This window comes from Ceratotherium simum, chromosome 27 (assembly GCF_057802395.1).
Source record: "Ceratotherium simum simum isolate JZ-2026a chromosome 27, ASM5780239v1, whole genome shotgun sequence".
NCBI classification, from domain to species: domain Eukaryota; kingdom Metazoa; phylum Chordata; class Mammalia; order Perissodactyla; family Rhinocerotidae; genus Ceratotherium; species Ceratotherium simum.
Window position 1 is genome coordinate 4,021,932 of NC_141926.1, and position 143,214 is coordinate 4,165,145.

At 50.7% G+C, this 143,214-nt stretch overlaps 1 protein-coding gene across 3 annotated transcripts; it reads right to left on the bottom strand.

Moving 5' to 3' along the window:
* Positions 1–2,026: 2,026 nt before the first annotated feature.
* Positions 2,027–93,584, bottom strand: PDE9A (phosphodiesterase 9A). 3 transcript variants are annotated; one of them, XM_087418044.1, is made up of 19 exons: positions 93,507–93,584; positions 64,033–64,103; positions 62,640–62,717; positions 54,857–54,900; positions 35,477–35,531; positions 34,483–34,553; positions 27,491–27,575; positions 20,951–21,032; positions 19,333–19,407; positions 15,104–15,190; positions 14,073–14,177; positions 13,769–13,851; positions 12,450–12,606; positions 9,304–9,417; positions 6,999–7,103; positions 5,877–6,005; positions 4,260–4,355; positions 3,292–3,367; positions 2,027–2,435 (listed from the first exon to the last, which is right to left on the bottom strand). In XM_087418044.1, exons 2-19 carry the CDS (start codon positions 64,065–64,067, stop codon positions 2,422–2,424), a joined length of 1,491 nt encoding a protein of 496 aa, XP_087274170.1. In that variant the 5' UTR covers positions 64,068–64,103; positions 93,507–93,584; the 3' UTR covers positions 2,027–2,421. The 3 variants fall into 3 exon arrangements, with proteins under 3 accessions (XP_087274170.1, XP_014642357.1, XP_004429690.1); XM_014786871.2 differs by lacking the exon at positions 93,507–93,584 and adding an exon at positions 93,119–93,272 and having other exon boundaries at positions 2,028–2,432; XM_004429633.3 differs by lacking the exon at positions 93,507–93,584 and adding an exon at positions 93,119–93,272 and having other exon boundaries at positions 2,028–2,435.
* Between the last annotated feature and the right edge of the window lie 49,630 nt (positions 93,585–143,214).

The window sequence follows — 143,214 nt, forward strand, 5'->3', positions numbered from 1 at the left end:
TACCCCATCACCGTCTGCTGCCCACGCGGTCACTGACTTAGCCAAGGTGTGCAGGTGCCTCCCTGGGTGGGGGAGCTCCAGGCCCTGGGCGGGCCGGCTGACCACGAGGTCAGGGCCTCAGTCCCTGGGCTCTGGGGCTGGTCTGTGTGACAGGAGGCTGGTCGGTGGTAGAGGGGGTGTGCCCTGTGTGGGAGGTGACTCAGGCTGGGCCTTGTCATCCCACAGTGTGTAAACAGTAGGTGCTCGGAAGCATGTTGCAGGAAGCCCGATGCTCTTTACCAGTTTCTAAGGGAGCCCATTAGTGGAAACCAGCCTGGCTGTACAAGGACTGGGCTGTCATGGATGCTGCCAGCATGGGCTCTCCTCATGGGCTCCTCTTACTTATTGACTCTGTTGTCCCAGGACTTGGTATAACCTGAACCCAGTAATGCAGAGGAAGTGTGCTGGAGTGTAGGAGTGTGCATGTGTGTGTGTGTGTGATTATGTGTACATGTGTATACACACATGCATGTGAGATTGTGTTTATATGTGCGTGTATGGACATGTGTGATTGTGTGTTCACGTGTATGTCTGTGTTGACATGTATATGTGTATGTGTGTGGACACCTGTGTATATGTGTGATTGTGTATATGTGTGGACATGTGTATGTATGTGTGATTGTGTATATGTGCACATGTATGTGCACACACAGGTGTGAGATTGTGTATACATGTGGATGTATGTGTCTTCATGTGTGGGCACATGTGTGTATGTGTGATTGTGTGTACATGTGTATGTAAGTGTGTTTGTGTGTGTGTACACGTGTAAAATTCAGTGAGCACTGTATGCAGTTTGATAAGGGGGCAGTGTGCTGAGGTGGGCACTCGGCGTGACTGAGCAGACAGGAGGTATTGTTTGAAGAACTCTCTCAGTGAGGGCGAGACGAGGTGAGAGACCTTCTGTACGGGAGGACCTGCAGGCTGAGGTGCAATCGATATCCGAACACCTGCTAAGTTTGGGCTGTGTTTAGCCAAAGCTGCCATATATATTGGCTTTCACAGATTCAAATGAAAAACAAAAACAAAAACAAGAAGAGATGTGGAACCCCAGACCCCATCCATATTGAGCTAGATTCAGTAAGAGATGGAAAATTTCACAGCTCAAAAATGAATTATTCTGGGCCGGCCCTGTGGCTTGGTGGTTAAGTGCGCGCGCTGCAATGCTGGTGGCCGGGTGCGCATTGAGGCACCACTTCTCCGTCCATCCTGAGGCCGAGTCCCACATACAGCAACTAGAAGGATGTGCAGCTATGACATACAACTATCTACTGGGGCTTTGGGGGGAAAAAAATAAAAATAAATAAAATCTTTAAAAAAAAAAAAAAAAAAAAATGAATTATTCAAAGATGGGAAGTAATATTCTGGAATTCACTGAGAGGGAATAAATGCTCCCAGGAAACTGAACAACACTCATGAAATGTCCACATGCTCAGATTATGAGACGGCCTCTAAAGGGTAGTTCTTTAGAGTGGCAACTCTTCGGGGGTCCGTCCCTGAAGAGGGCAGATGCGGAGCCCGCAGCCCTGGGAAGCACTGAGGGGTCTAATTGCGTGCAGGGGGTCCGAGGGAGAGCTCAGGTGGGTGCCACCTCTTCAAGCTTGACCGCAAACAGGCGGGGGTCGGGCCTCCCTTTGTGGGCACAGTGCCACTCAGAATGTCCCCAGTGCCTGTCCCTAAAACAAAGGCAGGAAGAAAAGGACAGCTTCCTCCCCTGAGAAGGACACTCTCACATGTGCTGAGTAAATGCGGCTCCTTTCTTCATCTGCTGATTTAAATGTTAAATTCCTACCTCCCTGTAAAGGGGCACCAGCCTGGTGGTACGTTTGTATCCCTCATGGACTTCTCCGGCACATGCTGCCTGCAGTCTGACCCAGCTGCCTCGGCCCCACCCGTCTCCGCGCACAGGCACCAACATCACCAATGTCCCCCTCGCTGCTCACAAACACAGGACACGCCTGTCCTTGTGCTCCGGGCACTGGTCTGACGTTTAATGCTGAATTTACATGGACATACACATCACAGCACACCGGGCAACTGCTCTAAGACGCACGTGTGAAAAAGCACGGCGTCCTTCGTCTCTGTGTGGGAAGTGGGGGAGTGTTTCCGTGGTTTATCAGAAGCAGCCCCGGGATACACAACTTACCAAAGAAAAAGTACAGTACCCGTTTCTGTATAAGAATATATTATTTAAAAGACAGTTTAAAAATAAAAATTCTGTACAGCATCATGAATCCCTTATTTTTGTATCAGTGAACAAAACGGTTCTTAGAAAACATGGTCTTATGGTGTCAGGCCCTCAGAATCCGCTGGTCCCTGCACGGGGGAGCCCCATACAGCTCAGCTGGCCCGGTCCAGAACAGCAGCAGAATGCTCCTGCTTTCTTCAGGCTCGGTCTGCTTGGAAAAGGAAAATGACAGCTGGTTTGTTTTTGCTGGGATTGAAAATGTGCAGGCAATATTACAAACATCACAGGATCACACACAATGTTTAAAAAATGAGGCCACGGGATTATTGCTGATCGCGTTTAGGAAACAATTTTGATCCCTCTTCTGAGCCATTCAAAAACATGATCTGACTTAAAAATGAGGAGCCAGCGCTTACTGAGCACATCTTATGCACCAGCACTCTGCTCTTCTGATTGCTGAAACAACAGGAGTAATGGTATTATTACCTCTAGTTTAGATCAGGGCTCTGAGGCTCAGAGATGTTGAGACGCTGGTGCACATCGCTCAGCTTATAATTAGCAAAGCTCTGACTCAGAGCAAGGTTTGTTGGATGCTGGAGCCTGTCACTGCTCCTTTTACAAAACCAAGCCCAGTTTCTCGTGCCCTGCACCTAGAGGGCTTTATAAACCGAGGATCTCTCAAATGATCCTTCAGACGTGTGTGTGGTATAACCTTCGTATGTGGGGGCTGAATGGGCTGGTTTCCTTCTACAAGAAGAGGCTATATCCACAACTGCATGGGAAAATGCTTACAGCCATAGAAGCAAATAATTTATTTTTGAAAAGCTTTTAAAAAGTGCTTTTCTTTATAAGTGGTACGTATGCTAATTATCAATCTTTTTCTATTAACTAAAGCATGTTCCCCTTCTTTCAGAGCCTAATTCTAATTATTATATACAAGGAATGAAAGTTTCACTTATGTAAAACTCTTCAGCCATGCAGATTTCCTTCATTCCACAGATTTCGGCACGGTTCCCATTTACTCAGAATCACTGTCTGCATTGAGACGTCAATTCAGATCAGCATACCTTCACTCTTTTTCACGTCTCTGCTTTTCTCTCTTGACTTCTCGGTGCCCCCAGAGGTCAGGCTCTCAGTCTTCTCCTGTGACCAGGACAGAGCACAGAGAAGGCAAGAATCAGGCTCCAGGAGATAGGGCGTGAGGGACTGGCTGCTTCAGAGCGTCCTGTTGACTGGAAATGCTAAAATGTGCAATGGAGACTGACATCTACAGCCTTGGTGCGCCAGGCGTGAGCTCTTCAGACACAGCTCTGCGCACCGGCCACCTTCCCCGCTATCGGATGCCTCGCCCCACGTGGCCACTGTCTGGCACTTGGACAACGAGCTTGCGCTGGCTGCAGCCACCCTGGGGTCCTGACTCGGCCAGGCCAGCTCACAGGGCTTTGTGGAAAGCCTCCACACGAGCCCTGCGCCTGTGAACGTGACCCTTCCCTGAAAGCAGCCTCAATACCGACAGCAACCTAAAGCCAGACCCGGTTGCCCTGACCCCGCAGAGGGACCGAGCTGCCACGTGGGTGAGTTCTGTGGCCCGGAGCCCGGAATGGGTGGTGGCTTTTCCCGTGCCATGGGGAGTGTCTCTTTCCACTGCCCTTCCCACTGAACAAGGTCAGCCCTGGGCCGGAGGAGGAGGGGGACCCACAGGGGCCAGGGCGCTGCTCCGAGGGGATCCGGGATGCTGTGAGGCTGCTGAAACACTCGATCATGTGTGCACAACCATCGGCACGGTGCAACTCCCTCAAAGGAGCTCAGAGCGTTGGCATCCTTGGCCCCGTGCACTTTCCATTTCCCTGCGAGTACAGACCCCCTAACGCGACTGGGCCCTGCTTTCCGGTGGGATGGAGATGAGCTCCCGTCCAGCGGGGCCGCCTGCAGTGGTGCCCGCTCGGCCGGTTTATGGTCAGGACTGTGGAGCGGCACGTGCTGGGTCACCCGCTCGCCACGCGGGACACCGCGCTTCCTAAAGAGCACGTGTTACCTCTTTCATGGCGTCGTCTATTTGCTTCAGCTCCTCATAGCGGTCTCTGGATTCCCACAGGGGCTGCAGCATGAGCTCCTTGACAGCGGGGAAGAGCTGGGAGACAGACACAAGGGGATTCGTTCAAACAGTCCCTCATTCTTAAAGCGACAGAAAGCATTTCAGAAAAGCAGGTGTCAGGTCTTATGTGTCTCAGTGGGGCGCACAGGAACTCTGCCGCCGCCCCAGCGGCACTCCCGGAGCATCCTGGGGGGCGGCCTGCAGCGGGATCCGAGGTGACGGAGGTTCTGGAGCCGTTGGGTCTTGGCCCGCCCACCCACTGCCAGGGTCCCACTGTTTCCTGCTCTTATGCTTTCCACATGGACCTGGCGGAAGCCGCTCCCTCCCCTCTGCCTCCCGTGTCCCCCGACTGTCCCTGTTCCGGTTTCCCATCTCCTAAACGCCAACCTCACCCTTCGCTTCCGCTCACACCCACACCCTGGCCTGGCGAAGCGGCTCTGCCCTCCGGCCTGTGGCTCTCAGCCCACCGTGTCCACCTGGTGGACATTCATGCCTTTGAGACTCAGCTCAGGGGGCGCTGCCTCCCCTGTGAACCTTCCCCAGCCCCAGGGAGGCGTGACCCCTGCCACCTGGCCCCGCAGAACCCTGTGCCCACAGCTCTCCCCCTGTAATGCTTTCTAAGTTCCCTCAGTCACACCCCTGCTCCTGGGGCAGGCCAGGGCCGGGCCCATCATCGCATCACTGCACCCCTGGCGACCAGCACCGGCTGGCCCGCAGGGAAGGTTCCAAAGTTTGTGGATGCAATGCTACATACAGGAAGGTGAGTTCCCAGGGAAGTAACAGTGCTACGGGGTTTGAGGAAGGACGTGCCGAGGTAGTTCTAGAAGGTTGGCCGGATGACATGGGGCCGAGGCTGGGGAACCACAGGGGAAGGAAGGACGGGCTCAGAGGTGGAGGTTGAAAGACAGGTAAGGACTAGCTGTGGGCCGTCTTTGCAAGACAGGAGTGCCGGGGAAGATGGGGACATGGGAAATGAGGTGGGGCAGCTTGCCCTGTGTTGGGGGCAGTGGGGAGCCATGGAAGGTTCAGGAGAGAGGCAGACACAGTCTCCTTCCTGAAGACAGTGTGCTGGGTGGAAGTTAGGGCAGGTTAGGAGGGTCTTCTGAAGGTGACATGAGAGGAGCTGACCAAGGCTCCTGGCTGGTGCCCTGGGAGTGGGAGGGCATGGGGGCGTCTCTGAGACACTGTGGAGATGGTCTCCGGGAGCCAGCGGGCTGGCAAAGTGGCTGACAAAGGAGAAGCAGAGAGGCTCTGTGGCTCTGCTGCTGTGTCACTGCCCGGTGGGGGCAGGAGGCTGGGTGGGGCGGTGTGGGGAGGCCAGAGGAGGAGTCTGTTTTGAACATGCTGGTGTTAAGGTGGAGGGGGGACTTCAGGTGGGGCATCGGGCAGGCAGCCACAGCACACAGCGTGCATGTATGTGTATGAATGTGTGTGCACGAGTGTGTGTATGCACAGTGCACGTGTGAGTGTGTGCAAGCACATGTGTGCATGCACATGTGTGCATGCATGTGTATTTCCCACTGTCCGGTCACCCAGCGCCTGGTCACGGTCACTCACCTTGGTCACCATTTCGAACATCGGGATCAGGACAAACTTGATGAACCCAATTTGGGCGGTGGCTTTGGTCACTTTGTCCCGGTCCATGAAAGGGGCCACAGGGAGGCCTTCCGACTTTTCGCGGTCGCTCTGCGGGGAACGCAGGAGATGGAACGTTAGAGAAAGTAGTGCCCAGGGAATCTGGAGAGCACAGAGGATCGCTGTTCTTAGAGGAAGAGGAAGACGAGCCAGCGACCCACCACACCGCTCTGCATCACATATATTAGTAACCAGGAGAGACAACAATACCCGAGGTGCTAACTAGGGTGTTCGCTGGGTGCACAGGGTCGAGCTGTGAGGACCGAATAGGGCGACAGGTAGAGGCTAGTTAGCGCATCACAGGCCCCTTATAGACCCCTTCCACCCCACCAACTTCTCCCGAGGTTCATGAAGTTGTAGTAGTTAGTGGCTTATTGTCCTTTCCAGCATTTTCCATCTTAGGCTGGCTTGCCTTTCTGTGTTAGAGCTTCCCCACTGCTACAAGGTAGGCTGACCTGTGTGGTCCCTCCACCCCGGGGGCTCCCTCCTGCTCTGCAGCTCTTCCTTCTGGAAACTTCCAGGCAGTTTCCCTGACACATCTGCCCCAAGAGCAGCTCAATTAGGGTAACAGGTGGCAGTTTTACAACATTAGCTTTTCCGGGTTGTCACTGTCTTTCACATCTCCAATTACAACCTATTTTGTTTTTTTGTGTGTGTGTGTGTGAGGAAGATCAGCCCTGAGCTAACATCTATGCTAATCCTCCTCTTTTTGCTGAGGAAGACAGGCCCCGGGCTAACATTTGTGCCCATCTTCCTCCACTTTACATGGGATGCCGCCACAGCATGGCTTGACAAGTGGTGCCTCAGTGCACGCTGGGATCCGAACCCGGGCCGCCAGCAGCGGAGCGTGCGCACTTAATCGCTATGCCATGGGGCCGGCCCCAACCTATTTCGTTTTTGATGTGTGCCTGCTGTGAAGGCTTGCTGGAGGCTGGTGAGACTGCTTGATGGGCAAGGCCACCTTGGCACATCTATCAACCATGAGCCCTGATAAAGGGGCTGGGAAGAGGCACAGGAGGCCTGACGGCTGGGCAACACTCTTACCTGCATAAAATACTCTTCTAACAAACAGTCTACCCAGGGTTCTGCGACATCCGTCGGACGCACCTCGTTGGAGATATCACAGCATTTGATCAAAATCATCTTCAGCTGGAAGAAGAGATTCGAAATTAGGCCAAAGGACACAGAACATGTCCCACTGCTGCTGGGGTCTGGCCTGGCTGTCACAGGCGCGGGCAGACGAGGGCGGTGATGCTGGCAGAGGAGGAACGGAGCTTGGCTGCCTCCCTCCAAGGATGCGACCCTTTCATGCTGCAGTGGGCACCCTTGCAGTCTGCATTTAGACCTCCCACCCGGGGAGAACAGCGGGCATCACTGGACCCCCAAAGGATCAGAATCTTTTTTGGAGGAGGCCTGAATGGTAGAAAAGCCCTTTTAACACAATGACATTTTGTAATACAAGCTATACGTTGTAAAGTTCAAAAATATCCTCTTGATTATTGAGGATACACAAAAAAAGTAGAGAGACGGTATTGTTAGGAGGCAGAGGTTCAAAGGGTGACGAAAAGAAACCCTGAGGTGGAGAGTGCTGGGACTGAACGAAGTGACACGTTTAGCATACAGGGTGAAGGGGACCCTCACGTAAGAGCAGGGAGGGCACCCGACACCCCTCAACTCTGGGGAGGGAAGCAGGAGTAGGGACCGCAGTCCTGCCTGCCGACTTCCCGGGGAATCCATTGGGCAGAACTCCGATTCCATCTGCCCCCTCTGGCCTGGAGTCAGCAAATTAAACGAGCGTCCAAGGTGGTGTTGGCTTCGGCCTCTGCACCCAAGCCGGCATCTTCCCTGCATTAGCCAGGGCGCTCTGCCCAGCCCCGTGCGCTTTCTCCCCATATGCGTGCCCTGGCTTAAGCCGCCCTCCTATAGAAGCCTCTTCTTCCCCGCTGTCCACACCTGAGTGTTTGCCCTTCCAGGTCCCGCTCTGGGCCCTCCTTCCAGGCTTCCTGGCCACCCAGCCCCAGACGTGTCCCCACAGCACTGCACTCGCTCATGCACGTCTGCATTTGGGCCTCCTCTGGGGGCCTTGGTGAGGCCTTTTACTTTGACCCTGAATGTGCATTCCTGCCCGTCACTCTCTGCCTCTCCTGGCCCCCAACGCTCATCTGCTTGTGGAGGGATGGGACACTGGGTAGCTAGTGCCTTTTTGCCCCTTGTTTGCACAGCTGCAGTGAGGGAATAAAGGCCTGATGGTTCCTTTCTGCTTGGCCCATTGTCTGGCCTCCTGCCCCGTCTCCCTATCTCAGCTGGCCTTTCCTCACAGTTCAGGGGGAAAAAGAGGCACCCAACGGGGGTACTGTCTACACTTCCATCCCTGTCTTCATCCTTCTCACCCTTCCTGACATCTCAGAGGGCGAGGAGGCACCTCTCATGTTCCACTCGTCTTCCAGAAGCAAGGACCTCCTTCAACAGGGCTGCATCTGTAATTTCCATCTCGGTGAAGGGATGCTGTGGGAGGCCCTGGCGTGGGGGGGATCTGTCTTCCTGCTGCTTAGTTTTTAAGAACTCGAGCTTCTTCCCTGCATACTTTGTGTATTAGCTATAATTCAGTTTCAGGGAGTGGATGGTTCCTGGAGGGCTTGACCCACGGGGACTGGATGATCAGAAGGTCAGCCAGCTCTCAGCAGGATGTCCTTGTTAATCGACTTCCAATGATGGAAAGCAACGACGTGGATTTTAAACACTCAGTTTTGAAAGAGTGAGAAGGCCAGAAAGTAGACTTAATACTGAGGCAAGACTCAACATAATCCCCTTTCTCTCTGACGACTGGGAAGGAGAGTTCTCCTGCATCGTCCTTGTCACCAAGGGCAGACACAGGTGACTCAGGCTCACACTCCTCACTGGTGAGGCTCCCCCTGTCTCTGGTCGCCCTGCCCCGGTTATAGACGGGTGCCCCAAGCATGGGCCAGGTCGGGTGCTGTGTCGGAAGGTCTGGGGGTCCCACCGGCTCCCTGAGTTGCCCTCCTAGAGGCTGGTTTTCAGTGTCTTCCAGGCCGTGCCTTCGTGGGAGAGCCAACTTTGTTCTCAGGAAACCAGAGCAAGATGAATGGCCTTCGCCCACTTATCACCTTCAAACCAGAATGAGATGGAGGAATGGGAAACACTGTCTTTAAGCAGGAGACGGGCCCCTCTAGGGGGCTTTCCCTGGTAAGAGGTGTGACTTTGAAAACTAGCTTTATCGACACCTCACTCCAAGGCAAGGTTAAGAATTTTGGTTTCTTGGTGTCCAGGCTAAGCTGGAGGCTGGACACATGCACCAGGCCCCCCAAAGAGGTAAAACAAGCCTCCTTACAAGAGTCATGTGCTCCTCGTTGCTGTAGTCAAAATTCTCCATTTTTTCTTTGAAAGAATCTATAATTTCTGCATGCCTTGCCATGTCAGTGGCCAAGATCAACGTGATCATTCCCTGAAAAGCGAAAGAGCAAAGCGTTAGCGCCGGGCATAATCTCATAATCACTCAGCGAGCGCCTACCATGTCCTGAGCCCTCTGCACACATTATTTCATCCAGCCCTCCTGTCTAAGAATCACTGTCCTAATCTTTAAGATACAGAAACAAGCCCTGAAGAGGCTGAGGGACCTGCCCAGGCTGCGGCTGGTGAGTGGAAGGCTAGGGGTTAAGCCCAGGTTGGTGGGTGCTGGTGACCCCTCACATGAGGTGTCCTGCCAGGATGATGGCAGGCTTAGCGCTGCGAGTCCTTGAGAGGTCTGGTGGGGGGTTTCAGCCAAGGACAAAGGCTTCCCCTTGATTTAGTAATCTAGATACATGCTTTGTTCCTTCCAGATCTTGTTGTTGGAGGTCAATAACTGGTTTTCCAAAGGTATTTTTTTTCCTATTATCTAATCCGTATGTGATTACGTGTGCATATATTGCTTGGGAATGATCAGAGTCAGATTATATTGAATAGCATTCTTCTATTAACAGATTCGTAAATGAGGATGCAATAAGTTTTTTAATATAAATGTTTTATTACCTTGTTAACCAAATATTGGTTTAGGAGAAGTAACATAATTCAAAACCATGACCATCCATCAATCCACTCATCTATCCATCAATTTGTCCCTCTACTCATCCATCCACCTGTCCACTCATCTGTCCGTCCATCCATCCATCCATCTATCCATTCATCACCCACCCATCCATCCATCCATCCATCCATCCATCCATCCATCCGTCCATCTGTCCATCCGTCCGCCTGTCCATCCATCCATCCATCCATCCATCCATCCATCCATCCATCCATCCATCATCCATGCATCCATCCATCATCCGTCCATCCATCCGTCCATCATCCATCCATTCTTCTATCTGTCTATCCATCCAACCATCCATCAGTCCGTCCGTCCATCCATCCTTCCATCTATCCATCCATCCATCATCCATCCATCCATCCCACAAACACTTACAGAACACACTTCTATGCTGGGTATGGGGTTCTACCTTTCCAAGAAAATAAAGCCAAAAGCATCAATTAAATATAGATCACCTCAAACGTATTTTGGGGGAGAGGGAACGTCACTGGCATTTTGAATTGTGTAATTTCTCTGTAAAGAGTCAATTAGTGAAGGATCTATTCTCATGAGGAGTTATCCCTCAAAACATTCAATGACAAAATATTATTAAAAATTGGGGCAACTGATTTTACCCTCAGAAAAAGTCTCATTTTAACCCAGTCAAGTGTCTGAGGCAGGACAACCCTGTGTGTCCCCATGGTGGACGGTGTGAGGAAGATCCCTCCACAGGCAGCCACTCTTCCAGGCAGGCGCCCTCCTCCCCTGTGGGGTCTGCTGTGACGTCCTCCACTGGCCAGGCGCACACGAAGGGGAGGTCAGCTGTTGTGATTCCCCAGGTCGTACTCCTGGAGAGCTCCTCCCCGGGCAGCCCCGGGGCAGTGGCGCACGCAGTCTCTCCCTTCGTGATTCGTCTCTTTGCGGATGTCAGAGAAAGACTCGCTGTGGCTTATCACAACAGCACGTGGCACGTGCTTGCCGGGTGGTTCCACACACATGGGAGAGAGGCCAGAAAGCCTGTAGATAAAGGGGGGGCTCATGGTACCCAAAATGGTGATTCAATAATGACTGTAATTAAGCATTGCGTTTAGCTCTGAACTTCCTGGAAGCGTGGACAGGGAAACAATGGTTTACGTGGCTGCTGTTCTCTGATAAAGTGAAGCTTATCAGTTCCCCAGGAGGGGGATGAGCCTTTTCCCAGCACGGGACTCCAGAGTCTTTATCAGGTGCATCTTGAAGCAAGGCCGCTGAGACCTCGAATGGACGAGGTTTCCTCCGTGCAACAGCAGGATATGGCTCCTCAGACACTGACGATGGCTCCCACTATTAGCGTCCCGAGGCTGCCATACAGGGTTCCACACACTGGTGACGGAGAACACCAGGAAGGCACTCTCTCACAGTTCTGAAGACCAGAGTCTGAAGTCACGGCATCGGCAGGGCCGTGCTCCCTCCGAAGACTCGAGGGGACATCCATTCCTTGCTTTTCCAGCTTCTGGAGGCCCCAGGCATTCCTTGGCTGTGTCTCCATGACCCCAGTCTCTGCCTCCGTCATCACAGGGCCTCCTCCTCCACGTGTCTGTGTCTCCTCCTCTGTCTTTATAGGGACACTCGTCATTGGATTTAGGGCCCACCTGGGCAACTGAGGCCAAGCTTATCTAGAGATCCTAACCTAATTGCAGCTGCAAAGACTCTTTTTCTGAATAAGGTCACATTCACAGGTTCTGGAGGTCAGGAGGTGGACACACTTTTTTTTTTGGCAGAGGGGGGGTTACCAGTCAACGCACTGCATTCCTCCAAGAGATCACTCTGATCTTCCCTCCCTGAAGGAGAGGGTGGAGCACAGAGCTGTGTTCCTGGGACCTCCTGCCTGGAGGAGAAGTTATTTTTGGTGAGTTGTAAGTGTTTGCTTCAGGACAAGTGGCTGCTCTCACCCTCCTTCCGACATGCCCAGAGAAGCAGAAAGGTCTCTTATCTGAAGTGGGAAGAGGGCTGACTGAGTCACGGGTTGCAGAGACAGCAGTGGGAGGTTAGGGGGCAGCGGTCAGGATTCTGCTAGGTTGGACCTGTGTCTGTCCAGGACCTGCCGTGTACTCATTGTGCTGCCCTAACCTCTGGAAGCCTGGCTTTCCTGGGCTGCAAGATGAGAAAGGACTTATCTCAAAGGGTCAAGTTAAACAGTGGAGGTGGAGGGCTGGTCAGTAGAATCCCAGATACACAGGCCAAGGGCGGACACCTCTTCCTGGAGCACCACTGGGCCTTGGAGGAGGTGGGAAGGAGGGCCGGTTCCCCAGGATCCCTGATGGGCACTGCTGTTACCGGGAGCTCCTGGAAGCCTCAACCACTGGAGACGGGTTCTATTCTGTGGTCATGCCCACGGTCTCCCACAGACGCCCCCCACTCTGCCGTCAGGGCGCCCTCACCCTGCACACCTGTCTGATTTGCTTGAACCCGTCCGGCTGCACGCTGGAGAAGATGTTGCACTCGGGCTGGGCGAGGATCTGGAAGGCCACGGCACAGTGGTGGTTCTCCAGGGGTGAGATGTCATTGTAGCGGACGGCCAGCTCTGTGCGGGCGTTGATCTGGTACCTGGATCAAAGGAGGAGAGAGCAAAGGAGGCCTCAGGAGCCTGCGCTGGGAGGACCTGTACATCAGGCAACATGGCCGACGTGTCTAAGGAAGCAGTGCCTGGGGCAGCTGGAAGGCAAGTGTGATGGGGCTGGGAGCTCAATTCTCCTGGCTCTCCTGACGATGCTGTCCCTGTAATAGACACCCCCAAGTTGTCATAGAATTACTGAATAGACACCACCAATAAACCTCAATTTCTCCCATTACAGGGCCCTGAAGACACTCAGCGCTTCTTTACGGCACCTTGCAAAAATTTTCAATATGTGCAAAAGGCAGACACTTGAGAGAAGACTCAGGCTGTATTTGCACGTTTGATGCTGTGGTTAGGGCCCCTCTGCTGACCCCCACTTTGTACATCATTGTGAGTGTGAACTGGAACGAACGCCCATGTGGAAGCACGACTTCCATACCTTGGAATCCGCTCCAGTCCCGACAATGATGGCAAAGTCCTCATGCATATCTGATGTCATCATACAGACAATAAAATTTGATATGCAAATACACAAATTTGGTAGAAAAAACCAATGTGTCACTAGGAACGCAAAACCAATGCCACTCGGCCGGGACTTTGCCAGTATGTAGGGTGGAACTCTGAGCCTTCGCCCCCAGCCCCCCAGAGGCAGGAGTGGGACAATGTTCCAGTAAAGCTCGGCTCGTCCTCCTGGCCCCCATGGCCTGCCGTGGACCCCTCCCCACCTCCTGGTCCCCTGCACCCCTTCTCTAGCTCAGTTCTAGCCTTTGCCCCCTCTGCCTTGTTCCTGCTGGAAATAGGCTGGGGAAGCTGCCCGTGGGCGGAATAGATCCAGAGAGCAGGGTGTGGGGGCTGCCCGCCATCCCTGTCCACGTGCGGGCATCACTCCCCGTTCAGGGGGCAAGAGGTTCTGGTACCGCCAGGGCTCCGCCTGTGCAGATGCAGAGGCTGCAGCCAGGCCCGCAGAGGGGTGTGGCAGCCCCTCGGGGTTTGCCCACGGCCCTGGACAAAGCCCCAAAGTGGGGAGCTGTGACCTGCCAGGGTGGAGCTGGGGCCCGAGAGGCCTTTGCTGGGAGCTCCAGCTTGGAACTGGCCTGTGTGTTGAGCTGAACCAGACAGCCCTCCTAACAGGAGAGAAAATCATCTACGTACGTGTTGTTGTAGCCCGGATGATCCAGGTCGTGGCAGATGGCCGCTGTCATCAGGATCAAGAGATCCATCTGGGAAAATTTCTCCTGGATCAGAGAGAGGGTGGGATGGGGTGAGGAGCGGGCTGGGATGGGTGATGTGGACAGGATGAAGCCCCTCCCGCCGCTGGCCTGGGGGAGAGGACCCGCCCACTTGCTGGGGCGGGGTGAGGAGGGCCAGCCCGCACTTGTTCATTGACAAGGGTGGGGGTTGCGTCCCTGAGCCGAGGTGCTGCGCCCCCTGGACGAGGCTCCCGGAAGAGACCCACCTGGAGACCGCAGAGCCAGATCATGCTGTACATCATCTGGGCCACGCAGAAGCAATGCCGGAAGTTGTGGAAGGGGTTGTTCCTGTAGTTGTCGTGCACGCAGAGCTGTGAGAGAGAAGAGAGGGTCCCGACTGCCCGCCCTCCTCTCCAGCTGCCCGGGCACCTTCTCCCTGCATGGCCCGCTGGCTGCCGGCTGTTCCGATGCTCCCGCCCCAACCCTCGTCTGAACCAGAGCCAACAGATTTCCTCACCGAAGGTAAGGATGTCCCATGGGCCACACTGTGGACCTGGAGGGGCCGCTGTGGCGACAGACCTCCCTGGGGCTTTCCCCTGGACTCATGCACTGGGGTGTCCCCAGGGGAGCCACACGGGGACGTGAAGCTGGGGGAGGGCTGGGGGTTACACGAGGGGCTCTGGGTCCCCAGTCACCACCACACCTTTAATAGGCTTTTACTGTCTGGTTCTGAGCAATATTTTATTTAAAAAAAAAGATCTGCTGCTAAATACACACTCACACACATACCCTCTCCCCACATGCCCACACTCACACACTCATATACATACTCACACACACATACTCACACATACTCACAATGCACACTCACACATGCATACACATACACACTCATACACACATGCTCACACACTCTCACATCAGACACATAGACACTCACACATGCTCACACGTTCACATACACATACACACCCACACACTCACACGCATGCATACACTTGCACACACACACACCTATACACATACTCACACTTAGACAAACACGTTCACATACTCACCGCTGCTTTAGAACACACTGCTTTGCTTGTCCCTCCCTGGTTCTTACTACTTTCTCGCTCACCAAACACTGAAGAGTGTTTGGCGGAAGGAGAGACTGGCTGAATGTCCCTGCATTGCTCTCATGGAGATGTTGCCTCCGTTTGGAGGAAGCCCAGCGCCATCAGGAAGGCGCCACAGCCCATTCCCGTGTAACTCGGTGACACTGCGTCCGGGAGGCACGGGAGGGGCTGCTACTTACCAGCCACCTCCTGAGCGTGACGGGGTTGATGCTGAAGTCTCTGGCGAGGCCGAGGTCGTGGTACATGTGCTCCAAGCAGCTCAGCATCTGTGGGCACAGGAGAAGGGTGGCCAGCCTGGCCCCTCGCCGTCCGGGGGCTGCCTGTGGGGCAAGCCGGGCGGCTTCCCAGGCTCCAGGCCTGTCCTCAGAAGTAAGCCCTCCCCTCCTGGGGCCCCTGAGAGCGAAGCTGGTCGACTGGGGGGCTTCAGGATCCCCCAGGAGGGATGAGAGGGTTTGAAATGGCAGCTGGGTTTCAGAATTTCACGCGAGAAGGGACAGCGGCTGGATGAGAGGGAGCACCTCTTCCCAAATGACCACATCAGAAATGACCGCGTTCGTGTCTACACACGGCAAACAGTCTCAGCGGATCGACACCACAGTCCGAGGCCCTGGGACACAGTTCCATCTGACACAGACCTGAGAACAGTGCCTTCACAGACACAAAGGCCCTGAGCTTGCCTGAGCCTGGGGGATGAAGGACTTTGACGACTTACATCCCAAACACGCTTCATCATGCCCCTGGGGCCTGCTGGGGCCACACACACCTTCTGACGTGTTAACTGTAGTGTCCGAAGGGGAGCCTCGCTCTGGGCGAGTGTCCCCTCCCAGCCCTTATTTCACTGAGCTGTCTTCTACAGAAATCCCCACTCAAGTCGAAACAGATTTTGTTTCCAGTCCCAAAGACGATTTATTGTCACTGTTGCTATCTACTTAAATACAGCTCAGAGCTTTGGAGCCAATTAAGCTGGGGAAGAAAGATTACATGACTTTTTAAAAGGGAGAGTTTGACAGAGCAGGCCTTGCTTTCTGGGAAAGCAGATCTTGGGTGGAGAGCCCAGGGAGATGGGAGATCTGCAAAGTGGGGACAGTTTAGATGTCCCCTGGGGCACAGGGCATGACACCAGCCAGTGCTCCTTTGCCTGGGGCTGCACACCTGTGCCCTGCCTGTCACATCCTCACACCCACCAGCTGCCCCGGTGCCTGCACAGGCATGGCTGTCCCTGTTGGAGCCCCGCACGGCTGCTCATCTGCCTCTGTTCACCGCCGGACCTTCTCTAACCAAAAGGGCATGTTATGGACAGATCTGTGTTCCCCAAATCAATGTGTTGACCCCTGACCCCCACGTGACTGTGTTTGGAGAGAGGGCCTTGAAAGCGGTAAGTAAGGTTAAGTGAGGTCATAGGGCGGGCCCTAATCCCAGATGGCCTCCAGAACTGTGAGAAAATACGTTTCTGTTGCTTAAGCCCCCAGTCTGTGTATCTGTTACAGCAGCCCCAGAAACTAATACAGGGCGTGCTATGGAAAATGTTACATAACATATGAGAACAGAAAATCCTGCAAGTCAGGTGAATTTCTGCAAATCCAATCCTCTAACTGAAGCATCGAGGAGACGGCTATAGAAGGACCACCTGTGGGAGCAGAGACTTCTGTGGCATTGGAAAAATCCATTTTGAAAACTGGAAACTACCCCACATGCGGCCACATGTGGGAGCTTGGGAAGTCACGGATGGAATGTCCTTGAAGCTAACACACACTCATCTTCCTTGAGTGGACAGTACAGATGTAGACTGGGTAATGTACAGGGCACTGGGTTTGAAGACGATGGCCCTTATAGAGTGGTGGGAGTCCAGGGCCCCAGTGACGAGAGGCAGGCTGGTGTCCAGGCCTCTGGCCAGCTGCTGCCCGGATCACCCCAGCTTTGCCAGCAGCACGCATGCCCAGTCAGGGACCTCACTGTCCAGAGCCGCTGGTCCCGTCACCATCCTGGATGCTGGCCCTCAGGACCAGAGGGCTATAGCTTCAACATCCCTTGCTCCCTGCCCCACCAGCCCCTACGCCCATATGCCGCTCAAGACGCTCTGACGAGCTGCAATGTTTGTTGTGAAATCAAAGTCAAGAGGCAGACGAAACCATCTGGTGCCACTTATGTGGCACACGTGTGGCTTTGGAGCAAAAGCAATGCATCTGTGCATCTGTCCCTGCACTGGCAGCCCCAGGGCTGGATGATGGTGGGGGGGGAGGACGCATGAGACAACGCAGGGGCCCCCACAGCCTTGAGCCTGGCGCTCAACAGAGGCGGCCACCGTGGCTCTTCCGCAGCCCTGGAAAGAGCTCTGATGGAGAGGCTGGCGAGGAATAAGAGAGAGCAGTGTGAAGTCATTTCCTTCCTCTGGTGATTGGGAGGATGCGGGGCTGGGCCCCTGGGTGATGCTCGGCACAGCGTCACCCCTGCTTGAAGGGAGAGGTGAACCAACACCAGCCTGACGTTCTCGGGGTGCAAGCCGCTTTGCGGGTGGCCAGATGCAGTTCTAGGGGCTGGGTGGGCTGTTGAAGTTTTCATATGTGTCACTTCGGTTGCTTATCTTTGCTGCCCACGGTCCAAAATTCACGGCATCCCCAAATTTGCCCGAGGCCAGGGCTCATGTCTTTGAGCATCTCTGGTTTGTCCCTGCAGGCAGTTGGATACTTTCTGGAAACGGCAAAGTCCCTCACTAACCCCGCCCCCACCCCGGTGCTGTTGAGATGTGCTGCAGACACTCTGGCTGGCAGATGCCCACACAGAGGCTGAGGCCACCTGCAGGGAGCCGCCTCCCTCCTCTCACCCTGGCCCTGGCGCCCCGGCCCTGCTGGCAGCTGTACACACGCCTGTGTGTCAGAGGACAGAGAGGCGGTGTTCCCATCACGGATGCGTGAGGGCGGTGTTCCCTCTCTGGCCAAAAGTAGCCCTGCGCTCAGAGGAGGCAGGAATGGCAGCGAGGGTCTGTTTCCACGAGGGGCTTTGCCTTCAGGGGCCCCGGACTTTGCTCTTACTCCCCGTGGGCTGAAGTCAAAATGGTTTCTGGGAGCGTGATTTTCCTAGATGTGCTCCGGGAGTGGTGCTTGTCCACCTGCTGGAAGCATGTCCACCACTTCGCCTTCTAAGCCATGCTGTTGTGTCCCTGCCCGTGGACAGGCTGGCCTGGCTCCCCTGTTCAGTGGGTGCCGTTGAGACCAGAGGTCCCAGTGCTTCTCTTGGAGGATCTAACTCTTGTTCCTCCTGGCTGTGCCGCCGCCCACACTCTCAGTCCCTTTCTGCTTATGCATCGATCTAGCAGGTGAGGGCTGCACACTTAAAGCGCCTCCTCCTCCTTAAATTGCCACGCTCTCATCCTGCACGCTACCTGGTGGCTGGATGTGCTGCAGCACACGTGTCCTCTGGTTCCATCTGCTATAGAACGATCCCTTGGACAGAGGCTGGCACGCAGCTCTTCTCAGGGTGAACTGGGGTGAGGTGGAGGCGGGATCTGCGCTATTCTGGCCCGTGTTGCTGAGGCTTTTCTAAAGCTGGGAGCCGTGCAAATGACAGTGCTTCACTTAGGAGATGCCGGCGTCCCAGGCGCTGGCGACGGTGATGGTGAATGCTCAGGCACAAGGTCCCCACCTCCTGGGATCTGCAGCGATGTCACTGCTGCTGATCTTGTCGAAGCACGAGCTGGCTTGGGCAGTCTTTCTGCATTTCTGTGTCACCGAAAAGCTGCCGAGAGTCCGTAGATTTTGTTGGGCCTCACGAGGAGGGACTTTTTGTTTTCTTGGGGTTCAGAAAGAGAGGGGGATAACTGATATTATTAGGTAACTAGACTAACCAAAAAAATTCTCCATTTTTGTGTTTTCTCAGCAAAAGTGAAATTTTAAAGAAATATCTTGCTGCCAAAAGTGACTCAGTTCCCCAAATCCTGCACGTCCACTTATCCAGCTGCCGCACGGCTGCCTGTGCTGACGACCCTCTCTCAGCAGAACTCTCCAGCTGAAGCCTCTTTCTTGAAATATTTCTCCACAGCGTAGGGGTCCGCCTCTGGGTTTTGCTCCTCTGTGGGCACAGCAGCGGGCCGCTGAGAGGGCGTTTGCAGGATCAGCAGATGGCCCTGGGGAACTCACGGTGATGCTCCATGGAGGGTGCTCCGTGGAGGGTTGGCACCATCAGGGGCCCAGGGTTCAAGGCCCCTGCACTGTATCACCTGCTCCTCTGCTCTGACACCCCCTTCCTGAGTCCTGTCTCAAGGGCTTTCCTGAACCTACCAAGGTCAGTGTGAATTAAAACCTGGAGAATCAAGTTAAAAAAAGAACAGAGAGGAAAAAGCCAAGGAAGAGCGATGGGGGTGTTCCTCGTCAGGTCTCCGTGATGCTGGGACCTGGGAGGCTCCCTCACTCACCTCGTTGGGCTCCCAAAGCCAGACGTCAAAGGTGGGCTTCCGGAGGGCTTCTATGGTCTCTGGAGAGAGCAAGTACTGCAGAGGACAGGAGTTCAGTGTTAACTGGGCAACCTTAGCCTCCGTGCTGGGACCAAGGCTGGTGACCTCAGAGAGACAATGGATGTTTTCTTTCCTTTCTCCTAGTTCCCCTTTCAACGACACCAGAGTACAGACTCAAAGCCTACATTCTACGAGAATTCTGGAAAGGGCAAAACTGTAGAGGCAGAAATCCCATCAGTGGCTGCCAGAGACAGGGCAAGACTGACCACAGGCCGGGGGCTGACCACACAGGGGCACGAGGGAATGTTTTGGGGTGATGGATATGTTCCCCATCTTGATCGTGGTGGAGGTTACATGACTACATCAGTTTGTCAAAATTCACAGTATTCTGCACCTACAGAAGATGAACTTCACTGCACGTAAATTACATCTCAATAAACCCGACTTAAAAAAATACAATAAAGTGAAGTCAAGGGAAAAAAAATTTACTTGGCATAAATTCAAATACTGGCTAAGAAGCTATTTTGAGTTTCTTTTTCCATGGGAACCCATCACCGGCTTAGCTGTGGGCTCAGACAGCACAGCTTGCAGAGGGAGGCTGGTTCTATGGAAGACCAGTCTAGGTTAAGTTGTCATAGGAAGCAGAAGGCCGCTTTAGACATAAGACAGGCCTAGTGTTTTGGGATTAGGTAGTCTTCTCCTAGGCCTTTCGTTTAGTTGTTTATTTAAAAGGAACTGCTGTGGAGGACTGACACCTTTTATTTTGGACCTAGGCTGGGCCTCGTGACTCCCTGGGGCAGGAGCGCTAGTGTCCATCTGAAAACCTCGGATAATATTTAGCGCATCGTTTGGAACCAAGGGGGAAACCCCTGACAGGGCAGCTCCAGAAGGCTCTTCGCCGCTGTGGGAACATCAGGTAGCAGAGGACCTGCCTTGTGCAAGGCCCAGGCCTCCTGTCTGCAGCACACGCGGCATGAGCAAGCGGAAGCCCGAATCTTAGTGCAAAAATACGTTAAAAATCGGTTGGGTTAGGATTTCGCTCCCTCACCAGATGGGTGACCACCATCATGAAACTCTTCTTTTGTGGTGGTTTGAGGACGCTCCCCTCAATTCCCAGGGGACTGCCACTTTAACAAGGGCCCGGGGGCTCTTGGAACTGAGAAATCTTTGTGACAAAAAAGCAAAACTTCTCATAATAACTACGTATTATTCAGGGACAGGAGATCCAATGAAGCAGATTTTAAATAATTTAGTTAAAAATTAAAATTCTTTAAATAACATTTGAGTGTAAAAACCATTGATCAAGCCAGCGATGGGGGCCGGGCACACACCAGCGAGGAGCTCTTATCTCCTGGCACAGTAAGCTGGATCTGGGACCACTTTGCTAAACAATTGTCGAAGAGAAAAACTACTCTGCCTAAGAATAACAGGACTGTTCCCCAGCCCAGGGCTGGGGTGGGAGCTGCTTTTGCAAACGTGCAGACAGCAGGGCCCCAGGGTAGCCGAGGGTGGGGGGCCCCATTCCCCGGGGCTGTGGACACAGAGCTGCTGTTTCTTCAGAGGCACAATTCCATCTTACCTTTGGATAAGTGGGGACATCGCGGCGAGGTGTCAACTTCTTGTTGTTATCCAAAAAACTATACTTACAGGGACAGCTGGTCCTGAAGAGAAAAGGTCAAGATTAGCTCTGGCGTTGCAGCTTCCAGCTTGGGGTTCACCAGGACAGTGGACTGTGGGGACCTCAGCAGAGCAAAAACAAAAACACCAAAACCAAACCAAACCAAACCCCACAACTCCCCTTTGGTCTTCTTTGTTATAGGAGAATCAGTCATAAAGCCTGTGACACCTCATTGCTAACCCCCCAGGGACCCCACCTGGACCTCCTGAGATAATATTGGGCTCTTAGAAAACATGCCATCTTCATTTTAGACAAGTTTCTAGAAATCTTTTTTTTTGCTGAGGAAGATTCGCCCTGAGCCAACATCTGTGCCCATCCTCCTCTGTGTTGTATGTGAGCTGCCGCCAAAGCATGGCCACTGATGAGTGGTGTAGGTCTGAGCCCGGGAACCAAACCTGGGCCACCAAAGAAGCGGAGTGTGCTGAACTTAACCTCTAGGCCACTGGGGCTGGCCCCTAAAAATCTTTTTTTAATAATGCAAGCAAAACACTTATTCTCAAAAATTTGAACAACATAAAAATGGATAAAGCAGAAAAAAAAAGCTAAGTCCCCACTTCACGCACTTCTTTCCTCTAAATCTCACACTCTGGAAATACCCTCTGTCAACAGTTTGAGGTATCCTTCCAGAATTTTCCTAGGCATGGAGATACATGGACAGCCCCTTGTACTTCCAAACAAGGATGGGATTGAACCAAACTTACTCTCTTGTAACTTGTTTTTTCATTTAACCTGTCGAAAACTCATTGCGTGTTGCTTCAGAGCTGAACGTCATGAAAAGCAGCTCCTCCTCTGGTCCTCCAGGGTGCGGCTGCACCACACGTTATCAGTCCCGTCCCCAAGACGGACTTCCAGGATGTCTCCAGTTTTCCCCGTTACACGCATGTTGCTAGACGAATTTGCTATCTGACTCTGTTTTTCTTCATTACTTAATATCAACTTATCTTACATAAGAGCAGAACAAAAGGAGCCAGGTGTGTTTTGGAGGAAAGCCACCTTCCGATACCAGGGGAGGGTGTGCTGGCCTGTGGGGCTGGATGTGCGGGATCCACATCCTCCAGGAGATCTGGCCGTCCCTGGCCCCCTCCCCGCCTGGGACCTTAATTTCCTTGGATATGAACATGCTCTCCATCCTCTGACTGATCAGGGAGCAAGACAGTGTGTCCACACCCCCTTGTTTGAGATTCCCGGGCCGGTGGGCAGGGGACAAGCATATCAATGTGAACAGAGGAAGCTCATGCGATTTGCAAATAAAGTTCATCCTCTGGGAGAGCAGAGTAAGAACCATCAAGAAATTCACATCCTTTAAGCCAGTGTGTCTACTCTGGGGAATTTAAGAAAAGAATTAGACGCAAGCAAGCAGCTTTGTGTACAAAGGTATTCACTGCAGTGTCATCTGTTGTTACAAAAACACAAAACCAAACCAGAAACCACCTAAATGTTCCCAAATGGGAAATAATTTAAACCATTACAGTAAATCAACAGGATGGACTATTACGTGAGCTGTAAGATAATTATGAGTATTATGTGAAGCAAGGGACTCTTAGGTGAAAAGGGAAAAGAAATGTTGCATCCAATATGTACTAAAAGGAAATGCATTTTTTCTATGAGGTAAAAAGAACACATTTGGTGGGTGAAAAACGAGTGCTGGACTGTGGCTTTCTGGAAAAACGTGTGAGCTATTTATGTTGGTTAAAATTGATCTATCTATTGTTCACAACGTTGTTAAGTGAAAAAAGATTACAACACAGCATTTCTTAGTTGTTTTTCAAAACTAGATGTCTACTCGTAGAAAACATCTGGGAAGCTCGGCATCTGGATTTCAACTGGGGGAATTGTGGCCGCTGTCCTCATTCGTGACTCGCCCCCTCATCAGTATAGTCTGGAGGTTTTACAAGGACGCTACGCTACTTGCAAACTCAGAATAATAAATCTACGTCCTTTTTGAAAACAGAGCCTTCAATACTATTTTCTTTGCTTGCAAAAATCATCAGAGTTGCTTATGACAGCTTAATGTGCAGAGGGGGATTTTAACACAGATTTAGCAAAAGAATAACAAAGCGAATCAATGAAAGGTACCAACCAAACGATTTCCACGGTCACCCCATTAATGAGAAATCCCACTGACACATTTCTGAGCAGTGACAAGCTTGGTCTGTGCACTTACAAAAACAGATAGCATCATCATGCTTTCTTTTCCGCCTTTAACCTCTTTTGTATAAACATGCACACATGTGCCATCCAGGTAAGTCCTGCGCATTTCCCAGGAGGGTTGTGGAAGCTTCACCAAGCAAGATGGTTTGACTGCTGGAATCCAGCTGCTTCTTTGAAAATCCCAGTGTTGGGAGCATCTGCTGGGTGCCTGGTGACTCCTGTCAGGGCCTCCCCACCTCATCAGGCGGCCCCTGCCTGCTCCCTCTGTGCCCTGTTGCCACGGGAACCAGCATCCTCCAGCCGACAGAGCAACTGGCACGGTGCCTTTTCATTCTATTTGGGGCAAATTTTTGCTTTCATTTCCTGGGCTCCCAGCCTTCCCTCCCCTGGGGCTCAGTCCAGTGGTCAAGGCCATTTGTTTGGGATGAAAGGGGACATGACACACCCCCAGAGCCACGAGATGCCTCTCAATGCTCCTGCAGCCCTCCCTTGCCCCGGGTAACCAGCAAGCTCCACTCTGTGCTGCTCGGGTGCTGGGGGCCAGCATTCCGCGGTCCTCAGTGAGGCCTGGCCCTGCCCTGCATATGAGCCGGCAACTGGGCCTCTCTCCTATTGTGGGGGAGCAGCCTGATCCGGGGGTGTTCGTGAGCCTACGCACACCCCGACTGCTACCCGCTGCTCCCCGAGAGGAAAAGGCAGTTCTGGTCCATGCAGACCCCTGGCACCGAGGCCCTGCTGGGGTGTGCTGTGTGTGGGTGAAGTGGGTCAGCACTGCAGGCTCATTAGTCATCTGTGTGGGCACAGGGCTGCGCTCAACCCGGCCTGGTGCCTTTGTCCTCTCTGCTCTCCCAGAGGAGGCAAGATTGCCACTCAGCTGGGTTGACATTTCAGAAAGAGCTGCTCCGAGGTGCAATTTCTCCCTGGCAGTCCAGGCGAAGTCCCATTTTAACAAGCCTGGTCCCGGGGATGCTAAATTGCTACATGGCACCCTTGCACGACTGAAATGGAACCTTACCGTCAACAGAGACAGAAGGCGTTGCCAAATGGCTCACAGTTCTCCATCGGAGTTTGTTTCCCCATAAAGAAAAGGGAAGCGCTGTTCGCTGTTTGTGTGGGGCACGGAGCCTGCTGGGTTCCTGGACTAGGGTCTGGGGTGGGCCATGCTGCTGTGGATTAGACCTGAGCCCAGACACTGGGCTTCTCTTTTCTACATGTGTGAGATTTTTATCCCGTTCTGTTTTTGATTGAAGAGTCCCATTTGCCCGTCTCTCACCTACGTGGGATGCTGTGAAAACTGTCTGCTGAGAATATCTCCTCTACAGGCGGAGAGGGCGCTGGGGCATCTTCTCTTTGGATTATGGCGCCGTGAGCTCTAAAAATGGACTCCTTGGGGGAGCGAGGAAGAGGCCTCACTCTTCGCATGGGCCCAAGCGCCCACCGTGCCTCCGCTCAGCCCACCCTGCCCCAGGGGCGCCTGCAGATGACACCTTGCTTCCTGGCTCCTGGGTGGGCCTCCTCCCATGGGCTCTGAAGTTAGTGTATCTTCCCCATGTGGCATGCTATGGGTTGAACTGGGTCCCCCAAAGTCACATGTTGAAGTCCTAACCCCCGGTACCTGTGATGTGACCTAATTTGGAAATAGGGTCGTCACAGATGTAATTAGTAAAGATGAGGTCAGCCTGGAATAGAGTGGGCCCTAAACCCAATGATGGGTGTCCTTTTAAAAAGGGGACATCTGCACAAAGAGACACACAGGGAGAAGACCGTGTGACGACAGAGGCAGGGACTGGAGTGAGGCCTCTACGCCCCATGGAAATCTCAAGAATTGCTGGCCACCACGGGAGCCTGGGAGAGAGGCCTGGAACTGATTCTCCCCTCCCGTCTCCAGAGGCAGTGTGGCCTTCCAGACACCTTGATCTCAGACTTCTGGCCTCCAGAACTGTGAGAGAATAAAGTGCTCTTGTTTTAAGTCCCCCCTCGTGCGGTGCTTTGTTACAGCAGCCACAGGAAACTAACTAGCTTGGATAAAACTCTTTTTTCCCTGCAACCTGAGCCGCTGGGCCAGCGCACGCAGGGAGCACACCAGGCGCGGCACACCCCCATCCCCGCGCTGCTGCTACAGAACGGGAGGAAAGTGGAGGGGCCCGAGGCTGCTGGGACACAGCAGGCGCAGGGCCAGCGAGGTCAGCGGCTCAGGACTCACCCTGGCTGCTGGGGGTGGGTGGCAGAACGCGGTCATTTGAGAAGGGCAGAGAGGCTGCATTCTAAAACCGCCCCCTGCAAGCGCTCTGTGGGCCCCGTGGACGAGCACAGGTGTGGGCAGGTGATGCCCACAGAGACTGGAAAGAACTGGAGATGGCACCAATTCAGCCCAAGAGACACACCCTCTGCGGGGAGGGGTTCGGCAGCCCGTTGCACAGACGAGGGGCTGAAGCCGAGAGGCCGTGCTCAGGGAGCCTTTAGTTTTAGGCTGAAGACCAGAAGGATCTTAATCCTCTTCCCCCAGTGCTGCCGGATGAGGCTGGTAATGCCAGCAGTGTTGGACCCACAATCCCCTTCTGAGGCATCCTGCCCCCACTTGGCCCTGGGCAGAGGGCAGCTGTGCCAGGCGACTCCTGGGGTACATGGCCCTGATGGGCACCATGTGGGGCCACCCCCCTCTCACCACAGCAGATGTGGCACTCAGCCACGGCAGGCAGTCCGAGGCCGGTCGGCAAGGGGCCTGGCTAGTTGGCTTTTCTCACTTGGGTGTTAGGACTGGCCGAAGGATGGAGGTCCAGCATGTGGCAGCTGGGGCACGAGGGGCAGCCAGAGGGCTGAGCTGAGCCATGTATGACCAGGGGCACTGTGGGTCTGAGCATCCTTCCAGCTGCCAAGCCAGATCCCAGCCCCGGGGGTCCACCTGCGTGGCTGCCCCGTGTAACGCCAGGGCTCTTACTAGGTCACATGAGGGACTCATCCCTTGCCCCCTAAAGAGCCTCCCACTACGGGGATGGCAAAGATGAATTATTTGCTCACAATTTTCTGGGGTCACAAACTCTTTTGCCCCGACGTCCCCCAAATCAAATGGGATGAGGCATCCTAACATCCAAATTGGCTGCCAAGTAAGTGTGACATCAGTGTGGCATGGTCTCTGTGAGACACATGCCAACGTGACTCTGAGCCCATCAGGCTATTCTCCAAGCCCACTCTGAGGCCGGCCAGGCCTGCCGGGACTCTGATGGGACAGAGCTGTGACCATCAGCTTTCCCTCCACCTCCTGGCCCCTGAAGACCCTTCCGCGAAGCCACACTCCCTCACTAAGCAGGCTGCCCTCAATTTCTTAAAATCAGGGAATGCTCTTCATTATGGCAGGTGACCCTCTATAAGACAATGTGACTCATTTGCACAGGGCTGTCCTTAGGCTCATCAGTCCTCATTAAATCCCGCTGAGGCCAGCCCTCCCCTCAGCAGTACTCAGCAGTGTGCGCTCGTAGAGGGGGAAGATGGGCCACATTATAACCATGGGGTCTCCTGGACGGGTAACTAGGGGCATGAAGAGACCACAGGAGAGCAGACAGGCGTAAGCTGGTCCTTGTAAGCAGAGGACTCGGCACAGCCCCGCACACAGTAAGCGCTCAATGCGTGTGCTGTCTGTCATCCTCTTTGCTGCCATTGTGCATCTCCGCCCTCAACCTGAACATCTGCTGTGACCACGGTTTTGGTAGAGGGTCCTGTTACACAAAGAAAACCATTTTCGAGGGGATGTAATGAAGCCTGGGACATTTTTTTCACGAATTTCGGCACCCTGGGCCACCGCGCGCTGGCTCCCCAGGGCACCCTTGTTCCACAGGACAAGTGATTTCTGTGGCCAGAACGGCTGGAGGCCTCGCAGCATTGCTCCCCTGACCGCTGCTTGCACTGTGGGAATGTCCAACGGGCATGGGGCATCTGGGGCACCAGGACGCTCGTCCCCTGCAAGCCAAACGCCTTTTTCCTTTTATTGTTCCCTTGCTTTAAAAATTGATGTCAACGTCTTTCAAGCTGGGTAAGTTAATCCTGCACTTTGATCGGTGGGAGGATCACCCCCTTTTATACGGAGTCATCCTCCCAGCCTCCATCTGCCATAAACCCTCTTTCATGATAAGAAAGCTGTGTCATTCACAAGCAAATCCCAAGTGAAGAAGGGCTGTCTCCAGACTGCGCTGGCTCCAGCCTTGCTTTAGGGAGAACAAAGCCCCCACCCCCGGATGCCCCCGCGGAACTCTCCCCCAGCCGGCTGCCCTTGGGCTCACCCAGCGCAGACCTTACCTGTTGCTTCTGGCTGCCAGCTCCTCCCTCATCTTTTTAATGTCACTCTTGCATTTCTCAATCTCCACCACTTTTAGTCCTTCCACTGGCAATAAGGAGAAACAAGGGGGTTACCACGGATACACACGGAGGATCCTGCAAGGCTGGTAACAGGGGGCTACCTCCCCGTCTCCCCGTGTCCCTGGGAGGAGAGCTGGCTCAGTGCAGTGGTCCCTACTCCTGCCCAGGCTGCTGATATTCAGGTCTCCCCCTCATTCAGCTCAGCCACAACTGACTAGCATCACAGGCCTGTTCCACGGCTAAGCGTGAACCCTCGCGTGCATCTGTGCAGCGTCTACAGGACGGAAGCCCCTCCTCCGCCCAGCTCCCGGAATCTCGGCTCTTCTTGCGCCCACTTCCCGCTTTCTCTCTCTGTGCTCCTAAGCACCAGCTGAGGACACGGGACGAAGAAGTCTTTGATCCCCAAAACAAAAGAAAAGGGGAGATTTGTGGCCTCAGTGTATTAAAATGCATTAAAAGGGCTCCATGGGCAAAACCACAGCTTTCCCAGCAAGGATGAAAATTTCCTTAAGATAAAAGCTTTTCATTTCAAGGTCCTCACTGGAGCAATTAACCAGGAGAAAGTGTTGATTTAGAATGGATAAGAAATAAACAGGGCAAGTTAAGGATGAGCAGAACCCAGGCTTGATCCCATTCCCAGAGGCCGCGGCAGGGGCGTGCCTCAAATGTCAGGACTCCAGTTTTCACCAAACGATGAACTGGAGCTTCTGCCCCCAAGTGAGTGTTCAACTTGAGGATGCTCCCTCTGGCAGGCTGCGCGGCGAGCCCAGAAATGCTGCCATGGGGCAAGCAGCTTCGGAAAGGCTTTCAGATGAGAGTCGGTTCATAAGACATGAAAAAGATTAGCTTTGTTACTTGGTAATCACATCTCAAATTTTATGCAGAAAGATACTACCCACGGTGTCACTCTATTTCCCTTATCATCAAGCGTGGCTCTGTATATGCTAAAAATAAAACGAGGGTGATTTCCGAAAGAAAAGCGAAGAAACTCGGTGACTTGCTGGTTCTAACACTCCCACGCCCGCAGGAGCTGCTGCAGCTCTGGAGGGCGTGCGGGGAGACTCTCCGAGCGCAGCGCCCTGGGCAGCCTGGCTGGAACCAGAACTCCCCTCGGCAGGTCTTCTAAACACTTTCAGGGTCAGGGGTCGAGTAGGGGCAAGGCTATGTGAAAACATTTCTTCTTCCTGCGCAAAGTGACGGGAATCTGGAGATCTGACATTCGGATCTGGCCCAGGTGACTTGCCTCTGTGCCACGCAAGGGTGGCTGTGTAGGCAGCTCAACAGCCTTCTCCGCTCCTCCTCTGCCACGACAGGGGGACCAAACTGTGGGGCCTTAAATGCAAGTGGTTGGAAGCCGGGACGTGGGGAAACTCAGGGAGCTTGACAGTGGGTGCTTCCTAAGAGTCCACACCTTCTTTTTGGAGTGGGGTGTTCTCAGCGCTTTCTTGTATCGCAGACCTCATTAGGAAGTAGATGAGAGCCGCGGGTCCTCTTCTGAGAAAACGCACATGAGCACAGCCCCTTTAGTTTGCATTAGGACCAGGAGCGCGCCTCGGCCTCCCAGGGCACTCCCAGGCCTTGCACCTCACTGCAGGATGCTTACCCCGTGGAGGAGGGAACCCCAGGGGAGCTGTGTCTGCGGTTTGCCGCTAGGACACTGACGTCAGCAAATGGTAGATTCGACATCAGTGGCAAGAAGGAGCTCAGTCTCGTTGACACGTGAAGGGCAGAAAATTCCAGAAAGTGAATAGATCTGGAGAAGAGACCCGGCATGTGGTATAGACTTTGATCCAAAAAGTGAATAGATACGGGGAAGAGAGGAAGCAGGGAGAGCAGAGTGCACACAGGGCAGCTGTGCCCTGCCATGCAAGGTCCATGGTTACATTTATGATGTTTTAAACATCATTTTTATGAATGCAAAATAATATATGATCGTTGTAGAAAATGGAGGAAATAGAATCTCAAAGAAGAATATTTTAAAATTTGTCTGTGATCCTATTGGCCCAGAAAACAGCTCATTTAATATTATATATATTGGTGTGTATCCTTCCAGGCATTTCTCTCCCAATCCCCCATGCATTCTAAATATCTATCTGTCTATTCTTAATTTTAAGAAGACAAAAATTGGGATCATGCTATTTGTTCTGTTTTCTCTTTCCTGACCAGTAAGTCAAGGACACTCCTGTGCTAGCAGCCACCTCACAGCTCAGGGTTTCCAGTGGGTGTGTAATGCTTGACTGTATCAGTATTAGAGTTGATGTGGATCAGATTCCCTGGCCATTTATTGGGGTGATGTTCAAATTAAGCCGTTTGGGCGACACAGTACAATATCACTAATTTGAATCCCAGAGATTCAGAATTTATGGCAATTACGTTTGTGAAGAGCCTGGTTGCCAAAGAAATTGATAGTGAGTAAAAAGATGGCAAAAGCTGTGCATTAATCAAGGGAACAGAAAAACATGTCACGGGATTAAAGAGCCAGAACAGAAGGCGACGCCTGGAGATGGTGAGAGAGCGCATGGCAGATTTGGGCACCAGCAGACCGGGGATCCTGGCTCGCCTTCCTTTCCTGGCACCTGGCTGCCTTCTGGAAGATTCCATAGTTCCCCTCGTTGACCCATTCCAGCCCCACCTTGCCCCGTCCCAGGAGCTGGGGCCTCGCCCCCAAGGACGCCTGCACAGACCCTGGTGAGGACTCCAGAGTCGAGACTGGACGTTAGTTTCACACATCGTGGCCCCACTTGTCCACCTCGAACTTTAACATAGGGGGGCACAGACAAGAACCCCAAACTACAGCAGAGGCTCCCCCAGCCCCACCCAGCACTGGAGGGCCCCTGCTTATTCCCCCAACCAGGCACGGGCCCCCGGACAGGCTGACTCGCAGAGTTAGCATCATCTGGAAATCGGGCTGTGCTCTCTCGGACTTCAGAAGTCGTTTTGTGGGCTTCTCCAAGTCACAGGCCACCCCGAAGGAGAACCATTGAGAATGATTTTCCAAAAGAGACACAGGCTTCTGGACGGGGTCCCGTGGGCAGGAGGAGAACAGGTTGGGGAGGCAGTTCTGTTCTACGCTTTGGGCTTTCTCGACAGGAGGCCCTGGGCCTGCAAGCCCCTCCTTCGCTGCAGAGCTAATGAAAGTTGTTTAAAGATGTGTATGAATAGAGGGGTTTACACTTCCTCCAGGGACTTCGCTAATGAATTCGCATAAAACACACTGCCTGAGTGACAAAGAGAAAAACTAAGCTTTGGTTTCAGCGTGGAGTCTTCTGTATTGTTCGCAAGCCCCTGTGGCGTTAAACTTCGCCCCATGGGGCCGGCTCTCGCTGTGGCATGGGGACAAAGGCCAGACGGGGGCAGGGCTGCCCCGTGCCCAGCCACAGGGTGCTGGCACAGCGGCCAGTGTCCAGCAAACAAGGAAGGAAGGAGTGAGGCTCCCCGTGATGTTTCATCTCTGACCAGGAAGGAGGTGAGGACCCAGGTGTGTTGGGTTTATGAAATAATCTCTAACCTAAGGGAGACTCCAGACGCCTCGGAGGAGGGAAATATTTTATATAAAAAGGAAGAAAATTTTTTAAAGTGATTTAAGAGAAATGGAGAAATTTATATTTGAGTCATAAGCATTATCTGTTTGAAAAGGTCAAAAAATAAGCAAGAAATCCCATTTAAAACAAACCAAACCAATGTAATGTGGCTTAATGATGGCCAGTTCTAGCTGGATGCTTCCTTGAACTCGAGAAGCAGAAAATGCTAATAACAGCTCTGTTATACCAGATAAAGTGTGTGTGCGTGTGAGCACGGTGTGCATGCGTCTCTGTGTGTTTACACGTGTGTGCATGTGGGGGTGTATGTGTGTGAGTGCATGTGGCTGTGTCTGTTTATGTGTGTGCGAGCACGTGTGTGTGTGTGTGTGTGTGTGTGTGATAGACATCTGGGCCTGGGCCCAGTGGAGAAGTCTGGTAACTGTGTTCCTGGCAGCCTTCCCGGTCCAGCGGCCCAGGGCAGCTTGCTTCTGACAGCTGTGCAGCATCAGGACTGACTTTCTGAGCAGCTGGGATGACCAGCTCCCCAAGTGACCTGTGTGAGAGGTCCAGCTGCAGGACCCCTCTCCTCCAAAGGAGACTTTCCCCTTCCAGGCACCTGCCACGTCCCAGTGACTCACAGCTTTGGGTTAAGGCATTGCTGTCTCTGGGCAGGCTCTCTGGAACCCATTCCCCCTGGGGCTCAGCACAGGTGAGGCAAACCCCACCCTCCCCCCGCCCCACTACCTCCGTGCTAAAGCAGAGGCTGTCAGAGACTGGGAAGTGGTCAGCCAGGAGCGCTAGGAGAGGACATGCCCAAAGCTAGGTGGAGTTCAAGGAGGATGTAAGCCCATCTGAATTACAGCCACCTCCTGGGGTGTGTGCACCTACATGGCCATGCTCATGGTGGAAGGTGGCCAGCCAGGAGGAGGTGGGGATGCTGGGGGCTGATGTGGGGAGAGGCAGCAAAGTGGGGTCGTGAGGGGAACCCACTGCCCACAGTTCCCACCCGACCACTGCCAAGTCGCTCCCTCAGCCTGAGCTCCTAGACGGTTCCCTACTCTCTCCCTACTCCCTTGATTCCATTCCTGCAGTGCCTAGGTCTCCGGTACTAGAAATGAGCACAACCATTTTGATCTACCATTTTGATCATTTGAGCAGAGAAGGGGAAGAGGCCGATGGAACTGGAGGAGGTGGGCGCAAGGCAGGAGGCACCTGCTGCTGCAGGCATCTGCAGTCCAGGTGGTGACTGGGCCACTTTTCGCCCCCGTAAACGTACGTGGTGACCCGGCAGTGAACGTTTCTCGTGTTTTTCGGCTGAACCCCTTCCTGTGTCTGGAGAATTCCCTACTCTATGGGGTTGGTGGGAAGCTGAGCTCGCCTCCCGCTGTGGAAGATGGAAATACCAAACACTCACTACAGTGGGCTGAACTGTGCCCCCCAAAAAGATATGCTCACATCCTGACCCCTGCATCCTGTGAGTGGGACCTTATTTAGAAAAACGTTCTTGGCAAATATAATGGTTAAGGATCTTGAGATGAGATCCTCCTGGATTTAGGGTGGGCCCGAAAGACAGATGTCCTCATAGGAGGCAGGCAGAGGGAGACCTGAGCCACAGGGAGAGGCCGTGTGAAGACGGAGGCAGCTTGGAATGATGCGGCCGCAAGCCAGGGACGGCCGGCAGCCACCAAAAGCTAGAGGGGGCCTGGAACAGATTTTCCCCCAGAGCCTCCAGAAGCACCTGACCCTGCAGACACCTTGAAGTCAGACTTCTGGCCTCCAGAACTGTGGGAGAATACATTTCTGTCATTTCAAGCCCCCAGTGTGTGGGCCTTTGTTCTAACAGCCATGGGAAAATAACACACTCACTTTCTCTGGCCTCCCTGGCAGCTGGGGTGTGGGCATACGGTCCAGCTCTGTGCCGACTGTGAGTTTGTAGCCAGGACATGGAGAAGCAGCCTGACCCCTGCAGGCGCAGGGGGGAGCACAGAGCGTGGGGTGCTGGGGGGGGTGGGTACCGGACGCCTGGGGATCGGGTACAGCAGACCAGCATCCTCACGGTGTTAGCTGTGTGTGGGATTTGAAGCATCACTCCTGCTGTACAGTCACCAAACCCTGTTCCTGAGCCCTCCCGGGGATCTGGGAAGCTACCCAAAATCCTTTAGGAAAAACCCCTTTTCTGTTCAGTGCAGCCACAACCAACCAGTTTCTGTGGCTGCAGCTGCGAGGCCGGCTTTGTGACTCCATTCTCAGGCCTCCTCGTCGGGGCCCAGCCTCTACAGCCAGGCGTGGAGGAAGGTGACAGCGAGAGCAGCCCAGCCGGGACCCCGGTGCTGGTCCCAGTTTCATTTACTTTTCCAATTTGCTGAATGAGCCTGAGCAGCTCACTTCATCTTTGTGACTCCCTAATTGTCAATCAGGAAAATAAAGCTGTTTCGAAGATTGAATGACCAAATGGATTTCAAAAATGTCAATGCGCTTTTGTCCTCTGTAAATCACGTTTTGAGTTACTTAGGTGAATCGGTTTTGCATGAATTTTTTTTCTTGAACAATTCTAAGCAATTCATACAAGATACGAAAAGCAAGATTCAAGGGAGTCTTACGAATGTGAATCAACCAGACAATGGTGAGGCCACAACCTTGAGGGCCTCCTGTTTGGATTTTGTTTACTCATCCTTGAAGTTAATAAATATTTGCGTCCATGGATCTTTAACCTTGGCCTTGACATTGACAAAGAGCCTTCCTTGTTGTGAGTTGAATGGGGAACTGTGAGACATGGAATTCAAGCGTTGCTCCTTATTTTATGGATGAGGACACAAAGGTAAGTGACTTGAAGCTGTCTTCATCCCAGAATTTTAGCTGGTCACTGAATTAAGAGTTGAATTGACTCTCCTTTGCTTCCTAGTAGTTTTTCTGCTTTCCCTTGTGGTAATTGGGACCAAGAGGCCATGAGTAAGCAGACATATTCCAAGAACACTGTGAACCCATAGAGCATGGGTCACTGTGTTCCCATTTATGTAAAAAGAGACACACACAAGGATACTCAGCAGAAGTCCCTCCCCCGAGAGGGCTAAGTCTGGGGGGCTTCGTGCTCTCCTTCTGCACCTTCTGCACTGAAAGAATGCTTTACTGTGTGCTGTGCCACTGAAACATGCAACACAGTGCAATACCATGTACCTGTAATGTGTCACATGTCACCTAGTGACTTTTACCATAGAAATAAAACGCTTAGAAGAGTCACTGCTCCAGCCTTTGCTAACATCAAAGGTAATTTTTAGGTATTTCACAAAGAAAAGACATTCACACATACCTTCTGCCTCCCGTCCCTTCCCTTCACCTCACCACCGGTTCAAGAGATTAATTTAAAAAGAGGTTAAAAGACGTAGAAGCGAAAAGAAAACAACCCCCGCTCACATTCCACTCGTTTCTCTAGCACTGCCAAGTGATTGGCAACCTCAGCCTTCAGTTCGTTGATTTTGAATGCCCTAGGAAAGAAAAAAAAGAAAAAACGTAGCTGGTAAAATTCTCAAAGTTAAAGCAGGTTCAGCAAACACCTGTCGAATCCCTGCCATGGGTGAGGCCTCCAGGTGGGCTGGTGAGGGGCGGGTACAGAGACGAGAGGGGTTGCTTTTCAGGAACTCATAGTGTGTGTGTGTTGGGGGGAGACATAGCTTCAAATTATCTAGAAGGTGTATGTCCAAGATGGAGCACATAGTGGTGCCACGCTGGTGGGCACATTTACTTCCCACACCTGGGCAGGGAGCATGTGCTCTCCAGGGAGGACCTGGCATCCTCTGTTCACAGCTGGCATGGCCCGGCCCCTGTACCCTCCCCGCTGGGGACAGACTACCTTTCAGGGGACCTTCAGGGGACCTGGCGAGGGCTCTCCAGGCTCCAACCCACTTGGCTCAACAACTCTTGGGCTTCAAGAATACCACCCACCTGCCCTTTCTCCATTTTAATCACCCTGGGGCACCGAGACGCCACAGTGAAATAACAGAGAAACGGAAAGAATTTCCTTCAGAACGGGCAGGATAATTCAGAATGAGAAGGAAGCCCTACGTCTACATAGGATCTCTGTGAGAAAGCTTATTTTAAAGCTTATTTTAAAAATGGTGTCAATTCTTGTAGGTTGAACTCTGAGTCCCAGAAGAGCTGGTTGAGAAAATTCTCAGCAACATGAGCTCTCCTTCTAAAAGTACCCACTTGACATGGTCTTTGGTACAAAGCGAGTGTTTCCTGGAGCCCATCCAAGCTGGCTTAGTTACAGAAGTCACAGAAGGATTCCATTCCGGGGAAGTGATGTCTCAGAGCCTGTCGACCAAGACAGCCTCAGAGCCAGGGGCCCTCCATGGCCGTGAAAAGAAAAGGCATGCATCTCTGGAGATACCTCTAGAAGACTCTGTACCTTGAGAACTGCTCTGCAACCTGGGTCAGCACACTCTGGATTAATTCTTCTTTCTCTACAGACCAAAACAGAAAGACAGATTAGAAAAGAGAAAGGTCCGTGGATCGTCATAGGCCGGAATCCACATGTCGTGGCACGTGGCACCAATGCCGTGGTGCCCGGGGCACCTGGAGGGAAGTTCTGGCCCACTGTTGGCTCCCCAGGGCCTCGAGTTTTCCTGTCCACCTTCAAATGCTCTGTCCCTCCCGGGCGGCACCAGGCCCACCAACCCGTCTCTCAGTGGTCTCTCGGCAGAGTGGCCAGGGCTGTGGTCCTCCTGTGTTAATACCAGCTATAAAAAGCAGGCAGGACCAGGTCTCTGAATATGGGAAGTTTTCACTTACAGCCTGGGTCCATTTTATGGCGGCAATTACTATGACACAGAGAGTTCAAGGCGTATTTCAAATGCAAAACACAGTGTTCTCGCGGCAGGTCCGGAGAAAGGAAGTGGGCAGCGGGAGCCAGTCAGTCCCTCTGCTGCTTGGCACGTAAAACTGGGCTGGGTGGCTGGTTTTACAAGGCTCAGGTCCCAGGCCGAATATAACGTGCCTGGTTTCCTGTTTCCTGACCAGCCCAGTGCCGGATACCTCATCGGAAGGTGTAGATGCTCCCAGCACTGTTCTTTCCAGAATTCTATGCTCCTGGGAAGGGAGCAATCTCTTCTTGGCTCCAGGTGGCCATGAGTTCATGCCCCAAAACACTGAGAACCTCCCCAAGGCTTACTCCTGACTTCATGTAATCTTCTACGCTGGCTCTACGCCCAACCCTGCACTAAAACCAAAACAAATCAAAACCAAAACAAACCCGCCCAAGCAAACAAAAAGTCTCAACAGTCCAATTTGGCAATGAGGTTCAAAAGCTAAAAATATTCACATGCTCTGATCTAGTGTCTCCATTTCTAGGAAACAATCATGTAGCACACAAGAGATGTTCACCACAGTGCTATTTAACATAGTGAAAACTGTAACAGCCCATGTGTCCATCAAATGGACACTGAATGAATGATGGCATATCTGCACTCTGGAAACATAGTCTGCTACCGGAAATAGTACCTTGGAAAATGTCCACGTCTGTTGTTAAAGTAAAAAAAACCAGATTGTAAAACAGTAATACAGTGTGGTCCTATTTTTGAAAACACTGGGAGGATGTACTCCAAAATAATAACAGTAGTTATTTTTTGGTTGTAAGATTATATATATACTTTTTTTCTTATTTTTACTTCTCTATATCTAGCACATTTCTATAATGAACATATGTTAATTTCATAAAAAATATTTAAAAAATTAATCAATCTGAATCTACTGTCCTCCCAGCTCAGTCTGAGGGGCAGACATTTGTATTCTGGTCCATGTAATAGCTACATCTCAGCCCATGTGTCACCCATGTCAGCATATCCGTTGTTCTCAGAAAGGGCACAGCTGCAAAGCTGAGCTCCGGGCGAGAACAGCCCCGGGGTGCCATTGTTCAGGTCATGTGTTCACACTGATGCCACCCATGTAACTGAGCGCTGTGCTCCCTGAGACCCCTCTTGGCCCATGCACGAGCTGCATTCTTTTGCAAGGGAAAGGAGCAAAGATGTCTGCGTGCACAAAGGCTGGCCACACCCACGCATCCATCCACGGAGCCCTGCTGGGAAGGGAGTGCCCCCCTCCCCACCAGCTCACTGGGGTTCCTGCAGTGGCCACTGCTTCCTCCCAGTGGACTTCCCTCCCAGATTTTAAAAATGAATTATGATTTAATGTGTGTCAACTACTCAGGACGGGGCCTGGCCCACAGTACGCCCTGCCTGTGTTAGCTACTGTTTTTGTTATTCTTACATCACTAAGGGTCCCCGATAGCCGAGGTTCTCTCTGACACCTTTCTTGCTTTCAGTGCCTTCCCGGTGAGTTCCCGGTCCCTGGGGTAACAGGCTGAGCTCGGGGGGAGGGAGTGGGCACTTCCACTGAGGAGTGGCAGCACCCTGCCTACAATGTCCCGAATGTGCTCTGCTCTCCCTCAGTGCCTCTGGAAGCCTCAGATAGCCCTAAACCCCTGGATTTGGGGGGCAATAAGCAGTTTTCAATCAAAAATGTTAGTCATCCCCAACCTTCCTGGCAAACCTACTCCTATCAGAAAAATCAGATATTACATAGGAAATCCATCTCTTTCTCCCAAACGCTGCATGGCATACACTGAATTTTAAAAATTAAAGCATATTCTCGTAATTTTGCTTTAAGAATTTCTTAATAGCTTTAAAAGTAACTGGCAACAGCTAGGGATGCTGGCAATTCAGGTGGACGTGACTGGGTCTTGGGCTCCCTTTGGACCTCAAAGATGTTGGAAAATGGGGAGAGTGGAAATGAGGCTTTGCGGGCATGGAAGTCAGTGTGAACCACTGCTGATCCACATGGAGGGGAGCAAGGGAGAGCCAGCCGATATTCACGGGCAGCTCACATGTTCCACTGTTCCATGAGAACAGCTGACATATCATCTAGGAGTGTCCCCGAATCTGGGGCACTGTAGTGGATTTCAAGGGCGCTGCTCCAAGCTCACTATGATTTACTCCTAGGCACCGATGGCTTGAATAAACGCAAAGATTGGGCCACCCATTTGGGTGGTCATAACACCCAAATGGTCAGTCATAACAACAGAGGTTTTGGTAGGCTCACTGTCAGCTTCTTCAAGTCTGGGCTGCTTTTTACCTGCCTACACCTGGACTGGCCTAAGTTAGATCATCTGGGGTGCTTGTCTGGCTGCCCTCTCAGGTGACAGGCACCAACAGGTGAATGCTGGGGCTGGCAGAGTCTCTCACACAGTAGAGAAGAGTTTAGTTTAGTTCCAGGGCAATCCCAGAGCCTGGCAGAGGCTGGGTCCAGTTTTTAGGATGCTGCCAAATCAGCCCAGCCTCAGGCCATGGCTCTCCACTAAAGTGGCCCCAGGACCTGGTCTATGGGACTGAAACAACCGAACCCCTGGGGATGACTGTGGAGCTGCCTGTTGGGGTTCAGGGGCAGGATTGAGCCCATGGGGTGGAAGATGGGCATCCCGCGTACCACAGTGTTTACCCAGCTGCTCTCTCAAGTGACCAGTGCAGGACCCTCGGAGTCCTGCACGTCTCGGATGCCCAGGGGCTGTCACCCGACTCTGCCTTGGGGTGTTGCAGACTCTTCAAGGAACCCGCCTCCGCCCCTCCCAGCCCTTCCAGGAATTGTTTACTTGTTTCAAACAAATCCTGAGTCTCCCCAGCACAGAAGGACACGAAAATCTGGTTTAAGTGATCAATAAGTCAGCCCAACCTATAATTCCTACTTCAAAGATTAGTTTAACACAGGCACTAATTCAGTCGGCCAGCCAGCTGAGCGGCACACCCTTTTCATCTTGTGCCGAACAGAACAATAACAGCGACAGCCATTCTTCTGTCCTCCGCACACCTGAGCTGTTTTGGCCTGTACCTTTCCCACCCTGGCAAATGAACGCAAACACAGCCCCAGGAATACACTGGCCCCCAGACCTGTGCATTGAGGGAAGGTGGCACAGGGACACCAGCTCGGGCATTTGACCCTCTAGTGGTGCGATGAATAGTACCCCATGGGCATGCGCGAGTTGCCTTGGCGTTCAGCATCGGTCCTGATCTCTCTTGATACATCAGCAATTGTTGCAGAATACCACTGTTGTGTTTCCACGCTGCTAACGTGATGCAATGGGCTGTGTTTTGTCTTATCAGTCTCACCCTGAAGCCACGGAGATACTGAGCATCCTCCAAGAAATACATACTTAACAGATACTCTCCTCAAGCAAACAAAAACTCTCTGAAGCTAGCCCTCCAGAAAGGGGTATCTTATTTTGCATTCAGGAAAATAACCCACATTACTTGGCCCCAAAGAGATAGACACCCCCGAGGCCCCGAAGATTGGGGGTGCATTTATTTCCACTCTTGTCCAGGGCTCTGCCTGGGAAAGGCGGGGAGGGGGGCTCCTCACCTGCCCCCCGACCCTCCTTCTCGGGGTGTCACAGCTCCTCTCCGGGGAAGCAAGAGGGGTGAACTCACCTCTGCTCCACTTTCACTCTCCCGGCCCCTCTAGCCGGTCGAGGACGTTCTAACCCAGGGCACGGTCATCGGCAATTCACTGTTTATGGATGTCATAAAACAGACATGCAGAATGAGGACGCTTCCTTTATAACCCAGGAGCACAATAAAGTTATATGATTAACAGTGACCTCGCCCCGCTTCTTAAAGGCACAGGGGCCCTTCGCAGGATCTGTCCCACCAGGAAATCACACAAGTTGACCAGCAGCCAAAGGGACGTCCCTGATGACTTGTGTTGTGACTTTGACTAGTTGCTTCTGCCTCCTGTTAGCCATTCAGATGTAATAAAGAAAGCAAAGTGGACCGAAGACCCGGATGACCACATGGGAAATTTTGGAGAGTTTTGCAACTGTCTTGGCTGAGCTACGTGCGGGATCACCGCAGACTCACCGCACCTCGGGGGCAGGAGCTGGATTGGTTTTTTCCCCTTTCAGTTTTGGAGAGGGGGATTTCATGTTCTGCATGGTTTAATTTGATCTCAGATGTCTGGATACAATTCTTCCTTATGCCTCCCTCTTCCTTAGGTTTAGTTTGCAAGAAATGTACCTCTAAGGTGAACAATCTCGGAGACAGCCAGCAATGCAATTTCCTTTATAGTTTTACAGATGGCAACAACCATCACAATCTTTATGGAGCTCTGTTCCAGGCACTGTCCTAAGTGGTTTGCATATGTTGATCATCTAATCCTCCTAATAACCTGAAGTGGCTGCATGATAGACAGGGAAGGCTGAGTCATGACATGGCCAAACTCATCTTGCCCTCCCTAGTCATGTTCCCAGCTAGGGCTGCAAAATAGGGCAGTGTTGCCCTTATCCATGGCGGGGAAGAGATTCTGCACACGTTCTCCCTCCCTCAGAAACACCCCCGCCATGGTTGATGAGGCGTGGTGTGCTTTTGAGGGAGAAGGACGTGGGCATGATATTCTTGTGAGGATGCCCTCAGAGGAATTTGAATTTGGCAACTGGCAGCTGACTGTACTTGCCGTGGGACTTTGTCCACCATAAAACCTGCATATGTCACTGTGACCGGACACCTTGTGGGAAAGTTTCACTATGGTGAAGCCAAAGGGGGTCAACTCTGGTTCACCATGTCTGGGCTTGACAGTGTGTCAAGTGGCCCCATAAGACTAGTTTCAGGAAGAATTCTGTCAAGATAAACTCTGATCCAATAAACCAATTATGGTACAAACGACAGGACTTTTGCAAAAATCTATTAAAGACTGAGGTTTCTTTGCAAACCAAAGGTTTTACTCCATCTGTGGACTTTAATATGTTGCACACAGCTGTAAAAGCTGTAGCAAGAGAAATTAAAAAACAGCCAACTAATCATTTGTAATAATGAAAGATATTCCATAAACTATGGAACATCCACAACATGAAGTCCTGTGCTGCTTTAAAAGAAAGGAAGATTTCTATTCTCTGCTATGGAGTGGTCTTACAGTGTGGGGTGGCTAGAACCTAAGCAGAAAATTTATTGGGTTGAGGGGTCAGAGGGCAAAGTTTGCGGTTGTCGGAGAGGGTGGAAATGAAAAAGGAATTCCCAAAGGAGGAAACTGGCGGGGTGGGGTGGGGGTGGGGGGGGTGGGACCAATTCTGTATAAACTCCCTTATTCCTGGGTTGATCTCTAAATTACACATGCCTGGGGGCCTAGAGGATGAAAGCACTCAGCAGAGATTTCAGCTGTTGCCAACTGCTGGGGAGATCAAGTTTGGAGTTTGAGTCCAGTCAAGTTAGAGGGCCTTGAAAAATGCCTCAGGTTTCCTCCTGAAACCCTAGAAAGGCCACATCTAGACATTTACCTGAACAAAGCACACAACCAAGCCTCCACAAGGTCAAGGTGATCAGCCAGTAATTTAACTGCTGACCAGAACAAAAATCAACATTCTTCGGAGGAAGCTAACAGAATTCAGAGTCTCTACAACGTATTATTCGCAATGTAAGTCTACACTAAAAAAACAGACATGCAAAGAAACAGGGAAATGTGATGGAAAGTCTAGAGAAAATCACCCAACAGAAACCCTAGATGACTCAGATGTTGAAAATAGCAAACTAAGCCTTTAATATAGCAATTATAACTATGTCAAAAGACCTAAAGAAAAAGATGTTAGTAAACAGTGAACAGATGGGGAATCTCAAGAGAGAAATCTATGAATAAGAATCAAATGAAAATTGTGGAATTTAAAAACAGATATAAAATAAAAAATTCATCGATGGGCTTATAGAAGTTTAGAGTCAGCAGAAGAGTCAGGGAAATTGAGGACAGATCAATAGAAACTATCCAATCTGAAGAAAAAAGGTTAAAAAAAGAGCCAGTCACTTGAGGAACAAAGTAAACTTTCTAACGTACATATAAGTAGAATCTCAGAAGGGAAGGTGAGTTAGAATGATGCATAAAATACATTTAAAGAAATAACAGCTGAAAATTTTACAAATTTGGTAATTTATTGACCATGGAAGCTCAATGAACACCAAGCAGGATAAACAAAAGGAAAGCCAGGGTTACTTGAACTGCTGATACCCAAGGATGAAGAAAAAACACCTGAAATCTGTCAGAGAAAAAGATACATTTCATGCAGGGGAACAATGATAAAGGAAAAGCTGACTTCTTGTCAGAAACAATCGAGGCCAGAAAAAATAAAATGAATTGACATCTTTAACAAGAACAAAACAGAACTGTGAATGCAGAATTCTAAACTCTTGTAAAACCATCTTTCAAAATGAAGGCAAAAATAAAGACATGTCCAGATAAGCAAAAGCTGAGAGAATTAGTCACTAGTAGTTCTGCACTGCAAGATATGTTAAAAGAAAAAAGAAATTTTCAGGTTGAAGAGATATAACACCAGCTGGAAGTTGGGATCGATAGGAAGAAACAAAAGCACCAGAAATAGAAAATAGGTAGGTAACTATAAAAAATTATCTTTAAGTTTCTTTTCATAATTTCTTCAAAAGGCAACTGGCTGTTTAAAGCAAAAATTATAATACTGTGTTATGGAGTTTATAATGCAGGTAGATTGTCTGTTTGGTCTGCTCTAACAGAATACCATAGACTGGGGGGCTTATAAACAACAGAAATTTATTGCTCACAGTTCTGGAGGCTGGAAGTCCAAGATTGAGGTGCTAGCAGATTCAGTGTCCGGTGAGGCCCCACTTCCTGGTTCACAGATGGCTGCCTTTTCACTGTCCTCACATGGCGGAAAGGGTGAGGGAACTCTTTAGGGTCTCTTTTATAAGGGCACTAATCCCATTCACGAGGGTTCTGCCCTCATGACCTACTCACTACCCAAAGGCCCCACCTCCAAATACCATCACATTGGGAGTTAGGATTTCAACATACGAATTTTGGGGGGACACAAACATTCAGTCCATAGCACAGGTGTGAAATGTACGGCAGCAATAGCTCAAAGGTTGTGAGGGAGGAATTATACTGCTGCAAAGTCCTTATGTTTTATGTGAAGTGGTACAATATTAATTCTAGATAGACTAAAAAGTTAAGGATGATTTAAAAATGGGCAAAGGATTTGAAAAGATACTTCAAGAAAAAAGATATACAGATGACAAACATATGAAAAGAAGCTCAACATCACTAGGGAAATGCAAACAACAAGACACCATTATGCCCCATTAGAACAGCAAAAATCCAAAACACTGACACCACTAAATGCTGGCAAGGATGTGGAGCATCAGGAACTCTCATTCATTGCTGATGGGAATGCAAAATGGTGCAACCACTTCGGAAGACAGCTTGTAAGTTTCTTACAAAATTAAATGTACTCTTACCATATCATCCAGCAATCGTGCTCCTGGGTATTTACCGAAATGAGTTGAAAACTTAAATTAACTTCCACACAAAACCTTCACATAGATGTTTATAGCAACTTTGTTCATAATTGCCAAAACTTTGAAGCAACCAAGATGTCCCTCAGTAGGCGAACAGATAAATAAACTGTGGTACATCCATATGATGGAATATTATTCAGCGCTAAAAAGAAATGAGCTGTGAATCCATGAAAAGGAATGAAGGATCCTTAAATGCACATTACTAAGCGAAAGACGCCAATCTGAAAAGGCTGCATACTGTATGATTCCAATGATGGACATTCTGGAAAAGGCAAAGCTATGGAGACAGTAAGAAGATCAGTGGTGGCCAGGGGTTAAGGGGGAGGGAGAAGAAATAGACGAAGCACAGAGAATTTTTAGGGCAGAGAAACTACTCTGTATGATACTGTAGTGGTGGATACATGTCATTATACATCCATCAAAACCCGCAGAATGTACAACACCAAGAGTGAACCCCAATGTAAACTGCGGACTTTGGTTGATAATGATGTGTCAGTGTTGGCTGTGGGAGAGGCTGAGGGAGTATGTGGGGAGGGGAATATGTGGGAACTCTCTGTACTTTTCACTCCATTTTGCTGTGAACCTAAAACTGCTGTAAAACATAAAGTCTATAATTAAAAAAAAAAAAGTTAAGGTTGCATGAGTAATACCTAGAACCACCACCTAAAAATAATGCTAAAAAGTATAGCTAAACAGCCAACAGAAGGAATGAAACGGAATACAAAAATTTATCCAATTAACCTAAGAGAAGGCAGAAGAGGAGGAATAGGAAATTAAACCCAAGATCAAAAAAAACCAAATAGCAACATGGTAGACCTAACCTCAACCATACCAATAAATACATTACATGTAAATGGACATAGAAAGAAATAATACTAAAATTACATAAAATCTTTCAGAAAATAGAGAAGAAAGCAAACTTCCCAGCATGTTTTATAAGGCCACCATAACCCCAATATCAAAACATGACAAAGACATTACAAGAAAGAAGTTACAAACCAATATCTCACTTGAACATAGATAGAAAAATCCTTAACATATTGTTAGGAAATCAAATCTAGCGATATATATCTAGCGATATATAAAAAGAGACTACACCTTACATCAGGGTACAGGTCCTGGATACCCTTTGTTAAATTTATTCCTAAGTATTTTTCTAGAAATACTCCCTGGGAATACAAGTGGGATTATGCCAGGAAAGCAAAGTTATTTTAACATTTGAAAATCAGTCAACATCATTCACTATCTTAACAGAATAAAGGATAAAAATCATATGATCATCTCAGTAAATGCAGAAAGAACATGTGACAAAACTCAACAATTATTTATGATAAAAACCATTAGAAAATGGGGAAAAAAGGGAAACTTCCTCAATGCATCTCAACAGATACAAACAGGACATCTGACACCATTAAAACAAAGAATATTGTCAAAGAACATTTGATGAAAAACTCTTAGCAAACTAGGAGAAGAGGACTTGAATCTGATAAAGGGCATCTACAAAAACTCTGTGGCTCATGTCACGCTCAGTGGTAAAAGAGTGAACACATTTCCCCAAGGTTGGGATAAGGAAAGGAGGTCTTCTCTTACTTTACTTAATTGTATTGGAGGTTCAACCAATGCAACAAGACCAGAGAAAGAAGTAAAACCCAAAAAGATTGGAATGCAAGAAGGAAAGCTGTTTTTATTATTAAAAGATAATGACTGTCTCTATGGGAAACCCTAGGAATCTCTGAAACAACTACCAGAACTAACAAATGAATTAAGTAATGTCACAAGATACTACGTCAATATACAAAAATCTGTTGTATTTTTACAAGCTAGCAGCAAACAAGTGGAAAATTAAATTAAGATCCCATTTATACTAACACCAGAAAGCAGAAAATGCTGAGGAGCAGATTTAACAAAAAACATGCAAGACCTCTATCCTGAAAGCTATAAACACTGCTGCGTGGAGGGATGCATCACGTTCATGGAGTGGAAGACTTAATATAGTTAAGATGTTGTTGTTCCCAAATTAATCTATGTATTGGATGCAATTCCAATCAAAGTCATAGAGGCTTTTTAAAAAAGAAATTGACAAGTGGATTTTTTTTTTGAGGAAGATTGGCCTTGAGCTAACACCTGTTGCCAGTCTTCCTCTTTTTTCTTTTTTCTGCCCAAAGCCCCAGTACATAGTTGTGTATCATAGTGGTAGAGCTGTAGCTCTTCTATATGGGATACTGCCTCAGCATGGCCTGATGAGTGGTGAGTAGGTCCACGCCCAGGATCCGAACAGGCCACCAAAGTGGAATGCGTGAACTTAACCGCTGAGCCACTGGGCTGGCCCCTGACAAGTGGATTCTTAAGTCTAAAATTTGTAGGGAAAAGGAAAGGACCCATATAACCAAAAGAACTAAAAAAGAAGTGGAAATGTGGAAGACTATCTGATTTCAAACTCTAGCAATTAAACCAGTGTGGTACTTGTGCCAGGATAGGCAACTAGTTCGATGAAACAAAACAGAGAGTCCAGAAAGAGACCCACACACATAGAGACACTTTTCAACAAAGGTGTTAAAGTGATTCAACGGGAAAAGGAAAGTCCTTTTAACAAGAGGTGCTATAACAACCGGATATATGTATGGGAAAAAAAAAATGAATGTCAACCCCTACCTCACACCACACACAAAATTAATTTGAAATGGATCATAGATTAAAATATAACAGCTATAACTCTAAATCTCCCCAAAATTTATCTTCATGACCTTGGGGTAGAAAAAGAGTTCTTAGGGAAGACACAGAAAGCACCAAACATAAAAGAAAAACTTCTTAAATTAGACTTCATCAAATTAAAAACTTGTGCTCACCCAATGACCTCATTAATAAAATGAAAAAGGCAAGTCACAAACTGGGAAACAAAATATTTGCCATACATACATCTTAAAAACGAATTCTATCCATAATATATAGTTTCCTACCAGTGATAAAAAATCATACAAGCCAGTTTAAAAAATGAGCAAAATACTTAGAACAGATACTTCCTGAAATAAGGTATTCGAATAGCCAATAAGCACAAAAAACACGCCCAAGTATCATGAAATCACCTAAGAAACGCAAATTAACACCATAATGAAATATGATCTTACACCTATTTGAATGTCTAAAATTGAAAAAAAATTGAGATAGCCTCGTGTTGGGCTGCACGTGGAACAACTGGTTCAGTCATATACTGCTGGTGGGAGTGTAAAATGGTACAACCATTGGTTGAACAGTTTGGCAGCTTCTTATAAAGTTAAACATACATTTATCATATGAACCAGCAACTCTACTCCTAGGAATTTATCCAAGATAATTGACAAATATGTCCACAATGAGACTTGTACAATGTTGACGGTTGCTTGACCCCAAACTGGCAATTACCCAAATGTGCATCCACAGGAAAATTAATGAACAAATTGTGGAGTACCCATGAAATGGAATACTACTTAGCAATACAAAAGTAAATAAATGACATGCATGAATCTTTAAACATGACACTGAAAGAAAGAATCCAGATGCAAAAGAGCACATACTGTGTGATTCCATTCTCATGACATTCAAGAACAGGAAAAAGTAATTTTTGGTAACAGAAGTGAGAACAGTGGTTTCTTACGGTGTGTGGGGACTGCCTTGAAAAGAGACATAAGGGAATTTTTCTGGGGTGATGGAAACACTCTTTATCGTGATTGGGGTGGTGCCTACAGGCATGTGTACTTTTATCAAAGCTCATCAAACTGTACACTTCACGTCTGCACATTTCACCGCACAGTTAGATGGGAAACGGGTGAGTGCGTGGGTTCTGCCTGGTTCTCACAGATGCCCGGAGGCAGAGAGAACGGTTTGAGCACGTGTTTCCTTGAGGTACTTGCAGGAATGTTCAGAAGTCATCATGTTCACTGTACTACATTCTGTAGTCATGACACATAGATCCCAAAGACCTCAGTATTATTGTTTGCCACCCACATCGCTGACAGCGATGTGCTCAGTGCTGCTGCTGCTGGCTAGACCACCCCAAGGGGAGGCTGAATACGCAATTCACCAAAGCTAAAGAAAACAGAAACGGAGGAAGTCCCTCAGATGCATCATAGGAGAAATGGGTCATTTTCATTTTATACACTGCATCCTTTTTGTTTTACAAATAACGCCAGTTAAGATGACTAACGCTACGATTATAAAGCTCTTTGGAATGAAATTGCACTAAAAATAGAAAATATTATTAGGAAGCAGTATTATTTCTCATAAACAATATGTTTGTGCTCAAATTTCAAGCATTAACATGACTTGCAAGTGAAAATAGAGGCAAAACTACATGTGTAGTTTAGACCTCAGGAAGCATTCCTGTTCTCTTAAAATTCAATCATTCCAGAGACACACAACGTTATCCATTCAAAAGTGCCCTCCAGGTCATTTTAAATGATAGCCACCATTTATTGAGGACTTACCAAGTGGCAGGCACTGTGCTAAGCATTTTGCATGAATTACCTCGTTTATCCTTGCAAGAACCAGGCGAGGTATGTACTCTGATTGCTATTCTGCAGGGGCAATTGAAAGCACTATGGTTAAAGGTTTCCTGAGGCCATTTTGCCCAACTGACAGATGAACGCGGGCAGCTGGAGAGCCCTTTACCCTACCTTCCCATTTCCCAAGTTGACACCTCTTAGGTTGGGTTCCTCAAAAGCAGACTCTGAGATGAGGATTTGGGCACCAGGAGGGTATCTGGAGGTGATCCCGGGAACCCCTGGGAGGGAGCGGGGAATTGGGGCAAGGAAGTGAAGAACGCCTACAAGCTGAGTCAGTGAGCAGGTTACCGCTGGGGGCAGCTGTTGCCCAGTGGTCAGGGGTCCCTTTGAGCAACTGTATGGACGACATCTGAGAACTGTCCCACCATGGGGCAAGAAAGCAGAGCATGTCTGCCCCTCGGCTCCCTCTCTCGCTGGGAGGGCTGTTTGGGGATAGTGAGCCCTCAGCACCTCTGGCCTGTCGTGCACGGAGGAAGGCCGCAGGCAGGCAGGGGACTCGGGCTGGGAAGAGAAGCCGTGAGTGGGAACCACATCAACAGCCTCTGGTCCCTGCCGTGCACACGCTCTTATCTCACACCTTTCCCACCGAGGTGGCTGGACTTCTAATTTTTAAAATTTAAATATTTTACTTAATCCAATATATCTCAAAAGATCTCATTTCAATGTGTATCATTCACACAAAAATTTGCACACCAATGTTCACAGCAGCACCATTCGCGACAGCCAAAAAGTGGAAACAACCCAAATGTCTGTGACCTGGATAAACAAAACGTGGCCCACCCACACGAAGAAGCGTGGCTCAGCCATAAAAAGGACTGAAGTGTGGACACTTGCTACCACATGGAGGAACCTTGAGAACACTGAAGCAAAGTGAAAGAAGCCAGACACAAAAGGCCTCATATTCCATTATATGAACCATCAGGAATAGGCATTTCCATGGAGACAGAAAGTAGATTAGTAGTTGCCAGGGGATGGAGAGTAAAGGCAATGGGAGTAACGCTAATAGGTGTGGGGTGATAGAACGTTCTGGAATTAGATAGTGGTGATGGTTGCACAACAAAGTGAATACACTAAAAACTATTGAATTTGTACACTTTAAAATGGTGGATTTTATGCTATGTGAATTATACCTGAACAAGAAAACATGCACTAGAGACATTATTAATGAGATATTTCACATTCCTTTTTCCATACGAGGACTTCAACAGCCAGGGTATATTTTACATCTGCAGCAATCTGTATTTGGACCGTGGCCAGCCTTTGAGACATCTGGTCCCCTTCTGGTGGACCGTGCATCCTGGGGGCAGCTTCGGGGTTCCATCACAGTCCCCGAGTCCCCTTCAGCTGCAGTGTTCCGTGGTGTGGAGATTTTAGCAAGCCACAACTTGCCTGGAGTGTGACCTGTTTCCTAAGCTGTGGGGCCCAGGCTTGGGGTTAGGTTTCTCTAAGAGACCTGAGCAGAGCCAGCACACGTGGCAAGATACAGACGGGCCCTTCTGGCCTGGTCTCCCTGGGTCTTGAGGCATAAGACCCCTCTAAACTAGTGAGGGCATCTGTAACGGGCAGCTAGAGCCCTCCCCAGAGAAGTGTGTGCCCCGTGGACTGGGCTGCTTGTCGCCCACTGGAATTCTGGGCACCATTCAATGCACAGCCAGACACCCCGTCGCTCCCCATCGGCCACCTGTCACCTTTGACTGCAGAGGCACCAGGGCATGCTGTGGCTGCTCCTGATGTGTGTGGACGGCTCAGCTCTCATCGTCCATCTTTGGGAACAAAGATAACAAAGCTCTTGGGAGCAGGAATCCTTTGAATCACCCACGATCTCTGCCAGGGTGACAGAACAGGAGAGCCACGCTCAGCTGGAGCCGGGCGGCCTGGGCCATGGCGTGTGGGCTTCCACAGGGCCTCTCTCCAGGCTGGGCTGGACGATAGGCTGCCAGAGATGGGCAGTGTGTTGTGCGCTGTAAGACCCCGTTCTGGTCCTAGGGAAGGGCAGGGAACGGAGAGGAAGCGGCAGTGTGTGCGTCCCTACAGCAGGGTCCTCTTTTAGTTCTAAAGTTGAAGACCCTCTGCGAGATTAAGAGTGACTCGATGCTTAACAGCCACTACTGCCCCGAGAAAAGAGCCCAGGCTCCGACTGGACCTATAAGCTGCTGCAGGTTCTTCGGGCTCGTGAAAGTGGACCCCGGCCGGGAGTGCAGGCGGCCTGTGGTCAAAAGAGAACGCTGGCCTTGACTGGCACTGCAGCACACAGCCTGAGCCCCACACTGCCTGTCCTGCTCGGGAGGCTCGGACCAGGCGAGGCCCGGCCTCTTCCTCGGGGCCCCTCCTTTCCCTCGGAGTGCTGACCCCGTGGTTAATGGGCGGTGTGGCCATTACTCTAATGGGCACCTCCGTCGGCTCCTGGTAGGAGAGGACACGCAGGCAGGCACTCGATAACAGACTGCCGCCCGAAATAACGTATTTGATAATTTGGAAGACTCCACTGTTTGAGTCTGAGCTGCTCAAATCAAATAAAAATGACGAATGGTTCGAGGCTTTTCAAAAGAATCGGCACTGTCGTCATAAAAAGATGCATCAAAGTTCATCCCATGGTTTTTACAGTTGCTATTAGCTGTATTTCATTTATAAAAGGGAAAAACAGTCTACCTGCATGACTGTCTCCCACGATGAGGTGAAGAGAACGTTTTCCTAAAAAGGCGTCTATAAACACACAACTTCCCTCTTTATGGGGGTCATTACACGTCGTGTGTTCTGGGGGCATGAGGCTGTTCCACTGCCCTTCCCTGGGGCCTACTTCTTGCTTGTGAGAAGGTCAGTGCAGCTCCCCGTGGTGAGCGGGCCAGGCCAGAACCAGCCCAGCCTTCTTTTCTACGAAAAGTCACGTTTTTCACAATACTCTTCCCTTTACTGGTTCCTAACATTTAAGTAGCAAAACAGCCAGACTGGGGCATTTCTGCACCGCACGGCTCCACCAGGACCCGTCAGGAGCGTCTATTGAAACGTGTGACTTGGAGGATGAGCAAGGAGGGCGGGGACTCCAGGAGGGGCCGGGTCTGGGGGCCTCAGCCGCTGCACGTGAGTCTGCACACGGGATCTCATTTCCTTTCCTGAGGCTTTTTTTCCTGCCATTGTGAGTGTGGGCTGTCAATTCAAGGGCACGTGGGGCTCCTGACAGGACCGCACGCAAGGCTGCATGGCCAGGACTGAACCTGTGCAGAGGCCGGGTAGGGACAGACAGGAGACGGAAGGTTATTTCCCCCGAGAGAGCTAAAAGAGTTAAAAATTCCTAAGAACAAGTTCCAAAGGGAGAAGACAGCGCTCTGCTTCCTTACTTGTCTCAAGAAGGCTCAGGCCGTGGGGGTCTACCTGACATCAACTTTGTCCCCCAGAGAACAACCTGAAATCCTGGTGCATTTGAAGAGAAGGGGTCCTCACACACCAGAGCCGGGGAGAGGTGGTGTTTGCCTGACCGGGAATGTGCACAGAGCAAGGGGAGGCCTGACCCACGGGGGTGTTGAAGTTGCCCCAAGAAATGCAGTGCCTTCGGAGGAAACCCACTCCTTGTCACTGCGGAGGAAATTCCATGGCACTGCCAGAGGAACAGAGAAACAGAGCAGACCGAGGCCCAGCCGGGCCCTTCACTTGGCTGCTTCTCTCTCTCAAGAGCAATGCTCTCAGTCAGCAGAAATGCATGTAGCTTCCTGTCCCTTCCAGATGCACCAGGGGCTGCCCAACAGGTACAGTAAGCTCCTACTATGCGCAAGGCCCTGTGCTGGGGCCAGGGCAGTGGGAACCTGGCCCTGCTGAAGTTCTCAAGGAGGTCACGTCCCCGTGCTGCTTTCACCGCCGCCCGCCCAATGCTTCAGAACCGGCCCCCGCCCCCTCTTTAAACATCGCACTCAGCCTCGAGGTGAGCAGTTATCTTCTCATCCTGGCATATTTAGAAGAAATGCTCCGTTTTGTTCCTTCACTCAAAACATCATGATGGTGAGATATTAACATGACTCTTGGTGTTCTGCAGCGCGGTTTGTGATCAAACGTCTCTGCTCCTAGGATCCCAGGTTTGGGAGGGACTGCAGACTTCCTGATTTCAGGACTTACTACAAACCTACAGTAATCAACACGGTGCGGCATTGGTTTAAGGCCAGACGTGTACATTGACGGAGCAGGATAGTGAGCCCAGAAGAAGACACACATATATGGTCAACTGATTTTCAGCAAAGGTGTCATGATAAGTCAATGCAGGAAAGCATTGTCTTTTCAGCAAATGTTCTGGAGCAAATAGATATCTGTGTAGAGAAAGGGAACCATAATTCTTTTCTCCCCCACTTGAAGGTGGGCTAGGGACCTGCTTCCAAAGAATAGAGTAAAAAATGGGAAAACTAGTAACTTTACAGCGGAGAAGCCAGTGATTCATGTGGATGTCATGGACCCCATGTATTCTTTCCAAAATCCACACCCCCAGGCTGATCATGAGAAAAGCATCAGATAAACCCAGATTGGGAGACATTCTGTAGACTCTTCGAGACTGCCAAGGTCATGACAAGCAAGGAAAGTCTGAGACACTGTCAGAGCAGAGAAGACAGGGAAGACATAACGACTGAGTGCAATGTGGGTTGTGGATTGATCCTGGAAGAGAAAAAGCACGTCAGGAGAAAAACTGGTGAAATCTGAAGAAACTATGGGGTTTAGTTAATAATAATGTAAAAAAATATATATTATTATTATTTTTTTTTTTTGTGAGGAAGATCAGCCCTGAGCTAACATCCATGCTAATCCTCCTCTTTTTGCTGAGGAAGACCGGCTCCGAGCTAACATCCACTGCCAATCCTCCTCCTTTTTTTCCCCAAAGCCCCGGTAGATAGTTGTATGTCATAGTTGCACATCCTTCTAGTTGCTGTATGTGGGACGCGGCCTCAGCATGGCCGGAGAAGCGGTGTGTCGGTGTGCGCCTGGGATCCGAACCCGGGCCGCCAGTAGCGGAGCGCGCACACTTAACCGCTAAGCCACGGGGCTGACCAAAAAAAATTAATAAGTCAAGGGCTTACTAAGCTTTTATGTTAAAAAGGTATTTTCATACTAGGAAAAGTTAGAACTCATGTTTTATTCTAACATCTACTCTCAATTAAGAGTTTTCATAAAGAGCTACTCAAGCATAAAAAAATTTAAAGCAACTAGTGTTCATGTGTGAGCTGAGAAGGATGGGAAACTGAGGCACAGAAACATCAATGCCTCACTCACACACCATCTGGCATGGTATGGGTGGCTTCAAAATTCTATTCTGTAGCCATCAACCTTACAAAAATGAAAATTAAATGAACGTTAAATTTAAAAAAGGAAAATAAACCTCAACTTTTGCCTCAGGCCATACACAAAAATTAACTTGAAATGGATCATAGACCTAAATGCAAAAGCTAAAACTATAAAAGTTTTAGAAGAAAACTTCACAACTATGGGATAAACTAAGATTTCTTAGCTAGAACACAAAAAGTAGAAACCATAAAAAAACAAGATTGATAAATTGGGCTTAATCAAAATTTAGAACTTCTAGTCATTAAGAAACACTGATAAGAAAATGAAGAGGCAAGTTGCAGATCAGGAGAAAATACTTATAATATATAACTGACAAAGGGTGTGTACCCCAGATATATGAGGAACACTCACAGCTCAATGAGAAGAAGGAAAGCAACCCATCATCAGCACCAATAAACCAGAAAGGATGTGCATACATACTTCATAAAAGAAGATTTATGAATTGCCAGTAAATACTTTAGAGACACTCACCATCATTCATCACTAGGGAAATACAAATTAAAGTAACCACGCAATACCACTACACACTCATTAGAATGATTAACACAAAAAGGCTGACACTATAAGTGCTGGTGAGAATGTGAAGCAACTAGAACACTCATATCTTCTGGGTGGGAATGCAAAATGGTGCCGCCATTTTGGAAAAAAATGATTTTTACAATGTTAAACATATACTTAATCATATGACCCAGCAATCCAAGAGAAATGAAAACACATGGCGCCATAAATGCGTGTACTTGAACGCTCATAGCAGCCTTCTTCATAAAAGCCCCCGAATGGAAACAACCCAGATGTCCTTCAACAGGTAACTGGATAAACAAACTGTGGTCCATCCACACCATAGAACACTATTCATCAGTAAAAAGGATGCACTATGGATACACACAACACATGGACAAGGCTCAAAAACATTAGACTGAGTCAAAAAAGAGTAGACATTCTATGCAATTCTTTTATAGGGAACTCTCAAAAAGACAAATCTAATCAACGGTGTCAGAATGCAGATCAGTTGCCACCAGAGACCAGGAGTCGAGGGAGGGGGCGGACAGGGAAGGGGCACAGAGAACTTCTCCAGGTGATGTAAATGCTTTTTGTCTTGATTTTAGTGGTAGTTACAAGGGTGTGTAAATTTTTCAAAGCTCATCAAAATATACACTTAAATGGGAGCATTTTATTATGCATAAATCATACATAAACAAAAGTGATAAAAAAATCCAAAAGGAAATGAGATTTTAATAAAACAACACCCCTGACTGCATGAGGCATCCTGAGGGCTAGGGCTGCAAATGGACCGCCTTTGTGGCTCACAGTCTGAATGGGCAGGACGGGTGCTGGGCCCAGGAAGAAACAAGAGTGGAATGTCACCCAGTGTCTGCTAAGTCCTCGGGGACAGGGTGGGAGGGGGTCCCTGAGGGATTGTCAAGGGCAGAGTATAAGACCATCTCTGCAGTAGGATACGGCTTTACGTTCCGTAACAGGATCAGGCTTTAGATTGAAATGCTTAACTAATACATATTCAATCACAGGGGCAGCCTGGAGCTTTTTTTTTTTCCTTTTAATTTAAAAATGATAGCAGGGCCTTACCAGAGAGTTGCTTGACGGCCACCGGTCTCACTTTGTAGGGAGTCCTGCAAAAGAGAAGATGGTTCCTCTGTGAGATGCTGTCACAGACGTTCTAGGCACATCTGCTATGAGAGATAAGCGCTGGGGGTAAATTAGAATTCAGTGGATTAGGTTTTTTTCTTGAAATTAGTTTCTTTGGATGTTCTAAGCTTCCTCATTCAGAAGAATTCTAAATACTGTAAATACATCACTTAAATGATGAACTTCCTCTATAATGTTCACATGTGGCCAATAAAACAAATTTTGTGATGGGTCCCAGTACCGCTCAGGTGTAGAATCCAGGGGGGATGGCAAAGACTCTGCCAGGATTGCCCATGACATCCCAGGACCTGACTGATGTAGGGCAGCCCTCTCTCCTTTGCTTGGTTTGAGCTCCTGGCGACTGCATCTCCCAGGTGCACCGGAGAGGATGGTGTCAATAACTCAGTCGAAAATGCACTGGCGGGCCGGCTCTGTGGCTTAGCGGTTAAGTGCGCGCGCTCTGATGCTGGCGGCCTGGGTTCGGACCCTGGGAGCGCCCGGAGGCACCACTTCTCCGTCCAACGCGAGGCCGAGTCCCGCGTACAGCAACTAGAAGGATGTGAACCTATGACATACAACTATCTACTGGGGCTTTGGGGCGAAAAAGCTGAATAAATAAAATCTTTAAAAAAAAAAAAAAAAAAAAAAAAAAAAGAAAATGCACTGGCATCTCAGGATTACTGCCACCCAAGTAATCGTGAGACTCAGAGGGAGTGGGAAGAGAATTCTGGTCATATGTACAACAGACAAAAGGTTACTGTCCCTCACATACAAGGACCTCTGGCAAAGGGGAGGAAAAGACAACTAAGCCAATGGAAAATAGGCAAAGAGGGGCTGGCCCGGTGGCGCAAGTGGTTAAGTGCGCAGACTCCGTCGCAGTGGCCCGGGGTTCGCCGGTTTGGATCCTGGATGCGCACCGACGAACTGCTTATTAAGCCATGCTGTGGTGGTGTCCCATATAAAGTAGAGGAAGATGGGCACAGATGTTAGCCCAGGGCCAGTCTTCCTCAGCAAAAAAGAGGAGGATTGGCATTGGATGTTAGCTCAGGGCTGGTCTTCCTCACAAAAAAACCAAAAAACAAAACAAAAAAACCAAAACCAAAAAAAAAGAAAATAGGCAAAGAACAGGAACAGAGAATAGCCAATAATAATAAAAATTTTTAAAAAGTCATCTCAAGAGAGATGCTGTTTTTTTACCCAGCAGTTTAGTAAAATTTCAAAACTTAATAAGAGGAGTCTACAAGGACACAGGGCCCCGGGGGCCCACGAGCACTGCTGGTGGGAGTATGGAGGGCCACCTTCTTGGGGAGAGAAACTTAGCAACATGGATTAAAATGTAAAATACGTCATCCTTTGTCTCAGCCCGTGAATTCAGGAACACATGTCCCGCATGAAGCGTCAGTACATGGGGGAGATCTTCAGACGCCATTTGTTCACGCCATCATTCATTCATTCATTCAATAGATTTTTCACCGAGTGCCCGCTGTCATCAGGTGTTGGTGATATAATGGTGAACAAGACAAGAATGTTCCTGCCCTCAGGGAACCGACATGCCACGTTCAAGTACGAGGTGAAAAGACTGTGTATCACCGAACCGTCTGAATGGCTAAGCCCTAGAAACACTCTGGCCCCTCTCCACTCAGGGGACAGATGACACCTCAGCCGTTCGTCATTCAGGGGTTCAAGATGCAGATGAGTGTGCAGGTGTTGATCTGGAGGGATGCCCAGGACATCCCGTTAGGAAGACACAGCAGTGACCGAGTAACAGAGTGAGCTCAGCTCTGGAGAAAGAAACACAGAGAATCTGGAGGGATTCACACACAGCAAACAGTTAACAGCGATTAACTGGGGTGATACCTGCGGTTTAACAGTTACAGGCAACGTGGAAAATTTTCACAATTAAAACACTGACCAAGGATAAAAATAAAAACCACGTGGCACTCTGGATGGTGGACAGACAACTCCACGGCGTCTAGAGTTCTCGCCTCAGCCCAGGAGGGATTCCTCCGGGCATCAAGTGTCCAGAGGTGAGTCCACAGGTTCATGTCTGCCAGTGAGTTCCTGCTCCCACTTGGGAAAAGGCCCCACTTCAGGTCTTCTGGAAGCTGGTTATTTGGGACTGAGGATTCATTCTCTAGAGAGATGTTGTCATAATGGTGTTTGGGTCCTGGCAGATCGGTTAACACCTTATTTAGAATCCGAGTGGGTTTGAAGTGTGGCCCTCCATGCAGAGCAGGTGACGCACAGGTGGGTGTCGCCCTGAGTGGGTGGGGCAGGGCCTGGTGAGGGTGGGCATTCAGTCAACACCAGTATTAATGTCCTCGATACTCACACTAATGCGCCGAGTGGGGCAATTCTATCATTCCACTGGATTCTCCCAGTAACCATCAGCCTTGCAAGTATAAGGAGCCTAGAGCTTAGGCGGGTGGGTACCTTGCTGAAAACCCCTGGTGACGAGTGAGCACGGGAGCCTGGCTGCGAACCAGATGTGACCTCCAGGGGCCATGCTCTGGGCCATGTGTCACTGCTGCTCAGAGTGAGAAGAGTGGGGTGCTGGGGCTGGGAAGGACGAGGAGGTAAGGGGCTCCGGGAGCGAAGGCGAGGTGGCCGTCACCTCCTTTCTCTTTCCTCTCTCCTCTTCCCTCGGTTTCTCATTGTCTTTCTGGCTCCAGGCTGTAAGCAGCGCTGATGTTGGGGCAGCGGGTGGGGAAAGGGGCCCTTGCCCCCTCTACTCCACCCTCCTCCTTCTTTGCCATTGGCCCCTAAAATCAGTGGTGGGGGGGAAGTGGTGGTGACAAGGTGCAGAGAGGGTAAGAGAGGTGGGTGAGGGTGGAATGCAGAATAAGGCTGGCTCCACACAGGTGCGGTGGGGATGGGGAGAGATGGAGCGGCATGTTCCAGCAGCTTCTGCACATCAGAGGCACTGAGGACAGATGCCCTGTGGACAGGACTCAGGGACGGCTTATGAAGAGACCCTTCCACGGCCTCACCCATCCTGGGATTTCTTGTCAATGTGAACAGAGCCCAACCCTCCCTCCAAAGCCCTTTTCTGCCTAAAAAAGCACACAGAGGATAACCTCTCCCAGCGTCTGCTGAGCTGAAGGAGGGAACCCCCAGATTAGCAACTGAAGCACAGTGGATGTGGGACCGGACATGGAGACTGAAGGCTCCAGGCACTTGCAGGAACCATCCAGGCTTGTGGGCTGAGCATCCTGGGTTGAATTTCTTGGCCCTCAAGATTAGACTTGGCTCCTGGATCCTTAATCCTCTTGATTCTGAACGACAGTGACGTTCTCAGAACCAGTTATATTGTTTCCATGATTGAATCAACTCCCTGCTCGGTCTAAATTGAGTTGGATCGTCATCATTCTCTTCCCCAAGAACAAAATTGACATAAACCATTCTCTCTTTAAAGGAGATAAACTTGCCTTGAACTTTTATTGTATTTGTATTTTTTCAAATGTCACCGCCTGGGCTCTGAGACCTTTTTTCAAGCACATTTAGTGGGAGAAGGGGTCCGGGAGCCAGGCCGGATTCTAGGAGGCCTTCTCCTGAGCCCCAGGAATGGCCACACGTGCCATCTTTGTAGGCGCATAGCTGTTTCATCCCGTAGGGAGCTATGTGTGTCACAACTCGGCTAAAGTCGTAAACGAAAGGCACGTCTGTGTTTGTCACATGCATGCTGTGTCACTCTGCCCTTTCCTCTCTCCATATACCCTGCCATACGCCCCATCTCCTCCTCACACTATTTAAACATCTGTTTCTCTCCTTTGACAAGGATTAGCAGTGGCAGAAATGGAAGGGGTAGAGTTGTCAAGAAGCAACATCTTCCTTGGCTGGATACCACAGTATCCAGAATGTTCCCCAGTCCAGAAAGGAGCACTGGGACCACATGGCTCAGGGTCCCTCGGAGCATTATCTGAACAAGTTGGGACGTGTCTATTTACACTTGTTGGTCATTAGGAATTGAGGCTGCTTGGTGATCAGTCATCTTTCTTACCAGCTCCAAAAGTGCAAAAGTTATTCAGCCCACTGTTAGATTAGAGCCCCTCTGACTTAAGTAAATATGTTTTAGGTTATTTAAGATGCTGGTCTGACCGTTCCCTGATATGACAGAAAAGCCAGGAGGCCTAGGAAAGGCCAGGGGACCGCCAGTGGATTCCCGCCATGGGGTCCGCAGGGAGGGCAGGAATTCAGCCAGCGCAGAGGTGGGAAGTGCTGGGGTGTGTGTGGATGGGAGTGACACTTTGGCTGGTGTAGGGAATCATGCAGGTCAGCCCACTTGGAGACCAGTGTTATAAGAGGGATTTGGGCCAGACATTCCAGATAGAGGAGTCTGGACAATGTCCTGTGGCTGACGGGCCACTGGAGAATCATGCTGGGGAGTGATGGGATGAAAGCCATGATTGAGGCCGATTTTTCTGGAAGGCAGATGGGACTAGACTGAGGGGTGTCCAGGGGCACAAACCAGGAGTCTGTGCACCAGGAAGCCCGGACGTGAGGTATGATGGTCTAAACTAGGGGTGGGCTGAGGCTATCTAAAGAGGGTGCTAAGGCAAGAAGGAAGAGTCCAAAGGTCATGATATTTGGTTTGAAATGAGGGGCAGGGAAGGAGCCAGAAAATTTAGGCATAAGAGATGGGGCAACTAGGCCCCCCACTTCTGATCAGTGTCCAGGTGGCCACAGTTAAGAGCCCCTGGAATTTGGAGGAGAGATCACGAAAGGCCCCTCCTGTGAGCGGGAAACTGGGAAGAATCCAAGCATGCCGGCCAGCCCTGTCCCACGAGGTGGTTCCTGAGTCAGAGGCTGGGGAGACAAGGAGGTGACAGGTCCATGCACGATGGCTGCAAGGTCCTCAGAAGTGGAGGAAGCCAGAGAAACAACCCGACTGACTGCAACGTCGACTTGGCTATATGCTAGGAAGAAACTAAATTGATCCAGCACTTTCCAAGAAGAGAAAGCCCTGTGTCTGGTAGACATGCCTTTCTGGTCACCGGCAGGCTGAGCACTGACCTGGGTCAAGAGTAGTTTCTTAGGTTTTCCACACTTTCCATCAGTGGTTCTCACCCAGGCTGCATACTGGAATCCCCTAGGGAGCTTTAAAAAATTCGCATTTAATTGGTCCGAGGAGGGGTCTGGGCATGAGTGCCTTTGTGAAGATCCCTGGTGGTTTTAATCTGAAGCCAGGGCTGGAAGTCACTGGTTTAGTTGGACTAGTTTATACTGTGCATGTTTAGAATGGACGGGACCCCCAATGGCAGTCGAGAGGTGGAACTAGAGAGTCATAGAGCAGACAGGAGGCCTTGCTGGGGGCTAAGACACGATTGAAATGAGTGGGGGCTGAGAGCACCCACATTTCACAAGGCTGAGACACAGACGGGAGAGAAGCCAGTGGAGGAGGCAGTTCCAAAATAAGAAAGGTGCCCGACCTCCAATGTGGGGAGAGGGCGAAGAGACTGAAGGCGGAGGAAAAATCCCAGTGGTCACAACAGTGATTCTAAAGGGAGTCCCGACCACCATCAGCATCATCACCTGGGACCTGCAGAAATGCCGGAGGGGCCCCACCCAGACCTCGTGGATCAGAAACGGAGCGGGCGGGGAGGGGGAGGGAGGAGTCCACTCTGTTTCAACCAGCCCCCCGACCTGGGTGCTGATGACCCGCTGGGTTAGGAGCCTGGTGACCTCTGAGCGGACAACCGACAGCTCTGTAAAGGGAAAACGGCAGAGACTCATGTAAACCAGAGTTCTCAGCCTGGCACTGCTGACATTTGGGGCAGGCAAGCCTCTGAGGAGGGGCTGTGCCGTGCACTGTGGGACGTGGAGCAGCCGCCCTGGGCTCTGCCCACTGGGTGTCAGAAGGACCCCCTTCCCTCGTTTGTGACAACCTGTCTCCAGACCTTACCAATGTCCCCTGGGGAACAAAACTGCCCCTGTTGAGAACTGCTGGCACAGAATGAAGTATCAAACCAGATATGACGGGTGACAAAGTCTGAATCGACAAACTCCACAGACAAACTGTTTTAACTGAATTCAGGGAAAATGCAGGTTCCTCCATCAGAGATGAACATGCACTGACGAGGCACTGGTGTGAGTGACATTTCCCCTCTGACAACGCCACTTCGGTCTTGGGGCCGTCAGGGTAACAGTTCACTTGGTGACTTTCCTTCTGACGGAGATCTGGGTCAGGACAGAGCTCGCAACGCATTTGCAAGAATCTCAGTGGAGTCTTTGGGGAGCCAATTAGCACCACTCCTTCTGGGAGCTTGGCGACGATAATCAGAGCAAGAGAACGTGGGGGCAGAGGCTCCTGACGAGGAAATTCTTCGGGGAGATTGATGGGCACAGTGGGAAGGGAAGGCCTGGCTGAAGCATCCACATGCACGGGGAAGGACAGGGCAGGCTGAGGCCCACCGAGCACGGGGACAGTGGAGGCTGGTAAGACTTTCTAGGACTTTGTACCTCCCGCGGGGTTTGTTATTTGATTGGCTCCCTGCACCAAAGCCTTAGCCGTCCTCGACGGTTTGAGCCATTGCCCGGGGCCGGGGAATCCTGCACCTGCCCAGGGTGGATGGCTGACAGGCCGGCTTCGGGGAGCAGGAGGAAGAAAAGCAGGTGCCCGTCTCTGGGTGCTCAGGTGTGCACACACCTTGAGTGGGGGGAACCCTTTGGGGACCTACAGTGGAGGTCCCAGGCCACCTCACGTGGAGCTCAAAGATTTCCAAGCTGTCATTAAGCAGCCACGGGCCTCCAGTTGCTGGGGCATGCGAGGGTCTGCCCGGTTCATGCTTTCTCCTGCAGGCTCGGACCAGCTGGGACACCCCAATGACCAGGTTAACACATGTCCCTCGCAGGGCGTATTCAGTGAGGAGCAGGAGCAGCAGACAGGGGTGCTGAGGGGCACCCCACACCCAATCAGGCTCCCACTCCTCAGCCTCGCAGGGAACCCTGTTTTAAATTCTGCCTTGCCCAGCCGCAAATATGAAGTGGAGGCCATCAGGGACTCTCCAGGCCACTGGGTGCAGGGGCTGGTCACTGGTTGCAGAGGGTCCGGCTCAGAGGCCTTGTCCTTCCTCGGGGCACATAAAGCCAGGCTTTGCCAATTTTATGTATGTTTACAAATGTGTTTACTGCCTGATGCCTATTTATGTTCCAGGCCTCTGTCAGTTCCTGCTCCTCTGCCCCCCAGGCTCCCTCCCCTCTCCCGTGCAGAGTGGTCCAGTGGTCTGGTGGGCAGCACTTTATCAGCACCAGGACTGGCCCCAGCGGGTAAACACGAAACGTCCCCCAGGGGCTCTGGTCAGGGAATCTCCTGCAGCCCTCCCTGAGGTGGACAATGGGGCAGTTAACACAAGGGTTCTGGGACCCGGCTCCACTACTCATCTCTCAGCCTCCCGTGCCTCAGTTTCCCCATCTGTACAACGGTAATAACAACAGTGCCTCCTCAAAGGGCTCTTGCTGAGAACTGAATGTGGAGCCATCAAAAACGTTCCTGGGCCTCCTTATAACTGTTCCTTTCTGGAAAGTGACCAGTTCTGCACAGGAACAAGCTGAATCAAGCCTCTTCACAGGCCCTCCCACACCTATCCGCTCATCTTTGGCTTAAATTCAGATTTTCCTACAGCAGTAAACTAAAAACAACCACCACAGGGAGCCTCCCATGTGTGTAGAGAAGTGTCAGAGAGCCCCTGAGATCCAGAAGCTGATGAAGCCGCCAGCCGCTTACCGTTCTGAATTTGCGGGCATGGTGGGGTCGATGGAGACCATGGCGTCGTCCGTGGTCAGAAGGGAGATGGTCGTGTTCCTGAAAGACACGCCGAGTCAGTGTTTTCACCGTGATGTTCTCGCTCCGGGGCGCACCCTTGAGTTGGGGCCTCACGTGCGACGGGAGCCGGAAACGACAAGAACATGAGTGCTGGGGACGGGCCCATCCAAAGGGCCGGGAGGAGGCATCCTCAAGACACGACACTCCATTCATAAAAGAAGTGACATGGCTGTGGGTAACTCTACGTGCCTGGTAGATTTAAAGTAATTAACAACGGGAGTTGGAGGAAGTCTAATTTATTGAGTTGGGAGATTAAAAAACGGGTAAAATAGAAATGAATGCTTGTGTCGGCCAATGATGAATTCACAGCTTGCCTTCCTAAGTCCAGTCCCTTTGGGAATCCACAAAATGGGCATAAATCTCTCCTACAAGACAGTTTTAAATGGGAAAGCTGAGTCTCCCTCAGCCTCTCATCTCTGGGGGCCTCTTAGGAGCGGTGTTCTCTTGACCAATTTACTTAAGCTCTCTGGTATTTAGTGGTGTATTTTTAAAAGCTGTGCAATGAGGGCGACACCAGAATCACAGGGTTCTTATAAAGAATAATATATGTATATTTCTTAGCACAGTGCTTGATATATGGGCCAAAAGATGCTCCGAACTGTGGGCTGTTTCTGCTGCTACAAACTGCCATTTGCTGTGATTTCAGGCTTTTTCTCACCTGTCGGTGAAGGACTCCTACTGTCCTTCTCTCTCACCTTCCCCACTGGCACGCCAAATCTACTCCTGATCACTCTCGATAATCGGAAAGTTAGGATAGAAGATCCACGTGCTCGAACAAACTGGTGATTTGGGAAAAGAACTCTTCTGGAATTGAGGGTTCCATAAGGTAGATTACTGGTCAATTCATTTCTGAAGCCAGTCTCTTACTAAACGGTGATCTGTGATGACCCCTCTGAGATAGAAAAGGCACCTGCCGGGTCGTTTGGGACCAGGGGGGCCAAAGCCAGACACACCCACCTTCCTGTATTCTTCTTCCAAAAGCAAATGAATAAATGAAAAAAAAGAAAAAACCTCTTAAGATGGTAGTTTCTGCCTACTTCTGCCCAGTGGTTTCCTCCGTGTAGACACAGCCGTGCCCGTTGGCCAGGAGCAGGTGGCTGCGGCCGAAACCTCCAGGGCTTCACGCACCGACGACGTGAAAGTTCTCATGTGCAAGCCGAGCCCACCGGCTCTTCCTCACCTCTCATCCTTCACACTCGGCGACTGCCCCTCCCAGGTACCTTCCTCTCAAGGGGAATTAAAGGCCCGGAGCAGAACGGCCACCTCCCAGCAGGGACGATTCTGGCTCACTCACCGAGGCAGGCCTGTGGCGATGCAGAACAGATCCATGATGTCACTGGAGTTGCAGTACTTGCTGAAGACCACCTACAAAACAGAAGCAGCGGGGCGTGAGGAGTGGGCGGGGCGGGCCACTGGTTTCCACGGTGAGGTCCGATTCCAACAGCTTTCCCTCTGGTCCCAACCTGCAGGTTTATTTTAAAAAGGGAAAATACAACCGCGGACACTGGAATGTTACATGTGCGTCTTCTCATGTAGTCCATTTACCCAGGTTGCGGAAAAACTCATTCTTTTGTTCCCTGAAGAGAGTTGTGAAAAATAAAGCCATCACTCCTGTAAACACATCCATCGGGGACCTGCTGCCACACGCCATCATCGGTGATGTCTGACGCACCGACTGAGAACCCTGGCTTAATCATATGGCATCACAGGGAGTCTCCACGTCTTCGTGGGGGCCATTAGGTAAAAAAAATTTTTAAGGTCATTAGCTTAAAAAAAAAAGATTATCATTTAGGATTTGGGGCTGAGGCTGAATGACTAAATCAGAGAGAAAAACAATGAGAACAGATCTGATGTGACCTGGCCAGCCTCCACAGTACAGCCGATCATGCAGGAGGCACAGCACCCACCACCCCGGCTGGATGGCAGAGAAACCCGTTTGCATCAGCATCTTTTGTCAAGGGGTCCCGACTGTGAGACTCGGCTCCAGAATCCCTCCTTGGAAGGGACTTCAAGTACAGTGAGGCGGGACATTCTCCAAGGCTGGACAGTGCATGGGACAGTCCATGCCAAGGCCCCCGTTTTCATCACAATAGATGTTTCCCTTCAAAGTCCCCCTGGTGAATTGCTGTAAGGGCCCTCTTTGTTATCAGCTCGGGTCCCCGGCCTGGGCAAGAAGCAAGCCTGACAACAGTGGTTATTCCTCGGTGCCCAGAGCACCATTTTTTCAGTGAAGATCAGTTTGCACCTTCCTCTACTGGAAACAGCGAAATAGAGCATGCAGCTTTTTCCCCCATAAACGTCGCCTCTCTGTGACTAACACCACTTCCTGTGTGCTGCTGGCCCGGCAACGCTGAGACAAAGTCAGCGTGGCTTTCCCAGGCCTCGCTTGCTCTCCCACCATGGCGTCTGCACTCTCAGTGACGGCGCCATTGGTCTGCCCTGTCCACCCAGCGGCTGCCGTCCTGGCTCAGCCCTGGTTGCTCCTGGACCCCTGCAGCAGCCTCCACACTGGTCCCAGGGCCCAGCCTCGGTTTCTAGAACTCAGACCTGGTTGTGCCACTTTTCTGTGCAGAAACCTTTGCTGGCCCCAAATGCCCACAGGAGAAAGTCCACCTCCTCGGCTGGGCATGTGAGGGTCTAGGGTTTGTCCCTCTAGCCTGTGTCCTTGCCAGGCTCCTATCCCAGGCTCCCTCCGGTCCATGGGCACCCCGTCCCCTGGCCCTCCACTCCATGCCACTGCTCCGAGGTCCCCTTCTGGGGTGCCCTCCTCCCCCTCCTTATTCCTGGCCGGCAGGACTCAGTGGCAGCTTCTCTGTAGCCTCCCAATCCCACCCCCACTGCTGGAGGAGTCTTGCCTTTATCTGACCGCATGTCGGGCCTGTGTTTTCACGACGGAGCATCCCCAGTGGCCCCCAGCACAGGCCCGGGCTTTTCTGGCTGTGCTGTGGGGGTGCAGCGTGGGAGAGCTGGGGCTGGGGTCCCGGCCACTCACCCACTGGCACGCATGTGTCATCTTGAACCTTTGTGAGTCCATTTTCACTTGGCACAGGGTGACTTTGTGGGGGTACTCCTGACGCTGTGAAAGGCAGGAGTGGGCAGAGGGGAGGGCAAGAGGCTCTGTTTTGGACAGTCTTGGTTGCCCAGAGACTTCCAGAGAAGGGTGAGGAGGCTCGCAGGTATGACCAGACGCTCATTAAGGAGCCGAGCCTGACCACATGGAGTCAGTGCTTACATGGCCCTCCCAGGGGAATGACCCGGAACCTGGCTCTTAGCTCCTAGCCTTCCAGGTGGGAAGAAAGGCTGGGAGCCTTGGAATATTCTGGGGACCTTGACAAGAAATGAGTCCACCCAAACTGATTGGTACTGCAGGGAAATCTGGAGGGAGAGTTATGTGCTTGCCTTCCTAGCCTCAGGATAGCAAATAATAGAAGCTTTAAAAAGTCCAATTACGAAGTCTCCCAGTGAAGCAGGCTCAAGGCGGCCCATATGGCAGACAGACACTCGCTGCCCCTCTGCAAACTATCCAGCCAAACCGACTGAGGCCAGCTTTATTCTGTGCTCCAGAATCATCTTTCTTTGAGATTGTTTTTGACAACTGTAAGGAAGGGAGGCTGTAAAGAAATCTGGAATAAGCAGGAAAGATTACATTGGGTGTCTCCAATGGAAAATCATGCTGCATCCATTTGTAAATCCATTTCCACATTCCTTTACTGCATATAAATGTACGGTTCTCTGGTTTCTCTCTTGAACTGGTTGTAACATCTTACCAGTTCCCTTGTTTAACTAACGAGTTAGATAAAAATCTTTGATGTGTGTTTTTGCCTTATTTATGCAGTTCAGAAGCTTTAGCATGGTCAAAGCAGATGAGAGGCTGGGGTGAAGCAGCCATGCACCCCGACACCAGGAGAGCTGGGACAGCGGCGTTCTTTGAGGGGGTCAGGAGAAGCTCCCTGGCATGGGTCCAGTGTTCCTGCCAGTGGGAAACCAGCCCCATGTGGCAAGAATGCTTGGTTGGCCAGGGAAGACAACCAGGCAGCCTTGTCAGGAGGGCACAAGGCTCTTTGTTCACATGCTGAATCATTTTGCAAATCCTTTATCCTTTATCCGGAAACAAGGAGTGCCAAAAAAAAAGCGCTGGTAAAATGAAATTTAAAAACGAGATGTGGCGGCAGCAAGAGTAACGGAAAAATAAAGACTTGATACTGCCATCCAACTCGAGGCAGATCGGGGCAGCAGTTCGTAAGTAAGCACAGCGGATCACCCCAAACTCTTTCACGTGGTTTGATTGGCAGCGCTGTGATACTAAAACAAGACAGGAGAAACAAAGGGGAACTCAGAGGGCCTCTCGTCTGCAGGATATCACTCTTTCCTCGTATTCAGCTGGGGCTGGTGAATGTCAGTGGAAACTTCAGCGTGTGGAACCTTCTGCTGCCTGCATAACAGGATAAGTGATGTTCACCAACCACGAACCATAAGCCAAGCCCCGTTCTAGGGGATCTCCACAAGGAAACTGAGGCACAGAGAGCTGTGCGAGGCTCCCACGGGCCCAGCCAGAAGATGGCACGTCAGGATCGCATCCTAGGCCAATGTCGTACAGTCACACACCTGACCACGACATCCACGACTCCCAGGTCTTCATGTGTCACTTAGTGTATGTCTTCATACCAGCCTCCTCCTTGGGACAGTGTTGGGGAAAGAGTGGAGGTTTCTGGAATTGGAAGTCCAGGCTTGTCCCTGCCAGTTACTCCTTTTGTCCACTGGCTCTCCCTCACATACCCCCACCCCTCATGGGCAAGACCACTTGGATCCTCAGTTTACCATCCTGTAAATGAGGTTGACCACATCAGTTCCACCTGCCTTTCGGGGCTGTGATGAGCAACACATGAGGGGACACGTTTGAAAGGAATCATCCAGAACACTACTGCTTTAACACGACACTCAATTTCATTCCATCTCAGTTGCCCATGAATCTCATGGTCCCCGCCGGCTCTAAATTCCTATGATTCTGGATGCAAGTCTCCAGTGGGCTCCAAGTTGCTTAAATGCACCCAAAAGACTTTCTGCCACATTTTTTTTGGCATCCAATTTTATTTTAGCAGGACGTAAATTTACAGACAGCGGGATTTCTAGAGCTTAAAGAATGTCTAATTCAGCTCCTGCATTTCCACTGCTTCTTGGGGAGGGAGCCACCCTTGACTCCAGAAAGGCAGGAATGGGGAGGCCAGGCTGCGCGCTCCTAGCAGGATGGTCCCGCCACATTGCTGGGATTCATCGACAGTCAGCGAAGATGAGGAAGAGAGAGAAGTATCCCGGAGCACACGCAGGCTGATGAAACTTTCTGGCTCAGCTCATGTTGGGACCGGCCTTGACCCACTCATCGGGAGGCCCAGGAAGTGGGACCCAGGGCCGTGCTCAGGGCTGTACCCTCCCAGCCAGGTTGGCTGGGTGGGGACCTTTCTAACAGACACCTTCTAGGCCTGTCCTCACACGTGGGGATTTAAGAGCAAGACCTATTGGACCTCAGAGGCCAACCCACGCCCATCGCAGCGCACAGTGCCTCCACCAACTGGCTGTCAGTGCACACTCCCTAGAGCCCTGGACAGGCAGCACCGGCTCCTGATGACCCTGCCCTGTCCCCAGTGCCCAAGCTCTGACTGTCTGGCCCGTACCCCCCTTTCCTCACAAGAACTTATTACTAAGTGATTTGGAGCTGGTGGCCATTGGGGTGAGCCCAGGGTCATGGGGAATCTCTCCTGGGCTGACCACACCAGGCCACCTCTGAGATGAATAAGGAGGAGCAGCCCCCCAGAAGAAGGGACGAGAGGGAGGCACCAATCACAGAGGGCAGAGGGAGGGGAGCAGAGAGGAGGAGAGCCCAGGACCCGCCCAGGCTTCCTGGCATCCCTGATTCTGGGGCTTTTTCTGGGGACTCCCAGCATCCTTACAGCAGCCTCTCCATGAGCCCCCTCCCCGCATCCCCCACACAAGCCCAGGCCTTCTTGAATTGCATAAAATGATTCTGTTTCTTGGCATCAAAAGCTCCTTGACCAACACACTTAGAAAAACAGGGCTGGTAATTGTGGAGCAGATGGCCAGAGGGCTGCCACGTCCAGGTGGCCTCCGATTAAAGACACAGGACAGGGCAATTTCTCAAGGACTGGGAGCGGCTTCTTTTCCATTCTGAGTCCAGAGGCCCCTTCCGGGGACGGGATTCTACTGACAAAGTGCCCAGGGTTCTGTTTTCCTTTCTCCTCCTGGACACCCCATTCAGAGGCTCATCGATGGGAGAATGCAGAAAGCGGCCCCTCAAGTTCCGGTTTTCAGCCACACATTGTGCTGTTTGCAAAGGGCAGGAGGACGGGTGGGGTCTCCAGCCGCCACGGTAGCTCCAGATAACCAAGTTCCCCGTTAGGAGGTCAGGCAGGTGAGGACTTGATCATCGCTCAACTCCAGCTCCTGAAGGGCGCTCGGTGGTCTTCTTGTGAATCCAAAGCCAGATTAAAGGGGTTTCCCAGTTCCTTGGAAGGGCTTCCAACCAGGACTTTCCACCGGGAAACGCAGCTGGTATTTCAGTACGAGACGCACACTGAGGGTTTGGAGCGGCATCGTGAGGGGAGAGGAGACCTGAGTGAATAATGAGCCGCTGAGATGTTCTGGAGTGGAAACAGGATTTCAGTGGTGTGTGCAATGAATCGGAAATAGGACAGAGCCCGGTGCCAGCAATGACATGGGGGCATGGCGGGGGCTCCAGGGAGACCAACAGAGGCAATGAGACATTCCTCCACAGTCGGGGGCAGCCCCTCCAGTACCGGACCTTTTCCGGAGGGTTTTTCTATCTACTGAGAGGGCCCTGGCAAGAGGGTTTCCTCACCCTCCACTCGTGGCAAGCCGCTAGGGCTTCTTCATGTCCACCTCCTGATTCAGTCTGCGACCTCCTAACCCGGACGGCAAAGGTCCAGGTGACGGCTCTCCTGGCTCACTGCAGCATGCTCTCGTGAATCTGAAAGGCGCAGTGTTAAGCCCACGTGCCCCATTTTCCAGTTGGAGGGACTGATGCGGTGGGATACCTCTGGTGACCAATCATTCAGTTCAGCAGCGGATTCCCCCTCGGAGGAAACTGCCTGGGCTGTGACACATACAGGTTTGACGCAGGTCAGGCTGCAAACGTGGCACTCGGGAGGGAAGGGGCTGGTGTGCGCCACCGCCCCAGTGCCACCCTGACTTTACTCCCAGCCCTCATCCATGGTCCCTGGCCGTGGAATGAGGCAGGCCCAGCACCAGCCTTCCCATCCACTCCACGGACGGTCACGGCTGCCACACCCGTCTGTTTGCAGACGTGGAGGCCGTGTGTGCTCCGGTGTGCCCAGAGCCTGCGGCAGGCCCAGATGCTTGGGAAACGCCAGCTGCACGGTGGGTGCTGTGCTCCATTTCTGCCAGATAGCAGTCCTGGTTTTGGAGCATGCGTTTAAGGATGTATGCCCCTTTACGGATACGACTTAAAAGTTCACGCAGGAATTCCCATATGTGAAAACCTTTTAAATTTTCATGTCCATCATCTGCTCTCCTTTTGCTTCTTGCTTTTTCCATTTTTAAGGTGGCTGACCAAGGAGCCGTGGGGGGACAACCACCAAGAGCTGGGCCTCCTTGGTCCCAGTGCACAGAGGGAGCCTGGCTGCCTGGGGAGGGGGCAGCCTTCAGGGGGGCTCAGGCTCCAGGCAGCCAGGCAGGGAGGCATGAGGAAGTGCGGGCATAGCATTCTTTTATTTGGGCTCCACATATAAAAATGACTTGTCATTGTCCCTGCCCCATCTACCCTTGCCATTTTGGCATCTATTCAGCCCAAACGTGGTTGGCAGTGGCTGCTAGGGAAATTATTCCCCCTTCTGAGCAATTAGGAGCTCGGGCAGACGGGGTAGTAATGACAGAGCAGAGCCACACAGAAAGCAGGTACAGCCAAGCCCCCCGCGCCTCTCAGCCCTTCCGCATCTTCCACACCAGACGGGGACAGCAGACCCCAGCCCATCCTCCTCTCTCTATTTGAGGCACTTCCTCACAGTTGTTGACATTTCTTGCTGGGTTTGGCAATTCTAGTTTGGATTGGCATGAAGTCAGTGACCTCTAGAAATTGTGGGTTTCTCACACAGATATTTGTAGTGCTACGAGAAATGCTCCAATCCTGGGTGAATAAGATAACCGAACGGCAATTTCGGTTTGGGTTGAGTTTTGCAGGCTGGGAAAGATAAAAACCACCACTATCACAAAGGAAAAGTTCAGTCTGCAGATGTCGGGAGGGGACTAGGGGCCGGGCAGGGTGGGGGATGGGTGGGGGTGCCCTCCCGAGAGAGCAGGGTCCCTGGGAACTTTGAGAATTTCTTCTGTGAGGCCAGCGACAATCTTTTTCACCAGGAAGACGATCTCATGAAGCCGGTAAAAGAGGATGACACTGGTTACCTTTCAAAATCACAGAAAACGTCTGTGTCACCTTTCAAAATCATTAAGAAACGATCTGTGTCAGGTAGGTCCTGCTTTCGGGGTCGGTTGCTGTAAAACATGCAATTACGTTCATTGTCTTGCTGTTAACTGCTTACACCGACTGCGAAATGTTTTATTCAACTGCCTTAGCAACAGTCTTCACAGAGCTTCTTTGAACTTGGAGAAATGAATCTCGAGCGAAATTTCCCTCATTATAATTCTTCTACAGTCCTCCCACCCAAGCGATTGTAAACGGCTACAGCTGAAGATGGGAGCCCAGGTCTGCGGACACCAGGATGCCGAGACCCTAAAGCGAGAAGGGAAGAAAGTACTTTTCCTTTTCCATCAAGTTGCCCTTCCTGAGGAGGGAGATGAGTGAGCTGTGTGCCTCCACGCGGGTAACGGGCTCTGTTTTCCTTCCTCTGGGTAATTAGAACTGGACGCCTTTTCCAGCGACATTCACTTTGGCCTCTCCTCGCTATATGTGCATGGGCTGTTGATCTCGGCCCCCTGAGCATCTTCCATCTCAGCATTCACGCTGTGTCATACTTTCATTTACTCTTGTCACTTGATGATGATGTTTATTAATTATAAATGTCAAGCTGTCACCAGAAATCTCCACCTCACCAAAATAAGGGTACTAGCTTCTAAAAATAGCCACATGGGCCTCCAAGAAATTGAAGGCAAACAGTCAAATCGGGAATAATGAAAAAGTGATGGATAGCCAAAATCTAGAGGCAACCGGGATGCCCTCCAATGGGTGAATGTTAAACAAACTGTGGTCCATCCACGGCAGGGAACACTACCCTGCAATAAAAAGGAATGAATTATTGATACGTGCAACAATTGGGATGGATCTCAAGGGATTTATGCTGAGTGAGGAAAAGCCAGTCCCCAAAGGTTACATACTGTATGATTCCATTTATTTGACATTCTTGAAATGACAAAATTACAGGAATGGAGAACAGGTCAGTGTTCACCAGGAGTTAGGGATGGGGTGGGTGGAGGAAGGAGGTGGGTTTGGTTCTAAAAGGGATGGAACTGTTCTATGTCGTGATTGTGGTGGTGGATACGAGACCCTACACGTGGGATAAGATTGCACAGAACTCAAATGAGCATGAGAAAATGGGGGAAATCCAAACGAGGTGGTGGATGTCTCACCGTCAATGTCCTGGTCGTAACGCTGTTCTAGAGTTCTGGAAGATGTTACCACTGGTGGAACCTGAATAAGGGGTACACAGGTTTCTCTGTGGTATTTCTTACAACTGCATGAGAAGCTACAATTGTCCCCAAGAGCTTACTGAAATAAAGTGATGGCACCAACTCTGGCTGGGGGTGCTGAGTGGGACGCCCTGCGAGGAATGTGTGTCCATGGAGCCCTGGTGGAAAGCAGGTGGCAATATGTGTGCCCTTTGACCCAGAATCCCATTTCCAGGAATTGCTCTTAAGGAAATAATAACAGCAAACATAATAAGAGCATTTATTAAGTCCCAGGCACTGTTCCGGGTGCTTTTCGTGAATCAGCCTATCTTCACGGCGAGCCAGTCACCTCCCAGATTTACACCCCAGCCACTGCCCTGCGCTGCCACTCTGCAAGCCAAGGTGCACAGCAAGCGATGTTCCCCTGGAATTATTTATTGCAGAGAAATGGAATTAAGCTAACTATCTCATACATGAGGAAATGATTACATTTCAGTAAATCTCCATGATGGAACATTATATAGGCATTAAAATCATGTTTTTGAAGACTATTTAATGCTATATTGGAAAACCCACCGCTGATGTCATGCTGAGTGAAAATGATCAGGATAAAAAATTATGCAAAAGAAAGCTACACACACACACACACACACACACACACACACACACACACACTCGCAGGAGAAAACACCAGCAGGAGAGGTCCTGAAATGCTAGCAGCAGATCCCTCTGCCTGGTAGGAGAATGAGTTATTTATTTTTCTTTTTATACTGCTTTGCATTTTTCAAATATTCTCCAATGAATATGCAAGGCTTTTATAATCAAGGAAAAGGTTATCTAGATCTAGCAGCTGATGTTAGTAATTGATAACAGAACTGGCTTATGAACAGTCCCTCCTAATGGCATGCTGTACTGCATTTACGCAGAATTGTTATGAGAGAAAAAAAGGTCTTTACCATTTTTATTTGGAAAGAATACTCTTTGGCATGAAGCCAAGCAGATGAGAAAATTAAACGCCAGTTAACCAGAGGAAGAGACTCAGAATTTAAATAGCATTTAGATGGGGGTGGGGGAAAGCAGTGTCTGAGAGCAGGGACCAGGAGAAAATCAGAGCAGCGGAGAGTCGCAGAGAGTGGGGGGTGTGTGTGAAAGAACAAGAATCGGGAGCAAAGAATGAGGCCGGGTGCCTCCTGGGATGGAACAAGGAAGAACGTTCCGTGGTCTGTGCTGGCCATGAGTACACAGGCCAAGCAACTGAGCGAAGGAAGACCAAGGGTCTGGAGGGATTCCATGTGGCGCCGTGATCCCCAGGGCACCTGAGGCCATGCAGACGGCTGGGGGAGGGCAGAGATGCTGCTCCCAGCCCAACAGTCCCTCTGAGTCCCGAGACGCAGCCCACGGCCAGGCCTTACTCCCTGGGGGCCAGGACTTCCCGTTAAAGAATTTCTAAAGCCCCAGACCTTATCCGAATGCCCCTCAGACCCAGGCATCTTCGAGACCCTGTCGAAGTGAGGTTTTCGGTGACCAGGAAGGGGGCCGCCTTCCGAGAGGGCTGCAAGAACCTGGGCAGGGGCCCCCTGGGGTCCAGACCAGCAGGTGGGCCGAGAGCAGCTCAGATGAGGAGGCCACGCCCCAGACTTCCGAAGGGGGCGTCCTCGACCAGTGCCGCCCTGGGGCGCAGGGGCAGGCGTCCTGCCAGTGCCTGACTCAGATTTCCGCTCTTTAAGTAGATCTCCTTAAACTCCTCTAGACACTCATTACAAAGCAAGCACTCAGCTGTAAAAACCTCAATATCAGCGCATTCGAGGAGGGACATGCTATCTTTGGGGTCAGGTCGGTCGAGTACCCATGAGGCTGCCCACGACCGTTGTCCCAAGACCCGAGTGTCTCGTAGATGCCTGCTGGCTGGTGAGGCGTAGGACCGCACTGCCCAGGTCCGCAGAACCGTGCAGGTCAGGGTTTTGGGGGCTAACAAACTGATTGAAGCTAACTGACGCTGGGACCAACGTGAGCCTGCGGCTGCCGTCCCAAACCCCCAGTTCCAAACGCAGCGCTCACACCAGCGCCCTCTCTGTTCCCATTCATTCTCTAGTGGGTGCTACAGATTTGAATTTATACAATAAATGGATACTAATACACGCCCCTCAACTGTTTATATAAGATTTACATATTAGGATCACATGTAAAATTTTGTGAGAAAAAGCAGCACACTTGCTAAAATTGTGCAAACCATGGCACTAACTGTTTGGCCATCAGGGCAGAGTGGGGGCTGGGCAATGAGGATGGTCAGCAGAGTGACCCCGGTTAAGTGCTGCTCCTAGCTGGCTGTCTGACTGGGCGGGCCCTGGGCTGGCCGGAGCCTGTGCTGTTCCAGCTGTCTCACATGCCCAGGATCACTCCTGGCCGGGGTTGGTGTCACACAATGCACAAGGCACATTAAGGGGAGAGGGTGGGTAGGGGGGAATCAGGGCGTGAGCTCACTTCCAGCCCTTCCTCTTACCAGCTTGACCCAGGGCAGATTTCTCAATCTTTCTGGGGCTCTGATTCTTCATCTGCAGATGGGGATAATCACACTTCGCCCATGGGAATACTCGGAGGATTCATCATGACACACAGAGGGCCCGGCACACATTAGTGCTCAGTTAACTGGCAGCTGTGATTACTGGAGGGGCCCCTTGACACTCATGCATGTCTTCCCTGGGGACAGAGAGGCTTCTTCTTGACCCCCCAAAGGCCATTTTCACAATCAAGAGGCATTGAGGACACAACCCTAATGTCAACATGTAGGTATTTCTGGGTGTTCCAGTAGAGACAGGAGGAAAGGACATCTTATCTTGGGGAGGCTGTCACAAGCAGGCCCTGAGTGCTCAACCTGACCTCCCGTATTGATTATCAACCACATCCAACCATGTGCAACGGCAGCTGGGGTCATACCAATGTGTAGTAGTTAATAGGATCACCAAATAGGATTAAAATAATACTCTGATAGGGGCCGGCCCCGTGGCCTAGAGGTTAAGTTCGGCATGTTCCACTTCAGCGGCCCGGATTTGGTTCCTGGACCTACACCACTTGTCGGTGGCCACGCTGTGGCAGCAAATCATATACAATAAGAGGAAGATTGGCAACAGATGTTAGCTCAGGGCGAATCTTCCTCAGCAAAAAACCCCAAAACTCGGATAGGTTAAATGATCAATTTGACCTCACTCTGGCTAGTATTACCCTTCTCTTCCTTTAAACGTGGAAGGAAGTCTTCGGAAGGTAAGGTTCTTGTGGGCAGGACCCAGGTCAGTTCCTTCACATCCCAACAGTGGGCATACGATCTTTCCATCAAATCAGTAAAGCAAGTGCCTAAGCATGCTCCTGTGCGAACGAGTTGAGGCTGAATTTTACAACTGATAGTTTTATGTTATACCACCAATGATACCAATGCCACCACCAACACCACCAGCACCACCTCCACCATCACTACCACCACCACCATCACCATCTCCACCACCACCTCCACCATCACCATCTCCATCACCATCACCACCATTATTACCACCACTATCCCCGCCAGCACCACCATAACCATCACGACCACCTCCACCATCACCATCTCCACCACCACCTCCACCATCACTACCACCACCACCACCATCACTATCACCTCCATCACCACCTCCACCATCACCATCTCCACCACCACTACCACCATGATTACCACCACCATAACCATCACTACCACCTCCACCATCACTACCACCACCACCATCACCACTACTACCATCACCATCTCTAATACCATCATTACCATCACCATCACTATGATCACAACCACCTCTGCCACTATTGCTTCCACCACCAACACCACTACCAGTATTACCCCCTCTCCCACCATCACCACCACCAACAACTAACAGGATTGAGCCTGTCCAGCCATGCTTGTGCCAGAACCATAGCCAAATGCCTCATAAGCCTTGCAACCCTGGGTCCTCATAAGGCCCTCATAAGCTTGGTGTCATTATCATCCCCGTCACAGATGGGGACTCTGAGCCGTAGAGAGAGAAGCAGCTGGCCTGGCCTGGTCTGGCCAGTGTGGTCCTGGAAGCAAACAGACCTGCTTGGCTCTAAGCCCAGAGACACGTGCTGTGACTGAAATCTGACTTGTAGCCGTGGTCTGAATGAGAGGTAGGGTGGTCTCGTGGCCTCTTTGCACCATCACTCCCCCACAATGGAGTACGCGTTCATTCTCTATTTGCCTTGTTTTCAAATTACTGATATTTCCGATTGCAAACTTAGAATGAATATTGATTTAGGTGCCCCTTGCAGAGGAAAATAAATCAATTCAAATTCCTTTTCTTTTGTCTATAAGACTGTGATTCATTTTTATAGCTTTTATAAGCTATTAAGCTTTTACATAAGGTTCTGTGAGCTTTCATAAGGCATTGCCTGCCCTCAAAACAAACCAGAGTATTTCAGTCTGGCTCCTGGATCCATGCTCCAGCTCTAGGAGTCAGAACACCAGACCAGCCCTCAGAACAGCCAAACTCAACCCAACGGTGGATTCACAACTTCTTTATCTTTGGGGAGTTAAAGGGTGAATTTCCATTGCCTTTCAGCGCCTGAGAATTACAAGTATTTAATATATAAAACAAACAAGCTAAAAAGAGACCAAGACCCAAATCTCCCATTTTATGTTTTTTATTATTACTCAAGAAACAAATACATGTTCACTGGAGAAAATACTGTAGGCTATCTATCCATCCATCCATCCATCCGTCTATCCATCCATCCATCCATCTGTCTATCCATCTATCTCTGTATATGCAATTCATGTCTAATTATAAATTGTATATATACATTTGAACATATTGCTCATTTTGTTTTGCCCCTTGTTTTTAGAACACTTAACAGTAATGTCACATTCAGAATGGATGACAGTTAACCACTAGGCAGGCAATCACTGCTTTTTTGTTCCCTAAAATAAAATCTATATTAGGCCTCATTTCCCTTTCCAATTTAGGAGGTATTTTTCTCGTCAGTGCATTTAGAAAGAATATAAAATAATAACAGAAACCACCACGTATTACTATGAGCCAGACACATTACATACATTCTCTTAAAATAAAAAAGAACTTCTGTAGGATGGAAATGCTCAAACATTACAAAAGCAGAAGGCACGGTGTGATGAAGCCTCAATCCCCACCTCCTGGCTTCAATAGTTACCAACACGGGACTGATCCTACTTTGTCTCTACTCCAGCTTCTCCTCCCACAGGGGTTATTTTCAAGCTCATTCTAGATATCGTATTATTTCATCTAGATGCATTTCAGTGCGGCTCTCTAAAATATAAGATCTCTTCCTTATGGCTTAAGATAGCCAGTGTGATTATCACACAGAAAGAAAATTAATGACAGTCTCCCTTACCATTCCTCAGCTTGTCATATATATATCTTCAGGGCATATATATAAACCAGGGCATGGTTTAAGGATCAGAAGTAACACATCTTCTTCCACAAATTAATGGCAAGAAACGTAAAGGGGATGAAACATATGGAAAGAAAGAGACTTAAGAAGTCATCAAGCAAATGCAACGTGTGGGCCTTGTTTGGATCCTGACTTGAAAGCAAATGTATCTGTGTGTGTGTGTGTGTGTGTGTGTGTGTGTGATGTATGGTCCCCTTCTCTTTTCTTGCCACTTACTTGTTGAAGAACACACAAGATCTTCGATCCTTACAGCATGCCTTAAAGGTGGGGCTTGTCATTCCTATTTTGCCGATATTAAGGTTCAGAGAGTTAAGGAGCTTTTCCAAGGTCACATACAGGTGAGAGTCAGCACAAGGGAGGGGAGAAGAGCCGGCGGCTCAGTGTGATAGACCGTGGTTAGATGACAAAGGCCGTGGGGTGGGCGAACGCCCAGGGTTATTGACACAATTCAGATGGAGCACACATACAGAGCATCCTAGACTGTGGAGACTTAGATCTGGGTAAAAACAAAGAGAGGCCCCAGAACACCAACCTCGCCACCCTTGCAGAGCCTGTAAGGTCACAATGCAATGGAAAAGAAACCCAGCAAGCGCACCGAACCGGCTGGTGGAAAAGGTCCTGAGCTGGGTTTGAAGACCTGACTTAGGCTCTTTCTCTAATAAGCCGTGTGGCCCTGGGCAAGTCTCTCAACATCTCTGAGTCTTGGTCTCCTCATCCTCAAGGTGGGGATAATGCCAGCTCTATCTGCTTCAAGGTGCTGTGAGGCTCCCGTGGGGCAGTTCCTGCACTAGCCGAGGTGCTCAAAGGACCAGCTCACCCCCTAGGCAGACTTCTCCCCGGAGAGGCACATGCACACGTGCTGTGGAGCCTGGAGCCTGAGGCCAGCCTCCCCGTCCACTCCCAGCTCTGCCTCCCGTGAACTCTGGGCTTGTGCGCAAATTCCTCACCCTCTTCCTTGCATACTCGCCTCATCTGCAACAGAGGGTTGACATCAGCAGCGTCTATAAAACACTTACAAAGATGTCTAGTATGTTGTAAGCACTCTATCTGCTAGGCAGGTACTATCCCCATTTTACAGATGTGGAAACTGAAGCCCAAGATCATACACCCAGCACATAGCACTGCTGGATGCAAACCCCAGTCTGCTGATTCCAGGGCCACCGGATAAACAAGCAAGGTAGTGGGAGGAAGGGCGGTGGGGGGAGGGTGAGGCTGATGTTCTGAAGGACACCACGGCCTCCCAAGATCCACCTCTTTATCATGCACCTTCTCACGGGTCCAGCACACAAGAGGCCCTCAGTAAACACCTGTCAGGTGAAAGGATTTGAGACACACATTGGCCTAGCACAGCATGAGTTAATTCAATCAAAATGTATAGCCAAGTTCAGTGGAGAGTAGAGAGATATCTAAGATCCTGCCTGTAACGTGCAGCCGGAAGGCAGGGGAGGTGGTGATGTCAACAACACACACAAAAATAAAGGCAGACATGACACATCTGTGAAAGAGGGCTGACCTCGAGGGATGGGGAGGCCACGAGGAGCAGGGTACATCGGGCTGGAGGTGGAGGGAAGGTGCGATCGCCTCGCTTCGCCTGACCCACACTCCAGACCAGTGATCCCGCCGGGGTTTAGGGTACAGTGATTGTGTGGGGAGAGCCTGTGGAGCCAAGGAAATGCAGGGCGAGCTGAGGCCAGAAATGTATTTACAGCCAAGTGGCTAAGAGCCCTGTGGTCCCCGAATAATGCCCCACCCCCCAAGATACCCAGGCCGTAACCCCGGGAACCTGTGAACATCGCTCTGGCAAAGTCTTGGCAGATGTGATTAGATTAAGGATCTTGTGATGAGATTATCCCAGATTATCCAGGTGGGCCCTAAATGAAATCACAAAATCACAAAGGAGGCAGAGGGAGAGTGGACAACACACATAGAGGACAAAGTGATGTGAAGATCGAGCAGAGAGAGATTAGCAGAGGCCGGAGCAATGCAGCCACAAGCCCAAATCCGCTGGCAGCCACCAGAAGCTGGAAGAGGCAAAGGACGGATTCCCCCTAGAGCCTCTGGAGGGGGCTCTGCCGACACCTTGATTCTGCCCAGTGATATCGATTTTGGACTTCCGGTCTCCAGAACTGCAAAAGAATAGATTTCTACTGTTTTAGGTCGTGCTGTTTGTGGCAATTTGTTATAGCAGCCCCAGGGAGCTCAGACACCCTGGACCTCCATTCTAAGAAGGCTGGAATCCTTTTTGCAGGTAATCGGAGTCCTTGAAGCTGTGCGAGGCACGGGTGTATATGGGACTGGGACCGAACTTCAGGAGGGGCCAGGGAAGGATGGCTTAAAGAGAGGAGACACTGAAGGCCAGGAGCGGGTCAAAGGCTGCTGATTCACCCCGCCCCTCCGTAAGAGCTGACATGGGCCTGGGCTGGAGCAGGGAGGCGGGGAGGTTGGAGGGGAACAGTCTGGCAATCTGTGGGGAGTTCCTGTCCCGGCTGGCGAGGTTCATCACAGGACGCAGATACCCAGCCTGTCTGAACCCCCTCCAGCTCCGGCTCCGGGCTGCCTCCGAGGCTCGAGGCTCGCGGATCTCTGGGTCTATTTCCCGGTGCATGCGTCTGTAGTGCCCTCGGGCCTCCTCTGCACTGAACTCATTTGTCATCGCTGATCCACGCACGGCTCTTGTCATCTTCTGGGTTGCTTTGTTTTTGTTTTTTTCGCTTCTGGTGTCTGAGGCCCATCTCCACTGTTATAAATAATGGATCACAAGGGACTGAAAAGGAAAAAGCAAGGGGCTGAAAGAATAAGAGATGCGCTGCGACGGAGCTCTCTTTGGAGGACTGTTTTACGTGAGGACATTTCTGAAGGTGGCTCTCTGGTTTGAATCTGCTTTTCGTCTTGAGATCTGACTCCAGTTCGAGCGCATGCACAACCCTCGTAGGTCTCCTCGCCGGGCCCCTGTCCTGCTAACCTCTGCCCACTTCTCCCTGGGTCTTTGTCATGGCTCTGTTGTATCGGGATCTGAGTGTGGGCCCAAGCGACCCATCCCTGGGGTCAGGGCTCCTTGGAGCCCAGGTGGAAGGAGGGTGAAGGAGGAGGTGCTGGGGAGGATCTGGGGCTGCAGCCCCCGGGGGGACCACTCATGGAGCCTTCTCCCAGCATGCAGCCCCTGCAGCCCCGTTTCTGGGCATATGTGAAAAGACACGGAGGAAACCATGCCACAGTGAGATCCAAGCCTGGGAGGCGGGAAGGACCCCTCCCCAACTCAGACCCAGAGAGCTCTGCCATCCTGGTAAGCAAGCAATGCCACCCAACCTTTTGGACACGATGCTCTCTCTGGTGACACGATGGCCCTCCAGGTCCCTCTGGCTTTGTCACTTTATGATTCCAGAGACTGGAAGATGGGACAGGGTGACAGTCATCTCTGCTTCTCAGGAGGGGGTGTTATGGACTGAACAATGTCCCCCCTAAATTTACATATTGAAGCCGTCACCCCCAGTGCCTCAGAATGGGACTAGATTTGGAGACAGGGTTTTGAAAGAGGCAGTTAGGTTACAATGAGGTGATTGTCTGAATTTCTTAGGGCTAGAGTGGCCTTCCCATCCATCCTGCTTCTTATCCACGCAAAGACCGGCCTCCACCCGCCAGGCTGAAAACATCGTGTGCCTCCTTTGTAGCTGCTACACGTACCTCCAAAGATCGGGGTTTCTCTTCAATGTCGTTGGACTTTTGGGGGTGGTGTGTCCCCGTGATGTAACACCTGCCGGGCACAGTGTCTCCCGGGCCATGCCAATGCCAGCACAGTACCATCGCCGTGCCCCACAACACACAGCACCGTGCACGCGGCACGTCTAGGTAACGTTGCCATGCAGCCTTCTGTGCTGAACCCAAGAATTCCTCTTGGGCTCACTATTTTTAGTTTGATGCCTGGGGCTGACAGCAGCTGGCTGAAAGTCACTAAATCCCTGGATCTTTCTTCCAGAAGCCAAGCCTGGCACTTCAGAGGGGCAGGTGGGAGCTGGAGGTGCCTGAGGGGCCCCTTGGCGTCTCGACCCGACTTGGCTCCAGGGCATCCTCTCGGAGCTGCCTGATCAATCCATCTGGAGGATGCACAGACGGTTCATTGCAGGGACTGAGACTGGGTCAGAAACCCCAGACCTAGCATGGGCCCGGAGCATTCCAGAAGGCCTGGCATTCAGCCGGTGCCCTCGGCTCCAGCACCAACACCCAGGAGACTCAGAGGCCCAGGTCCCTGGAGAGGCCCTGGGCTTTGGGGAAAGGTCTGGGAGGGGACATATTGGGCGGAAGACTAGTCGGAAAAAATAGGGTGGGGGGCTGGGCACTCTGTTATGTTCTGGGCAATGGGTGGGCTGCAGGGAGTGGGGGTGGGTGGGGGGATGGAGGCCTTGGCAAGTCTGAAGTTTAGAACATCAGCCTGCGTCTGCTGGTGCCCAGCCCACATCCCCAGCCTCATCCATGGGTACCCCGTTAGAATCAGGGATGATGATAAGGGGTTAACACTTCAGGCACCTGGGGAGGCACTGCCTCTGAGAAGGGCCATCTCATCACCCACCAGGGGGCTCCCTGCTCCTCCGTCATCCACGCATTACTCGTGTGTGTCCTCTCAGCTCTCCGAGGCGGAGACCCATCACATCCACCTCTCCAGCCCGGTGCCGCCCAGCACTGTTTCAAGAAACGTCTGTGGGGGAAATCCACCACTCCCACACTTCCCCCATCACTCCTTTGCCAAGGAAGCTCCTCTCCAGACCTCGCTCCTTGGGATATTCCAGGCTGTCTTTGCCAGGAGGGCACAGATGCCACCTCCCATCTCTGCAGTTTGGGGCTGAGCCTTCAAAACACCACATGCAAAATGGGACTCAAACACACGTCAGGACCACGGCTGTGTGTCCTGGTGGCTCTGCGGGGTGGGGAGCGTCTTAGGTCTGAGGGACTCCAAATGGGGTTGCAGGCACGGCTAGTTCTGGAGTCACCTTTTCTAGCGCCTCTTGTCTATGTTCTTAGCTTTAGATTTTCTGTTATTAATAGTGACCTAAGGCGTTTTAGGCTTACATAGAAGCTGCACTGAGAAATTTCAGAGTACATATGACCATTCATTTTGAACCTTCGACAATCACTCACTTAAACTTACAGAACGTACAGAATACAACCCTGAGAGAAAACATTTGGGGAGCTGTTCCCCAGAGCACTTTGGAAACAGCACAAGCTACAGATGCGCCCCGCCACACCCGGCTGCCTCTGTTGGCAGTCAGCCTTCCGTGACACCACTCTGGGTTAGCTGTTCCTGCCAACGTCGATTCCGGGTGGAAAGACTATTGAAGGCCTCTAGGTGATACTGTCAGATGCACTGCCTCTTTTCGGTTATTTGTAAGGCTATAAAAGTTTTTAAAAAATTCCCCAAAGGCAGAAGCCGTGAGGATAAAGACAGCCGGAATCACTGGGCTCCATTAACTGCTCTGCTTACAAATAAATCAACACAGCGTGCAACTGGCCTGAGGATGGCCAAATCCCATCTGGACACCGCCCTGGTCACCCTATGCCTGCTGTTTGGCGGTGACAAGTGGAGGAGGGCAGGGTGGCAGCTTTTCTGCGTGACAGCATTCTGGGCTAAAGGGAGGAGAGTTTGACTGTGACGATTCCATTAACCTCCCACCATTCCACGAGTGCGTGCTGACTTTGTTTCCCAGAAGACCACCCCACCCAGGGCTGAGTAGCTCTCTGAGGCTGCACGTGGGGCACTGAGGGCCTATGGGGGAGGCATGGCCAGCAGCCAAGTGACGAAGACAGCAGAGTGCTCCCAGGGCTGCAATGGACAGCGACTAGCTACACACTCTCCAAACACAGCTGATTTCACCTGCAAAATTATCAAGTGCTTGTGGGCATCAGTACCGCCCCCTATAGCAGAGGGAAATGAACCTGAAGCCTGGAAACTCGAATGCAGCTGGAGAGCCTGCTGGTGTGCAAGCTGCTGGCTTCGAGTCAATACCAGGGCTGGTCATCCTAGCTCATCATTGCCTGCAGCTGAGTCGGCCCCCTCCCTCTCTCCCTCCCCTCGTCACTGCAGTCCCCATAGAGCTCTGTCTCTGAAACAGTTGGAGGAGAAATGAAAGACCATTTGTGGTCTTTTCTTTGGTGGGAAGAATGGCGGACGAAGGGTGGATTTGGGGCTGACCCGGGAAACACAGTCGCACGGTATCGTTGAGCTGGAAGCACCCTCGGGCTGGCTGGCCCTTCATCCCACAGAGCCCACCGGACACACGGCGCTGTGCTGGGAGCGATGGCCAGATGCTCAGCGGGCAGTCACCAACCCAAGATCATAGGCTAGGGGTCCCGGTAAGGCTCCCCAACCGGACACGGGGATTTGACTGCCTTAAATCCACGACATGAATAAACAAAAAATATACAAACGAATAAAAATATCAACAATGTTATATAGCACTCACCAGGCCCCGTTTGAACACTTGACACACACACGCATGTAATCACAACAACCCTGTGTGGCAGAGGCTCCCTTCACTCCACTTCATAGACAGAGACATCGAGGCATGTCAGTAACCTGCGTACACACTGCTGAGTCCAAACAGACACACCTGCCCCAGAAGCCATGCTCTCGACAATGACACTATGTTGCCCGTAAACGACTGACTGTAACTGAATCAGAAAAGCACGTGTCTTCCGGGAGCAGTTCACTCCTCTCTCCCTGTAATACACCACCCCTCCTAGACCACCCCCCACACAACCCTCCCACACTGACGTCACTGTGACCAGGGCATGGGGAGGGTTAGGGAACACACAGTTTCTCAGAAGACACAAGAACACACCCATTGCAATAGGCCAATGCTTTGCAAACTAAGGAAATAAGAATGGAAATGAGTGAGGTTTAAACAACATCAGGCAGATCCACTGACGGATGAATGGATAAGCAGAACGTGGTCTATACACACAATGGGATATTATTCAGTCTTAAAAAGGAAGGACGTTCTGACACCTACTACCACGTGGAGCAACCTTGAAGACGTTATGCTGAGTGAAACGTTAGACACAGAAGGACAAATACTGTGTGATTCCACTTAGATGAGGTCCCTAGAGGAGTCAGATTCACAGAAACAGAAAGTAGAAGGGTGGGGGCCAGGGGCTGGGGGAGGGGGTGGGGAGTTAGTGTTTAGTGGGGACTGAGTTTTAGTTGAGGAAGTCGAGAAATTTCTGGAGATGGATGACGGTGATGGTTACACAACAATGTGAATGTACTTAATGCCACTGAATTGTACACTTAGAAATGGTTGAGATGGCAAAATTTTGTTTTATGTGAATTTTCCTACAAGTTTTAAAAATGTTAGGCAGAGAATCTAAAGACAACTGAAATGTTCTGGCTCTTTAATTGTGTGTGGACCGAGTTTTCACAGGGCACTGCGAGTTTCTCTATAGGGCAAATTCTCCTGGCGCCTGGGTGATCAGCTTTGGGTTTCGAGGAGGAGGAGGAGGAGGAGGAGGAGGAGGAGGAGGAGGAGGTGTGGGACTGTGGTGAGGGGTGGGGGAGACAGGCAGACAGAGGCAGGTCAAGGGTCAAGGCAAATAAACCACAGCATCAACTGCAGAGATGGTTTTTTTTGAGATTGAAAATGTGTGGAGCCATCTCAAGGCAGCTGAATGCATCTGTACAGTGACCCACCGTGTGGCTATAACCTACGTGCCCAGGAAAAGACCCGCATGCTTTTTCTACTCCTGCAGATGGATGTTTAGATGGCACTATCTTATGATTTTTTTTTCCAGAAAGATTGAGAACCCTGGAAATGCACTCAGCCACAACAGGAGGAGACAGCCCGGCGAGCTGGGCAAGAGGCTGTGGCTCCCTCTCCACCCCTTCCGAGCTGGGCCACTAACTCGCAAACTGCACTGGCTTTGAGCCGTCCCTCCAAGGCGGGAGCTCACGCTGCTGTGGAGCGGAAGCAACGAGCGCCCAGCGTGGGCTTCTAGGCGGCCAGCTCTCACCGCATCGCCTGTGTGGCCGAGGGAGGAGAAGGGGGAGCATGGGGCCATCCTTTGCTGGGGCAGGGCCAGCTGGTGGGCTGCTGCTGTCTTGCCGAGATGGACACTTGAGGTCCCTCTGTGTCCTCTGGGGAGTGTCCTTGACCCCCCAGGAGTGCAGCCTGCTGGGTCCCCCGCAGCCAGGGGAATGGATGACTGGATGAGATGGTTCAGCTTGTGCAACTTGTGGTGGGAGAGGCCGGGGGGGAGCGCATACCCCCCTACCCCCCGCCCCGGGCAGCAAAGCCAGGACAGGAGTGGGGGGACCCAGCCTGCAGTGACCCAAGGCTACCTGTTCGCCCAGCCCTTGCTGCCCCACTGCCGGGCCCGTGTCCCTGGCTCCCACTGCTGGCACTGAGATCCGCCACCGGCTGCGTCCCTGTCTCATCTCTCATTTGCATGTCGGTTCATAGGAGCTGTCTGAAGGGGACACAATGCCCTTCCTCTGCCCCTGCTCTTCTTCCCTGACGACCAGAGCTGTACTCTGCTCATCTCTGAGGCCAGCCAACCCCTCAGCCTCAATGGCTCTGGTGAGGCCACTGGCCCCCTCGGCTCAGGGTGTGAAGTAGCCCCGTTTCCAACGAAGCCCCGTTTCCCGGTTCCAGAGACGAAGGTGCCCTGGGCCGTGGGGCCCAGGGTCTTGGGGCCCCTGGCACTGCCTTCCTCTTCGTGGTTGTTTTGCTTCAGATTCATGGCGGGCTCAAAGAGACACCAAACAAACGACAAGAAGGTGCTGCTACGGCTTCGTCCAGAGTCTCCGAGTTGACAAGTTCAGGAGCGAGGGAGAGGGCCAAGGATCAGCAAGGGGCCGTGCTGTGCCCAGGCCTGAGGACAGGACGTATTTAGTGAGGCTCCCCATGTGGCCATCTCCATCCTGGTCACTTTATACGTTACTCAGCGCCATCTGTGGCCACCCCACGGAGGGCACACCCACTTCACCGAGGAGAAGGTGACTTCCCCCAGGCTTGCCAGCTGGCACATGGCAGAGCTGGGCACCGAGAGGCTGTCTGTCCCAGCTCCATGGCCTCCACCACTCGGCGTGTCCACCCTCTGAGATAGGATGTGCTGCATCTAGTCTGAGAGGTCTCCTTGCCATTGTCTGCCAGCCCTGTGACATCAGGCGGGGTTCAAACCTCCAGCCATCGCCTTCCCAGGGCCTCCGGACATCAGAAATGTCTGCTTTAAGAGGCCTTCAGAGCAGAGCAAGTGGGAAGGAGGAGGGAGGCCAGCAGCCTCCTGACTTCTCAGTGCCCCTGGGCTGGAATCTGGAGAGCAGTGTTTCTAAGAGTTCTTACTGGACGGCACCTGCTGCGGCATCTGAGGCAGTCAGGCGCTTCCCGGCTAACTTGTTTATTGAAAAGGAAACTGAAGTCGAAATGCTCTTATTAATTTTCACAACCCAGCTCTGACCCAGCTGGAGACAGAGGGGTCATCGCCAGCTAGGGGTCAGGCCAGAAATCAAAACACTCCCTCTCCTCCCGATCACCACCAGCCCACCTCCATTTTCACACTTGAAACCCCAAAAGGGTGGGAGGTGCCTCCCTTCTCCAACTTCCCTTGGTTGCACTTTGCTGATGTTACCATTTCAATATCTGTTTAAAGATCTTAAGTTATGGGCCGGCCCCGTGGCTTGTGCGCGCGCTCCGCTACTGGCGGCCCGGGTTTGGATCCCGGGCGTGCACCAATGCACTACTTCTCCGGCCATGCTGAGGCCGCGTCCTACATACAGCAACTAGAAGGATGTGCAACTATGATGTACAACTATCTACTGGGGCTTTGGGGGAAAAAAAAAAAAAGGAGGAGGACTGGCAATAGATGTTAGCTCAGAGCCGGTCTTCCTCAGCAAAAAGAGGAGGAGTGGCATGGATGTTAGCTCAGGGCTGATCTTCCTCACACAAAAAAAAAAGATCTTAAGTTATAAACATTTAAAGGAAGATAAATGGACTTTGCTGGAACTGCTGGGGTGGCCAAGGGGAATCGCCGTCCACCTGACTGTGGAGAGGGGAGCGGGTGGCAGGGCCGAAGCCCAGAGGACTCACAGTGGGTCTGTCTGGCCAGTGTGTGCATCGCTGTACAAACGAGCAAACTCCTTCCAGTCGTCAGGAGAAGCATGCTCCGAGTGTGGGGCAGAACAGGTGTGCATGTCTTGAAGTGAAGGGGAATTGTCGCTGGGCTCTGCCAGGTGGCAGGATAGACATACTCCAGGAGGGGTGGGGGAAGGTGCTTGTGAGCCAGGGAGGGACTCCAGGCCCTGCTGTGCTGAGCACGGGACAAGACTGGGGGCAGGCACCCTTCGAAAAACAGAGGACATCTTTGCCCTGAAGAAGCGCAGCCAGCTTGAAACACCAGCTCGTGTTTGTGCCAAAGGCAAGAAATGAAGGCAGAGGAGCCTGAAGACCCTCGGAGGGTGCAGAGCTGAAGCAGGGCAGGGGGACACAGGGAAAGACAGGCGGTAGGGAGTGAGATTCCCTTGGGGTAGACCCTGAGACGGCCAGGAGGGCCTGAACCCCAGGGGAAAACCTCTGGGGCGGGGACGATGGGTCAGAGCCCAGCAGGCCCATGGGGGCTGAATGCTGGCTTCTGAGGACTCCACGGGCACAGCCCGGGCTCTCAAGTCACCACAGGGCCAGGCTGGGGGAAGACAAGTGTCGTGAGAAGCCAGGCAGGTCTCAGGCCAAGGCTGGGTGCACTGGGCACTTAGCTCCAGCTGGGGAAGGGGGAGCAGACACAGGTGCCATTAGGAACCGGGAACAGTCTTCTGTTGACATTTTAACAACCTTCCAACGCGCCTCTTCCTTTTTGGTTTTTCTCATTTGTTTCCTTGTTTTAGAAAATTCAGGGGGCTGTTTGCTAACTAAGACCTGGGTTCCACCTGCAGAGCAAGGCTGGGACAAATACGTGGCAGCTCAGTGTGGCTGAAGGTGGTCCCAGCAGAGTGCCATGAAGAGGGGACTGTCCCCCAGGGAGCCACTAGACCAGGGCAATGCATCAACAGAGGCAGTCCCTTTCAATGGGCCTGAGGAGCTCCAGGCCGGTCAGTCTTGCCCAGAGGAGGCTTCTCATCAAACTAAAGCCCAAGGGGGTGCCATGAAGGCCTCACTCTGTCTCATTCAGAAGGTCGGCAAATCTAGGCCAGGACATGCCACCAGCCTAGCCAGGAGCCCACGTGCATTTTCCTGTCATGCCCTGGGCATCCCAGCTGGGCGAGAAAGGAGCAGGAACTGAGGCCAGGGAAAGCTGAGGAAAGAAAGGAGCAAACCCTCTGGGCAAAGAGAAGAAGCATCAGCTTCTAGAAAGGAGGCCTCCGGAGCAGGGTTACAGTTCTCTGGGTTTGGGGACCCAGCTCACACTCCCTCCTCCTTCACCTGGTGCCAGGAGGTGCCAGGTCCCACCTATGCTCCCCGGCACGGGGAAGAGCATATGATGGGGACAGGTGTGTGCAGGTGCTGCTGGCTGCATGAGGCTGGCCCCCTGGCCATTCAGCAGTTCCTAACCTCAGTCATCCCAAGGCTACCCGTCTGCAAAAAGGGCTCCTTCCCCACAAAGCCGGTCTTCCCGGAGGAAGGAAACCTGTTCATCAGGCCCTGTACGTGGCTGGCACCACAGCCCTTCCCACCAGCCGGGCCTGCTGTGTCCTTCTGTCCATCAAAGGGGGCCCTGCAACAGCTGCTGTTTACCATCTGTGCCCTCCTGGGGTCCGGGCCCAGTGCTTGGCTCAGGCCAGAGGCAGCCATTGCTCAGTGGGATGCACCTAGGGTGGTGAATGTCACATTCACACTGGACCCAGCTCTCAGCACACGGTAGCTGTTCAATCTAAGTGATCGACCTTGTCCCCACCGATTCTCACAACAAGCAGCACTACCAACATCCCCGTGCTACCATCGAGAAAACAGTGGCATTGAGAGGTCAAGTAACCATCCCAAGGCCATGCTGAGAACTGACCTCAGTCTGGCTGGCTCCGGGCACGAGCTCTCAGCCACCTCGGAATCCCACTTTTGCACAGGCCCAGGAAGGGCATGGACTTGGAAGATGAGCCACCTCTGTCCTCCAAGCCTCCTCCATACAACCTTTGAAGGAAAAGCCTGGAGGATGGAAAGCTGATCCCCTAAAGTGATCCCAGGATCCCCCAGATTCCTGTTGCCGGTCTTCCACTGCATAATCTGGGCAGGTCATGTGACCTGTGTCTGGGGTTTTCTTCATATCAAAAAATCACTGAGCTAGCTACCCAGTGGCTGCCATGGTGTCTCCAGGCACCGGGCACGCCTACCGCGTTACCATCACGGGCACGTCCTCAGACGGCCGCACTTGCCGTCCAGGGCCTCCCTTCAGACAACTTTAGATCTTCCACCCCCAGCTCTGCTGGGGCAGATAACCTCCAAAGAATCCCTGTTTTGACTGTGACCTCCGTTTGTGCACTCTCCGTTTGTGCACTCTCTGGGGGAGCGCAGAATGACCAGGAGTTGGGTAACTCAAGGGACAGAGAGCAGAAGTAATGTGGGAGCTGCAGGCCTGACGACGAGGTGGACAGAACAAGACACGTGCCAGGAAGCAACACACGCCTTCCCTCCACTCCCCAAACCCCCAGTGCCCCCTCCTTGGAAGCAACTCGAGGTTTGTGTCCATGACCTTTCATGGAAAGGAGATGGGATGGATGAAAGGGAGACAGAACACGACCACATTCGGGGAACTTGCAGAATCAACCCAGTGCCTGGGACTTTAAGAAACCACAGCCACTGAAGGCATTGCTGGAAGTGCTCTCAGCAGTGACATTTAAAGTCTCGAGGGTGCTGCTGGGTGTGGAGCTGAGGTGAGCAAGAGGTTACCATTTTCCAGCACACACTCGGAAACCCCAAACGATTTGGCTTTCAACCAGGGCTAAACGTCCAGCTATAAGTGCTCCAACGGTGCCAACAGCAAAGGAAGAGGGCTCAGGGCGAGGTCAGGAACCAGAAACAGACACAGCAGAGATGGCAGAGGCTTAAAGACCATGGCCTACCTCCTCCCCTATGTGTATCAGTTGGAGGATGTTTGTGGAACAGACGGAGAGAGAAGCGCCTAATGCCCGCCGTGTTCCAGCAGTGTTCCAGGCACTCTGTTTACATGATGTCATTGACTTCCCATGACAGTCTATAAAACAGATATTACTATCCCACTTTATAGAGGAGGCCAGCTCAGAGGAGCCATGGGACCTGCCCAAGACCACAGAGAGTGTGGAGCCAGCACACAACATCAGATCCGGCCCCTCCCGAGGCCACGGCCTCGCTCCTGAACTCAGGTGTCCGTGTTTCCCCAGGGCCGCCTGCTTTCCTGGAGGTCACCCCAACCTCGGGTGTGTCAACTGCAAAAAACCACCCTGCCCATAATGACAGCCCAGCCTGCCAGGCTCCGGGCTCACCTCCCGCCCTCTGGAACCTCTCTTCCACTTTTACCTACTTCCAGTGCAGCTTCTGGGGAAGACCTGTGGGAAGTTCTCGGGGAGTAGCCATCACTTCTGACCTGGTGACAGCATCTCATCTCATCTCTTTCAAAAGATAAAAACGGCAGATCTTTGATAATTCTCATCTGGTGGGGTGTGTGCTTATGTATGTGGGTTCATGTTTGTTTGCACGTGTGCGTGCACGCATATGTGTGTGTGGTGCATGCATGCGAGTATGTAAAACGTGTGTGCGTGCATGCTTGTGACGCTTGTGTGTGAATGCATGTGCATGGGTAGGCATATTTGTGCATGTGTGTGCATGCTGGAGCAGGGAAGTATTCAGCAGAGGGCTGTTTCTTCCTTTGGGGAAGCTGTTAAATTCCCATTCAGTCCAGGTGCCATGTCCTGGAAGTCAGGGGACCTGGGTCTAGTCCTGCATCTGCTGATGACCAGCTGCCCAGCTTTGATGAAATAAGAGGGCTTGATCACCTGCCCTTGCAGATGCTTCCTATTCCCAATTTCTCATTCTATTAAAGCTGGCTATGGTGGGGGGAGGGGAGCCTGTACTTCCCATTTCCGGGGGGGGGGGGGGGCGGGGGGATCAAGCTGGGATGGGGTGAGGGTGAGGGGGGCTTGTTGGCTTAAGTCTGTCAGCAGGCGGAGGCTGCCTGCACATCTGAGAACTAGAGAGACCCAATCCCCCCCACTCCCCGCCCGGGGCGGGGGGCGGGGGGGGGGGCTACTCTCTCCCAGGTGGGGCACCTCTCCCTGGCTTCCCAGCTGAGGGCTCCTTGAGAAGAACAAGGTGAGACTTGGCAGATGCAGGGCTTTCCTGAAATGTCCAGCAGAGGTTTGGGGACGATTGCTTTTCCCAGGGGCTTTAGGGGGAGCTAAAGCCTTCCAAGTCAGCTCTCTTATTGTCCCTCTCTGCCAATCAGAAGCTTGAGTCCGCGATGCTCTGGACCCACGCCAGGGGCTTAGAAGGGGAGGGGCCGCGAAAAAAGGGGGTCTGCTCTGGACGCCTCTCCTATGAGACTCAAGCTGGTTAGGCACACCGGACATCTGGAGGGCTTCATATCTCTAAAGAGGAGGGCAGAAGGACCGCAGAGCTGGTCCAGTGGGTCACTCGGTCTCTCCGCAGGCCCCAGGAGATAGAGCAGCCCGGGGTCACCCTCTCTGCTGTCAGAGCTGACCACCTGCCAGGACGGGGACACGATGGGGATGTGGCGGGGAGCCGCCCCTGCTGTGCCAGCCCCGCCCCCCGCAACTGCCCCCCCCACCCAGCACCTGCGCCCCGCCAGTCCCGCTAGGGGCAACGTGCTGGGGCACCGTCCGTGCGCGGGGACCCTGTCCCGCAGGGCTGCCCGCTGGCTCCGGGGTGTCTGCTCTGGGGGTCGTTCTGCCGGAAATGAAAGGCTTAATGTACCAGCCTCTGGTACGGACTCAGCCTAATCAGATTTGTTACAAAGAAAGCTCTGCCCATGAAATGAAAAATTACCCTCGTGTGAGTCGCCCTTTCCACCGGGGGCCGGTGCGTGGGGACACCTGCCCCGCAGAGCCCCGTCGCCCGCAGCCGAAGTTGTCGGAGGCCGCAGCCCGGTACCGCGGACGCACGGACAACGGTCCCCCCGCCCCCCCGCCACCCCCGCCGGCGTCCCCTGGCCTGGCTCCCCACCCCCCGCCGAGACCCCCGCGCAGTCACCCGGAGGAGGGGCCCCCGTGGCGGGCTCGCACAGCGAGGGGCGCGCGCGGAAGCGCGCCCCGCGGCCGCGGGTGGGGAGGGGGCTACCTTCTGAATGCGTCCATCGATGTCCAAGTAGATGGCCTTGGGCCGGTAGCTGGACGAGCCTGACCCCATCCTGCGCCGAGCCCTGCACTTGGACTTTTTACTGTACTTTCTCGACGCCAGCCGCGGCGGGGAGGGCGGAGAGTGGGAGGGAGGAGGGGGCGGGCGGCGGGAGGACGGCGGAGAGCAGCCAACCAGAGCGCCGCCGCGCGCACCGGTGCCGGCTCGGCCCGCCGCCTCCGGCTCCGCGTCTCCGCTCGCGCTCCGCCTCCCGCCGCCTCCCTCCCATTCCCTCTCTCCGCCTGCCTCCTCTTCCCTCTTCCTCTTCCCTCCCTCCTCCTCGCTCCTTCCTCTTCCCTCCCTGTCTCCTCTCTCCCTTCTCCCTTCTCACATTAAGGCACGCTCCGTTTTCTTCCGTTTGACTCCAGCCGCCTTGAGGACAGCGCCGAGTGGGCAGCCTGTCTCCAAGTGCCCTCTGGACAGGTGCCCATTGTGCGCGACCCCCTCTGGCTGCAGGGCTGGTCTCCTCCCTATGTGAGGAGAGTCCCATAGCGACCCCCTCTGGCTGCAGAGCGGGTCACCTCCCCATGTGACCAGATTCCCATAGCGACCCCCTCTGGTTGCAGGGCTGGTCACCTCCCCACGTGGGCAGTTGCCGATAGTGACCCCCTTGGCTGAGAAGCTGAGGACCGCCCCGCACTGGGTGGCTGGCCCCTCAACAGTAAGCACTGGCTGGCCTGGAGCCCCAGAGCTATTGTTGTGGTTCTTACCCAAACCCAAGCACCACTTAGCGCTGAGAAAATGCCCCCAGGGTCTGCCGTCTTCATTTAATTTGAATAGGAACTGGGAAAAGTTCCTTCTCTTTCAAGCACATCCTTCCCCTAAGTTTTCTGTACATTCTTGGGAGTGACAACCTCTTCCAGCTGCACCCGGAGCTGAAATGGCAATTTTATTTCTGTCCTTAGTGTAGCTGGAGTGAGGATTACCCAGCCACCAGCTTTTTGCTGGTTTCAGCACTGTTCTGGTCAGCAGACCCCTCCTACTCTTTGTTAATCGCTACAGGGAGTGTGGGAAAAGCAGGAGGGATTTCAGGCAGCTGTGACCTGCAGATCACAGAGGGGGCTGCCTCTGCAGCTCCCGGATTCTCTTGGGGCTCTCCCAGAGGGAACAAGGGGAAGTGAGAGCTGGTAAATGCCAGGTGGTTCTCAGTGCCTGTTGCTTTTGGAAGCGAGCGTCGAAACCAGCCGGAGAATGCACTTATTGTTTAGTTCTAAGTGAATTCCAAGCCACTGCTTTCCATCTGTTGAATGTCTGGGTTTTGCTTATTGAGAGAGTGCCTGGTGCACACAGGCTCCTCTCCCTCCAGGCCTGCCCCAGCTAGGCTGACTGCTGTTGCGCCCAGCGGTCATTGCTTTTCCCTTCCCTGGCCATCTGGCCTCCACCTGATGCACAGTCACTGGCTTTCCAGACTCCTCCATGGCCACCTGGAGCACTGGCCAGGCTGGAGCCCTGGCGAAGACGAAGTTCATCTTCCTTAGGTGAAGCGGTCTTCTTCAGCCTTTGGACAGTCCAGCACGTGTCACTTCATCTCCCTTGCCAGCCTTCGGCGTGGGGGATGGGGGGGTGGCTTTCAAAGAATGATGATGGCTTTGAGCTTGCCTCCAGTGCAGTGAAGGGACCACATCAGAGCTTGGACACCAGGAGATTTGCTTTACTAGTGACTGGGGGTGATAAGGGGCAGCTAGGAAGCCTTTGAGTTTGGGGGTGAACCCAGTTGGGTGGTTACAGTGGCCACCTGACTCACGATTGTGATAATGTGTGAGAAAATTGACGTGAGCACTATGATCATAGTTCAATTTCGCTGTTCAGTATTTGGATGCTATTTGGGCTAACCCAGCAACTGCTCTGCGGGGTGGGTGTGCTGTCTGGCATGGCAGTCTCACTGCCTGGCAGATGGCTCATTAGTTTGGCACTTATTTATTCCCCATGTCCTATTGTCATCTGACCTGGCCCTCTCAAATCATCTCCTTCTAGTGCCTGGGAAAGACCAGTGCCCAAACACGCTCTGCAGAGCCATTTCCCTGCCGACTAGAGGGTGTGGTTCTGTGACTGGGCATCTGGCACCACGCGGGGCAGGCCTCCTCCCACTGCCTGGCCGATTCCGTATTCAGAATATAATCGCTCCTGTGAGTATCTGATCGACTAGACTGCTGTACAGATATTCAATAATGAGACAGCAGCCATTGTCGTAAGAGGAGCACTTGCCTCCACCTCCTTCCCCCGTGGAGCAGAGGCTCTGGCACCGTCAGTACTGTCCTTACTGTGTGTTGGTGCTGGGCACTCAGCAGAGAATAAACAAAAATCCCTGGCATTTTAGTGGGAGACAGACAAGATGGGATAAATAAATGTAACACGCAGCGTGTCAGATAATAATTCATGCAGAGGAGAACAGTCTTGTGGAGAAGGAGAAAAGATATAAAATGTGGGGAGCTGACATTTTAGAGAGAGCAGCCAGGCATAGGCACAGAGGAGTACAGACTTGACAAAAGAGAGGGAGCAAGGAAACTGTGAATATCTGAGTAAAGAACCTTCTAGCAAAGAGAGCAGCCTCATGCCAAGGCCCCTGGCACAGGCGGCCAGTGTGACTGGAGTGGAGGGAGGGAGTGGGCAAAGGGAGGACTGTAGTGGGATGTGAGGTCAGAGCGGTGAGGGGGTGGCAGGTCCCCGTGTGGACCATGCGTGGGACTTGGTTTCTGTCTGTGGGATGCGAGCCATGCAGGAGGTTGAGCAGAGGAGGAATGAGGCCTACTCATGTTTTCACGGGATCATCGGCTGGCTGTGGCTGCGGCGTGGAGAACGCACTGAAGGGGGAGGAGCCGCAGCAGGGGCCCAGCGAGGAGGCTGCTGCAATGATCTGCAAAGGATGAGGGGTTTGGACCACGGAGGTGAGAAGTGGTTGGATTCTGCATTCAATTTGGAGATTGTTCCGGTCTTTCGTTTCTGCTCGTTGCTCAGGTTGGCATTATTTCTGCTTTTTGCTCTCCTTCCTTTTCGTATAATGTGGTTCATGCTCCTTCATCCGCCTTCCCCTCTGCGCACCACATCAGCTCACGGGTCTCCTTGACCTGCATTCCTGATTCCGGGCCACCGGGAATGCAGCCAATGTAAGTTCCCAGAATCAAGATAAAAATGAAAGAAACCTCCTTCCTCTGCCAGGTGGGCTGGAGGTGGAGCCTGGGTGGAGCAGGACGCCTGTGGCTCTTGTGGGAACTTGGGGACTGAGTTCACTGGCCCAGGGGGAGTTACTGGGAGGGAAATTTCCAACTGTCTAGGACGTCAGAGTGTGAGATCCTGCCCAGTCTCACAGGAAAGGGGGTGGAGGTGAAGGAGCTTCTGGAGGTGCAAAGCCACTCGGCTGGGTCCAGCCTCCGTCTTCAGCCCCCGGAAGGACAGCAATTTCTTCTGGTACCGTCTAGCCTGCACACAGGCTCATTCTCCTATGCAGGGCTCACTCCTTAGTTGCCATAAAGACCTTGCCTAAGAGGAATTTCAAATTAAGGCATCAGAGCCAAATTGAAGATCACAGGGGCTGAGCCGAGACTGTGGCATGAGAAGCCCGGTGCTGGTTCCCCGCAGCTCCTCATCTCCGGCGAGAGGGAACAAAGCCACACTGAGGAGGAAGAGGAGGGTCTGTCCCTGCCATCACAGAGTGGCAGCCTCCAACAAGGATGCAGAGATGGGGAAGGAAGTTGGGAGCATGAGGGAAGAGTCTAGAGGGTGTATCCAATGGCGAAGGAGGTGTCCGTCCAGAGGGGCGGGACCGGGCCAGGCAGAGCATCCTCCCCTGCAGCCGGCAGCGCCCCTGGACGGGTGGGCCAGGGAGATGGGTCAGCAGGCTGCTGCTGTTCCAGCCCCGAGGGCATCTTCCTCCTGCCTGTTCTCTCTTGGGTCCATCTGGTGTTGTCAATGACTATTCTGAAAATAATCCAATCGCTTCCAATGCCAACTCTTCTGAACCAGGGGTGAGGTGGCGGGGGACAAAATGAATTCGTCCAACAAGCAAAATGCATTAAGAGCCTACTACATAAAAGGCACTGAGCAGGCCTCGTTAAAGGGGATTGGAGCATGCTAGACGCTGGCAACACTATGAGAGGATTAAAATTAATGAGCTGGTTGGAGGTAAGATGCTTTACATTCTGCAAGCCTTACCATTGGCCTCTTGGAGGAATCAGCCTGTTTTGAGCATATATAATGAACATCCCATAAATCGCTCTAAGTTCTGGGAAAGCCATTTGCCAGGATGTACCAAGAGTGAGAAAGTGTGCCCTTTGACCAGTCTGCCCTAAGCATTTAGTGCAAAGGGAGGAAAAATCTTGCCCAAAGATAACCAGGGCAGCATGTTTTCATGGTACTTGAGTTATGTGCACATCAACTTGTCTCTTTTTACAGCTTTGGTGATAAACAAAATTATTACTAGTTGTAAATATTTCAAATAATGTAGCAGAGAAGGCAAAGTCCCATCCAGGTCAGAAAATGGAGATCCACTCCTGTCTTAATTGTTGTCTTGTGGATCTCTGCTACGCACATTCTCTCATCTATTAAGTGGGTTCCCTATGTGCTAGGCATTGAGGCTTTCCCGATATTTTTCAGTTGTAAACAATGTAAAAGGAAGACCCCCAGGTATATCCTTTGGTAGCTGTGCTGCTATTCCGTAGAACTGATTCTCGCAAGTAAGATTTCTGCATAAAAGTATATACACATTTAAATTTTTGATTTTGCTGAATTGACCTCCATAATGGTAAGTGGTCTGAACATCCAATTTCAATGTAGGGGGGCGTTCCTCACACCAACAAGCAATTCTTGGACACCAGCTGGGTGTCCTACAATTCAGCTCAATTCTGACACTATCTACCTGGAGATAGCATCAGATCCCAGAAGTTAAGGACTCAGTCCGACAAGACTGACCACCCCCTCACCCCGATTTCGCAAGTTCAGGTTGTCACCTGTGCTTCTGACCAGTGGGCTATAGATGGGAGGTTCCAATGACCCCCTCCTTGGGTTCGATTAATTTGCTGGAGCTGCGCACAAACCTCAGAGAAACACTTTACTTACTAGATTATGGGCTTATTATAAAAGAATATAACTCAGGAACAGCCAGATGGAAGAGATGCATAGGGCAAGGTGTGGGGAAAGGCGTGGAGCTCCCATGCCCTCTTCAGGAGCACTGCTCTGCCCAAATCTCCACGTGTTCACCAACCTGGAAGCTCTCCTAACCTTGTTCTTTTGGGGTTTTATGGAGGCTCCTTTACATAGGCATGATTGATTACATCATTGGCCATTGGAGATTGATTCAACCTTCAGCTCCTCTCCACTCCTCAGAGGTCCAGAAGGTGAGACTGAAAGTTCCAACCCTCTAATCTTATGGTTGGTTCTCCTGGCCATTAGCCCCCATGCTTATGTGCTTTCCAAAAGTCACCTCAGTAACGCAAACTCAGGTGTGTTTGAAAGGGGTTTGTTCTGAATATCAAGACACCTTTATCACTCTTATCACTTAGGAAATTCCAAGGGTTTTAGGAGCTCTGTGCCAGAAACTGGACGAAGACCAAAAAATATATTTCTTATTATAAATCACAATATCACGAATGATTATACCAATTTATGCACCCACCCTCAGGAAGCGAGAGAGCCCTCCCACCACACTTTCACCAAAACAAGATAGACTTAATCCTGCTTGTATTTTCCAATCTCATAAAAGGAAAAGTCTCTTGTTTTAACTTGCCTTTCTGTGTTTATCTATGAGATGAGGCTCTCCTGTTTGTGGGCCATTTGTGTTTCTCCAGTGAATTCATATTCTTCACCCTTTATTCTAGTTTTAAAACCTTTTTATTATTGATTTAAACTAGCTTCTTATACACCAAGGAGAGTCACCCTTTGACTGGCATATATTTTACAAGTATTTTCATCAAGTTGCTGGCTTATCTTTTACCTTTGTTCACCATGTCTTCATAATGTGGCTTTCCACGTTTAGGTAATCAAAACTCTGCCGCTCTTCCTGAACGCTTTCTGGATTTCTTGTCAGCTTAGAAAGGAGATATCGTTTATAATAGAAAAATTAAAAAGGAAAAAAAAAAGAAAGAAAGAGTTGACCTAAATTTCCAAAGATTGCTACTGGCTAATTAAATTGTGGCTCATTTGCTGAAGGGAAAATCAAAGACGATCATTATGATGTTGCAGAGAGGCCAACGGACAGGTTACGATGACTTCTGTGACAAAGTAGAATCCACAGAGGCGTTTAGACTCTGGCCGTCCATTCCCCCACACGACCCAGGGGTCAGCAGGGGCCCGGTGCCAGGCGCTGGAGGTCCAGCCGCGGAGGGAACCAGCCCCTGCTCCACAGAGCCTGCACGCCAGTGCTAAGCTCTGAAAACCAGCAGAGGGGTGGACAAATTTGGCAAGAGAATATGAAATGGTTGTGTTTAGGGTGGTCGGGTTCTAGGCATATTTTCTTTTTCAAAACACTTCTTGAATGCTGTGGTGTTATTTTTGCCACAAAGTCGGGAAAAGGGGAAGTGGTAACACGATATACAATTAGCGTGGACGACGCAGCATCCTCCCACATTCTTGGAAGTGGCTGGATGGGAGAGAGTGCGCTTGCTTTACGCAAATGTGGTGCCCGGACCCTTGGGGTCTGAGACAAATGCTCAAGTCCTTTTACGGCTGTACCTGACCTCCCTTATCCCCTTTTTGTGGACAGTGACAGCCTTTATGGGAAGCTGGTGGGTCAAGGTCCTCTTCCTTCCTCTCCCGTCCACTTCAGTGACCTCCTACCAGCTCTCCTGCTCCCCGTCGCCCCTCTCATCTTTCCCAAGTGTGCATTCCCCGGATCTTCCTAGTGTGCTGATCTGCCCCTGTCATTTCCCTGGCTGGCCTCTTTGGTGACGTCCCATCGCCTCCCAGTGTGGCACACCTGGCGTCTATGGGCTATCCCGTCCTTCTCCGTCCCCACCCCCCAGACACCAGACACTCTGCCGTCACAGCCTTGACTTTGCACCTTGTTTCATCCAAGAAGAACGTCCCTTCCTCTATCTTCTCCTTGACCATCTCTTAATCCATTTAGGTGTCACCTTCACGGTGCCATCTTCCCTGAACCCCAAATCTCTAGAGCGGGGCGGGGAGCTCCTCCCTGGGGTCCGGCACACCTCTGCGATCCCCGCCATGGCCCTGCACGACTTACGTGTCCTCCCAAGCCTCGGACTCCTCACTGATCAATGGGGGGTGACACACCTGCCCGGAAGCATTCTTCTGCAGATTAATTGGGAACGCAGGATAATGCATGAAAACCCCCTAGCCCAGGGCCTGGCTCGTAGTAGGAGTGCGCAGGGTTGTTTTATTGTTGTTCCTGTTGGGAATAGCAGCACTGCAGTAGCACTTGCCCTGTTCATTGTAAGCACTACTGTTTTCCCGGATCAATCATGACCTTGTGAGGGAGAGAATGAGTTGTGGGGGTCTTTCTGATAGGGGCTGGCCCTCCACCTGGAGCTGAGCAGCCCCTCTAACGATGTTCCATCAATAAGTGCCTTTATGTGATGTAGGAGTCCATGTGCCTTCTGTACAAAGCTCGTGGCTTGTGTTGAATTTTTGACCTTGGCTTAATTAGCATTATAACAATGGTAAGAGGCAACTATACCCTCCCTGTCCACGAACACAGTTTTTCTGAGTCTCCGAGGAGGAAAGGGCTGCGTCACACTGACCGCAAGAGTGCTCTCTCCCCATCCAGCCCCATGGTGAATTTGTTTCGTGTCTGCCGCCGGAGCTGGAGCCCAGGATACAGCATGGCCGAGAGGTGCACACAGAGGCCATGAGGGCCAGCTACAGCCAAGAGACCTGGTCGGGGGAGAGAACACCTGTCAGCCTGCCTCTCGTGCCGGGGGCGCTCTGTGAGGCTGGGCCCTCACCTGTCTCCTGTGCACGGCGACACGTCAAACTCCCCAACATCTTTCCACGAAGGCTTGACGTACCTCCAGCTCATCTTCCCCACTCTGTCACACAGCCCGGCGGTGGCCATGGCTGCTGTCTAACTTCTGGACCAATAATGCGTTTTCAACTTGCAAAGGCTTTCCAGTGACCTTGGCTGGCCCCTCAGGCCAGTTCATCCGTTAGGAGCCCCAAGGTGGTACCTGAGTGTGGCCCACAGACGCCCGGGGTGGGGGACGCCAGGCCCTTTAGCCGCAAAATGAGCCCACATTCCCAGAACCACTATTCCCTGCGTCAGGCGGCGGGCGGAGCAGAAGAGCTGGTTCGGTTCACAGAGCTCTCACTATTGCTTTTAATGCTAATCACGCCCAGGTCAGTTGTGAGAGCAACAAAGACCAGCTGGAGAGCTGAAGGAGGCTCCCAGTGTGAGAAAGTGGGGTGAGGTGGGGGGTTGTGTTCTTCAGGCCCGGTAACCTGGGGAATGGTTCTAAGACCTGCCACTGCAGTCTCGGTTCACCAACTGGCCCTCGTTTCTACGATCATTCATTTCTTCCCATCCCCCAGAGTTCTTTGGCAAGGAGGGAAATGGCCACCTATGAGACACCGACCCAACAGGCAGATTTCTCTTCGTTCGGGCCTCTGGGGTGGGCCCTGGAGGATGTAGTGGGCATCTGAGTCTGTTCTCAGCATCCCCTGCATCCAGGAGCCCCCAAGGTGACCGTGTGGAGCAGCGGCAGGATGCCAAGTCAGAGTCGAAGCTGATCAGGAACCCAAATGCCCTCTTGGCTCAGGCCTGACTCAGGAGTAAGTCTGCCATTGTGGGTGGAGTCAACTGCACATTGGTGATCTCATTTCCAGAAATAGGACACAAAAGCCCAGTTCTCACGCAGACCTGTTCTTGATTATTTGCTAACAGCTTCTATCTGTAGATCTTAGCTTTCCAACTTAGTTGCAAGTTTCTTAAAGAGGACGGTTGGGTCCCATTTATTCTGGGTGGCTTCCACAGTGCCCTGGAAGGCTTTAAAAATATCCCAAATACTAGTTTTAGCGGCCAGAGCTTCTATGCATTTTAGTGAAAGAAGCTCTTCCGTAAACTCGAAGGTCGAGGGTGACCGTGCCTCTTGTAAATTTGTGATTAATGTCTTACGCGCCTGCCTGTCTGAGCCAGCAGGAAGTTCCCCGTCCTGGATCCTGGGGGAGGCCCTCTCCCTCTGACGCGGCTCAAACCCAGGGGTTTACGAGGGTCAAGGGAGGGGCCTGTGAATCCTCCCACGGGGGCCCCTGTCAGCCCATTTCTTCTGTTGCTTCCCACAAAAGCTAGCATATAAACCCAAAGTGCCCCTCCCCCGACATGTGTGAAAGACTATATTTTGTAAATTGCAGGATGAGAGAAAAGAGAGATCTTAACAGTAGGGAAATCCTGTTCCTTTTTGTTTTCTTTCCTCAAAGTTCAGTCATTACTCATATTTGCTCTCTTAAATAATTTGGGTCTGAGAGCCACGTGACATGGGGGTGCTCCAGTGCCTTCCTTGGTCATCTCTCTGACAGCGGCTTTAGGAGCAGGGTGTCCCCTCAGAAGAGTCCCTCTCGTCTGTGACACTCCAGTGGCAGCTCGCCTGGGGTCATGACCGGACCAACCGTGGAGAAGGGCGGTTATCACACTCCAGGCCTTTAGGGGTCTTATCTGCCCTCCTGCTTAGTTCTCTCATTCTCTCTTGATTTACTTCTCTGAACTCCATCCGACCTGTGGATTCCCCTGTTGTGGTCCTTCCCTTCCTCCAGCCCCTGGGGGAAAAGGCTCTGGAATTCAGTCTCCAGCACCCCAGTTCCCTGGCCTCTGGGCCTGGCCCATTCTCACCACCACGACACCCTTAGATGAGGGAAGACACTTTTCTTGACAGTCTAGATCAGAAGAGGCTGGAGTTTTTCAAAGAAAGTTCTGCTAAGAAATTAGGTGAGGTGGGAGACGGAGGGGATCAGAAGGATTTGCCAAAGTTTGGAAACACAACCAGAACTTCATGAAGGCCAACCGTGAAGCAGGTGGACTGGCAGGACCGACCCGCCTTCCAACCTTGGGATCAGGGTGAAGCACCAGGCCGGGAGCTGGGAGCTGGGAGCAGGAATTGGGGCAAAGATCTATGTGGCTGGGCCCTGCTCTCTGATGAGTTCATAGGCGGATGGAGGAGGAAGATGTGTAAGCAAGAGCAACTACCTCGTCTTCCCCTACCCCCTACCCTGCCCATACACGTAATATCTTAAGCTCTAGCTCTAATAGAGGTTTGCAAAAAGCTCTGTCAGTAAACAAGATAGGGAGAATTCTACCAACCTGTGACTTATGTTCTAATAGGGAGACAGACAAAAAACATATACCTGGGACTTATATTCTGGTGGGGAGGTACACAATAAACAAACGATAGATGTATGATGCCAGGGCAGAGATAAGACCTATAAAGGAAAAAATAAAGCCAAAAAAGAGGATAGAGAATTCCTCCAGCTGCTATTTTAGATATTTGTGGTCAGGGAAGGCATCAAGGAGGAGATGACATTTGAGCAGAGACACTAATCAAGCAAATGAGGAGATTTGTCTCCTCCTCCTCATTCAGATTTGTCTGAAAGGAGAGCTGCCCAGACAGAGGAAGCAGCAGCAGGGAAGGCCAGAGGCAGCCAGCACTGGGGCAGAGAGATGACGGAGGAAAGGTAGAAAGAGCAGCCAGGGATCGGACTGGGCTGGTTTGGCAGGATTGGGGGTTTTATTCTAGGTGACAAAGGCCACTGGAGGATCAAAAGCTGTGGAGTGGCCTGAGCGCCCTTGGATGCAGGTGACGTGTGCAAGGAGGCCAGGCTGACTAGCGTAGTGGTTGGCCAGCGGATCCTGGGGTCTGGTCGCCAGGGGTCTGAGTCCAGCTCTTACTTGTTAAGTTTAGTGGGTAAATTGCTTCACCTTGCTAAACCTCGGTTTTCCGCTCTGTGAAATGGGCTAGTGGGGCCTTTGCAAGGATTACATGGGATGACAAGCTCTGAGCCACTCATTGCCCAGCTCCATCCATGCCTTTCCTGGTCTTCCTCTGACTTGCCTCTCCTTCCTGCTTTCTGAGTGTGAATAGGACTTGAAAACCTGTGTGGTAGCCCTGTGAGGGTTGCTCTCTGCATAACAAGCTCTCATCCCTGTTGCCATGACAGTCGTAATGTTCTCCCCTCGGGAGCCGTGGAGGTCTAAGGACTGCTGAAGAGGCCCCTGAGAGCAAGGTGAACGCTCTAAAGAGACTTTCCGCTCCACATCGGGGCAGTCGGCAATCGTTTTCCTCCTCCTCGAGACAACTTCAGGGAATGGTACCCAGCTGTGGGGAGGGGATGCCCAGCCAGCTCTAGTCTTGAGTGAGAGTTACCTGGGGCGCAGCGCGGCCCTCCCTCCTCCATCATTCCTTGCTGCCTCCTGGGAATGGAGCTGGTCCTGCTGACCGTCACCCAGGCACGTGCTGGGAGGCCCCGTGTGCACAAAACCTCCCTTTTCAAAGGCTGTCTTCCTAGCGACCAGCCATCCGCATTTATGTGACATTTGTGCAGGAGTAACTCTGTACCTGTGGTTATGAAACACACCTGGGCCGTCATCGTTGTTGTTTAAGCATAAAGTTACTGGCCCCTCCTTCTTTTAAGCATGATAGTAGGAGTAGATCTAATAGCCCACCAGCAAAACTTTAAGTTGTCATCTTCGGGCAAGCTGGTCCTCAGCCACGTAATGAGCAAGGGGAAAGAAAGAGGGCGTTTGGCCCCTAAGTTCTGGAAAGTTTGGTGCTTGGAAGACAATAGATTTGAGCTTTCCACCTATGAGGTGCTCTATAAAAATTTCAATTATTTGATGATGCAAGATGCGGTTCCCCAAATTGCTTTCCTTTCTAACATAGCACCAGTGAAACATCACTTAAGTCTAGAATGCTATTCGAACACTTTCAGTTTCAAGTGACAGAATCTCAACTCGAATAAATGTAAGCAAAGGCAATGTTTTGATTCATAACTAAAAGGTCCAGGAGTTGATCTGGCGTTAGATGCAAGTAGATCCAGGGTCTCAATTTCTGTCTCTCTGTCTGTCTGTCCGGCTGTCTCTCTTCCCTCCTCCTGGTGGACTTTCCCCCTGTGGCCAGTGTCATGGCTGGCTGCCCAGAACTCACATCCTACCAGCCCTGTAACCCAAGTAGAAAGAGAGTGACCTCCTGAGAACCTGGTGAGAAATGTTCTGGAGAGAACCCTGAGGGGTCATGCTGGGTCCAGCCTGAGTCATTTCAGCGGGGAACTGGGTGCCCGGATGGAGATGCCTGGGCCACATCCTAGGCAATAATACTCGTGAGTCACAAGCTTAATATGCTCGTTATATTTTTTAAATGAAATTTTTATTTTAGAATTGCTTTAAATTTACAGAAAAATTGCAGAGACAGGACACAGAGTTCTCGTCTATCTGCACAGTTTCCCGTTATTAACGTCTTACCTTAGTGTGCTATGCTTGTCCAATTAAGGAATCAATACTGATACATTATTTTTAACTAGAGTCCACACTTGAGTCAGATTTTCTTGCTTTGTCCCTAGTGTCCTTTTTCTTCTTCCAGGATCCCGTCCAGGAAACCACGTTACATTCAGTCATCACATCTCCTCGGGCTCCTCTTGGCTGTGACTGTTTCTCATACTTTTCTGGTTTTCGCTGCCCTTGATGGTTTTGAGGAGAGCTGGTCAGCTGTTCTGTAGGATGGCCCTCAGCTGGGATTGGCCTGGGGTGTGGGTTTTCGGGAGGAAGATCACAGAGGTAAGGTGCCCTTTTCTTCACGTCACGTTCAGGGTCCATGCCATCAACATGACCTGTCACTGTTGGGTTGACCTTGATCTCCTGGTGGAGGGGTATCTGCCAGGCTCCTGCCCTGTAAGTTACTCTTTATCCTCCTTCCCACACTGTCCTCTGTGGGAGGAGGTCGCCATGTGCAGCCCACACCTGAGGAGAGGGCAGGTATGCCCCCCTCCTAGAAGGCAGAGTATCTGCATAAATTCTTCTGCCTGGGAAATTTATCTCCTCTCCCCTAGGTATTTGTTTATTCAGCCATTTATTTATATCAGTGTAGACTCATGAGTATTTATTTTATTCTTTAAGTTATAATCCAATTATACTTTATTTATTTTCTTGTTCAAATTGTTCCAGCTTTGGCCATTAGCTCTTTCAGTTGAATCTTGTGAAACTTTGACCTTCCTCCATCATGTGCTTTTTGTTTTTTCTTTTCCTTTCTTTGGTGAGGAAGATTAGCCCTGAGCTAACATCTGTTGCCAATCCTCCTCTTTTTGCTTGAGGAAGGTTGTCCCTGAGCCAACATCCGTGCCACCCTCCTCTATTTTGTATGTGGGATGCTGCCACAGCGTGGCTTGATGAGCAGTGTGTATGTCCACACCCGGGATCCGAACCTGTGAACCCCAGGCCACTGATGCTGAGCATAAACTTAACCTCTACGCCACTGGGCCAGCCCCCCTCATGTGCTTTTTCTTTCTTTCTTTTTAAAAAACTTTTTAGTACTTCTTTACTTTCTGACACCACAAGATGCTCTAGGCTCATCTTGTACATTTCCTGCCCTAGTCCGAGAATCAGCCACTTCTCCAGGAGCCTGGTTCCTTTGACTGGAGATGGTGTTAGAAGCCAACATCTGGGTCTGGGTGTGCTCATTGCTACTGGGTGTCATTGCTTCTAGGCCCTCTCAGCGGACAGAGCAAGATAAATATATGTGTATAGGCTGACCTGTGTATATACACATACCTATGAGTATTTCCGCATATAACCTCTGTATCTATACTAAGTGAAATGTGACCATCTTGGTATCTTCAACTCTCATCCATCACCATGTGGAACATTCTGGCCCATCCTCTTGCTTATCTGTTACCTCCCACTTCCACAGTAAGAAAGCTGGCTCCCGCCATCCACCATCCACTGCTTCATTGTCCAGTGCCATATCCACGTGTACTGATGTTTGGAGAGCCAGTCTGGGGTGGGTGTGTTCTCAGGGCCTGGCCATCTGGGTGCAGAGGTGAGGGGGGGCCAGAGGTGACATCTGATCCTACGGTTCCCAGCTGGGGAGTCTGGCTGGGGTGACCAGGACACAGTGTGCGCTGCGCTGCTCCCAGCTCCAGGACCGTGGCTGTGGAACAATCCAAGCTCCCTGACCTGGAGGCTGAGGCCCAGCCGTGTTTGAGGAGTTAATCTTCTGCCGTGGAATTCACAGACGATTGAGCTGCTTCTCTGCAGAGCGTTCGATAAGGAGCCCAGACAGATGCTCTTTCCTCCTCCCAGCACAGGCAGAATACAGTGACTGCAGATAGACCAAGATGTTAGGAAGGATGTTTGCACGAGCACTTCATGTGTGGGAGGCAAGTAGCGCACACAGCTCGACAAACCTTCGAAGGCTGCAAGAGGATAAATAAAGCCACTGAGAAGGAACCTCTCAGACCAGCCAGAGATGTTAAACCGAGGCGAGCTAAAGAAGGAATAAAGACTCTCGTATGCTGACGGAGGAAGAACACTAGTTCATTTTGAATCAAGCAGTGAATGTTTTGATGAGAGGCCCAAGGTTGAAATGGAGACTTTGAAGTAAAATGTTGAAGGGTGGCCCTTGTCTTGCCCTTCATCCAAAGTGACCTGCCCCTTTGACAAGTCCCCAAGCCTGACCCAGGTAGCTTGGGTAGGGCTCCTGGGAGCCCACCTGATGAATTGGTGGCTTTATAAAAGTATTTGGCCCGGGCTCTGCTCCTGGAGCGGGGCTCCCCAGGCCAGCACTGAAGCCTGTCCTGATCCTTTGCCCTCCCCGGAGGTCTGGTCATGTGAGTTTGGGGCAGGTTACTTGGCCAGCTGTGGTTGTCCCCGCCGCGAGCTGCAGCAGTGGCCAGGAGCCCCTCTGTCTGTGCTTTCTGGGTCAGCAGAGCAGGCCTGAGGATTTTGCTCAGAAGGAGCCCAGCACTGACCATCAGCGGAGAGGGGAAGTCCCTGTATAACCTGACTCTAAGTGTCGGTTTCTGCTGACACGCGAGCCGTCATTTGTAGATTGCCGAGAGAGAAGAAAATGTCTTCTGCATCCCCTGCATCTCTCAGTACACAGCCGAAAATTTACATCGCCCCATTGTCATGTGTTCCATCCCCGTGGCTTCTTATCAGAACTTGCAGGTGAGATCACAGAGCTCAGTGCCACGATACTTTTGGGAATGAGGCGTGGGCCATCAGGGGCAGCTTTTCTCGTGTGTGTGTGTGTGTGTGTGTGTGCGCGCGCGCGCGCGTGAGAGAGTGTGTGCATGTGCACGCTCTGTACAATGCTATTTATGAGCCCATTTCGCACTAATGTGAACTCGACAGGAATCTCTCTTCTGGGGCGTGCTGATTAATCTAATCCCACCCACAGAACGCACGCAGCCTCCAAGGCCTGCTCCGTGAAGATCCCATCATGGCGGCTTAAGAAAACGGGTCGTCCTTCAATATTCTAGAAGCATTCGTTTTTATCATATTGCAACCCAGATCGATTCTTTTAAGAGATGCTATTGTCAGGCATGTGAGTTTGATGTAATTATGTGCATGGTAAAAATAATATCAACCCATGCTCCCAAAAGATGCGATTATTTGTCCTGTGTGACGGGTTGGTTTTATACACTGGCCTTCCACTCACTTTCCAGGCTTAAAAAAGAAAAGAAAATGGTGTATGAAATGGCACAAAACTGGCAAAGGCAAACCTCTTTGGAAAGTTATGCAAAACATCTTTAGCAATGCTCTGTAAACTGGGTTATGGTGTTTGTAGAGTATTATTAATATGTTACATGAGAGTACAGTATTATAGTATTAGTATTACAGAACAAGAAAACAACCATTCGCTTCAGTGGAAAAGTTAGTCAGATTGAGGATTTGTCACTCTGTGGAATAAATATCTGGATATTTGACTAAATGTAGACCTTTCCAGGTAGTCTACTAAATGCAGACTGATTTGATGTTCTGTAGACAGAGCTCTAATGAATCATTGTTAAATCTACTTAGCCTGCTCACAGAGGAAGGAAAAAAGCTGTCTTTAAATAAGCAGAATGAAAACCAGAGAACGTGCTTGAGAGTTCTCTGCATTCTGTCCTTCACTTTAACTGAGGGGCAAAGAAGAAAAGCTGCTACAAACGATTAGGGCTTCCCTGCCTGCCCACCCTATGGTGCATGTGAAAAAGTTCACCTGGGACCTTCGGTCAGGGAGAGAGCTGCTTTGCACTGGTGAGGAGATGGGCTGTGGGGACCTTGTAAGAGGCAAAGCTTTCTCTGTCTTTGGCATTCGCGTCTCAGTGTCACTTTGTGTGTTTCTACATGCAACCTCTGAGAAAAGAAACCAGGGGAGGAGCTAGAGATGGGGTTAATGTTATAAGCTGGTGGAGGCACCTGGTGGAGTGACGCTGGTGTTGAGAGGGATAGAAGAGTCTATCTTAAATGGATGCATGGATGGGTGGATGGATGCTTAGACGAATGTAAGGGTGGATGGATGGGTGGGTGTATGGATGAATGCTTGGATATATGTATGTATGGATACTCAGGTGCATGGATGTCTGGTTTCATGGATGGATGGATGATGGATGCTTGGATGAATGCCTGGATAATGGGTGGATGGATGATGGATGGATGGATGCATAGACAAATGGATGGATGAATTAATAAATAAAGATGTTTGGTTTGGGTTGGGCAAATGTCAGCGCATTCAATCACAGAAGTCCAGTAGGCAGATGGACACACGTTCACTGAGTACTTATTCTGTGGCAGGTACTATTCCAGGAGTTAGGAGCAAAAGTTTCCTGCCTGCACAAGGCTTATCTTCTAGGGAGTAGGGACCACTGTGGTTGGTAGAGGGTCAGCAGGGCCTCTGAGGAGATGGCATCTGGCCTGAGCCTGACTGATGAGAAGGAGCCAGGCTTGAGCAGTAAGGGGGCAGAGCTTTCCAGCAGAGGAAACAATGATGGTGGAAACAGCCTAGTAACTGTTTTGGGTTTCACAAAGGCCCGCAAAGCTGCAGCATTGTACTATGGGGCTAGCCTCTCCATGTCCACTCTCCATCCCTCTTCTTCTCCTGTCCTGGGGTTGACCCATATGGACACACCAAGAGGCCCCCTTATCTTCTGGCTTCTGGTTGGGTTCAGCCAACAGGGAGCCCCGGCAGGAGCTCCAAGTGTCGCGGGAGATGTCACGGCTTTTGGTCCCTGTGACGTTGCTTCTGGCTCCTGTCTCCCTTGACTGAATGTCACTGCTCTGCTCAAGGTGCTCTCTTGTACATGGCCATCTTCTTTCAGGCTCCTGGTAAACACTCACCCCCCGACCACTTTGGCCCAGAGTGGTGACAGCTCCACCATGACTAAGTCCAGGTTACCACATCGTCCCTTAGGCTTCTCCTGTACCCTGCCACTCCTTCATAAATAATCCCCAAATTGTCCCAATTCTGGATTTGTTCCCTGTTGGGATCCTGATTGACAAGGTAGGTAGTGCAAGGAGTGGCCCAGAAAACAGATCCTCACGGTGGAATCTGGGATTGGGTTGGTCACATATTTGAGGAGCCCAGGAATAACCTCCTTGGGGTGGGGCGGGGGGTGGGGAATGGGACACAGATGAACACAGGTAGAGCGGCATCCTGATGATTCCGACAAGCATCAGTGTCATGTGGACTGGAGCGCAGGGGAGGGCGAAACACTGGGAGAGGAGCGAGAGTGGTGATGACAATAGTGATGATGGAAGAGAGCGCCATCTCTGGGCTTCTTCCTACCTACACAGGGAAAGGGAGAATTAAGAACACGCACTAGACATGCAACTAGGACCAGAGAGGCAGCTTCGCAGGAGCCCATAGCCGCTGTAGTCTCAGGAAGATATTGCTAAGACCAGGACTGGCGTCTGGCCGTCAGGGCTGAAGGGTGAATGCACTTGAACGTGGCTGAGTCTCTGATGCTGAGGATGTGTTCTCAATGGGGGCAATGTTACCTCCCAGGGGACATTTGGTAAAGGCCGGGGATATTTTGGGTTGTCCCAACTGAGAGGGGTGCTCCTGGCATCCAGTGGGTGGAGACCAGCGATGTTGCTCAACACCCTACATCACACAGGACAGCTCCCACAGCAGAGAAGTCTCTGGTCCCAAATGTCATTATTGCTGCAGCGGAAAACCTCTGGGCTGAGATAAGGGCCCTGGTACATAGAGAGTGAGACCCTGAGACATGGGATGAAGACATGTGAGCTGAAGATTTTGAACTTTCCAGTTCCTTGAGCCTCCTTTCCCTCCAGAGACAATCTCTCTCCCTTATCTGAGGACACCTGCCCTCCTCTGCATAAAAGCCTTTCAATGATTGGACTGGGAGGCTTAAAACAAGAGAACTTTATTCTCTTACAGTGCTGGAGGGTAGAAGTCTGAAGTCAAGGTGTTGGCAGGGCTGGTTCCTTCCGAAGCTCTGGGGGAGAGTTGCTCTGTGCCTCTCCCCCAGCTGCCGGTCGGTCACTGGCGGTCCTCGGTGTTCCCGGGCTTGTAGAGCATCGCTGGGGTCTCTGCCTCCGTCTTCCCATCATCTTTCCCTCTGTGTGTCTTCTACCTTCTCTTCTGAGGACACTTGGATTCCAAGGTCATTGGATTTGGGGCCCACCCCAATCTGGGATGATCTCATTTCCAGATTGTTAATTTAATTACATCTGCAAAGACCTTTTCTCCAAATAAGTCACATTCGCAATTTCCAGATGGACATATCTTTTGGGTGCATGGGGGCCACCATTCAACGCACTACACCTGGCTTTTATGGAAACAAACTCATCAATAATATTTTCAAAATATACTTCTTTGCTAAATCTTATGTCTTTGGGGGTTTTTCTATTGACTATTTTTTTAGAGCAGTTTAAGGTGCATAGAAAAATTGAGGGGAAGTTCAGAGATTACCCATATACCCCCAGCCCCCACACATGCACAGCCTCCCCCACCATCAACGTCCCCCACCAGAGTGGTGCATTTGTTACAACTGATGAACCCGTGTTGACACATCATCATCACCCAGCGCCCATAGTTTACATCACGATTCCCTCTTGGCGTTGTGCATTCTATAGGTTTGAACTAATCTTATTCTTAATTAAGATTTTCCACGTTTGACAATTTCTCTTAACCAAGTGGTTATCTTAAATAATTTTTAATTAACTTAAGTTGAAGTAAAATGATAACTAATTCTGTTTTGATATAAATAAAACAAACCAATGTCGTTGTGAGTTTGAATATACCTACTTTTCAACTTTTCATTATCTTTTCAGTGACTTTAATGCTCTGGGGCAAAAATAACCACACGAAAGATGTATAGAGGGTGCATAGTCTTCCTTTTGCCTCCAGCTCCACTGTGGGTTGGCACAGCACTGCTCAGGTATTGGACACAGGTGGGAACAGCTGGAGGTCATGTTGGTGAGCTGGCACAGAGTGGGTCTGCCACAGTCACCCCCAAGATGTAGCCTGGATTAGTGGTTCAACTCGTGCTGTCCCTCATCCAGGGGCTTTCACAATCTTGGCATCTTCTCTGTAGCAGGACACCTAATAAAGACTTCCTAGTTCGCAGCTGGAAATGGAACCAGGGTCTCGCCACGGTTGAGGGCTTCAGGGGCCGTGCGAATAGGCCCAGCTGTCTGTCTGGTCCCCATGTGGGGCCGGGTGGGTCCCACATCAAACCACAGCAGCCAAGGCCCTGGTGGTACCCCAGACAGACAAGGGTCACGTCCCATAGTGTGGGATCTTCCCCCCAAACCTCTGTTTGGCTGACCCTCTGGGCATGGATCCCTGGGGTATAGGTGATGTCCTGTCCTCAGAATTCACATAGACAAGGAAGCTTGAGACAAATTGTGTGTCACTTCAAGTTCTCAGTGGGGAAGGAACACAGACAATTTTATGTAAAAACACACTGAAGTAATATAATTTGAACAGCTTTCAACTCTGAGCTGCTTCTCTGCTGGATTTATAAAGGCTGGGTGAATGCCTCCTTTCTGGTTTTATAAACTGGGCCCCAGGTGTCAGCATGGAAAGAAAAAGATTGTAGGTGGGGCCGGGGACCCCCCCCAGCTCTGAGGTTCCCTGACTCCATGGTGGAAGCCAAACTTCCATGTGGATTTGGTCCCCAGAGGGCTCACTGCCTCACTGTGGAAGCAGGGCCTCCAAGAACGGGTTTAGTGTCTGTGGGCTGAATGGCAGCCCCTTCAAAAGACACGTCTACCCTGCACCCATGAATGTGGCCTTATGTGGGCAAAGGGTCTTTGTAGGCATAATTAATTCAAGGATCTCGACATGAGATCATCCTGGATTAGGGTGGGCTCTAAATCCAATGGCAGGTGTCCTTACAAGAAGGAGAGGACATGGAGACAACAGAGGAGATGGCCGTGTGAAGACGGGTGGAGAGATTGGAGCGACGCGTCTACAAGCCGAGGATCGCCAAGGATTCCCGGGGACCATCAGAAGCTGGGAGAGTGCACGGGACAGACTCTCCCTCAGAGCCTCCAGAAGGAACCAACCCTGCCCACACCTTGATTTTGTACTTCTGGCCTCCAGAACTGTGAGAGAGTACATTTCTATTGTTTTAAGCCTCCTACTTTGTGGTCATTTGTTATGGCAGACCTAGGAAACTAATACAGCGTCAAAAGAATTTCTAAAGATCCAACTTTTATCTATGACTCGAAATATCAGCCCTGTTAGAAAGGGCGGGAAAGCCTTGACTCGACTGGGTCTCAAAGATCTAGCCCTTTTAATGTGTGTGGGGACGGGGGAGGGCTGGGAAACGAATGTCGGGGACTGTGGCTGAAAGTGAGCAAACGTGCTCCAGTTGAAGCGTGTCCAGTTGCTTCTGTAGAGCCCTGGTACAGATGAACTCTGGCTGAAGAGCTTCTCGGGGGAATGGAACGTTCAGACCACGCTCACTTCCCATTACACCACCTCTCCTTCCCCGCCGGCTCCTGCTGATGTCCTCCTCGTGATACTACGCTCGCAGTTTTAAAGCTCTGGATCTTTCTCGTTTCAGTGAGCACAGTCCTGTACGTGTCAGCATTCTGCGTGGACTTCTGTTCTGTTGCTTTGGTAAAAATATTTCACAGAAGCCTAAGTGCTCCGTACAAGTTGGGGTCGTGGAACGCCCAGCCCCTGGATCGCTTCCCTTGCAGCAGAGTTGGGGGCACATACTTTAGCTCTGCCGGGCAGGTGCCCTCATGCAGAATTTAGATGCCCAGTGTGGACGGGAGGAATCTTTCCTGGAGGAGGAGGCGGGGGCAGCAAAGGCAGAAGTGAGTTTCTGGGGGCTGTGGGGCAGTGCGGGTCCAGCAACCAGGGTGGCAGCTGCAGCAGGGTCCTCGGCAGACCAGGTCAACGGCCCTGGCTCCATTTCTATCTATTTTCCAAGCCTGGTTCTGCAGCTTCTAGATGGAACGAGCTGCCCGACATCCTCTTAATAATCCCTTTTCCGATCAAATCAGCTGGAGTCAAGAACCCCACTGATATGCAGGAAATAGCGCAACCAGCGCTCACGGAGAACGCGCCTGCCGTGGGCGTGCTGCACGCTACCTGCAGTCTTCTTGACACGTCCATCCCTCCTGAGCCCTCGCTTTCTTACACACTAAAGCCACAGCCACTTTTGCCTCGAAGACCACGGCATGGGAGTCCTTTGGTGTGGGCCCTCCAACCCTCGGCTGAACGCCGTGCCGTCCCATTGTCTGGGAGCTGGGATCCCAATGCCGGGGGTCGCCCGCGTGAACAGCACAGCACAGGTGTGGAGGGGCAGGCCCCGGAAAGCCTTGCAGTCCACTCACTCCAAGGGAGCACAAGACAGTCTTGGGGCTGGAGAGCAGGAGAGTGGGTATCAGGGTGAGGGCCGTGATCCAGGGGACATGGGGGTTCTTGGAGGACAATGTTCTTGTTCTTGATCTGGGTGCTGGTTAGACAGGCGTGTTCAGTGTGTGAAAATTCATAAAACTGAATACTTATGATTCATACGTTTAGCTTTATGTAGGTTATACTTCAATAAAGAGTTAAAATGGATTCAGAGGAGACAGAGCCTGGGAGTGGGTGGGGAGGTGCGGAAAGCTAGGTGTGGCTCAGTAAACCCTCAACTCCTTGTCTCCCTCAGGCTGGAGCACCATCACAGGAAGAGGAGGGAGGAGGATGAGAGTGAGGAAAGAGGAGGAGGTTGAGGAAGGAGGAGGAGGAGGGTGAGAATGGAGGAGGAGGAGGGTGAGGAAGGAGGATGAGGGTGAGGATGGAGGAGGAGGAGGGTGAGGAAGGAGGATGAGGAGGGTGAGGAAGGAGGATGAGGAGGGTGAGGAAGGAGGAGGAGGGTGAGGATGGAGGAGGAGGAGGAGGGTGAGGAAGGAGGATGAGGAGGGTGAGGAAGGAGGATGAGGGTGAGGATGGAGGAGGAGGAGGGTGAGGAGGGAGGATGAGGGAGGGTGAGGAAGGAGGATGAGGAGGGTGAGGAAGGAGGAGGAGGGTGAGGATGGAGGAGGAGGAGGGTGAGGATGGAGGAGGAGGAGGGTGAGGAAGGAGGATGAGGGTGAGGATGGAGGAGGAGGAGGAGGGTGAGAATGGAGGAGGAGGAGGGTGAGGATGGAGGATGAGGGTGAGGAAGGAGGAGGAGGAGGGTGAGGAAGGAGGAGGAGGGTGAGGGAGGAGGAGGAGGGTGAGGAAGGAGGAGGAGGGTGAGGAAGGAGGAGGAGGAGGGTGAGGAAGGAGGAGGAGGGTGAGGAAGGAGGAGGAGGAGGGTGAGGAGGGTGAGGAAGGAGTAGGAGGAGGGTGAGGAAGGAGAAGGAGGAGGGTGAGGAAGGAACAGGGACGAGGGGCACTAGCCCATCGTGCTGTGCACCTGGCTGGGAGCAGCAGCGGGCTCTGAAGAGGACTGGGGAGGCTGGCTGGCCCCAGGACATCAGGGGAGCCAGGGTAGGTGCCTTGGGGAGCAGTGAGAGCCAAGGGTGAGCCCACCTTTGCCCACTCGACCTGGCTGTGCCGTGGAGAGGAGAGAGCCCCCAGGTCAGACACAGGTGTGGGTGGGTGATTCCGGAGGTGAAGAGGGAGCCCGGCTGTTGTGAGGACTCGAGCATGTGGGATCTTGATGGGTGGGCGACGTGAGCACAAGAGTGTCCAGGGAGAGGAGACTGAGCAAAGCGCTGAGACAGGCACAGGGGTGCACACCTGCCTATTCCCGGAAGCCCATGGCTGAGGGGACAGTGAGCTGTGGCCTGGAGGTGGGAGGGCCTGGAAGGCTGGCTGAGAGTGGGGCCGATCTGCCAGGAAACAGGCAGTTTATGGCCCAGGGATGGTGAACTGAAATTGACATTTCAGTGGGCCCTTCGCCTCTTGATCAGAAGGCATTCGTCCTGTGTGCCTGATGCCATAAGCCACCCGGAGGGCATGGCATGTCCTCCCACCCCATCCCGTGACTTCCTGGCTGGGCCCTGCACTCTCCTCTCTGGCCGCATCCAGAATGCTCCTTTCCTGCCCTTTCCCTCACTAACTCACGTGTCCATCCCTGGGTCCCAGCCTGGACAGCCCTTTGGGGGGCCCTGCTGTCCGGGGGTGGGGAGGTGGTCCCATGCCTCTCCAGCACCTGTAGCAGACCCTCCAGGTGGGAGACTCTATGGCTGGGGGAGATCTTAGCTCAGCACCCCCTCGGCCACATGTTGGAATAGGAGGGCGGCCGTGCCTCAAACTGCCCAGCCTCGACTCTGTGCTAGACCACTGTGAGGCTCGGAGGTAAAGTGTATGATTCATGCTGCACGGGGAAGAAGTGCAGTATTGGGGCGGGGGTGGGGGCACTGCCCAAGGACTTAGTGTGGAGGGAGCAAGGTGGGGCTCTCTTCTGAAGGATCTAGGCAGAGGAGCAGAGGGGCAGCAGGATGGAGTGAGGGTTGTGTCTGACCTGGGAGCCGCACACAGATCTGATGCCAGAAAAGGGCCTGATGCAGAGGAGAGATGAAGAGGCGGCAGAGAGAGGGCGAGTGGAGAATCCCCGTCCTGAGCCCTGAGCCCTGAGCCCCTCACTGCGCCCCGTACGGGAACTTGATAACCGGCTCCTGGTCAGAGCCGGTTATTGCTGTGTTGATTGCTGGCTTCTTTCTGCAGGTTCAATATGAGTGTTTGGGCACTCTAAAGGGTGGCTTTTGTATAGAAAATGTAATTCAGATATTAGCTATAGTTTAAAAAATAATCTTCATTTTATCAAAGTTGAGAATTTGAATAACTAGTTCTTCCTTATATTTAAGTTCAGCTTATATTTAAAAGTTAGGTAACCGGAAGCAATTCCTTTTAATAGGCCTTTGATTAATATAAGCAAATCTTAAACACTTTGGAATATCTTAAACTGCATATATAAGTTTAGCAAAGTTGATTCTCTTGGTGGATGCTTCAAGGACTCGATTAAGAAGACAAGTTTTCCCATTGATCTAATTATCTAAGGAATTAACCTTATAAACACAGTGATTCTCAAGCTCTCTTAAATTTTCCAATACTGAAAACAAATTTAGTATAATTTTTAGGTAACATCCCAAGTCTAAATCAAATTGAAAAAAAAAAAAAAACAAACCAGGCAGGCCTTTTATTGCAATGAGCCAAATTATGAATATATGAAATTCCAAACGTTCATAAATTCTTTACTTGAAAATATTGACTATGGATTTGATTTTCTTAAAATTTTTGTGCATAATTCCAGATATTTTGGCATTAAAAGGTCATAAGAAGTGAACCCTAAAAGGCCACCATGGAAACAATGGCATATCCCCAAACGACTTTGGGGGCAGTAGAGTCTCTACCATAATGACCCTCTATACTGGCCAGGATGCTAAGTGAATTATTTTTGACAGTGCATTTGGATATAATGAGTCCCACTTATAGTCTATAAAAGGGGTGTTTTCATAACAAAAATCTCTTATTCTAAAAGTTCTGTCTTGTTTTCACGTCCCAAATAGTTCAGCTACATATGACCCTATTTTTCTGTCCACTCACGGAAGTCTTCAATTCCCACCTAGATTCTTGCTAGCTCCCTCCGAGGCTTCATTAGGCCTTCCTCTCTTCAGTGCACTAGATCTTATAACTGTGAAAGTTTCCAAATATGCACAAAAGTAGAGAGAACAATGAACCCTCTGCCCCCACCTTCAATTCCATTCACTTAAGATATTTGAATATTTTTTCATCCATCTCCATCGACCCTTAACTTTATGGAATTCTGCATTTTCTCACAATCTTTCTTCTTTCTCTTAGACATTGAAGTGATATGTGAATGAATTCTGGATTTCTCTCCCGTTTTTTCCTATTTGGTTACAACTTCTAAAATGAGGGGAAACAATCATAGAAAATATCTAAAAAATCCTAAAGGAGACAAGAAGAAGAGGAAATGGTGGACAAATGAAAAACAAATGATGAGACGAGTCACAACCCCAAATATTAGAAATTATTGAATTAGATGAAAAAGATCTAAAAAGTTAACAGGAAAAAATGCGTCATGTGAGCATAGTATGAACCTGATGACAGAGTTTCTACTTCCTGCTTCACGTGCACCCTCTCTGTGGCTTCAGGCAAGTACCTCCTGTTTGCAAACCAGCCCTGCTTCTTGGTGGGGAGAGGGAGAGATGAGGATGGCCCGTCTCTTCCAGACCCGAGCTTGGTCTAGACACTGCCGACTGAGAGGCGCCCAGGCTGATGTCAACACAGCGCAGTTGGCACTGCTGGGACGCAGGTGTGCCCCCAGACAGCACGTAGAACACTTTAAATAGAGTGTTTAGGAGGAAAGCAAGAACACAGCAGTTCGGGAAATGTCTAAATGTCTATTCTTCCCGCCTACACCTGCCAAATAACACTGCACTGAAGAAGGAGAAGATAAGACAGGAAGGAGACTCTCAGAGCTGGAAAGAGCCAGGCTCACATTCAGGGATCAGTTGCAGATAAAAGCTGAGGCCCCGTGGCGCTGGGGGCCGAGCAAGGACTCCTTGCTAATCAACGACAACGATCACATCCTCCTCCCACCCAGTTCCCGTTCATGGAGGTCAAACTGGGACACTTCTCTGCGTCTCCTTTTCTGAATGACTCTTGGGTTTCCTAGATTCTCAGGAGCATCTGCGTCTATACTATGACTTTGAAAGCTCACATTTCCTTGCAGGGACCTTTTAAATACTTGTGAGACGAGACAGACTTGTGCTGGGGCTGCCACCGGTCTAAAGAAAGTCGACACCTAGGGCTGGTTTTTGATGAAACCTCGAGGAGTCCGAGAAGCCCTCCTTCTGAGGACTCTCCTCCAGCATTTCTTCCACAGCCCCATTCACCGCTGGACTCTGAGATCAGAGCAGACGGGGACCTGGTCAGCCTCAATCATTCCTGGACCCTGGCCTCCTGAACAGTGTCCTTTCAATAAATATTGGTTGAATAACCGAATACAGAATACCAAAAAAATAGTTAATAATTCTGGGATCCTAGAAAGCAAAGCATAAGTCTAGTGGAAACCTCGCCTCTACAGAGCAGAGAACAACACCTAATGTCCCCCACACTAGGGCCTTTGTGGCACATGTGATACTCTGCCAGCATCCTCACCTAAAGGGGAAAGCAGAGAGAACAGGCTCCGAGGAAGGAGAGGTCTATGGGCTGAGCATCAGCACCTCCAGGAACTGACAGTGACCAGCCAGTTACTCCATCCCTCTGGCCCCACCAAAAGGTGCTGAATTTGCTCCCCTCTCAGGACCCCTCTCAGACTCTTCCATCTATCTCTGTCCACCTACGAGTCAGCCCTGAGTCTGGTCCAGTGTGGCTGGGCCACTGGGTTTTGAAGGTGGGATGGGAGTGATGACACCAGAAAGGTGGTTGGAGCCAGACCTGGGAAAGCCTTAATTACTGCCTGAAGACCCTGATTTCACCAAGTGTGAAGAGAAACATCGGCAAGAAGAGAGGAATGTGGTCAGGGTGTATCTTAGCCTGCTCAGGCTGCCATAACAAAGTACCGTGGACTGGGTGACCTCAACAATAGAAGGTAATTTTCTCACAGTTCTGGAGGCTGGAGGTCTAAGATCAAGGTGTTGGCACATTTGGTTTCCAGTGAGAGCTCACTCTCTGGCTTGTAGACAGCCGCCTTCTCCTTCTCACTGTGTCCTCACGCAGCCTTTCCTGGATGCACGCAAGAGGGGGGGGGCAGGGAGAGGGAGGGAGGGAGGGAGGGGGAGAAAGAAGAGAGAGAAGAGAGAGGGGCAGAGAGAGAGAGAGAGGGCTCTGGTGTCTCCTCTTATAAGGACGCTAATCCTATCAGATCAGAGCCTCACCCTTATGACCTGATCTAACCTTAATTACTTCCTTACCCCCAATACAGCCACACTGGGGTTAGGGCTTCAACCTATGAATTTGAGGGGGACACACTTCAGTCCACAGCAGGGTGGTAGTTTAGGAGGATTCACTGGGGCAGCAGGGAGGGCAGCTGGTGGAGAAGGAAACCAGTGTTTATGGAGTACCTGTCACACGCCTGTCAGCGTCGGGGATTTTATATACCTTTTTACACATCATCCTCACTTACTGTTCTTCTTTTTCAATTAGGGAAACTGAGGCCAGGGAAGTGAAAGGACTGCCCAAAGGCTCACAGCTTGTGAGTGGGAAAGGAGATTTGAGCCCAGGGTCATCCTACCAGAGCCTGGCTCTGTCAGAGGGCCGAGGGACTGGTGACTGGAAAGCGAAGTGACTGGGGGCAGAGGTACGAGCACGGGGCACAGGGACAGACACCTTTAGGATCCCTCAAGTCTGGGAGGGGCTATTTTAAGGGTCCACCTATGGGATCTGTAGGAGGACCAAGTCTCCCAGAGACAGCAGGAGAGAAGGCCAAGACTGAATCAGTCAGCAATTGCCATGTAACAAACATCTGGCTGCTGGCCACGGGCCCAACCTGTGGCTGGGAGGGAGAAGTCTTGTGGTCTGAACATGACTCCTAGGGGACGGGATGTGGTGCAAAGGCCCTTGTAAGGGGCTATGAGGGTGGCAAGTGCTGTTGTCACACCTCTTTACTAATGCAGAGCTGTGGGGGTGATGTCAGAGCAGGGGAGGGGAGGGGACCTTTGGCAGGAGGAGAGGGACCCGACAGAGGCATCTACAAGGGTCTGTGTCTCAAGGCCAGAATGGAGGTGCTGGCACCCACAGAAATAGGGGCCGCAGCGTGGGGAACTGGCCCACCGCCTTTTGCTTAAGGGAGAACGCCACGCCCTTTCAAGTTGTTGGAAAACAAGTTGAGGACAGGTTGAAGCTTAAGTGGGAGAGGGAGGGAGGGCTGCCCTCGGGGGCCGTGGGCTGTGGTTTAAGAGACAGTGTCCCCAAGGAGGTGGAGGTAGGTGACACAGCGCTCTCTCTGAGCCTGAAGGGGTTTCTTTCCTTTCTCAACGCAAATACGTATTTTATTTATTTATTTAATCTAGGCCACACTAGTTTATAACATCATATAAATTTCAGGTGTACATCACTCTATTTTGACTTCTGTATAGACCACAGTGTGGGCTATTCTACTTCTGGGTATTTATCCAAAGAACACAAAAACACTAATTCAAAAAGATATATGCACTCCTGTGTTCATTGCAGCATTATTTACAATAGCAAGACTTGGAGACAACCTAAGTGCCCATCGATGGATGAATGGATGAAGAAGATGTGGTCTATACACACAGTGGAATACTACTCAGTCATAAAAAATGACAAATATGTATTTTAAAACAAACAGCTTCCAACCCAGCATTTAAAATATCTGTTGGACAGTCTTTAAGCCAGAAGATCAATATCCCAGCAGAAAATAATCTACTGCCCAGAGACCCGTAAAATAAAAAGAGCCCATTCCTCCTGGATGGCGTGGTGGAGACCTCTCACTGCAGGGGGTGTCTCCTGTCCAGTCACACTCTCCGCCACAGTGATCTCCTTCGGCCATGATCCCCTGCACTGACTTCAGAGGGTTAAGTGCGTTGTCGGGACATGGATGTAAACTCTGGCTTCAAAGAGAGGCTCTGCAAAGGCCCTGAGAGGGCAGCCTCTCAGCTCTGCAAGGCCCTCGTGCTTTTCCCACGAGCTTCACGCCCTTGTGTTGGCCCAGGGAAGGCTGTATGGACCCCACTGCCCTTGCGCAGGCTTCTGTGACTGCCCCCTCCAGGCTGGCTTCGGTGTCCTGGGAGTTGACACAATCGCAGCCTATTTTACTTGTCATCTGCATGCTTTCCTCATCTCTCTGAACAGACCACAGCCACAGAAACTCTCCCCACCTCTTGAAGATGGCAGAACACCTGTTTCATACAAAATTTTGCCTTATAAATCGGTAGATACGAAAAACAGCCATTTTACTATATTGTTTTGGAAAAGAAATAATAGCTCCTCTCATGATATAAGCTAAATTAGTTCAAGAATTTCAGGAGAAGTCAATATTTTAATTCAAGCAAAAGTGTTGCGAGGAATGTGCTCCAGACTTGGGTATCAGCTGAGTCTAGGAGAGGACAATTTGTTAGGGCCCTGAGTCCTCAATGTGGAAAAGTTATTCAAGCAGAGCGGGGATTCTCACCTCTGGATGCCATGGGCGTCTGCTGGGAAGTATTTGAAAATGCTCATGCCTGGGCCCCACCCTAGACCAAAGGAACCAGAATCTCAGAAGGCTGGTCTGGGAATCTGCATTTTTTAAAAGGACACCCAGGCGGGTGCTAAGAACCACTGCATGGAGCTTCCTGATTCCTGCAAAGTCGAAATCCAACTAGGTGCCAAGAGTTTTGTGGCTGGGGCTGCATTGGGTAGGGGAGAGTGCTGGTGAGGAGTGGGGCCCCTTTGAAATGTGGGTCCCGGCTTCCACAGCAAGGCTCTGTGGGAAACCCTTATTTTCTTTGCCGCTTGGTCAGGATTATCCATCCTGCTGATAACCGCACAAAAGGATGGGTGATTGCCGTACAGGGAGGTTACGAAGTTGACCAACACTAACCGGGCCAATCCCCTCTCAACAGCATCTCAAAGTAGACAAGCCCTCGTTGGTTCCTCTTCAATGTGAGTCATTATCCAGCTGCCCCTAAATTAGTCTCTGCATATTTACATGCATTTCAGAGAAGTGGTGACTGACAGCTTGTCCCCAAATGGAAATGCAGATGACAGAAGCTTAATCAAATTAGAATAGGCAGTATTTTTAAGACCCCACATGTTGAGATACAGCTTGCACTGGAAATGAGGCCGACTTGGCCTTGAATCAGGGTGAATCGAGCTGTACAAACGTGACTCAGCAGTGCGAGGGAGAGGCTTCGTGGCTACTGCACCTCTCTCTGGGGATGTCCCCCACTCGGATCATATTTTACTGCCCTAGTGGACTGAAAGTCCTCCAGGGATGGCGTTGTGTCTTATTCATCTCAGCAATCTCCACAGCATCCAGTGTGATGTCAGACGCATGATAGGCATTCAACCTTTTTTTGAGGAATGAGCGAATAGAGTCAGCAATGGCTGGAAGGTAGAAGGTGAAACCAGCCTCCACGAGGCTAATGGGAGACACATCTCACTGGAAACTTAAAGATTCCTGGTCTCCATGACGACCAGGGAGAGAGGTGTATGCCAGTTGGCGTTTTCAACGTGGTGGTGATCCATCCTGTCCTAAGTTCCGTCGTTGGAAGGAAGGAACAAAGGAGCGGAGGGAAGTCATGTCTTCAAGTTCAACTGGAGCAGGTGTGTTACAGCGGCTCAATCTCACGTCTCAGTAAGTGCTGGGCACTGAGCTGGGCCCCAGAGATCCAGGCTGAGTGACCACGGCTTGCCAGTATAGAAGTCACAGTCTAGTGTAGAGACAGACTCAGAGACGAACAATTCCAGCTCCATTCGAGGGAGTGAGATGGTGCACGAGGGGCACAGGGACGCCGAAGGGAAGCAAAGACCCTGCGTGGGAAGGGGAGCAGCCACATCCAGAGGGCTTTCCCAACCCAGAGGAAGTAGGGCAAGGATGGGCGAGGTCTTTCTGTTCTCTGCATTCTGACCACTTAACATTCTGGCTAAATGGTGCTGATTTTAGAAGGACGGTGGGAAGAAGGCATGGGGTAGAGGGGAAGTGTGTCCATCTTTAGAGCCGCTATGCAGAACTGAATGCGGTAGAATTGTCAAAGTAGAGTATTGGACTCCTAGTTTATGATGAAGTAGAAGGAAACGCCTACCTTCTACAAAACCACGCAGACTGCCGCTAAATCGCTAGTCTTGGGTAACGAGAGCAAGTGGGCTTTTCTTGGTTCCCGATGGTCAAGTACCATGTGAGCCGATTGAAGATGGAGAGCAGGCCTTTCACGACCAATTTAGCCATCTTTGCTATCTCATCCACATCCTGTTTACAGCGAGTTCCCGAGAAATTGCTGTCCATCAATGGATGAGCTTAACACCCGAGCGTGCACACGCCCTTGCCTGGGACAATTTCAGTTGCCCTTTTCAAATGTCTTTGTGTTTTATTGGTTCTTATTTTTAGCTTTTAATCGCATTTCATTGGAATACTAATACAAAAGAAGACAGTTTAAATTTTTGGACGTGCTCTAGCACATCCGTATGGAAGACGGTATGCCTCAGAACAGGTGTTTACATTTCTCCTTGAGGTCTGGTATTTCTACCAGCTTCTGCAGCCAGAACCTCTGCCTTGGCATCTTTTTGAAGCAAGGAAGCAGATCAGGTTTTTCATCAGCATTACACAGAACATAAAAATACCGGAGAGAAAAAAGATGATTTGACTTCAAGGGCACAGCTGTGTACTAGGCGCCATTTTTCAGGGAGCTTTGAGTAACTCTTGTCAACTCCAGTTGACAATCATTCTGGCGAGCCATAGCCTCATCCACTTCACCTTTAACCTCCTGTGGACAAAGAGAGGGGCTTTCTAGAGTCTCCGCTTTGAATGAATCACATTCACGTGGGCATTTCCACTGCAGGCCACCCCACTGTGACAAGATGTCAAGTCTCAACACTGTTCCTAACAGAACCATAGGTGGTATGACCTGGCAATGGAGACAAGGTGAGGGGTTAATCCTCACAGGGCTAATAAGCAGATTTTTCTGATTTCAGAAGTCTGAGTGAGTAAATGGGCCCATTCAAGATTTTTGCTTATGTACACACCTGAATTCTCCATGAGGACCTGTCTGCATATGAGACTCCGCTATTTTGAAGACAACCACTTAAAATCACTTAGAATCTTTGTTTTGCCTGGAGACACGGTGACAAGAAGTGAATTAAGCAAAAGAGAGTGCTGCTGTGTATGACTGTGAACGGTGACTTGTTCCCTGCGGGGGGATTTGACAGCCCCCGGATGCCTTCACAAACAGACTCACAGTGGCGAAACCCACTTTAATTTGCCACGTGAGTCCTTAAGTCTCCTTTGTAAAAGTTCTTCAAGAGGTAATGTCTTGTGGAGAAGAGGCAAGCCTGCGTACCAAGACATACTCAGAAAGTAATGAGCTGTGAGGGGGTCGTGAGAGACGAGCACCATTTTGTAAACAAGCAATGACTGGTGTGCGGACAGCAGTTCAGGACACGGTCGGTTTCTCCTCTTCTTGCCAGACAATGGCAGCTTCCCTCTTTCTGATGGGAAAAATAACCAATCGCAAGAAGGCTCCTCTGTGACAAAAATCTCTTTAACACACCCATTAGAGAGTAAATGATATTGACCGTGGTCTTATGTTTAGGCTGCAACCTAGAAATAAAGTCAGAGCTAATTACTTCAGCATGTCAACAAGACCATTTGTGGCTGTGAAGACTGTGTACACCCAGGGGTACCTGCCCAGTGTACAGTCAGGAGTTCCTACCTGGTGCTCCAGTTGAGAGTACCAGCCTGGATTCTTGTTTTGAAACAACAGAAACCAACTCTCTCTGAGTAACTAGTATGCCCGGAATTGAGGAGAAGCTGGAAAACCGGGCTTAGAAGAGGGTGGAGACCTAGGCAGGCCCGGCAGCTGGGAACACAGTCAGATCATCCCAAGAGGGGTCTGTTACAACCCTCCTCCCCTCAGACGTTCTCCTGGCACAGCCGCCTCTGGACATACTTTTCTGCACTGCAGCGCACAATCACGGATGACCCCTCATCTACACTTTGTTCTTACAAGCATCTGGCCAAGAGCCACAGTCCCACATCTGAGCCTCCAGGGAGCAGGGAAAACATTTATCTTCTCCTCTTAGGCTTTTGTGGTAAATGGTGGGGCCTTGCTTTGAACTTAGAGAGATTCCCCTGATCGGGAAGGGCATTTGAGGGCTGAATCACCAAGAAACAACTGGAAGCTGCCTGGTCAACCGTGTTTTTTTAGAAAGATCACAGAATCATTGGATGTGGAGCCACCAGATTAGCGAGACGTTATTGAAGTATACATTGGTATTTATTTCTTCCAAAGCTTGCTTCTTCTCTTTTATCTTCAATTCTATCGTTGGTAACATTGCCTAAGTAAGGAGGTGGGATACATACCACTATTTCTACGGTACTATCTGAAAAAGCCATGACAGGTACTCAATAAATCTTCATTGAGTGAATGAATTATAATGTTGGGCAATGAATAATCAATGAACTGTTTTAGATACTAAACATATCACCTTTAAATCTAGACCATGAGATCAGCACCATCACCTGGTGACACTCTACTCTCATATTAGTTTAATTCTCTAGTGTGGTGGCAGACATTGTTGGCTCCTATCCTTTTTTCTGGCTAACAAACTTCAATTTTGTTTGAGTGCAATTTTCCCTGGCCCTAGGGTCAAATATACTCTGGTCCAAGGTGATCGTTGGTGTCCTGTCCACCTGTCCCCGTGAGCATCTGGAAGTCCTCAGGTGACCTAGTTCTGGCCGATAGGATGTCATTGGGTGCTGCAGAAGCCACATGGTAACTGTGGGGAGGACATGTTCTGACCCTCTGGGGATGGCAGAGTGGAAATGCAGAGGGCTCTCAAGCTCTGTCATTCTGGGGTCCTGACGATCTTGGGGGGTGCAGTTGGCGGTTGGGTAAGTTTTTAACATCAGTGATAGTTGCGTTGTTGGAAGCTTCTCAGTCATAGATTCACAAGCCCTCCTCATGTTAAGGCTCAGCATCTAGGGTTTCTCTTTACCTACGATGAGTCTGGACCACGGGAGACCCCATCAGTCACATTGAACAAATATCTGTGTGTTAGAGGAATGTCTTAGTCAGTTCGGGCTTCCATAACAAAATACCATAGACCGGGCAGCTTAACCAGCAGACATTTATTTCCCACAGTTCTGGAGGCTGGAAGTCCAAGACCAAGGTGCCAGCAGGTTCGGTTCTTGGAGAGGTCCTCTTCTGAGCTGGCCCACAGCTACCATCCCACTGTGTGCTCACATGATTTCTTCCTCATGTGCAAGGGGATTGACAGCCCTCATCTCTCTTCCTCTTCTTATAAGGCCACTAATCCTGTCATGGGTGTCCCACCCTCATGACATCATCTAAACCTGATCACCCCCAAGTTCCCACCTCCTACTATCATCACATGGGGGTTAGGGCTTCAACATATAAATTTAGGGGCACACAAACATTCAGTCCATGACAAGGGAAGAGTAGGAAAACAGTGTTGTGCCACCTGTCCTGTTTTCCTGGGATCCTATTGTCCCATCTTTCCTACGATTGCTGGGGAGCCTGGGGCTGAGAGAGCACCGCCAGCATCAGCCCCATCCTGCAGTGGGAGGGCACCACTGACCCATGGTGTCCCCCTCATTGGTGCGCTTCTAAGATACCTAGAAAAAAATATCACCACAACTATGACAAAAACTTGTAAATATTTGCAATGTGTGCGATGTAAAGAGCTTTTTCAAATCAGTAGACAAACTACGCAGAGATGGAGGGAAGGCTAGCAATCAGGAACCCACTGAAGACGTAAATGCATCGATAAACATATAAGAACATCTTTGCTTCACCAGTACTCCCGTGTATGCAAAATGAAAGAAGCATGGGACTTCATCCTTTATCTAGCAAATTGGCAAAGATTAAAGAGAGGTTTGGAAATTTTAAGTTTGCAGGTTGCTTAGAAGGCTTCAAGTAGATTTCGCGATGTTGCCTTTGGGTGCCATGCTTCTGTTTCATGGAGGGCTGTCTTTGGGCTTCATCCCCATCATTCTGTTTCTATAACTGCCACCCTTTAGAGAGCTTTGCTGCTTCTCATTCAGAAAACAGTTTTCGTTTCATCTCTGCACTCGTAATGAATGGTGGCCGATAGTACACCTCTTATTATATTACAGAACAACTTGGGAATAGACGGAGAGAGAATTTTCCCTCATCAGAATGATAAATATTGATGGAGCTAGAACAATTAGCGACCAATGCAAAGCTAAACTTGGCCACGGACCATGTGCATGTGCACACGTTTGTGTGTGTACATGTATGCACATAGGTGTGCATGCACATGTGTATGTGTATGTGTGTGTGTGTGAGAGAGAGGGTCATGTCCAGCCCTGAGACAGTGAGGCAGGCTGGAGGGAGTGCAGGAATGGGCAGCAGGAAGTCTTGTCCTGGATCTACTCCAGCCTGCTTGGAATTCTGAGCAAATCATTTCATCAGCTTCTGCATCTGAAGTCCTTAAAATCCCTGTCCGCTCAGGTCTTGGGTTCTGGGACCCGTAGGGATGGGTCGGCATTGGGACAAGATTCACCATAGAAGGGCTGGTCTAGGGGCACATATGGAGCCTGCCCCATGTGGACACAATGCATCAATGACCCCATAGTCATGCTGGCTGGGCTAGACCCCCAGGTGAGGTCCAGGGCGAGACCAGTCATGACTGCCTGAGGAAGCACAGATACGGTCACTGCCTGGACGTGGCCTCTGTCCACACAACACCTTCCTGTCTCCTGGACTCCTGTGATGTTTGCCAAGTTATGCTTAGAAACCAAACCACTGGGGAGTAATCTGCCCAGACCTGCAGGGGGTCAAAAATGTCAAATGTCCCCTTGTCCCTGTAAAGCCCAGAGAAGTCCCTTTTGGAAAAAAATTTCCAAAGTTTGGTTCGTCCAGAAATAGCCACTTGGTGAATGTGGTTTTTCTACTACAGACACTTGGATCAGACAAACCCCATAACCCATGAGAATGGGGTTTCACAGAGAAATGCAAACAGTGCCCGAGGGTTGTGAGTGAAGTGCCCAACTTGGGTCAGGAGCCCTGGGCTGGCCAGCTGTGACCTCGCAAGGATTCTGGCTTCTGTGAGCCTCGCTGTATTCATCTGTGAGATGGGAAAAGCCACACTGACTGTGTGGGGTAGAGTGGGGTGGTGGCGAGGGTCAGGCTTGGCCAACAGTCAGGAGCCAGACAACTCTAAGGTGCCTTGGTGACCCTCTGTCTTCTCAGGTGTGCCCCTCTTGTGGCCACAACAAAACTCGGAAGGTTTGCTATTCTGTAGAAAAATTGAGTGCAACAGAATGGTCCGTTAAAGTGAAGTTAGGCTGCTGAAACATGCCAGGAATGAAAACTTGAGTTTGATGTATTTTTGAACTGATAATAATAACAATAATCATAAAGAGCAGCAGCAGCGTGGTAGCCTGTGAACATATTTGATTCATCTGAGGCAAAAATCTAAAAAATATGACTTCAGAGATGATTATACAGATGCCAGTTTATAAACGCTCATCAATACAAGAAATTCCAGAAGCCCAGGGCAGCCCCTGCCTCTCCTGTCTCCCGTCTCCCCCATCACCGGGCACCATACAACACCAACACCCTCCACCCTGGAGCCACTGGAAAAATATCCAGACTTGGAACTTGGAAAGATGCCTAGGATTCAGAATGGGAGGGGGAGAAGGAGCTGGACAAGTTCCTACTTAAGGGAACTGAAGAGTTGAAGTTGAGATGCTCTCTCTCCCCTAAGTATTTCACCAACTTTCCCTGCAAGCTTTCTCTCCACCGTTACCTCTGCTGCCTGAAATGGTTGAGTCACCTGTTGTAACAGGTGCCTTTTTAAAAACTTCAAAAACAGATGGGCAGGGTATCAACGTGAATTAGTCACAGCGGCTTCCTCCCCTCCTCAACTCTGAGCTGAGATCGCCGGCAAAGAGAGAATCTGAGATTTCATTATTGGAGAGCAATGAGATGAATTGGGAGCATGGAGCTCTTTGGGTGGGGGCAGGCTGCAGAGACTCTCCCGTGGGTACTGGGGACCCCAGGAAGGCACGGGGCATCTGGAGGCTGGTGCTCAGAACACAGAGGCGGGCGAATGTCAGAGGCAGAGTGGGCCTAGTTAACGTCTTCTGCTAAGCCCGCCTCTCCTTGGCAAAGAGGGAGCCTCTCTCTTCCCGTCTGCACCTGATTCCACGGCACAGAATTCACGTGGCCTCAGTGGCTCAGCCCCACGACGCTGCTTTGCAGGCTGGCCTGTCCTATGCGGGGACACATATTCTGAACTCTAGATACCCACTTACAAATGAACTTTGGAATGTGACCTATTCAGAGTTTTTGGTCAGTCTGTGCACAAGCTTCTGAACTTTTTAGAAAGTGACTGGGTTTTTTCCCATTTGTATTCAGAGTATAGAACAACATAGTTAGGCTGCCAAAGTGAGCATATTTAAAGCTCTGATCTCTCGGTGTCAAAAGAACAAATAATTATTGAATTTATGCTGAGAAAAATAGTGTACAGACTTCTGTCTCCAGTAATAGTGAGCTAAGAAATTTGGATCAACCTTCCCTCTGAGGACAACTAGATATATTTGAACAAAATATTCTTGAGTACTGATGGGCTAATAAGATATTGAAAACCACAGGACCAACATCAGGGAGAGGATAGAAAATTGGAAAGATGAGCCCAGCATCTGGGGCAGTTTTTCCACCAGGAGTATTTGCCAATCATGCAAGAAGCAGCTGAGAGGTTGAGCAGTGCCTTCTGCTATCTCACAGGGATAGAGGACAAGATCCTCCAAGTGTGGGGGTCTTAGAAACCCTTCTTTGGGTTGGGACCCTGAGGAGTTGCACCTAAGGAAAATGGTGAACTAGAACTAAACAAGCCCTTACAAAAACTTCAGTCTAGTTTTTAGACATCTGGATGTCCCAGAATGTCGCATAAAATTAGGTTAGGATAATTCTGGATGGCAAATACAACCAGGTGCCTGGCAGTCACAAAAATATCCCCAGACAAAGATTTTATCATCATATTACTTCTATGAAATGTGGTTTTTTCCTAAATGCAATGTCCAGCACACAATCTAGAATAAGCAAACTCACAAAGAGAAAAGATGGTGTTGACAAGAACCAATGGAAACAAAGGACAATAAAATCAGACCCTCAGGGGCTCTAGATATTGGAATTAACCAGGCAAAATGTTAAAATAAGTGAGAATTGAAAACTATATAAAAAATAACATAACATATTTGAAAATATACAAATACAGGTTTGATAACTGTAATATAAAATTATTGAAATAAAAAATCCAATGGATGGGCTTAACAGAAATTAGATCAGCTAATGAGAAAATTAGTGAATTTGAAAATGAGGTAAAAAAAAAATCCAGAATGAAGCATGGAGAGACACAAAAATTGAACATACAAAATAGGGGGTAAAAGACATAGGGGATACCATGAAAAATATACCATGAAAATATTCATAAATATTTACTGGAGCCTGAAAAGGAGAGAAAAAAAAATTGGCAGAGCAATATTTGAAGAGATATTGGCTAAGAATTTTTTTTTTTTTTGCTGAGGAGGATTCACCCTGAGCTAACATCTGTTACCCATCTTCCTCTTTTTGCTTGAGGAAGATTTGGCCTGAGCTAACATCTATGCTAATCTTCCTCTATTTTGCAGATGGGTCGCCACCACGACGTGACTGCCGACAAGTGGTGTAGGTCTGCACCCAGGATCCAAACCCACAAACCTGGGCCACCGAAGTGGAGTGCACTGAACTTAACCACTAGGCCACGGGGCCAGCCGCATAAGAATTTTTTTTAAGGTGAAGAAAGGTATTTAAGACTAAAAATTTCTCTTTAGACATTGCTTTGCTGTATCCTACAATATCTAAAATGTAAGGATAAACATGGTTTAAAACAAAATAATGGGAAAATATGCCATGCAAAAATTCACAAATAGAAAACTAGTGTACATATACTAGTATTAGACAAAATTGACTTCAGGCATAAAATCACTAGAGACACAAATTTACTAGAGATAAAGAGGGACACTTTGGTTCACCAGAAAGATACAGCAATTCTAAATTTGTATGCACTTAATAACATGATACCAAAATATATTTAAAAAATTGATAGAATGAAAATAAGTAGAAAAATCCACAATAGCAATGATAGTGGGAGGTGTTAACACATCTCTTTCATTAACTTGTAGATAATACAGACAAAAAATCAATGATGATATAGAGTATTTTAATGAAATCAATAAACTTGACATAATGGACATATATATGAAGCACTGCACAAACAACTGCTAAATAGCCATTCTTTTCAAGCACATGTTAAATATTTAGCAAAATAGACCTTAAAGTAGGTCTCAACTAGTTTTAAAGGCTAAAATCATGCAGCATAAGTTCTCTGACCATAGTGCAACTAAGCTAGAAAGCCATAACAAAAGAAAAATAGAAAATCCCCACATATTTGGAATTTAATTCTTCCAAAAGCTTAAAGTTCAGAGGAGAAATACCAATAAAAATTTAAAAAGTATTTTGAACTGAAAGTTTTGCATGTCAAAACTTTTGGGAAGCAGTTAAATGGTTCTTAAAGATAAATTCATAGCATAAATATATACACTAGAAAAGAAGGAAGATGGAAAATTCATGATGAAGCATTTGTCTCAAGAGGTTAGAACAGGGCCGGCCCCGTGGCTTGGCGGTTAAGTGCGTGCTCTCCGCTGCCGGCGGCCCGGGTTCGGATCCCGGCTGCGCACCGAGGCACCGCTCCTCCGGCCATGCTGAGGCCGCATCCCACATACAGCAACTGGAAGGATGTGTAGCTATGACAGACAGCTATGTACTGGGGCTTTGGGGGAAAAATAAATAAAAATAAAAAATCTTTAAAAAAAAAAAAAAAGAGGTTAGAACAAAAATAAACACAAATAAAGTAGAAGGAAAGAAAAAAGAAAAGAACTGAAATTGTTGAAATAGAAAGGAAATATACACCAGAGAAGATCAACAAAGACAAAAGTTATTCATTGAAAAGATGAATAAAATTGACAAAACTCTGTGAGACTGATCAAGAAAAAAAGCAATGTCACAAACAATCAGCATCAACAACAAAGAGGACATCACTACAGACACTATAGATGTAAAAAAAAAAAAAAAAGAAAGAGTAAGAGAATGTTATGAACAGCTTTATGCCAGTAAATTTGAAAATTTAGATGAAATAGAAACATTTCTAGAAAAATAATTTACCAAAACTAATACAATAAAAAATGTAAAATGTGAGTAGTCTTACGACCGTTAAAGAAATGGTTAAGTCATCTCAATAGATGGGGGAAAAAGTATGAAAAAAATGTCAACATCCACTTGTGATTAAAAATAAAAAAAGGACTCAGCAAACTAGGCTATAAGGGAACTTCCTTAATCCAATAAAGTGTATGCCAAAACACCAATGAAAACATTGTAATCACAAGTGAAATGTTAAAAGCTATTCCTTGGAGACTGGAGATAAGACAATGATGGCTGCTCTCATCACTTCTATATAATATTGTATTGGAGGTACCACTCAGTGCTGGCTCTTTCTGAGAAGTCAGACCAACCCTGGGTGATTCTTCCTAAGTAATCCCCCTCGAGTGATCGACACTATGGAAGCTGGTCTTGCTCCTCATACAAGTGCAGATTCCAGGCCTCCTTGTGGTAGGGTGGGGTCATGTGACCAGTCAGTTGCAAGTATGTCAGAGCTATCATTCCCTATGACATGGTCTCTTCCAAACTTCAAGGTGGTGGCTGTTCCATCAGCTTGGATCCCAGAGTTGGGATTTGTGGAGGAGAGCCCCCAAACTACTGCGAAGGGCATGTATTATGAATGAGAAACAAACGTTTGTTGTTATAAGCCAGAGATCACAGCACTGGAACAGAGAGCTCAGAGAATCTTGCACTAGCAATTAAATACTCCAGCAAGATATGATGCACATCACTTCCACTCACAGTTGGCCATGACTAGTCACATGATCTCACTCAAAAACAAGGAGGTCTGGAAATGTAACCTATAGAAATGAACACAGAGTTGCACCACTGAGATCCCGTTTAACAAAAGGCTAATTGGTTTAGATTCTGGGAGAGATGTCAGCAGGCAGCCTGCAGCCTTCAACTATTTCAGAGATTGCCTGAGCTGCAGACAGCCACCTTGTCCAAGGTCAACTCTCCCAGGCAGTCCACATTCAATGACTGGTCAAAGTTGAAGCCTAAAGCCTTGGCCATTTTGGCCTAACATGGGACACAGAGCTTCCCTGGGGGTCAGCTGAGGCTGTCTTTGAGCCTGCTTCACAGCTCAATGTCTCCCTCTGCCCAATCTTGATTCCATTCCCTCCCTTGGGGTGCTGACACCAAGGATATCCTCTGATAAACATCCTGTGCACTAGACTCCAACTCAGATGGTTACATTCCATGGGAAGTCCTGGAGGTCACACCATCAACCAATGGCACATGAAACGCATCTCTGAGAAGAACATCAGCCTCACTAAGAAGTCAGCAGTGGCCTCCCCTGTAGACCAGACTCCCTGTAGGACAGGCCGTGTGAACCTGGCTCACCATAGGAGGGGCCCATGGAACCAGGCTTATGGTGGGAGGGGCCATGGGAACTCTGAGAGCAATGGAGATAAAAACATCAAAACCACAGGGGCTGGTGTCAGTGTGGAACTGTCAAAAGACAGGTGGATGTAATTACTACAGTCAGTGAGCAGAAAGGTTGGTGTGGCAGCCAAAAGGCTTGACCTGCAGAGCTATGAAGATGGTAACTGGAATACAGCATCCTTCGGGGCAAAATATATGTGCTAACAAGGATACCCCTCAACTCAGACCATAGAAGAAAGCAAGGATGGATGATCCGGAGGGTGACGACAGTTGCCCCATTAAAGAGTCATGATCCTTTGCCCCATTTCTAGACCTGAGCCATTTTCAGACCTGGGACCTGTTGACTGAAGAGAAGGCTGAGTCTCCAGGAGAAAGGACCACACAACACCACAGCAAGTGAGCTTGGTAACAATTCTCCTGTTCCTTCCCCAAAGAGAACTATGGCCATTTACTTGAGTAATTGTGCATTTGGGGAAGTGGATATCCAAACATTTTAAGGACCACTAGATACAGGGTTAGAGTTTATGTTGGTACCTAAAGACCCAAAGCTTCATCATGGTCCCCTATTGAAGTTGGGGCATATGGAGGCCAGGTAATAATTGTGGTCTTGGCCAAGGACTGGTTCACAATGGGTCCACTGGGCCCCTGGCCCTTCCCCCAGTGGTCATATCCCCCATCCCCAAATTATAATTAGGATAGACAAAGTTGGCAGTAGGTGCAAGCTCACTTTGGGTCCTTGGCCTGTGGGGTAAAAACAATTGCAGTGGGGATGACAAATGAAAGCCTCTGAAAATGCCCCTGAGCCTGGTCAGGACAGAAAATAAAAAACAATATTGCATGCCCAGGTGGGGGGTGGTGGGGAAATGGGTCCTACACTTAAGGATCTGAAGAATGCAGGGTGGTGGGCTCTGTCATGTCTCCATTTAATTGATCAGTCTGGCCCTTGTAGAAAGCAGGAGAATCCTCCAGAATGATTCTTTAGCAAGCTAAACCAAGAAGTACCTCAAGCGCAGCTGCCCTGCCAGGTGTGGTGTCTTTGCTAGAGCAGATTAAGACACCTCAGGTACATGGTTTGCCCTGTTGCGTTGGCCAGTGCATTCTTTTCTATCTCTATGAGGAAACAGTCTGCCTTCGCATGGAATGCACCATAGCATACATCTTTGCTGTGCCTCAGGGCTGTGTCAATTCACATACTCTATGCCTTAATGTAGCCCAAAGAGATCTGGGTGACCTGGACATCTCCAGGAACATCACAGTGGTCTACTGCATTGACGACACCATGCTAATTGGTGATAAGCAAGAAGACGCTAACGTTGGAAGTCTTGGTAAGATACCTGAGCTCCAGCAGGTGGGAGATAAACCCTAGGAAGATTCAGAGAACAACTACCTTAATAAAATTCTTAGGGGGTCCCATAACCAGGAGTATACTGGGACCACCCATCCAGAGTAAAGGACCAATGATTGCATCCTGCATCTCCACCACAAAGAGAGACAGACAAGGCCTGGTATGCCTCTAGGGATTCTGGAGGCAGCATGTTCCACAGCTGGGAAGACTGCTCCAGCCCATGTACTGCTGACATGAAAAGCTTCCAGCTGTGATGATCCCAGAGCAGGCAAGGGCTCAGCAGCAGGTCCAGGCTGAGTGCCAGCAGCCCTGAGCCATATAACCAGCCAGACCTGTGTTATCAGAGGTATCAGTGGTGGGAAAAAAAATGCTGTGTGGCATTTATGACAAGCCCCTATGTGAGAATCACAGTACAGGACCCTGGGATTTTGGAACAAAGCCACCCCACGTGCAGCAGAAAATTCTGCACTTTTCAAAAAGGCCACTGCTGATGTGCTACTGGGCCCCCGTAGAGACGGAACACCTGATCATGCATCCGGACCTGCACAGGGTGAGCTGGATTTTGTCACATGCACATGTTGTAAGGTTGTGGGACTCAAACATAACCCATCATAGATGGGAATGTACATCTGGGACTAGCAGGAGCAGAGGGCCAGCAAGCTGCGTGCCACCCAGCAACCTCCTGGCTCACACCCGTGGCCCGATGGAGGAACCCTCCCGGTGAACCAGTGGACGAGGGAAAAGCCCCCCTTGGTTTATGGATGGGTCCATTCCATCTGTGGGCCAGCCAAAACTACATGGCTGCCACACTACAGCCTCACCCAGGTTGTCCTTTAAAGAGAGTGAGGAGGGACAATTCTCCTAATGGGCAAAGCTTTGCGTTCATCTGGTCATCTACTCTGTGTGGAAAGAGAAGTAGCCCCAAGGTTAGAAGATATTTGAACTCATGAGCAATGGCAAGTGAGTTGTCCCACTGAACAGAGGTGGGGAAGGGGAGAGATGTGAGGAGCAGGGACAAGGAAGTCTGGGGCTGAGGCATGGGCTGGGCATATAGGAGTGGGCAGGAGGTGTGATCTTTCTGTAGCAGGTTAGCGCTCCCAGAGAGCATCCACCACGGAAGAGGCACTCAAGAATCCAGGGGGGAGGACGAGTCTTGGCTGTTTCGGCCAACATTGGCCAATCGCGTGGGCCATTTTTGCTTCAGATATCTGCATGGGGGATCCAAGGTTGTCTGGTCTGCATCGCAGTTCCACTTCTCCCTTTGCTGTGTCCTTCTCTGTCCCCTCCTTTCCACAGCTGTTGATCCCACCCACGGGACAGGGTTCACTCTCCTCTAGGTGATATACCTCCCCTCCCTCGCCACCCGAAGTTCCCGCTCAGCCCTGCACCTAGCTCTAAGGCTCTGGGTGCTATAGTGTAGTCTCTGCATTGATTGAGGGTGATGCCCAGGGGTTCCCATCTGGTCCAGACAGTCCGCTTCTTGATTTGGAGACCCACGAAAAGACAAGTTATCCCCCTACCCCCCCGCATTTAATATAAAATGGCAGAACAGGGATGGGATAACGCCAATCAGCACACTTATTTGGGAAGAAGCAGAACAGCACACATCAAACAAGGTTATATATTGATTGATTGACGAAAATGTTGTGACCACAGGCTTGCAAAAACTGAAGCCTGTATTTCCCGTCGGAGTGATGGCTCAACATTTGCTAATTCAGTGTTCACGCAGACTTCACAGAATACAACTACTGTAAATAATGAGAATTGACCATGTAATTCTGGGTTTGCAGCTTCTCCGGTGGTACTTTCCTCTTAAAAATGCAGTTGGCTTCTTCCTGCTGTTATGGAGAGAGAAGTGCCATTCTCTCGAGCCTGTGAAGTCTATATGGGAGAGCCACCACCTGATTCTCTTTCCTCGCGTCCACCTGGAATCAGTCCCTGGGCGTCACCTTGATCCGTCCAGAGGTTTTAGAAATGGATGCGAGGCCATCCTTGATGTCATTCTTGAAAATGGCTGTGTTTAGTCAGCATTTGTTGCTTCAGGGATTTCTCAATTTTATCACTTTGCTGTTGGTGTTGGAGAAATAGCTTCTTTCGAATCCTGCAAGTTGCTGAATTTGTTAACTCTCTCTTCTCTTTCATCCCTGCTTACAAACCGTAGAATTATTTTCTGAGCTCATCTTTTTCTTATAATATCTTTCCAACGGAATCTGACAGCAACCAACACACGCCATTAAAATCTAGCTTCCAGCCACTTCCCCTAGAGCTGTGATTTCCTTACATGTAAGATCTGACGCCCACGGATTCGCAGGTGACAGTTTTACTAAGTGAGTCACCACTGCCTACTGAGAATTACCATCTTCCTGCCTCTAGAAGTAGTTCCCTCATTGCCCTCTGCCAGCCCTTCTGTTGAGTAGGTTACGTGGCTGGGACCATCGGGGACCGTCAGGGACCATCGGGGGCTCTGCCTCACATCTAAGCCAGGCTTACCGAGCAGCCAGAAGTGACACATGTCACCCCCACTCACAATATCTTGGCCGAACAAGGCTGGGGGTTGGCAGTGCAATCTCTGCCTGTGCCTAGAAGGGGCGAGAACTGGAAATATTTGGCAGAAGATGCTAATGACTGCTGCAGAGGACCAAAGAGACAGGAGGACTCTTAGGGGACTCATGGGGAGCAGATGCATTGTAAGCCTGAGTGATGTACATGCAGGGCCAGGGGCCAGCCCCACAGAGAGGGCTTGCCAAGGTGGTCAGGAGAGAGCACACGTGTCTCATCCTCCATCCTGTGCTCTGGCTCACGCTGGATGCACACAGGATGGTATCTGTGAGACGTGGTGATGCTCAGCTCTCCTGGCCTGAGTAACACACCTGGTCGTATACCTGAAAACCCGGTGGTCCCTCTGCCGCCCTCTGAGGGTCCTAATTCCAGGGCCAGGTCCTGGATTTTTGTTCCCACTTGGTTTGAGAGCCCTGGAAATGCTGAACCTTCACTTCTCCCCATGCTGTGTTTGTAAATGACCTGGGAAGCTTCGGAGGAGAGCTGGACCTGTCCTGGAGGCTGTCATTACACCAGCCATTTGTCACTGAATTGAAAGCCCTGCAGTAGTTCTCGGTCCTGATCAAATCCCACCCCCGGGCTCCTCTGAGTCACTTGGATGGTTTTCTTGCATTTCATATAATTTGGAGGCATTGATTTATCATTTCCCCTACTTGGTATTCTGGAGACACTCATTTTTCATTTCATACTGCAGTTTCTAAAAATAAAGTTGGTGGTAACTGGTAACTTGAGTTTCTTATTCATTTCTCTTCCCTTTCAACACCAGGCAGTTGGGTTTATAAAATCCTGCCGCTGAGGAGACGAGTGGAGGACGAAGTCCCCTGGGCTGGTCTTGTCACTCATGTCCACCCTTCTGGTTTGGTCCAGGTGGCACACGTTGTGATCACCTGCCTAGGTGGGACCACCACAGTGGGGCTCACTCCTTCCCCTCTTGGGTTAGGTCCCTGGCGGGACCCGTGTCCTCGAGGGCCCCTAGCTCTGGTCCTAGCAGGATGTGCTGTGTCAAGTCACTCAGCCTCTTGGGGCTTCGATGACTTCATCTGGACGGTGGAGAACAGTGTCTGATCTTTGCTTCTATAGAACAAGAGCCCGAGAAAGTGGCTGGTAAAGGCAGTGAGGTTGTTTGGGAAGCAATGATAGGATTCTAGAATTTGCTCAAGATCCATAACATAAGAGGAAAATGAAGATGAAGGGGTGGGGCAGAGATGAGACAGGAAACACTAACTGACGTGGCTGGGTGACGGCGGGCACGTGGAGCTAATTAAGTTATCTTGTCTATTTTTGTACATGCATGAAAATTCCCTTAATAAGAAGTGTAACAAAAGCCGTAAAACAAAATCAAGGAAGCCTGTCTTGCTCCGGCCTCCCGGGTCAGAGGTGGGTGAGTCTGGGCCTCCCCGCCTGGCTGGGGAAGGACGGACAGACGGTGAGCTGCAGACTTGGGACCGGGATGCTCGCCCTGGCTCAGCCACAAATGGCCGACGGAGCTTCGGCGGGGTAACCTCTCTGGACCCGAGTTCCTTCATTCTTTTATTAAAAGGAGGGGATGACGAGGCCTCACAAGGAGTGTTGGGAGGAGTGTGGGGGCACTGAATGTGAAAGAGCTTCCCCCACGCCGGAGCTTGACAAATGTCGGTGGGTTTTCCTTCCTCCGGCTTGGCGGTCCCTCTTCCCCGGCTGTGCCTGGTCCCTGCCCTCCTGCCCTTCTGCCTGCAGGCCCGTCGCCCCCTCGCCCAGGCTGGATCTGACACCTGGCGCCTGCCCTTGGTTCCTGGAGCCACATTAAATGAGACAAGCGAAGCAAACAGAGCCTCTGACAAACCAACTCTTGAGGGAAGCGCCAGGAGGGACTTGCTGGGGAGCGGGTACTAGGTGAGGCTGTGCCCAGGCGCGGGGAGGGGACCCTGAGAGCGAGGGCCCAGGTCTTCCCAGCAGAGGAGCCTCCCAGGGACCAGGAGGCTGTCCTTCTGGGAATCAGCGCTGGGATGCCCTCTGGTGGCAGCAAAAGAAACTGGGTTAAATTAAAACAGAACAAAAGAAAACAAAACCAGGGGTCTCAGCCTTTCAGACCCCCAGGCAGGAGCAGCTCGCAGGTCCCATGAGGCCACCGACCCCTCGGGCTGTGGGGGAGCCCCTGGTCTTCTGTCAGTGGCCAAGACCACGGCGAAGTCCCTGGCTGGACATTGTGGCACCAACCAGTGTCCACCCCCAGTCTGTGGCAATGGCCGTGGTCACAGAGTGTGGGCGTCAGCCATGTTTTGGAGGGCACGGGAGGCACAGTGGCTGGAAGGGAGGGGCACTGCAAAGACGTGCCATCTCCAGGGCGCCTGGAGTGGAGGTCGGCTGGAGTCTGCATTTATAAAGGATGGTGCGAAGAGCACAGACCAGTGGTCCACACGTCTGGCTCTCATCTCCACTGGGCCTCTCTCTTTGGGCCTCACTTTCCTCTGTCAAGTGGCCTCTGAAGTCGCTGTCAGCTCTGAAATTGTGATTCTGTGACCAAAATGGAAACTTTTATTCTTCCACCCAGAATGGCTTTCCTTCTGGCCACTCCATTTCTGACTCATTCTCATTGTCTCCTGTTCAACAGTCTCCCCAACTTCACCTCCCCTCTGCCCGCTTCTGCCCTCGTTCCCACCATCAATCCCTCGCCCTTGTCATCGATGACGTCTGCACCATCTCCCCGGTCTCTGCTCTGAGGGCCGGCTGATCACCACCTTCTGTCTGCCCACATCTGGTCTTCAGTATGCTGAGCCCACCCATCTCACCCCCCGTGGTGCACCTCTTCACCCCGCTGGATCCAGCTTGGATCTCATGGCCTCACTCCCATCTCCTCACCTTCCCCTGCATCTCTCTCATCCTCCTTCCCTCAGCCCTGCTTCTGGAAAACCCCAATCCTGGTTAAAGTGGTGTCCCCAACCGCCTGTGCTTGCTGACAATTCTGCCAGCTTCCCTGGGTCTGCACAGACTTCCCCTAGATGGTGTGCCCCACCGTGTCACAGAATTCTCTGTTCAACCACTCCTCCCCCAAAGATGACCACCGACAGAGAAGAACGGTCTCCCTTTCCTGACCCCTCATCCTGGTTTAGTTTCTTCCCAGAACTTGCCCTCCCCTGAAACAGCGCTACTCATCTGTTTGCTTGTTGTGGTCCGTTATCCCCACTAGGAGGAAACTCCACGAGACAGGGCAGGCGCTCACCCTGTGTCACTGTCTCCCCCAACTCACTCTCAGGGCTTGGCGACGTGTGTGATGAGTGAATGAATGAATGAATGAATGCATGACACCAGTCTACGCCAGGTACATATATACACACACCCATATACACACACCCATGTAAAGAGATGATATACATAAAGAGATTTATTCCAAGGAATTGGTTACGCAATTGCAGCAACTGGTGAGTCTGAAATTGGTAGGGCCGGCAGGCAGGCTGGAAACTCTGGGGCAGGCGCTTACGCCGCAGTCCACAGGCAGAATCTCTGGTCCCTCAGGGAAGCCTCAGTTTTGCTTTGAGGCCTCTGGACTGTGAATCAGGCCCGCCGGGTGATTGAAGAGAATCCTCTTTACTTAAAGTCAGCTGATCGAAGATGGTCACCTCGTCTACCAGGGCCTCTCGCAACACTTGGGTTGGTTTTGATTGAGTAACTGGGCACCACAGCTGATGCAGAAAACGAACCATCACGACGTGAACCAAGTCTGGAAGGTACTCTGCAGATCAGAAAGAAAAGGACAGGCAGCCCAATAGGAAAGTGGACAAGCTGTAAGGAGGATGGCCGAGAAGACAGGGGCTGCGTGGCCAACAGACACAGGAAAAGACACTCTCCCTCACCCACTGTGTTAGACGAAAACGTTAAGGTCAGAATAATGTTTCCCTGTAAGGGCAGGCAGGCCCAGGGGCTATTTCTGGTGCTGGTAATATCCTACTTCCTGCCCTGGAAGCCAGTTACACGGCTGTGAATGGACAGTATTGAACTGTGTGTGAAGGCTGCAGGGGCTCCCTAGGGCCGGGTCTGGTGCGCAGAAATGGGGTGGAGAGAATGCAGTAGTAGTTTTCCCAGACCAAAGTGGGTCCGCTTCCTGGTGAGTTGAAATCAGAGCCTTCACCAGAAGTAGTTGTCACACAAAGTAAAACATATTTGCCACAAATAAAGGAGACCACGTGGGATTCTTTCCAAAGTCATGGCTCCCCGAGCAAAGGGAAGCAAGTCCTTTTATTTTGGGTGGGGATGAATATCTAGAAGGGAAGGTTTGTCATCACCTGTAGAGGTGGGTATTAGCTGGCGCAGGGCAGTCTGAAGACATGCTCTCACATACATGGCATGTTATGCTAACAAGGCCAAGTCTCCTCCTGGGGCGGAGATTTTAGCTTTACAGTGAAGCAGAGGGCGACTTTAGGTCATCTCCGCTGTCTGCCCAGGTGCCGCTTTTGCCGTGGGGCTCTGTCTGGTTCAGGCTGGTTGACGGTGGCGTCTCTTCCTAACGTAGCTCTGAAAAACAACCTTCAGGGAGTGTTA

Excerpts from the sequence above, each read along its gene's own strand:
- PDE9A (XM_004429633.3), bottom strand. The coding sequence starts at position 93,187 with ATGGGGTCAGGCTCGTCCAGCTACCGGCCCAAGGCCATCTACTTGGAC. Across the intron at positions 27,576-34,482 it reads GCTAGAGAAACGAGTGGAAT|TGGAAGGACTAAAAGTGGTG; the intron begins GTGAGCGGGGGT and ends CCTTATTGCCAG. Across the intron at positions 4,356-5,876 it reads TGTTCGAAATGGTGACCAAG|CTCTTCCCCGCTGTCAAGGA; the intron begins GTGAGTGACCGT and ends TCTGTCTCCCAG.